The sequence below is a fragment of the Anolis carolinensis genome, unplaced genomic scaffold (assembly GCF_035594765.1).
Source record: "Anolis carolinensis isolate JA03-04 unplaced genomic scaffold, rAnoCar3.1.pri scaffold_8, whole genome shotgun sequence".
Classification (NCBI taxonomy): Eukaryota; Metazoa; Chordata; class Lepidosauria; order Squamata; family Dactyloidae; genus Anolis; species Anolis carolinensis.
In genome coordinates this window covers 7737604-7881782 of record NW_026943819.1, presented here as the reverse complement: position 1 = coordinate 7881782, position 144179 = coordinate 7737604, and the positions used below count along the sequence as shown (strand labels likewise).

Genomic DNA, 144179 nt, shown 5'->3' with positions numbered 1-144179 from the left:
CAAATCTTTAGCTAAACAACAGTACAAATACAGTAAAACGAATTCCTAAATCTTGCATGAGCAGGAGCCACAAGAAGTGGGAGAAAGCATCAAGAGTGGTGAACCCATTCACACCTTTGGCATAATCTTGCAGCTCTCACAGAGAGCACGAAACACTCCTCTTGCAGAATGATTTTGACAGAACAAAAAGCAAGCTGGGTTTTTACAATAGCTAATCTCATATACATTTGTTTGAGCACTTTGCTGTCCAGGCACGATTTTTGCCCAGGAACACTCGAATGGTAAATATTGCACATTTGGTCTCATATTTAGGAAGCCCATCTAAAGAGAAGCCAATGGTTAGGTTTTGTAGAGGATAAAAGACAGCAGTCTTTAAGATTTATTCTCTATGAGCATCCCACTGACCTGGGAGTGTGGCCAGAAGAAAACTTAAAATGCACATCCTCCTTTGCTCAGCGCTGGCTTGTGACTTTTTACTTTTCTGTGATACAGAGGATCACTTTGAAGACAAGTAGGACACTGGGACTTTAATGTATGTGAAAAGCCTGGCTATACCTCAGTGATAGCAATTGCTCGCATCTCCCGTTATGATTTTTGCCTGAGATCTGAGAAAGCTGCTGCTCTTTTGCAGATAATATTTTAGATGGACAAGTGGCCTGGATTCACATCCACTGCATGGTTAAACCATTTGACCATTGTGTCAAGCCCATTATTAACCTCAAAAGAAAAGGCAAAAAGGACCATTTGACATGCTGGTCAAAAGATTCTGGGGACAGGACAAAAAGGAGTAGGTTTTCTGAGCTCTGTATAGAACGTCATTCTTGAGTCAGAAAAACCAAGAGTTCTCTACTGCTTCTGGCAAGGCAGGAGTCCTCTAAACAGGGCAAATGCAAAGTTTGTTCAGTGTGTTTGAGTTATGTTCCACTAATGCGGCCCCACCGGAAATGTAAACAGTTGTATCTAATTCCATGTTATACTTCTGAAGCCAATAGAGAATGGAAGGCTTGATATGCAGAGAAAGGACAGCCACATCATGGTGCCTTACACCCCTATGGTTTCTGAGACTTCCTACTCTCCTTAGTCCTGTCAGTGAGATGAAGCCCAGCCATTTATGTTTATAGTAACAGAGCAGAGAGTCAGCAGGATGCTTTTGTGCTCTCACTTCAAGGGACCTAAACAGTGAAGGGTGTTCACCAGGCCAGTGCCTCTTCCCAATTCAGCCCTGTGATGCAAGAAATAAAAATACTTTGTACTGTTGAGAGTAAGTTCAGGGGAAGGGGAAAGACCGGAAAACACACAAAACCATCACAGATCTCACAAGATTCTAGCCATACCTTCCCGTGCCTCTACCGCTTCTACTGTGGCTGTAATACAGAAGGAACAGTGGCATGCAAAAATGAAGACAGAAAAGAGTGAGTGAACGTAACATCACCATGGTTGCTTTGAGATCTACAACCCTCCCAGTCCCAACAGAGGAGGATTGTGAGAATGATCAGCCAGCAGAGAAGGATGGCAACAGGACAGAGAGACGGAAGGAGCTCAGATGGGCAGCTGCATGGCACGGCATCGCAACCCATTGGAACAGAACAGAGGATAACAAGAGCCAGCTTTTCCAAGACTGGGCACCAGTCGCTGTCTTGGCGGAGGCCTATTCCATGCCTGGGTTGCCATGCCCCCACACTCCTACATTTCATCAACAGCCACTGCTTTAAGTCAGCTAATCAGCATTTCCCAGAAGAGTGTCTGAGGGGAAGGAGACTCGCTTAAGGTCAGTCTTAATCCTCGTCTTGGCAATGGGACAGGTGGGGGCAGCCGCAGCTAAACCTAAGGTGCTCCTCTACAACTAAAGGAGAGCTTTGGCTACAAGAGGCTCGCGCCTTCAAACAGCTTTCACACTGCATCAATACAACTTTCCAAAGGATCAGTATAACCAAAAAACAACCCACTCTATGAACAAACACATCCATCATTTGCCCTCAGATAGCATTTGCTATGACTTTACAACTGGGTTCCCAATAATATATTAATAATTTTTCACTTGCACACAGATATAGATATATATAGAGAGCATGTGCAAGACTTGTCCTTTCATGAATTCTGAGGCATTACTTTTAAAGCATTTTTAAAACCATATACAGCTTGAGTATCTATTACTAGAAGTGTTTTTAATTGTATTAAATGTTTAAATTATTTTGGGTTAATTATTACGTTGTTGTGTGCTTTATAATTTTTCATGCAATATTGTGGTTTGGTGACTATGTTTATGGTTGTAATATTTTTGTTTACATGTTGTTTGCCACTTTTGAGTCCCAATCTGGGAGAAAAGTGGAATAGAAATAAATAAATAATGTTGGATGTCCGAATACCTATAATTGTAATTATACATACATACATACATAAAAAAATTGTGTATGAAATAAAATGTGTGTACATTGAATTATCTTAGAAAGCAAAGTTGCAACTATCTAAGCCACCAATATGGACAATTTTGGATTTTGGAGCGTTTAGGATCACAGATTCTGTCTGGAATATTTTTATAGGCCTCTTTTCCATTCTGGACCTATGGATCTAAATGGGAGCATGCCATTAGCGTATTCTACCTCTGAATACACTTGTGAAAACTCAACAGCAAGCAGAAAGATTGGAAAAGTTACTTGTTTGTATTTCTAGCATTGTGAGAGTTATAGTCCCCCAAAAGTAATTTATCCAAGCCATAAGCAAGGAAGTACCTTGGACAGCTTCGTTTGTTTGATGGTGGGGCTGCTCCCTTCAAATCTTGTTTGACAGTACAACCGGAACTATAGTATAGTATAGCAAGGTACGTGCACGGATTTTAACCTTAGAAAAGCGTGGCCATATAGATTACTAAGGTTGGCAGCTCCTTAGACTTATATTACCTAGCATAACAGAGACTGAGAGAACTGATCAATGTTGTGTTCAAAATTCTGAATTCCAGGGAGGCATTCCTAATTCCAGTACAAACTACTTGGGATTGCAGTTCCCATCAGCCCTACTCACTGGCCATATTGGTTGGACTGCTGGGAGTTACAGTCCAAGGCATTTGGGGGGGTGCTAGGTTAGGAAAAATCACTCTAGGAAATTGGATGAACTTAGCTTGATAACCAAAGTTGTGAAATTCACTACAGACCAAAAGAAGCACTCTTCCCCACACTGCACAGGCAGACCATACAAGTTGCTGACATGCTATGTAGCAATGGCCTCTAACTTGATCAGTTGTTAAACTCTGAGGCCGAGGCAATCAAAAGGCTGTCATGGGAGTATTTTGGCCCTCGTGCTCTTCTGTGAGCTTTCCATAGGCATCATGTGGTGGCTGCCGTGGGGACAGAAGCTATAACTAGACAAGCCTTTGCTTGATGTGACATGGCTCAAAGGGGGGATATTCCAGCTTACATACCATGGCAAGCCTCTACATTACATAAACGCTTGTATCTCGTACAATCTTTTGTGCCAGCCTCGGAGTCTGCTGAGTTTAGAACAGGATGACACATAGCAATAACAAGGAAAAGTACCCTAGAGTCAGCAAGAAAAGCAAGCCAACCTGACCCAGATGCCTTAAAAGAGGAACAAATAAACGTTCATGACCTTCTCCAGCTTACTGGCTCAAAGAGTCTCTTTTTGGGAAAGAGGTAATTCCTCTCTTTGGCCAGCACTGGGTAGCAGTACATAGGAAGAAACCCGCTCAAATTGCTAATTTAATATTGGCTGCAGGTTTGTTGGAAATAGCAACCTCCAAAGCCTACACTGATTTATTAATGTATATGTTTGCTAACCTGTATTCTATGTGTATGTTGGCTTGCCAGTTTGACTGTACTTCTTTGGTGTGGTAGGGGGTTATAGACATGTGATTGTACTGAACATGTTCAGACTCAGGACTCCACTTTGTATTCAGTATGTGTTTGGTCTTCAATTAAAGCAGGCACATGTATGTGTCCAGACCTCTGTGGAGGTAGATGCATGTTGCTATTTAGAGACTTTAATAGATGCATGTATGCTTTATGGACTTCATAGAGTGCAACTATATTAAAGACTATGGACTACTAAGAATGATACCCTGTGTACTCAACACAGAGAAGCTATATCCTATCTTGTAACTGAACTTCATTAAAAATGTGCCTGTATGGTGAATTAACATGAAATGTTTATGAATAAATAAGATATGTTATTTTTCAAAGAATATTTAGGTTTTTTTTTATCTTTGAGTACATATTTTAAAGTAAAATGTTTTTAAAGGGAGTGTATATCTTTTGGGCAATTACCACTGCAAAGAAACAACAATCTTCTGCTAACCAAATATATTTTGTAGTGGCATGTGTTTGTCCTTGGCAGTTTAACAGCTGAGTTACCTGGGTGCCATTACGTTAATGCTTGCGAATATCACTTGTTGAAAGAGTTGACTTCTAACAAGGTCATGCTTTTCTTGACTAGTGGTTTTCAAAAGGTGGTCTCCACATAATCATGGAGATTTACAACATTTGCCAAAAGGATTTGTGCCCAGAGACTGGGTGCAGTTATTTTCCAATAGGCTATGTTCAATAATGTTTGAGTTTGCAATTTTCTTAGGATCTGATATGAATGGAAGTCTTGGGTTGCCTCTCTTCCTAAGTCCTTCCTTTCCACAATGCAGATTCTTTCTCGATTTTGAAAAAAAAAAACACATGGTAAGTATTCATGTACCGTAATTTTGAATCAGAGAATCAGATTGTTGGGAATGGACATCCAGTCCAACTCCCATGCTATGCTTATAGATAACTTTATCAATATATCTCTTTTGACAGATGCTATGACACAACTGCAAAAGAGGAGGGGCGGGGGGGGGGCACTCTAGCACTAGAAATTGCTTAATAGTTTGCCATCTGGTATATAACTGAAAAGAGTGAAGAGTAACTGTGTCAATTTCAGCTTTTAATTATTGGGGTTTCTTGATCAATCTTGCAATTCTAAGATGAAGGAGGCATGCATAAGGGGGCAGGTTCATTTCTTGATTCATAAAGGGCAATACTAAATGACACAAAAGGCAAGGAAAGAGAAAGTCTGGACGCACATTACATTACATTCCCTCAGAACCCATTTAAGAATCACATATAACCAGCACAGATATTAATATTTTAAAAATGCTCAGCAAAATTTCAATGTTAACACAAAGCATGGATGGATTTAGTATTACAGAGATAAAAAAGCAGACTAATAGTACGTTCTTAGGTAGCAGAAGTTGAAACGGCAATTGCTGTTAAGGAGATGAAATCAAAAGGGTTATTACAAAGAACAGTGTCCAGTAAGTACTACTCATTCTTTAAGCATCTATTCCCAACAGGATCTGCAACTATGATAGCATCATACAAATGCACTGGATAAAATCCCTTCCTCAAGTCCCCTTGTCAGGTTTCTATGACATCAACCAAATGGCCCAACTTCTTTTGCTCATCATTCTCCACACTTTTTTGCGCTATCCTTCTCCAAAAAGAAAGTCTAGAGATGTCATCAACAAATTCACAGGGCTGTTTGAAATTCCATATCATTTGTGGCAAAGCTCTGATGTGGCAAAGAAAAAACTACCCCTCCACTCCCCTCCCAAACCTGGGGTATCTTCTGAGGAATGCCACAGGGGCAAATTCACACAGTTTGGGTCTCCTTACCCTGTACAGGAAGTTTTTTGGGGCACAGGGCTGGGTGTAGAACTAACTTACCTGTCTGTAGAGTCTGCTTCCCCCCTGAGAGCACTCCCAGGGGCAAAGTACCTGTGGGAGTCAGGCCCTTGAGCGTCAACACACTCTCGCTCTCTTCCCTGAAAAAAGGCAAAATGTCCATTTTTACATCTGTGTACAAAAGCAATGCAGAAGCATGGTTCCTAAGGCAGAGATCTTGTTTTCATCGATCTGCTAGACATTAAAAAGTTGCCATACTTGGAAATATGTGAGCCCTATAGGAACAATCAGAACTGGGGCTGACTAAATCCCTGGGAACTGCAAACTAAAAAAACAACAACAGGAGGCCCATATTTGTCACCCTTGAATTAAAAGTATCATGTGGTGGATGATGGGAAAGAGTCCGCTTTCCTTGAGCCCCTGGAGAGATGGGGCCAGTCAAAGCAGACAATATTGTCGTCCAAAATGGTTTCCTAGGTGTAGTAGTAGTAGTAGTAGTAATCTTTATTTATATCCCACCCCCTCTAAGAGAAGGTCAGGTAATCTCAGAAGAGTGGGTGTCTTTAGCATGGACTCCAATGCCATTTCAACAAAGAGGTATGCAAAGGGCTTTGTGTGTGGCTGTGGATATTTGAACATCTGGTATGTGAGAATCCCAGCCAATAAATTGCCCTTTTCCTCTAGTGTGGTTTATATAGAAAAACCCCCTCCCCATCAGTTTGGCAGAAGGATGTCACTTTCCAGCCAACATTTCCAAGAAAAAGCCAACTTACCGAAGAACGGAAAAGACTCGTGCCATCTTCCCAATGGCCCTGATCTTATTCCTGATTATCTCTTTACGGGCATTTGTGCCTCCTTGAGGAGAGAAGAATCAAAAAAAGGTTTAAAAGAATGGGGCATGAAAACACGTACGGCTCAGGCGATGCCATAATGAAGCATCTGCTTGGCTCTAGGAAAGAGAAATCAGATTACAACTTCACAGCTAAATTCCATCAGTCACAATCATGGAAGGGGAATAGTCAGAATGGAAACGGGAGCAGATGACGGACAGAATGACACACAGACAAGAAGTCTAAAAAGGGTGAGGGGGAGAAGTAGGACCACCAGAAGTTGGAAAACAAGTGTTGCTCAGGGACAGCAGACCTCTTGCCCTCGAAATGGATTTGACCGCGTTACACATGGGATGTAATATGGATGACTCAGCCAGAGGGACACAGTTTGGCAAGGCAAGATCACATGTAAAAATTGACAAGACCAAGTGAGAGTGAAGGCATCCGAATGCTGGGCTGTGCTTGCAGAAGGGAGAGCAGTCGCACAAGCACAGTCTTTGGCACAGACAAAGAAAGGGCTGGACCCTCATGGCTTTACTCAAGCCCGTAGCTTTGTACAGTGCACTATGGAAAAAGCACTCTCCCGTTTACTACACAGACCAGACATGGACTGAAAATCATGGCGATGTTGCAGGATGGGTTCAATGGTAAACTGAATGACACATACATCTCCTCTCAGCTGATTTTGCTTTGTTTTGTTTTTAATGGCCCAACTATGCATTAAGAACAGGACAAGCCAAACTGGAGATCTGACATGCACCAATGGATCAGCCATGCATAAGGTGGCTGCATTCAAAGTCAAGAGAAACGTGGACCCTCCACCTCCAGCACCCCCCATCATTCAGGTTCCTGGTGGAACACAAGAGGGTTTAAAAAAGAAACAAAACCAAACGCACCACGTTCATGTTAAAACTGAAGGGGGAGAAGGGGGGAAAATGGCGAGACTTTCCAACTAGTCAGCTATTCAAAATCCACTCCAAGGAAATCTGGTGGCACAGGCAGTGAGAATTAAGCTTTTAGCAAAGTCTAGCTGGGTACCTTTCGGATAGCTTGAAATGTAGTTATCTTCAGGGAGAGGAGACACCAAGTAAACAAAGAGATGAAGATAGAGATAGAAGAAACAAATTTAATTTCCATGGGAGGGAGGAAAAACATTTTTTTAATATAAAAAAATGCAATGGGACAAGAAGAACTTGTAGGTAGTTCTCTTCTGTACTTGCATTATGCCCGCTTGGCTAAGTCTCCCTCTCTTTTTCTGTCACTCAGGCCACCGAACTCTGGATTGGCAAATACATGCCTTCCTGGTGCACCATATGAAAACTTATTGGTAGGGGCCTTAGGGGATGAGTTGGTTTTATTTCTGAAGATTAGGCAGAAATGATGGAAAAGCCAATTCAATGACCAGTGATAAAAAAGATGATCTAATTTGCAGATCTTACTGAGAAGATCATTTTTTCACTGATTTTACAGTAAAAAAAAGAGACATGTATAAATTGCTGGGAAGACCTTAATCATGTTACAGCGGAAATACCAAAAACTGGTCTTCAGTCTCAACATTGCGTTGTCCTAACCCCCCACCCAAAAAAACACAAGTCTTCCTACAAATGTAGGTGTTGCTAGTTTGACAGTACTAAAGAACTAAAGAAATAATAACCTGTAAAATAGCCAAGGATGGCGAGCTTTAGCTATGAATGAAAAAGATGACAACAAAATGGTGCAAAGAAGAAGACTACACGTCCAGTACTTGAAATCAATTTCTCCAGATTTGCTTGAAAGCCCAGAAGTTACCCCCACCCTTAAAATGTAAAAAAGGATTTCTTTACCATCCAATGTTTCATCTCCATCTGTAATAAGCTCATCATCGGAGCAGATGTTGAGGATGTTAACCAGCATCTCTGTAACTGCAGGATGTAGTAAGAAATGAGAACAGTGATTAACAACTAGACTATGCTGTGCAATACATAAATGGGTTGGTTCACACATTGTGCTGTTGCTCACAGGTTCTCTGCAGCCTTACAACTCTTCAGTAAAATCAACATTTGACACTGCATCTGAATTGAGAAGACTGAATTTTGCACTTGCCTTCCACATCAGGACTGCAAACTCACTTCAAACAGTGGTTTGCAATCTTGATTCAGAGGCCACAGCCTGCAGTCTCTTTTGCAATCTTAATGTTATAACACTTCTCTTTTATTTTTTTTAAGTGATTACACTTCTCTAAAGGCCAAATTCTAGGCAAACTTTCAGGCAGAAATACACCACTATCTACTACATATAGCCCAGGTAAACTGCTCCAAGGGGATCTCTTTTGGGTTGCTGTGAGTTTTCCAGGCTGTATGGCCCTGTTCCAGAAGCATTCTCTCCTGACGTTTCACCTGTATCTAAGGCAGGCATCCTCAGAGGTAATGTTAAAAACTAGTCAAGTGGGGTTTATATATACACAGAGAAGCCACTGAAATATGCAAGCATGTGGACAATTTCAACAGAAAGAAGACCATTAAAATGAACAAAATCTGGCTACCAGTATTTAAAAACTCTAAAATCAGGACAGTAAATAAAGAACAACACTCAGAAAACAGGGGAATTCCAGACATGAATCAATCAGGGACAGCTAACACCACCCAACAAAGGATTTCCTCAGGCAGTAAGAAGCCAGATGTAGAAGCTGAAAGAGTTCTTCCTCTCACCCTAAACATTCCACAGATATATAAACCCCACTTGACTAGTTTCCAACATACCTCATTACCTCTGAGGATGCCTGGCAAAAATGCAGGTGAAACACCAGTAAAGAATGCTTCTGGAACATGGCCACACAGCCCGGAAAACTCACAGCAACCCAGTGATTCTGGCCATGAAAGGCTTTGGGCTCTCTTTTCCTCTTTGGTCTATTGTTTTGCCACTACAAATTTTACAATGCCAATTCTCGCTTACCCTTTTCCCCTACAAAAGGCAAAGACCATGTGAAAACATCCATGAAATTTGGAAGCCAGTAGGGGTGTGGGGAACAATTAAACTGCCTGATGTTCATGACATTATTTTCATATTTCAGCACAGCAGCTAGAAGGAAAAAACAGAGAGATAAATCACAACGTTCATTGTCTGCAGCATCTTTCTTTCAGATTAACAGAGCTCTGAATACGCAGTTACATCACTGTATTTAGCAGTTTCTTTTAAAGCCAGACAACTTCACATGAAAATGCACATTGACAGGCAGACTAGACATAACACTAAATGGGAAGAGAATGCAGCTAGCCTGAACTAGAGTTTATCTGAACAAGCTGACATCAAACCAGAGTCTATAAGCCTGGTTTCTCTGGGCAAAATTATCTAGTTTATCTAAGTAAAATTAGCCAGTTAGTTTTGTTTCAAGTATGGTTAGTTAGAAACAGAAGCAGAAATTTCCTACTTCTTCTTTGAAGCTACATAGGAAGGTGTGGGGAAGCAGTCCCATACGTGTAACATAATACTGTGGTTTAGTGGTGTATCTAAAACAATGCAGTTATTACTTTGGGATGGTGGCAATGGAACATATAAGAAGTTAAAATAGAATGAAACTATCAGAGAGATGCGAGCAGCCATGAAGAAAGCTTCCCTGTCACTACATCAGTAAGGTGGAGGGAAGCACATCACTAGAAGACCTCAAAGCCCATCCAGACTTGTATAGAAGAATATAATTTTTTAGAAAACTGGGACCTGAGCCACACGGAGCTCTATAGATGACACCAGCAGTTTGAATTGTGCCAGGAAACAGATGGGTAGCTAGCAAAGTTGTTTTGCCTGGTAACCAGCTCCACTCTAACGGCTGTATCTCTTTGAACTCTTTTGAAATTTCTTCAACCTCCAAGTGGATCATATTCCAAACAGGATGGTCACCACAGAAACCAGTTTTCCAGCTCAGTGCTGAACATAGGAGAGGAAGTCGTGGACATATGTCTTTAGGGTGAATGCAACCCCTGTAGCCCAGTCTGAACATTCCTTCAATTAAGAGCACATCTGTCTTGTCTGGATCAAGCTTTGATTTATCTGCCCTTATCGAGCCCATTACTGATTACAGACACATGTTCAGAACTGAAGTCAAAGAGGAAAGAAGAAATAGTGTTGAGTGTTATCAGTACACTAGTTACAATCCAAAGTTCCAGACAAACCCTCCCAGTGGTTTCATGTTTTATGTTAAATAGCATGGAGGATAAAATGAAAACATGGAGAACCCACAGGGCAAAAGGCCAAGAGGTTAAGCAGTAGTCCCAAACATCATGCTCTGGGCTCATTTCTCCACAAAGGAATGGAGTTGCTGCAACACAGTGCCTCTAAGTTCCATCTCTGGAAAGCAGGGCAAAAGCCACTATGGTCAATTATGTCAAAAGCCACAAAGAGGCCCACAGCAGAAGCAAGTGCAACACACTCCCTTTGTCCAGTTCACAAGAAAGGACACCTACCAAAGCTCTCTCTGCGTAACCAGGCCTATAACATACAGATCTCAAAGGAACTGCATATAACGGAGGCGTGTTTGATTTTGACACCTAGTAGTCAATTTGATTACATCATATAAATATTCCTCCCTGTCTCCAACATGCTCAGGGTTACACAAGTCATTCCCATAAATCATCACAAGCCAGTGTGGCATAGTCGTTAGAATACTGGACTACGATTCTGGGAAATCAGGGTTCAAATCTCTACTATGTCATGAAAACCCACTGAGTGGCCTTGGGCAAGTGTCATTCCCTCATTCCCAGAGGAAAGTAACCCTCCTCTGAATAAATCTAGCCAAGAAAGCCATATGATAGCATCACTGCAGGGCTCTCACAAGTCGGGAATGACTTAAGACACACAATAATAGTAATAATAATAGTAACAATCTTGTAGGTTCATCCTGTAGACATCTAGCTGCATTTTAACAAAGTTCTCCCTCTTCATGCCCCCAAACTCTCTTTGATGAAACCATTGTTGTATTCTATCAACTAAACTACAGTCCAAGTCACATCAATGTATTAGATTCAAATTATCCCTTAGGATGACAGAAAAGTGCCAGACAAGGCCTGCAGAATAAATGCCACACAAATATTGCAGGGACCTAGATCCCAGTTGCAGAACTTTACCAGTGTGAAGACTAATCACAAGAGAACGCTTAATATTTTAATTACCCTAAATCTTCCCACCACTTAAGCATTGGTTCAAATTTCAACAATTACAGTAAGGGGGGAAAGGAGAAAAAGAAAGAGGAGTAGAGATCATACTTTTACATCCCGTTCTATAAAGGGGTGATTCTGCTAAACCCAACATTATCAGATGAAAAGTTGAGCAAAGCCTGTGCTCCATTTGTAAGATAGCAACATGTTAAGTGAAAAAAGGATGAGATGAAAGTCACTTTGGGGAAAATACAGGTGTTTGAACACAAATGCACAAAAGAATCAGGCAGGATCCATAATGAAGCCACCATAAATACTCATGACACACAGTCCAAGCCTTACCCTTGTTGTTATAGACATCTAGATAATTTGGTGCAGAAAAAATTGTGATTAGGGATGGAAAACCTGTAGTCTGGCTTTTTCTGTACATTCGGTACCTAGAAGAAAACCGACAGAGTGTAAATGGATGGTTTTTCAGAATACACAGGAGAAAAAAAAGCTGTTGAACACAAACCTGGATTTCATTTGAACCTACCCAGCGTCCTGGGCTTCATGTGCTCGAATCACAGATAATAAATTATTGTTTTGCAAAAATTCACAAATCGCGGGGTAACTGAAAAAGAAAGTATTAAAAGCATGTTAACATGTGCTGAAGGGAATTATTGCCTCTGTATCTCTGCTTTTCTCAAAGGAGTGTGCAGTTCTCAAGAACAGCGGAGGTCTGCCAAAAACCTTCAAATCAAACTACATTTTATAGTAACTGGTGATCTGACACGATCTTGAAACATTTGCAGGAACTGAAGAAATCTAGGAAACTGAATTCAAAATACCAAATGTCCTGTAACTCAGAAAAGCTTAAAGTGCAATTCAATACAGATATGTCTGATGCAAAATCTTACAGTTACATTTAGAATGCTTGAAATATATTAGAAAGCAGTAAGGACACTGCATTCTAGGCCTTGCATTTTAGGAGTAAAAATTCAAAGGGGATTCAACTGAGCCAAGGTGTATTTTTAGAACAGAATTGCCCACACTTGCTAAAAAGAGAATTCTGCACAAAGCGCAGGAGGTAGAAAGAACAGAGCATAGCAAATTAGAGTGCCCTACATTTATTTTTCACTCTACTAAATTCTTCGTTGGAGTTATTTTTCACCTGTAGAAATAAGAGCAACCTCGAACAGTATTGTGGGTAAAGTGTTCCAATGTCTTCTCATTGCCATAATCCTCTGATGGATCAGACCATAGCAGATCACACATTGGACCAAAAGCCGGAGGTTCCTTAAACCTGTCTAACTGAAGACACATACAAAAAGGCAATTATAAATATATATCCACAGAACTGAGGAGACACATGATTAAAATATAGTGCATTGAAACAAAAAACAAAAAAAGCTTCCATCTGTGCTAGACATATACAGCTCACCTATGGCATCTAGGAATTAAATATGGGTCATTCCACGCCAAGTAGTCTAAATCTTCCCACCAAATTTTAGCTGTAGCGCTAGTTACTGCATGGCGGCCCCTATGGTCTCAATGTGATATATAACATACTTTGATCTGAATAAATTGATAATGGCTGCATTGCAAAACAAAAACATATCAGTCTTGTAGAGCAAAACTGTACAGGATTTCAATTTACTAGCCATTCTTATATATTTAGTTTCAATTTTATTAGACCCCAAAACTGGCATTTTCTTAAATGTGTGCATGCTGACTGACTACTCTTTAGATAAGGTCTAAATCAGCAACTATTGCAGTTAGAGACCTCAAATTTTGGAAAACTTAGTTTAATTTTAGACCACTTGGCATGGACATTCATCTCCAACCAGCTCTGCCAAAGATCATATTAATCATTACTTGCATGGGAGAAAGATCTAAGGGATGGATTTTTTTTCCAAAAGAAAAGTACATTTGATTTATTTTAAAGATTAAGACACCAAATTTCTTCCTGACTATGCAATTTGTCAGAAGATGTTAAACTTATAGACTTATAAAAGTCAGACAGAAGTTGTCAAACTGTATGTTGTTGTCTCCAAAAATTTACAACTTCCTACAACTAAATCACATCAATGCGATTTCACCAATTCTGGTGTATGGAGAAGGAATGCAAAAGTAAGAGAAAGCGAGATGACTTACTTTCCTAATATCGTCTAGACATGTGATTTCAGGAGACAGCCCTCCGTGCACACACAAAAACTGCTGGTTCAAAAGGGCAGCGAGAGGAAGACAATCAAAGGTATCCATGCATGCATCATACACCCGCTCTGAGTACTTGATTCGACCTACAGGAAATGAAGTAAAAGAAGGCAACTGGTATGTATCAGCTATGCAGGAGAAACTGATTGCAGCCCCTCAGTTGTCCACAAGGTTCTGGAAAATCCAATGATATGTAAAAGCAAAGAAAAAAGGCTCCTGTTCAAATGTGCTGCACACCTCTCTTCCTCCATGTTGCTCCTGTTTTCATGCTCTTCCTTCATAGAATTTCCACATCAAGATGTCTGATGAAGGACGGCAATATATTTCCTACAGGCCTATCATGCTGTGCAGACAATGCCACGGCATATTCAAGTGTGCATGGACAATTTGCAAGGGATGGCAGACGGACATGCTGCAGTTCACCGTCACTTTATGTGAACTGGAAGAGCATCCTAAAACATGTTCAACACCCCCTGCAGCAATACATTGCAGGAGAAGATTTGGAGCGACAGGCTAGGTGTCTTCCAGGGAAACTTGTTCACCCTTGCAGATTTTGTCACTGAAGAACATCTGATAAGCCTCCAAGGGACGGTTTGAAAGCAGTGCCTTAAGCTCAGCTCTGCTGTAGACAGGACTGCTGTATGGAAAGCTTCTGAGAGCAGTTTGGGATTTTACAGGCCATCTCCAAATCAGATACCTATTTTATATGTCTTGTTACCTTTTAAAAACAGCTCATCAGATGTATAAGCCTCTTTGAAGTGTACTGTGAAAATCAGTCCCTGCAACATATTGTGATATAAACAATGTAGACAGGGAAAAAAGAGAATCGTAATGCACTCTTTTGCAGATTATGAGAACCAGAAGAGGAAAAACAAAACCAGTATCAAAATGCAGGAAAAACTCCTATACTCTTTAACACCAAGTTCTTCACGTTTCTGCAGAAGTGCTAAAGCTTGTTTATACTACAGACTGAACATTATACACTCAGGTATCTACACGCTTTGTATCTTCAGTTGTCAAACAACGATCTTAGAAATTCAATTGCTCATTTCAAATTGAGATTCTGAGAAATTTAAACAAGACTGCAGCAGCTTCCTGCCTGGGGGAATCCTTTGTTGGGTGTTGGCCTTAGACACAGATTATTATTTGAGAACACTGACATGCCGGACCACTCTAACCATCACCATGTCAGACTACACAGAGAAGCCATTAAAATCCACAAGCATGTGGACAATTTCAACAGAAAGGAGGAAACTATGAAAATGAACAAAATCTGGCTACCAGTATTTAAAAACTCTAAAATCAGGACAGGAAGGAAGCAGCCAGGCTTTGAAAGTGAAAAGCCATTCAATGCTAATCAAGCTGGCCAATGGAAACATTCACATTTGCCTCTAACAGACAAGAGTTCTTTCTCCCAACCTGGACATTCCACAGATATATAAACCCCACTTGCCTAGTTTCCAACAGACCTCACGGCTTCTGAGGATGCCTGCCGTAGATGTGGGCAAAATGTCAGGAGAGAATGCTTCTGGAATATGGCCATACAGCCCAGAAAACTCACATCAACCCAATGATTCTGGCCGTGAAAGCCTTCAAGTACTAATCTATTATCCGCAATTTTTTCCTTCCCTTGTCCCCCCCCCCCCCCAAAAATTATTTGGAAAAAAAAGAAGAAAAAGGCCACCTAACTATTGAAGGGTGAAGAATGGTATGGTGACATATGGAAACTGAATGAAGAGTGAAGTGACAGTTTCTCTTACTACCATTCCCATACAGTCTGTATAATTAAAACAGGTTTTGTTTATTCAAGTGACACACACATACAAATACAGTGGGAGTCACTTAGCAATCTCTGCCAAAGGGGAAGTCCCCGATCTTCCTCCAGTCCTGTCACCAGCTGCAGTCCTGAATGGAAAGCTCTTGGCAGTAATTACAGGGTGTTGGGTCCTTAAGCTGATGGAGGTGGGAGGGACAGCTTGTGAGGAGTCAGGCTGCCAGCATGATGATGAGGGCAACACATTGCTAACAGACCTCCTGTGAACAGGGATTTAAAATGTCCCATACATGTACATTGGAGGAGGGCAGGCGGCCAAAGGCATGCATACAATCCCACCAGCACCCACAGTCTTCTTTTATCAGATGCCAAACCCACCTGTTCCCCCATACTTACATTCCTGCTTAAAGGTGAAATATTCTGTGAGGTGCCTGCACTCATGGTTCCCTCGGAGCAGGAACAGTGTTTTGGGGTGGTTTATCTTTAAGCTCCACAAATAAAGCATGCACTACAAGAGAGATAAAAGACAGCACATGATGAGCAACCACTTTTGCAGGGAAGCCACACTCCGGAGCTTTGGGGAGGCCTATGAAAGTAAACTCAGGAAGACTGCTTTTAAAAGAAAAAGAAAAAAAAGTCAGACTGCAGCAGGGGAAACCGTGTATCAGATCAGACTATTTCCTTCAGATGCCTCAGCCGTATTCCTACAAGTGAGCCTAACGGAGCTGCAATGCTAGGAACTCTTCCTATGGCGCATTGATAGCCAATGGACATCACCACTGTGCCATGAGTCTTGTCAATGGGTCCCAATGGTGTAACTTGCAGATTGCTCAATTCAATTTCGCAAAGATGGTGCCCCAAACAAAATAAGAGCCAACAGCAAGACCTCAAACTAACTACGTTCCTCGTTATGGCTTTGCATTTGGGGAGGGAGGCCCAGAGGACCACTGTCGTGTGCCTCCAATACAAAGCAAAGAGCAGGAAAACCTTCCCAGAAAGGAGACCTTCCTCATACACACTGTTGTTCCGGGCCCAGGCGCTGGAGGACTTGCCTGACCTGGCCGAGTATGCCTCCATCAACTGGGCCGTGTCACAGATGCCCACGGACATGGAGAAGGAAGAGCGCTGGGGGTGGGCGCGGTAAGCAGGAGATGTATTGCACATGCACAGAGTGTTTTTTTTTGGAAGGGGGATTTTTCTGGCCTTTTCTCTGTTTTCTTTCTCTTTTTTTGATGGTCACTCCTTGGAAAGTGATGAGAATTGTGACCAAATTTGGTGTGACTTGGCCCAGTGGTTTTGTTGTTAACTCGATCCTAATTACAGTAGAGTCTCACTTATCCAAGCTAAACGGGCCGACAGAAGCTTGGATAAGCGAATATCTTGGATAATAAGGAGGGATTAAGGAAAAGCCTATTAAACATCACATTGGGTTATGATCTTACAAAATTAAGCACCAAAACTTCATATTATACAACAAATTTGACAGAAAAAGTAGTTCAATATGCAGTAATGTTATGTTGTAATTACTGTATTTACGAATTTAGTACCAAAATATCACGATATATTGAAAACATCGACTACAAAAATGGCTTGGATTATCCAGAGGCTTGGATAAGCGAGGCTTGGATAAGTGAGACTCTACTGTATGTACATTATATAAAAGGTCAACCCTGATGTTGAGTCCAGTCGTGATCGACTCTGGGGGTTGGTGCTCATCTCCATTTCTAAGCTGAAGAGCCGGCGTTGTCCATAGACATCTCCAGGTCACGTGGCTGGCATGACTGCATGGAGCGCCTTTACCTTCCCGCTGGAGCAGTACCTATTAATCTACTTACATTTGCATGTTTTCAAACTGTTAGGTTGGCAGGAGCTGGGGCTAACAGCGGGCGCTCATTCCGCTCCCGGGATTTGAACCTGGGATCTTTTGGTCCGCAAATTCAGCAGCTCAGTGCTTTAACACACTGTGCCACCAGGGGCATACATACACACACACACACACACATATATATACACACACAAACACATATATGTACATACATATACACACACACATATATATACATATATCAATGTGTGAATGTCGATCAGTTATCAGCTCTGCATCAGATGCATCCACCAATATACAAATATGAATATTCACTGTGAAGAGCCAAATAAGTAAAGCATAAATAGCCAACAACAAACTTGATCTATAGCAGGACAGCTAATCTCTTTCTCCATCTCCCTATTCATTTACACGTCTGTTAATGAAGTTGCCAAGCTCCTAGGTATTACTTCAACTGAAAATTTGGTACCAAAAGAAGGACTAGCATGGAAAGAATAGAAATATCTTCCTAAATCACACAAAAGAGGAACAGCTCAACATGTTTCAACAACCTCTTTGGAACTAACGACACGTGAAATGAAATAACCAGGTCAAACAAACCTTGCATAAGCAAAGAAAAATATTTCAAAATTTTATAGACCACTTAAAAGCTTCTTCAAAAAGTATCTTTCACCAGTCTCCATTTTTTCAAATTTCCATTTTGTTTGCCAAATTTACAGATCGGTGCCTTTTAAGCAGGCTAAGAGTAGCTGACAAAGAAGGCTCATCAGCTGTCTCAGAGTTTTTCTGTTCCAGCTTGCTGAATGAAAGATTCTAGAGGCAACTTCTGTTTACTTTGTCCATTGTAGGCAGGTACCCACTGCTACAGGAGGATCAGCGAAAGACTTTGAATGAACTGAAGCGCTGGTCTCCAAACATGTCTATAAATATGTTTGTTCTCAAGATTTCCAGAGTCCCTGGAAGTACACTTGTGGAAAGAAAGGGGAACGTTAAAGATGAAATGAGGAAAACTTGACAGACAATATTTGCTTTTGTAGGTGGTTAGGATGAGGAGCTAGAGGGATTTACAGGCAAGCAACATTCAGTTGCTTGTACCACCCACTAACAGCATCTTCGCCTTTTCTGGGTGGCTGTTTATTGCCTCCCACTCAGTCTTCTGTTGATATCAGACACTAATTCAGCACATCCAAGAACCAAAACACAATCCAAAGAAGCACTGGAAGAATAACTGTAGGTCAAACCAGAAGTCCAATATTGTATCAAGCCAAAGCCAAATAAAAAAAGGAGTCATGGCAAGCTTCCTTGGAAGCAGCCTTATCATGTCCTCTTACAGAAAAAAATTAACAGCTCCCTGGAGTATCTCAGCAGGTATTTTAAATGAAAGGGGGGGGGGGGGTAAAGATGAGTAGAGAGGTGACAAACCATATTTCTTCAAATAACATGTTGATACTAGCTGCAATAACTAGAGTTCATCTGAAAAAAGTGTTTTGTACATCTCCCCTGGCTGTCTCGCGGATCTAGCAGAATTGAAGTTGAGGCTAACCTGAACAATTTTTATCTCTGAAGTGCTTTGCAGATAAGTCACACTGGAGTTTCTTCAAATTATTTAGTAGGTCATGCAAGCTGTGTAATATGCAACTACTGGCTCAGCAAGGCTCTGCTGTAAGCACTGGCGACAAAGGACAGTTCCTTTGCTCCCATCACTGTCAGAAAGTAGACAGATGAACTCTTTACTAGACTTGTTAAGATCCATTAAAAGTGTTCAGTCAACTTGGGTTTTAATCATTGCCTCAACTACCTTCTACTCAACTCTCTGGTGAACCAAGGTGCTTTTTAGGAGTTCTGCTCAATGGAGAAGAGCATTTAGAAGCAACTGTGTCAATTACCTGAGTCACAGCTATAGTTCAAAAAGGGAATGTGGATCTGAAACAAGGGCAAACCCTGTTAAAAGAAAATCCTCAGGGCCTTCATGAAACCATTTGCACCCATCACAGCTTGATTGAGCCTAAATTGATGTTTTATATGTTGCGTGTGTTTTATTTTATTGTATTTTATATTCTATTCACTTTTATGTTTGTTTTTAAGCACCTTGTGCCATCTGTAAACCGCCCTGAGTTCCTTCAAGGAGATGGTGGAAGGATATAATACATTATTATCATCATCATCATAATTATCTGCTTCTAGGGCCAGACCACATGCTTCTGGTGAGGGGCTAAGAGGAGTAGACATGTAATTATCTGATTCTTCTATTGAAACCATCTGGTGAAGTAGGGTAGGGCATCCAGAGCCAATGCATACTCAATGCACTGAGCCTGGCAGAGATATGAATCTGAGTCTGTGTGGTTCACGTTTAATGGTCAGATTATGTCATTACAATATAAATATTGACATCAGAGTAAATAGCTGCCCTCTGTACTAATAACCCGGATACTGGCTTTACATGCCCCACCTCCTAGGTCTGTAGCCTGCTTCCTGGATGCCTGCATTAGGATGCAATTATAAAAATTACCTCTTACTCCTCTTCTGTTACAAGGTCATTAACATTAACTGCTCTGGCAAAGGCTCCCTAATATCCTCAACCCATATGCACAGATGTGCGTTGCAATGTCCAAAAGTTATGGACCTATGTGTTCTCCTCCATATCAAACACAGAAGATAAAACGGCAAAAGCCAATAACAATACAGAAAAGCAGCAATAAGACACCATACCTGCTTTGAGTTTTGTGTGGGTGTTTTTTGAACCAGTTAGGGCCTGTTATTACAAGATCCTAGTAAAATTACAAACAGTTGGGCTTCTTTCTCACTTCTCAATTGATCTGGCTTCCCTCTCAGTTACTAGAAACCGGTACAACACACACACACACGCAATATACTTTCAATGCAGAGACAGGTACTGTTCGTGAAGCAGGAAAAAGAGGCACATCTTGGTGTTCAAAGGCAATTTTATCAAGTGACATTTGCCATTGCCCTGACACATACTAATTTAATTAATTAATTAATTAAAGCCCACCTTCCTTCATGAAAGAAGAATATCTGTTTGATAGCAAAGGAGCAAAGCTATGGAAAAAGACAGACTTTCCATGTTGAGTTGCAGTACCATGTCTGCAGTAAACAATACAATGCAGCTTCAGTTGGGATAGAATGGGATTGAACTCTAGATGATTCTATTGTAGTTGTGAGTGCTTGCATACAATAGTCAAGGTAAACAGTCGCTGCCTCCAGTATAACCTACTGAGCAAGCAAAAAAAGAAAAAGAACAAGAGACAGCAGATTAGCTTGTCTAACTATCTACACCAGTGGTTCTTCTCAACCTGTGGGTCCCCGGGTGTTTTGGCCTACAACTCCCAGAAATCCCAACCAGTTTACCAGCTGTTAGAATTTCTGGGAGTTGAAGGCCAAAACATCTGGGGATCCACAGGTTGAGAACCGCTGATCTACACTGACATGTTCAAGATACACAGATCTGTAAATTCTGACACCAAAATGGAAACTGTAAGAAAAGTGGAGGCTGTTGAAAGCAAAAAAAAAAAACATCCCCAGAAAAATATGAAGAAAGCTTTCAAGTGGTTTCCAGAAGTTTCAAAATGCAACACTTATTTATGCTTTTGTGATTTGGCAACCTATTCCCATTCTTTCCATGTCATTTCTATCTCTGATACCAACATTTCGACTGAGGATGCAAAACCTAGGAACACATCCTACTTCATTAACTGAGGCATGTCTATCTTTCTATTTCACTTATTACTTAATATGTTCAGAGTACAAATTTTATAGCTGTGAGTTGTAGTGTTCTTATAGAGGGAAAAATCAGAATATTCTTCCTAAGAATAACAAGAGTCACAGAGGTTTGAAAACTACTGAGCTCAACCTAATCCAAGCTATAGAAAAGGAATTACTGACAAATACAAAATAAAGGCTGGCCTCTCTTCTAGTTGTCAGATGTAACTGAACATAGCACGGCTTGGGGACCACAAATTGATATTTGTTCCAGTAACAAAAATGGCTATCTTATAGGTTCGTTTTTGCTCCCTCTGTCAAGTATATAATGGCATGCAACTGAAGTGTCAGAATTAGCTCAACTCTGAGAGATTCCTAAAGTAATCCAATTTCTCTCTCAAAGGACAAATGAAATAGTGGCAGCCATTTAATCAGGTTTTACTCCAGAGAAAGATAAGAGGAAGGAAAATGCGGCTATTCCATTTCTTTCCCCAAGAGACTGGCTGCCTTTGGGCTTCCCTCAACAGTTGCTCAGTGGCACTTTGCTATTTCAGGAGATGGATAGGACCACATGCAAATGGTGACGACAGGAGACTGACTTCAGGGACCATGGTCTTCACTTCTAAAATCAAGGACTACAGGCTACATAATGTGCTGCACCCCACAAAGATATCATTGACAAACAACTGAATAAATATTCTTTAAAATAATAAAATAGGTAAGATAGTCGAAAAGGCTATGCAATCAATATTCTGACTTTCACAGGTTTAACACGCTCTACCTCCCACAAAGCAGCCCACTAGGTCCATGTTCAGAACCCGAGCTTTCAGTTATTCTTTTTGTCTACAACTATTCAGTCTCTCTCTCTCTTTATTTTTCTTCAGACACAATGTGTACAAAACGTTTTGTGGCTCCTTTTAAGGCAGGGATGGACAATAGAGGGATCTAAGTTTTGTCCAAGCTCAGCTTCAAAACAAATTAATGGTCACATAAAACATTCATTGGTAAACCAAAGCATACATCGTCATAAGAGTCCTTAAGGTGCCACAAGATGCGGGAAATGTTTCAGTTGAGGCTAAAATAAACAGCATCAAAATGAAAAAGGGCAAAAAGCTAACCATAAAACAACAGGCCAATTTGACTAAGAGTTTTACTAGATGTTTCTCTGGATTAAACTCCATTCCTCCGATTTTTACAGACCTGCACAAATTCTTCAGTTGCACTTCCAGATTTTGTTTTACTTCAATTCCATTTGAAACCCTTTTAGTTTCACATTTGATGACTAAATTTTTCAATATTCAACTCTCCAACTTTGTGAAACAAAGTATGTGAAGCCTTTCATCAATAGTCCTGTCATCTGCTATGCTCTCTGAAAATTTTAAAATGTTGCAGTTTTTTTGGGGGGGGGAGTGTTAAATGTTACATTTTAATATAAATATGGAAATAAAACATCATCAAATCAGTCTAGCCTTTTTGAGGTATGTAATCTATGGCTCATTTTCAATTTATTTTCTCACCAGGAACACAGAACTGGACCTGTGATATCCAGTACAATTTAACTCCCCTGCCAACATGGTTCTTAAATGACTTACATGTTTCCATGTTCATTCAAAGACAAACCCTGCCGCATATCAACCCTTTGAAAAGATTGTACTGGTCTCCAAAGTGGTATATAAGGAGGAAAGGTCCCAAAGACTTAGTGCAGACTTCAAAGTGCTAACCCACAAAGGCTCAGTGGAATTGTCACCTCTATACTGAAGTAGCCTCTGTCCACGTAGTCTCCCAGGAAGAGGTAGCGAGTGTTATTGGGTGATCCTCCAACTTCAAACAACTTCATCAGATCAAAGAACTGCCCATGAATGTCACCACACACTGGAGAGGAAGGACAGCAAAAAAGAGGGACAAGATTACATGATAAAAAGAGAAATGTCCAAGAACTAACAGGGAGCGAGGTTTTGCATCAGCTTCACTTGTAATATTATACTCAGCTCATGTACTAAAGCTGCCAAGGCACAAATGAACACTTTTTCCTCTTGGAAGTTCCCAGAACCTTGTGATTCTGAGAACTTCCCAAAGGAAAGGGCATGTAAGAGGAAACCTTCTGGTGAGCTTCAGGAGGCCAAAATGTGATAGAAAATGCGCTGACCTGTGATTGGAGCCTCTACTTCTATCATTGTCTTTTCATGCCGCAGAATGGCAGCGCCATCATTGATGATCTTAAGTGCCGCATCTTCTTCCAAGCGCCCTTCTTTCACCAAGTGGTTTTTTAAGACCTCCAACCTGGGCTTCCCATCCTCAAATACTTCTTTCAGGGTTAGCCGCTGGGTAGGGGGAAAGGGGACGGCTGGAGAAAGAAGAGAAAGAAACATTAGGCAAGTCTCCATAGAAAACAAGCACCTTTACCATTTCGCTGGTATTACCTGGATAAATCAGAGGGGAGCTGTTAGGTGTTAAAGGGCACAATGAAAATTATTCAGATCTAGGAAATGCCTGATGAAAGGTGACAAAGTATGATTACTATTAACACAAAATATAGTCAGAGGATATTCAAGGCTGCTAAATAATCTAAATTCTTCAACACTAAATTCAGAATTGGGGGGGGGGGGAGAGAACACAATCTTGCATAGAGCTGAACAAATATTTCAAATTCCAAAGCAGTAATACAATTAAAATATTTGACCATTCCTTTTCAAAATGTGTATTTTACTCTATCTATATGCCTGGACTTCAACATAAATGTTAAAGGATAGCTTTATATTTATTTATTTATTTATTTACAGTATTTATATTCCGCCCTTCTTTCTCACCCTGAAGGGAACTCAGGGCGGATCACATTATAACACACATAGGGCAAACATTCAATGCCCATAAACACATCAAACAGAGACTGAGAGACACACGCAGAGGCAAGTTAACCTTCTTCTGAGGGGATGTTTAATTCTGGCCACAGGGGGGAGCAGCTGCTTCATCATCCACACTTGACGGCACTTCCTCATTCCAGGTCGTAAATTAGTTAATCTTGCCTCCCCACTTTATAAGTGGTACCTTATCTCCTACTTGATAGATGCAACTATCTTTCGGGTTGCTAGGTCAGCAACGAGCAGGGGCTATTTTTTATTTTTAATTGACGGGTGCTCACCCCGCCACGGGCTGGCCTCGAACTCATGACCTCATGGTCAGAGTGATTTAAGGCAGCTGCTCAACAGCTGCGCCACAGCCCGGCCCGGTTAATAGTTATAAAAACTATTAACAAAGCCCAAATAAAATTAATAAAAATGAATGAAAACAAAAGCAATAATAATTAAGAATAGATGAGAAATATATCACTTCCTCTTTCATTCTTCACCTAACACTGAATATGAAATAATTGACCTAAATAGACATGCTTTGAGGTCCCGAGTAACTGGGAACGGATGCATAGCTCATATTATGTAATTTTCTCAGACAAAAGGCTTGCTCTGTAGAAGATGACACAATAAATTTTATCAGCTCCTCTCTGCTTACTTCAGCCTGATAGGTCACCAAAAAGGGAAGTCATGCAAATATTCCAACTAAAGCTACAATGAAAGGCAACTTTGGCTTTCCTCAAGAAATTCAACAATATAATTCTATCATTTTCTATTGTTTTCTGTAGTAGGTCAAACTGATCACTTTTACTGCCTGTAGTTAATAACATTTGCACAGCCTGTATGTTTGAAGTCCTTCACAAACATTCTAATTCTTATAATAACTCTCTAAGTAAACTAGACAATAGTCAATGGTATATCCAGCTTTAGACTCCTTTGGTAACACTCCCTTCACAAGGCAAGTCCAACACAGATGAACAGATTTGTTCCATTACATGCTTTATGCAAAAATACATTGTTATAAGGGGGCAGAAAAGGAAAAAATGTTAACTATTGTTCTTATAGCCATCTCCTCCCAGTACATCTGGTTCACCAATACGTAAAATAATACACCACTATGAACTTATAGTCTGTAATGTTTCTTACTTTAACTACTAATCTAGCAAATATTTCTCAACTATTAGGGGAAAATATATGTAAATTACATAAATCTTTTGACTCTAGTGTAAAAAGTAGAGGAAAACCCTGCTAAAGAGACAAACAGATAGCATGTGTATGTCATGCATGGCTTAATTCCTATCCCCCCAATTCAGTGATTATAATGAAATGCCTAAATGTATAAAATTGTAAATACATTGAACAAACTATTGTGATGCCTGATGTTTTGACTACAGAAACGTCTCAACACTCTTTTCCAATAAAATTAATTTCGCTCCAATTTTGTTTTTTTGTTCTGCTGGCTAGCTCAATTGGATTTTGCAGAATTTGGCTTATGGTTTTGTTTAAACTGATGGATGAGGGTTTTACAACTTTATGCCTTTCCCATATCATTAGTTACATTATCTTCACATTCTAAACAATTTTAAAATACAGACGGGAGTGGAAAGATCTGTGCCATGCAAATGAAAAACATTTGCATGGCACAGATCTTTCGACTCCAGTCTAATTCCTTATGGCTGGCTTTGATTTTGATTTTTTCAGCAGTCTATTGTTTTAATTATTTGGATCTGACATTTTAGAGTCTAAATGTTTACACTTCTATTCGCCTGTTTCAGTCTTCTATCAATATTTTCATTTTACAATATAGGCAACTTACAAATAAGATAGGTTTGTTTGCAAATCGGAACACATACATTTTTAAGTGTAACTCCAGCCATAGCTATATGTATATCCATATCTTGATATAGATATATAAGCTTTGGATAGCTTAGGGAAGAGTTAACACCCCTATGGTATTTATTTTGCTGTCTGTGCCACTGTTCAGAAGATTTCATATCTCACTTTCTGTCCCCGTGATAACTGGATTTTGAAAAAAATGGCTTGCTGTAAAAACAAGAATTGGTGATAAAGTGTAGATCCCCTTTCATCAGGATAACAACTCTTTCAGGAGTGATTTTCTCTTCTTAGAGGTAGATTTCTCTCACTTCCTGTTGCCTCACCCGTTCTTAACTAGGAGTTGTTTGCACATTAGATATTTGTAACTCAGGGACTGTATGGATGGCAAAAGCAAAACTTTTTGCCACTTTTCCATAAAACTCACTTTAATGAGTTTTTTTAAGTGGAAGTAGACAATGCAGTTTGTGGGTTTAGCTTGAACATCAAACCATAATCTGTATACATATGCTATTTTAGCAAGTTGAGGATATTTTCTCTGTTGGGCTATATAGGGCACTACACTAGGGAAGTCTGACCAAATTTAATGAGATGTTTGATAATTAGAATGGAGAAAAACCTTTGGGGTATATAAATATCAGAAAAATGTATATACATACACACACGCGGAACATATAGTCTCCATGGAAGCCCTTCCTATCCATCCCTTAAGATGAGTCAAATAGAAAGGCAGTTAGTACTATGGACATGGTAAGGGCCTACCTACACTGGTCAAAATGATGAGGATGACTTTGAATATCAAGACATTGATTTTTTTAAAGTTGTGAATTTTATTTTGCATTTTATCAGTAAATTTTAACTTTTATTTTAACTCTGTGTATCTTGTTGCATGTCTTTTAATTGTTATAGCTCTTGCTTTAATGAGATTTGCAGGATTTTTAGAGGCATTTATTTAATTCACCTAAGACAAGACAAGGCTTCAGACAGGAACTGGGAACTCGACAAATCTGTGTGAAAGAAATGCCTATAGGATAAATATGGGAGAGTTTTCAAAGGTACCCAATACTCAAAGATTCAAATCCGAATACTGAACTTGTAACATATGGCAAAGGAATTACTGGCATGAAGGCTGAGTGACAGAAACCTATCCTAGGCATATGTTGTCTCATCGTAGTAGACAAAACATTTCATATTCTACTCATACTTAACCATTCATTATGTTTCAAAATCTTTTCTCTTTCCACTCTGGAAAGCCATACCAGAAATGAACTGCAGGGATTGTGTGCCTCTCTCTTTTCAATGGAAACCTCCTCATAAAACTCCACTTTGAGGATGCACTTGATCCTAGTTGAAAGCTCAAGGACTGGGAAAAAAATCACAACTATTTAAAAGGGGCAATTGAAACTGAATCTGGAATCAGTTATTGTCACTTGTTAATACCTTGCAGAAAAGGCAGAATCTGCTTAGCTTTGAGGATTGATTGCTTAATAGAAAAACTAACACAGCAGAAATTGATCTTAGTGGAAAAACACATTTTGTCTAACTTTCTGAGAGCACTGGGGCACCTCACAGAAAAGCTAGCATGACTTCATTTCTGTTGATATTAAAATAATTGTTATTTTATTCTACTGATTTTACAACCTCGTTGCATAGCTGAATGGAGATCCCACAGTCATATTTTTGCTTTTTAACCATGTCATGCTGCTTATTTGTCTGCTCTTCTTCACTCTTTGGAGTTTTAAAAATAATCTTTTAATATATTATTCCATGTGCATAAGAAAGTGGGGAGGGCAAACAGTTATTGTAAACCTACATAGCTACTTAAAAGCAAGGCCTACTCAATTTAATAGAGCATATTAGCATATTCATGAGGACAGTATTATAAACAAAGGCCTAAATTCAATTGTTAGTTCCATCAAGAATACATTCATTGGACCAATTGCACAATTTTATGTCACAACTGCTCATTTACCATTGAGCAACTGATGTGATGGGTCTACTTATTTGTAGCAATTGGGTTTGGGCCTCTTTTCTACAAGTAGCAGACACGGAAAAGGCACAGCAAGGTGCTTGCTAACAGCCAGTTCTTCAAAGGAGAGCTTGTCATAATATTTAGCGAGGGCTAGAAGCTAAAACAGAACCTGAAACCATGCTACGTTCTTTAGTGCTGCCAGACTAAGTGAAAGAATGAGTTGAACCCCGTCTGACCCTTAACATTTAAGCTGATCAGATTCAAACCTGTGTTTAATTTGCTGTTGTATTTATAGCTATAGGCCCTATCCCAGGAATAATCTTTACCTCCTGAAGCAAACCTTACCCTCTGAAGCACATAGTAATGTCTAATTATGTCATAAGGAATTTTACTATCTTCAGGAGAGATAGGAGGGCATGGCTTCTATGACACTTCAATAGCTGTCCACCATTTCACCTGAGATTGCTGAAGAACACTACTAACCCGTATCAGTTAGTGCAATTGATGCAACAGCAGCATGCATATTTGGCATCTTTCCCAGTTATTTTAACATTTATATAGCTGAAAAACAACTAAGAATGTGTGTCAACAAATAGGTAAATGCCAGGGAATTGGGTTTGCGATTTTTGTTTTGTTACCAATGTATTTGTTAGATTTAGTTAAAATGATTGATACAAAAGTATATGCACACATTCTCTCTCTTTCTCTTTGCTTGCCTCTAGCATTTCTTAAATAATTGAACATTTTCATACATAGCAATAAACTAAGATGCCCAATTTAACTGGATGTATTGAGAATAAAGAATGTATACACCGCATATTCCTTCATGTAAAGCAGTGGTTACCAGCCTTTGGGCCTCAAGGTGTTTTGGACTTTAGCTCCCACAGTTCCTAACAGCCGGTAAGCTGGCTGGGATTTCTGGGAGTTGAAGTCTAAAACACCTGGGAACCACTGATGCAAGAATAGCCTTAAAGCAATTCTTGAGACAATGCAGGTCTCAAGACTCTTTTAGCACTTAAAAATATACTGGCTACTCTAGAACATTCACTCAAAATGCACATCAGCCTCTGTGAAACCTGTCATCTTTCTTTCATCAGTTTGATAAGACTGAATGTTTTCCCCAGCTAAGTTTTCTAATCTTGGCGGGATGAGGTGGGAGGACACTGGGGAGGGAAGAGGCCCAATGTCCACAGCAAACAGCTGCTTATACATTATAAAAAGGAACTAACCAAAGGAGACAAGAGGGGATTCCTAGATGTCAGCAGACAGGGAAATTCACCACCTGCTTTTGTCAGGTTAACAAGCTGACAGCAGGCCCAATAATAGATTGTTAAAATATATATAAACAAGTCCCCCTCACCTGCTAGCACATGTAATTTTGGCCTTTATAGCAGGTGGCCAGAGGGTGTATGTGTGTGTGTGTGTGTGTAGAAATAGGAAAAGAGAATGCATTTTTTTAGAAAAAAGTCCGTTAAAGGAAGATGGTTTTGCACATAGTGTACTTGTCATAAAAGCCAAGCCAGAACGGAGGCGCAGACTGACCTGTTCTGTAAAAGAAATCTAAACAAAGAAATAGTCAATGGCACGCACTTCAGAGATTAGTGCCAACTGTGAGAGGAGGAGGATGGGACCAGCCAGCAAGCCTTGAAAGCAAAGGTCTGTGGAGTGTATGGCACACTATACTTCTATTAACTGTTCTCTTTGGGCATGCAGTGCACACAAGGCAGATGTCTAAATTTCTTCTATCCTTGGACGTCGACTATGTGCGTCAGGCTTTAGCAGCTGTCTGAGTGTGAAACAATCAAGACCAAGAGTTCCCAAACTAGCTCCCCTCCCTCTTCTTAGAACAGCATGTATGATATTACTTGACGTCCTCAGATAAGAACTGAAAAGCCAATAATTTTGAACATGGCATTCCAGGTATGGCTTTTCCTCCCCCATTTCATTTCAAGCTCAATAGCCTTCAAAGAGCATAAGGAGGTCCCTTCCTCTCAACAACATTAGTATATAAAGCTGAAGCTCCATGTGGACCCAAGGAAGCAAGCAAACATATTTAAAATAAACATTCATTTTGAAGCATTAGCAGCATGGGACTCTTTTGCTCCTCTTGTGTATTTCACATAAGATTGTTGTGAATGAGTCTTCTGAGGCTGTGAGTGATAATGGTAGGATCAGGAGGGGAAGGAAGAATCCTCGCGAGGAGGGCTCACTGGAAGATTTACATAGGAAGAGAGTCAGGGAGATAGATGAGGAATCTTAAGATGAAGATTCATTTGGGGAGTTGGAGGAGAATCCTGAGGTGGAAATGACTGTTGAGGACCCGGTGGTGGCGGAAGGGGTTGGCATAAACTGGGCACGGGCTCCGGAGGAGGAAACTGGGCCCATGGATGCTGAGGATGCAGGAGAGGCTTGGGTTTCTTCAGAAGCAGACCCCACATGGTCTGCCTGGAGGAATGAGGGCGATTCTGCAGGTGTGGACAGGGTTGGGCATAGGCAGAGTGATTTTGACTCTGATGAGGAACTTGGGATGCCTGATCCAAAGGCGTTGGCTGTTTGGAGCTCAGATTCTGATGAGGAGTTTGGGACACCTGATCCTAAGGCGTTGGTTGTTTGGACGCCCAAGGAAACCTAAATAAATTGGGTTTTTTTGGCCATTGTCCCTTGCGTGTGGCAAGGTGTTGTTGGGCGCCATTGGGTTTCCTGTATTTGACTCCGAAGACTGGCTTGGGACTTTGCAACCGATGTAAGTTGGTTATTCTACAACGGAGGGCTGGAACTGTGTGGGTTTTCTGTGTGAACTGCATTGTTATTACTATTTTGCATTAGCTGCTGCTCGCCTCCGTTGTCTTGGCTCTTAGTGTTATCCTGCGATGTGGACCTCACTGTGACGACTTCACCCTTTGGACCTTGGACCAGAACTCGACTTGGCATATCTCTTCGCTTTTAAACTCGGCTTGGCAGTATTCCCATGTTCGTGGATGACTTCTGTTGCTGACCGCTGACTTCACCTTTGACTCCGACGCTGTTCTCCAATCCCGACTCCGGACCAGTTTGACTTCGCTACAACGCTTCGTTCCCTTGACGTCTGGCTTGGCTTTTGACTCTGCAGCGGCTCAATACCATTGCCTCAGCGTTTTTCCTGCTTTGTTTGCCTGCACCGCTTTTGGCGAAGAACTTTAGCCCGGTTTGGGCTTTCTCTTTAGTTTTGGCCTTTTTGCTGTACTTTTGGGGTTTTGGGGAAGTTCTGGGCCTTTGGGAATTCTTGCCCTTGTTTGTTTTACTGTTTTGACTTTGTCTTGCAATTTTGAGCTGTTTCCGAACACTTTGGTTTTAACCCGGATTATATCTCCAGATAATCCGGATTATATTCTGGTTTGCATTTTTTGGGGTTCCTTGCTCTGAACTGTTAATTCACACTGAAGTTAAAGTGTTGTGAGCTCTCTCACCATTTACCTCAGAAGGAAAGGAACTGAACAAAAGGTGAATGCCGACTCCCTAAAATGATTGTATACCCAAACCATATATTGCAATGTACATTTAGTAAGACTTGTCACATTTGTTCTGATATAGCAGCAGACATGCAGTTAATGCAATGTGAGCTTCAGAGCCATCAAAGAGTATATTCTGTATTATACAGCATAATGTGGTATGTAGAGAGAATATAATCATTACCCGATTTGGTATTGATTGATCCGGAGCAAGTTGTCCCGCTACTTGTTAGACCAATAAAAATGTTCTAAAATAGTATCAAAGAAATCCAGGAAAGATCTAGGACCTATGGTGGCATCTGCACATATCTTCTTAGGGAGGGCACCTTCACTCTTTTAACAATTAAAAGCACTGGTCATGCTAGAAGAAAACCATGTACATTCTAAACATGCATTATTCATTCCATTTATGTCTTCAAGGTGAAACTAATACAAAGGCTGAATACAAGTGAATTCATCAGGAGAAAGAGTGGCTCAGTAAACTAAGTGGCAAACATTTCAAATTAATCATTCCTTCTGAAAGGCACTTTGGACATCGTAGAATGTAGCAGTACTACCTGCTAATTTTTTAAAGAACAATTGAATAGTGTTTTATCCTCCCTCTCAGCAAAGTCTGCCATATTATTTCGGTCCTTTTGCTTCAGCTGCTTTAAAAACATCTGATACCATTACTTTTAGACATTGTGTGTGCACACATGCATCTCCAAGTGGAACAATTATGGCAAACCCATGAATTTTATAAGACTTTCTTAAGAATATATATAATGCTGAAGGTGATTTTGCCCATTTATCCCTTCCTCTGAAGTATAACCTATAACACCTATCATTTGCTGGCAGTCTCCCATACAAGAAAGAAGCAAGGCTGGCCCTGCTTAGCTTTTGGGATTGAATGCCTTTACGGTGTTTTAATCCTTACATATGTACACATTTGTCTAGAAAACACAGCTGGTAGTTCTCAACCATCATGAGTGGATTGAAAAGTCCTCAGTAGGAAGTAAAGCAGGGATAAACGAAGGCCTTTACTGTAATGGTCTACTAGTTAATATCTTTAGATTAGCATGTGGCTCTACCCCCATGATGACTCCAGGATTTACCTAAATAGCTCAGTTCATCACAAACACAGGGCAGCCTTCAGGACTATTTTAAGCCAGCACCCTGCCCTACTTCCTACAGGCTCACTTCCTAAGCCAAGAGCCGCCTTCCTTCTAGTTCTGAACAGAGGCAGCTAAATATGGAGTAAATAACAAACAAGCAGCAATTTGGTTGCCTGCTTCACAGTGATTTTGTCATCAGACACAAGGAAGGACTGATGTGGCATGGAGTTGCATGGTACACTCCCTCACAAAAGACATTTCATATTATCAAGCTTTCTTCCTAAGCCACTCTACCTTGCTTAGGTCAATTGGTTCAAAGAGTAGGACGTTTCCCATGGTGGCATAATCATTAAATTACTTCTCCCCTGAAAGATTTAGCTGACACTCTTCTTACTGACAGTCTAGTTCCAATGAGAATTTGGAAGTGCACTGGGATTTTAAATTTCTGGCTGATTCTGTACAAACATATCATATCATAAAAACAATGCCCTTGTGGGTAGGAGATTTGCCATGGTGGCATAATCTTTACATTACTTTCCTGGAAGATAGCGGACAGGAAACTGTTCTTACTGACAGTTCTGGGTTTCCTATTTTACTCTTTCATGATCACAATGAATGCCCATACCCAGGCATATCTGGCGTAGAACATACAATAAATTACAGCATACAGTAATTTGATATTACTGTATGCTGGTTTTATATCTGTAAGCCGCCCTGAGTCCCTCTGGGGAGATGGTGGCGGGGTACAAAAATAAAATAATAATAATAATTATTATTATTATTATAGAACTCTCTCAGCAAGGGTTCGTAAACATTCTTCATGGATGCCTCCATATTTTCACAGCAGCATAGCTATAGCCTTTATTTCTTTAATTCGCTTTTCATAACAATGTAAAATATGATAAAAAGACTAAAGTTCTCTTCCTAACAGTAAATGCCATTTAATTTTATTTTAAAATCTGATCCACATTCCTATTAAAACTGTTTGCTCTTAACAAATCATGGCTATCTTCAAATATCTGTCCCTCAAGTTTTCCTGCTTTGGACTGTAGTCCATGATGTTTCCACATAATATTTTGAGAACTGCAATTAACTTCATCATCTTTCCAGTAGACAGTGAAATTATTGTTGTTATTGTTGTGTGTGCCTTCAACTCTGTCAACTTTTAGTGACCTGATTAATTTCATATGGTTTTCTTAGGCAAAAATTACTCAGTGATGGTTTGCCCATTCCTTCTTATAAAATACCGCTTACAGTGTTTGGTATACTTTGGTTGTCTCCCATCCAAATACTAACTAGGACTTGGATAAAGGTTCCCCCTGACATCAAGTCCAGTCATGTCCGACTCTGAGTTGTGGTGCTCATTTCCATTTCTAAGCCAGAGAGCCGGCGTTGTTCGTAGACACCTCCAAGGTCATGTGGCCGGTATGACTGCATAGAGCGCAATTTCCTTTCCACCGGAGCGGTACTTATTGATCTACTCACATTTGAATGTTTTTGAACTGCTAGATTGGCAGCAAGTTTAGCAAATTCAGCAGTTTCTTTCTAAACAAAAAGATAGCACCTTCAGTTTCTTCTGTTGGCATTTGCTATTCTTTTTCGTCACAGCTGCAGAAGGCTGTGAGATTCACCTGGACTGGGTTTTTCTTTAGTCAACAAAGGATTGGAGCTACTTGCCCTTTTCTTTGCACTCATCACGGCATAGCAACTACTATGGAGAAACCACTGGCTTTTACCCAAGATGTTTCTAGGAAATGTTACAGTTAGGAAAACCTCATTCAGAGCCTTCCCCTCTGAGTAGTTTTACATCACAAGGTGAGTATTTGTTTACTGGCCTAATATCTCTCAAAATAGCAAGCCAAAGTGTACTAAAAAGCATTCTTAGCAGTCAGAAACAATTGAATTTTAATGTATGAAGAACATGACTCAAAGTTCCCAATAATCCTGAAAAAAGGAGGGTTAAAACTTTTTCTTAAAAAATGAAATAAATGTTGGAGAAAATTAGAGTTTATGGGCTAATATGATTGTTAGTCCACCTACAGTAAACTTGCTCAATTAATGGAACTTACCTACATACCAACTCATTATTCAATACTTGATTCAATGTGTCTATTGTAAATGGGATTTAAAAAGTGGAATGAGACCCAAGTATTAAACCTAAATGATCTCCTTAAGAATGTAAGTATTTTGTTACAAAGTCACCAAATAAAACTAACATTTAATAAAGTTGCAAATTTTAAAATGTATTTACTCTACTCAAATAATAAATATAAATATACCATGTTACAAATTGCACAACAAGTTCCCTTACTGTTTATTCAAAGCAGATTGAAAGAGAAACAGTATAATAGACCTTAATCTCAGGTTTAACGGTCTGAATTGAAGGACGATCCACAAGGAATAAGGGATGAAGGAAGAAGCACTTATAACTTTTTCTCTATTATTTCCTTACTTTTCCCATTCTGGAATACAAGAATAAAATGAAAACCATCAACAGGAGAGTATACAACTATGAAAGAGAAGAATGGATCCAAAGAATCACAGAATTCATTGCAATCACTCAAGGAAACCTAATGTTTTCCTCTGAAGAAGAGGAAGATTTTAAAAGTCATGTGTTATAGAGCACTAGAATGTGTATACAAAGATTAGAATTTTCATTTTATTTTACTATTCAGATGAAACTACCAGATAGGACAAACTAAACACTTTGGATTCTACCCAGTAACTGTAGCACTATCACATATTTCCCCTGTTCCTTCTATTTATTCAGAATAGAGTAAGACTCCTGTATCTGTGGGACAGGCATTTTCTAGGTTCCCCCCAGTGCAACTCTATTCTCGGGCCAGAATTCCTTCATTTCAATAGGAACTGTTCTTATCGATGGTTTTTGTGTATCCGTGTAAAGTCCGGGAATGTATCCTCTGGGGTTGTAATGTACTTCAAATAACTATTTTTCAGCTTTGCTGCCCATGACTCATGGGGATTCCTTTGAAGATACTATGCGCAAGAGCCAAGGAACTGTAGTGATGATTCCACACTCTCAATTTCATTTTTACATTCATCTTCTAAGATATGTTATTTGGAACAGAACTAGATCTTACCTAGTGACTGTATATTTCCAAACCAGCTTTTGTTAAACATACATAGCAGAAACAAGGTAAAAGACTGAGAAATGGGAAGCAAAAGTGACTGTTTAATACTGAAAATCCTTAACTATCCAGTCATTTTTCCCTAAGCTAGATAACCTGGAAGAACAGCTTGGTAAAGAGTTACTGCAGAGGGGAAATGGACAATCCTACAAAAACCACTTCACATCCTCTCCAATTACCAATTATCTCATGCACATATTCCTTGCTGCCACATTATTTCTGTCTCAAAAATCACTGACTGCCCCAAGTTAAACAGAGATCCTCATCGTTGAACTGAATGCCAGAACTCAACAGCTTCCTTCATAAGTCACCTTGCAATATGGCACTGAGATTTGCTATTCAAGAAATAATTCAATCATATCAACAACGGGAAGATCAATCATTTTTGCTCTTGGAGGTATCAAAAACAAACTAAAAGCTGGCAGAGACCAAATTTAATGTCTCCAAATTCCTTCTTTCTAATGTCATTGAAGATTCTTGCTGTGCAAACTTCCTGCTTCCAATATCAAGTTAGCCTCTGCTTGGAATGGTTCCTACCACAGGCTGCTTCTTCTAGCAGTTCACCTGACAAAAAAAGCAAACAGCCATTTGTTCTTCATTTGAAAATAAATGAGGAAAAAACCTGAGGCTGCTACATAATTATGTATGGTCCATGTCAGCAATTGTTAAGTATCATGATATTATAGATTACTACTCTGGCTTTTTTTTTTTTTGCAGAAATTGCAGAGGACCACTTATATTAAAACTATCACATCTGAAAGGTTCACAAAGTAGTACACAACTCTATCCGCACTGGCCAAGCAATGGCACCTGGAAGAATCATATCCTTCCATATTTACATTTTGCTTTGAATTACATTTGTTAGAGACAAACCATTTTGATTCACATTTTGTTAGAGCAGCCACCCAGACTAATCAAATCTTTTACATAATCCCACATTCATCACAGAATGGAAAGAATGGATTAAAAGCCAGTTTACCAAAAACTGACAATTAAATTACAGGTCAACAAGCTACAAGACAAGAGCTTTACACTTGCAAAGAGGTTTTCCTTTCAATGTTACAGGATAGATCCGGATTTTCAGAAAAAAATATACCCCTCAAGCCAAAGCCATCTCCCTTGCTAATTAGGCTAATTTGTCAAATCTTCTTTCCCATCTGTTTTTACATGATTTTTGATGAAAAGAGATGCCATGATTCATCTAATTTGCATATTATAATATTCTTTATTATTGGGAAAAGTCTCACACACAAGTGACATTTTAAAACAGGTTCATTATAAAGTAATTGCAGGGGAATCAGGCATCATGCAAACAACTAGAAATCCCACTACCAAAAATCTGACTGCTCATTTTTAGCTATATAATATTCCTTAGACCACTACACAAATCACATCACTGAGTAATATTTTAGAGAAAGGACAATAGCCTTGAAGATACTTTGCTTGATCAAAATTAATTGCCAAATTCTGTAGGTATTAACTGCTCTGTTTAATCTTCGCTAATTTTCTGCCCCAAATTCTCCAACAAATTGATTTTCCTGTTGATGAAAAACTCTCTTCACTTCTAAATATCAAATTGTATTTTGTTGAAAATCAGTGAACAAAACAAAAAGCCCTGGGGAGCTTTAATGTGCTTTAGGGTAGGAGTGGAATCATGTGACTTCATTTATATGTTTTCATCTGTTAGAATAACCAAAGAACAAAGGCAAAAAAAATGAAACACCCACCCTATTAATACCGTATTTGACTCTTGCCCACATTTCCATTTTATCTGTAAAATTGTTGTCGGCGTAAATGCATATGACCATTGGTTGGAGCATTAATATGCCCCTTATTATACACATAGCCTGAAGGTAATTCTACAAAATAGTTTTAATAATTTTGTGCATGAAACAAGGTTTTTGTACACTGAACCATTAGAAAGCAAAATGTCATTATCTCAGTCACTTGTGTGAACAATTTTGGCTTTGAACCGTTTGAGATTTTGTAATTCCAGATGAAAGATACTCACATGTATCTGGAGGTGCTCCTCAATCAAGATAGAGAAATGCAAGTAAATTTGTTCTTGAGTAGGTTTTTTTTTTTACGACGAGTTAACAACCCTGGCATTTTTGTGTGAAATATGGAAGAGTTACATCAAGGATATAGAATCAGTTCTGCTCAGTTATTTCCCAAGAGCTTCCTTGGAGATATTCTTCAAAGCAATTCAATACATTTTTAAAATAAGACACTGACAAATCAAGAGCTTGATCGCCAGCACAAAGCTATATAAGAGCAATGCTTGGCACAAGAAATGAGAAACGAACTGCAAGTAGAATAGGGGTGAGTGATATTCCTAATCTGAGTATTTCTGAAAGAGGTTGAAAGTTTTTAAAGACATTGTACAATTAACTCTATACAGCAAATACAGTCTTATATATGGTACTTAATAAGTGACATTGTTTTCAGTGCAAAATGATCAAATCTTGGATTGATCATCACATCTCATGGAACTATAGTAAATTACCTTGCAATAATTTTATCTGAAAGAAACAGGGTTTCGTTCAAATTACTTCAAATGCAGTTTCCGACCATTTTGGAATGGAAGAACCAAATCACTTTTCTGGTCATCAGGGAGGAGAAACAATATTAAAATGGATCGCTCTTTCCAACATTGTCTTGCTCATTTTTTTTCTTATATGCTTGTCTAAAGGCAATTCCTGTTTCAATTCCAGAACCAAGCATTCATTTGATTCATTTGACCTTTGAGTAAGTATAAGACCCAATGCAACTCACTCTTTAGTTCTATCTGAAATGCTCTTCTACATTGTGTAAAACATTTGAGTGATGCATACTTTAGGTCTGGTGAACAATTTATGGCCAGCCCAAGGCTAGGGGAATGTGAATCCAGGTGCCAATACAGGTCCAAAACTCTGGCTAGAACCACTTAATGGATGAACTTTTTCTATGTTTGTGCAGAAGGAAACAGACAACATCTGCCAACTCCAATTAGGCTTTTTATATAGTGCCTTATTTCTTCCATGGTCTCTATGCCAACAACCTTTTGCTTTCTGCTGATTACTGTACCATACTGAAGACTTCTCAACTCAAACATTTGGGCTATGACTGAAATATTAGTTACTGAAAGTAACTTCCACAGAAAAGACTTACATTGTAGAATTAGTGCACTTTAACTGCCATGCTATAGAATCATGGGAGTTGTAGTTTTATGAAATCTTTATACGTTTCTTCCAAAGAGTGCTGATGCCTAACCAAATTGCAAATTCCATAATTCCATAGCATTCTAAAAAGGTATTTAATGTGGATCAGTCAGTCTTACTATGCTCTAGCCATCCTTACAACCAATCTAAATTAAAAAATACCGGGAGACATGATACCTCTCTCTTCTAAAATTCTTTTAATATATGTTGAAAGGGAGTTCAACATCTACACTAAGGGCTGATGTACTTCTGATTACCCCATATAAACGTATTCTAAAAGAGTGGCAGAAGGGAAAAGGTAGAAGGCTTTGTTTTGACTACAACTAAGTAGCAGCTAATCTCTGTGTTAAGTCTACAAAAATAAAATCTCCATAAGCATGGAAAGGGAGATGGGAAAAGAAAGGTATTTCAAATAAAGCTTTAGTCTTTCAAATCAAGTTTTAATCTAATTTCAACATTTAAAAAAATATTTGAACCCAATGCTACAAAAAAAAATCAACAGTACATAAATACCTGGTTGCACACAAACAAAAGAGTGCCAAGTATTTAGAGTGGGGTGATGAGCAAACAAAAAAGCCTCAGAAGAATGGGCAAGTGCTCTTGCAAGATTATTTGGCAGAGATTTAGTTAACAGCTGTAACAGAAAAGATCAAGACCAAGATAGCTGGCTCCAATAATTTCATGGTCCCAAGTGCTTAGTTTCTGCATCTTGAACAGAGAAGTGCAGAGTATATAAAACAGATATTTCCTAAATAAGCGAGTATAGTAGATGACACTAGATTAATTGGGACAGCTAAATCTACATTGTAAAAGCCTCCCACTAATCCAACAGCTTCTCGATTAACATTTTGCCCTCATGCTTATTAACTATTTCCAGTATCACCGGTTGTTTTAAAGTACCATGTGCCATTTCAGACACAAAGTTTTGAAGGGAGTGGGAATATCCCCTTTAAAATTTAAAAAATCAGACAATGAGTCATAGCTGAAATAAAGTAGTTGCATGGTGCTTCTAAGGCTCACAAAGATAAGGAAACAGGGTAAAGCATGAAGTTATTTAAGAATGAGGGACCAAATGCACAGTTTAGTACTGAAAATTTGTTTTGCAAATTCAAGATTTTTTATTTTCAAAATCTGTACATATGATTCCTTGCTTAATGACCATGCCCCTATGAATTTATTATTTAACATAAAATTACCATGTTAATCTGTTTCAGCATTAAAAAATGTGGAGAATGAATTTAGCAGTACCTTTGAGATTTATTTTAGTATGAGGCATCCAAATAAATAGATTGCAAGATGCAATAGTCTAAGAGATTCCTCCTAGATTCCTGCTCCACCACTTTCTTGTTTGTTTGTTGAAAGAAGAAGCAGGCAAATTCTGAGGTTCAGTCACTAGATATTAACTCACAATGAAATTGAACCTCCATGAACAGAGACTCTCCAAATAGAACACAATGGGAACAAATCTCCAGATATCACATACTAGTAATACACAACAGAAGGCAATGACACCAATTCTTTGCTCATGAGCTTCCTAAAATATGTGACTAGCTACCTTTGGAATTGCCTTCCTGCTCATGTAGTCCAACACAGTTATTCTCACATAACTACAAAATTGATTGATGTGAACTTTTTTGTCATCCTCTTCATATGCACCAAACCTTGCTGCTAACAGTCTACATGTGCATGAAGACGGACAATCTGGTTTACAGAACTTCAGTAGAAGGCACAGGTCTCCTAAAGACACAACTGAAGGGTATCAACTACTGCTTAGGTTCCAGCCTCCAAGCAATTCATCAATAAGGTAAAGGTAAAAGTTTTCCCCTGACATTAAGTATAATCGCATCTGACTTTGGGGGTTGGCGCTCATCTCCACTTCTACGCCGAAGAGCCAGCGTTGTCTGTAGACACCTCCAAGGTCATGTGGCCGGCATAACTGCATGGAACACTGTTACCTTCCCGCTGGAGTGGTACCTATTGATTTACTCACATTTGCATGTTTTCAAACTGCTAGGTTGGAAAAAGCCGGGGCTAACAGTGGGAGCTCACTCCGCTCCACAGATTTGAACCGCTGACCTTTCGGTCAGCAAGTTCAGCAGCTCAGCAGTTTAACCAGCTGTGCCATTGGGGTGGCTCTTCAATTCATCAATACTGTTTTCTTATTTCCCTCCCCCTTTTATGTCATTGCTCCATCTTTTTGATACACAAGAAAAAGAACATTTTTCATCTTAACCTATGGGACTAACTTCACGCAATTCTCAAGACAGAGTCAAATCTCCCCCTGCCTCAGGCTGGCACTTCTGTAATTTTATGTGTTGTGACAGGAACAGAAAGCCAGAATCAGTCTCCCACCCCACTTCTCTGTGTTTCAAGACTTCTGCAGAGCTGACATTTGCCTTGAAGTCATCAATCATGTTATGGTGACCCTGTGAATTTTATGGGGCTTTCTTAGGCAGAAAATGCTTAGATGTGGTTTGTTTGCCACTGCCTTTTGTCTAAAATATAACCTACAGTACCTAGCATTCTGCAGAACAACCTCAACAAAAATAAACTGTGTAGTCAATCCTGCCATATAACACAGCAACTGGAGTATTATAGTGGGAGATGAAGGGATAATATCACCCTCTAACTTCATCTAAATAGCTGTTAAATAACTACTTAAATCAATGCCACTCAAACTAAATCAGGAGCTCCATTCCATCACCTTCAATGCCATATATAGATTGGGCATCTCTTACCTAGAATTCTGGAGCCCCAGATGGCGCAATGGGTTAAACCCTTGTGCTGGCAGTACTGATGACTTGAAGGTTGGGTTGCTGACCTGAAAGCTGCCAGTTCGAATCCAACCCAGGGAAAGCGCAGATGAGCTCTCTCTATCGGACATGAGGGAAGCTTCCCAAAAGGATGGCAAAATGATCAAACCATCTGGGTGTCCCCTGGGCAACGTCCTTGCAGACAGTCAATTCTCTCACACCAAAAGCAGCTTGCAGTTTCTCAAGTTGCTCCCAACACAAAAAAAAACAACCTAGAATTCTGAAATAATCCAAAATGTAACAAAAAATGTCCACATGGGTGGTTAAGATAGTGACACCTTTGCTTTCTGGTAATTCAATGCACATATAAATTGTCTCATGCCCAAAATTGTTTAAAATGTTGCATAAAATTACTTTCAGGCTATGTGTATAATGAGGAAACATAAATTATAATATCTTTTTCAGACCTGGGTCTTATCTCCAAGGTATCCCATGATGTCTGTATATGAAAGTATAGCTATTCCAAAAGCCCCCCCCCCCCAAAAAAAATTCAGTATGTTCCAGGTCCCAAGCATTTCAAATAAGGGATACTCAACCTGTAATGCATCAGATGGGTATGCTTTCCTATCTTACTTGAAACGAATCACACCCATTTTATGGTGCAACAGATTATGAGTTTGTTTTGAATGGATCCTATAATGAGAGATCTTTGACCCAAGTATGAACTCAAAAATCATTTATATTTACATTTCATTTCATAAATAATAATGTGATTCATTTCGTTCAACTTCTCATGGCTCGAGGTGGACATCACACAGTTAAAATATTCTAATAAAACACAGCATAAAAAACAAATATCAAAATAAATAGTACACAGATTAAAATATAATACTAATATTTTACTGCTTTTAGTGTTGTTAGATGCTTTGGGACTCCTTCTAGGTAGATAAAGGGTCATAGAACTAATAATAATACAATATAACATTACAATTGATGATTTAAAATGCCTGCTAGAAGAGACAGGACTTTCATTGTGTTTTAAATTTCCACAGGTCATATACACCTGATACCCATTCAACCTGAACCACCTGAAAACTATTTGGATATAGTATTTTAAGGAGGTTGGGCATGAAACTTAACATTGTGTATATTGAACCACCTGAATGCTATCTGAATATATTTTTTAACAATTTTGTGTATGAAACTGAACATTGGGCACATTGAGCCACTAGAAAGCCATTTGGATATAGTATTTTAAAAATGTTGTGGATTAAACTTAACATTGGGCACACTGAACCACAAAGCTATTTAGATATAATATTTAACAATTGTATGCGTGAAACTTAACATAGGGTACACTGAACCACCAGAACCTATTATTCAATTAATGTTGTGCATAAAACGCAACATTGGGCACAATGAGCCATGAGAAAGCCATTTGGATATAGTATTTCTAAAATTGTTGTGCATGAAACATAACATTGGGTATACTGAACCACGAAAAAGCTATCATTCTAAGAATGTTGTGCATGAAACTTAACACTGGGCATATTGAACTGCCTGAAAGCTATTTGGATATAATATTTCAAACAATGTTGTGCATGAGAATTAATATTGGGCACCTGAAAGCCATTATTCTAACAATGTTCTGCAATAACTTAACATTGGACACATTGAGCCACCAGAAAGCAATTTGGATGTACAGTAGTCTCACTTATCCAACTTCCGCTTATCCAACGTTCTGTATTATCCGACGCAGTCTGCCTTTTAGTAGTTCTATGTTTTTGTAGTCAATGGTTTCAATACATTGCAATGTTTTGGTGCTAAAGTCATAATTACAGTAATTACTATATAATGTTACCGTGTATTGAACTGCTTTTTGTTGTTGTTGTAAAACATGACATTTTGGTTCTTAATTTGTAAAATCATAATGTAATTTGATGTTTAATAGGCTTTCCCTTAATCCCTCCTTATTATCCAACATTTTCACTTATCCAACCCACTTATCCAACCTGCCAGCCCGTTTATGTTGGATAAGTGAGTCTCTACTGTAATATGTTTTTGTGCATGAAACTTAACAGTGGGCACATTGAACCACCTGAAAGCTATATGAATGTAATGTTTCTAACAAGGTTGTGCATGAAACTTAACACTGGGCATATTGAACTGCCTGAAAGCTGTTTGGATATAATATTTCAAACAATGTTGTGCATGAGAATTAATATTGAGCACACTGAACCACCTGAAAGCTATTATTCTAACAATGTTCTGCATGAAACTTAACATTGAACACATTGAGCCACCAGAAAACAATTTGGATGTACAGTAGAGTCTCACTTATCCAAGGTTCTGGATTATCCAACGCATTTTTGTAACCAATGTTTTCAATATATCGTGATATTTTGGTGCTAAATTTGTAAATACAGTAATTACAACATAACATTACTGCATACTGAACTACTTTTTCTGTCAAATTTCTTGTATAACATGATGTTCTGGTGCTTAATTTGTAAAATCATAACCTAATTTGATGTTTAATAGGCTTTTCCTTAATCCCACCTTATTATCCAAGATATTCGCTTATCCAAGGCTCTGCCGGCCCGTTTAGATTGGATAAGTGAGACTCCACTGTAATATTTTTAACGTTTTTGTGCATGAAACTTAACAGTGGGCACATTGAACCACCTGAAAGCTATATGAATGTAATGTTTTAACAATGTTCTGCATGAAACGTAACATTGGACACACTGAAACATCAGAAAGCAATTTGGATATAATATTTTTAACGTTTTTGTGCATGAAACTTAACAGTGGGCACATTGAACCACCTGAAAGCTATATGAATGTAGTGTTTTAACAATGTTCTGCATAAAACGTAACATTGGACACACTGAAACATCAGAAAGCAATTTGGATATAATATTTTTAACGTTTTTGTGCATAAAACTTAACAGTGGGCACATTGAACCACCTGAAAGCTATATGAATGTAATGTTTTAACAATGTTCTGCATGAAACGTAACATTGGACACACTGAAACATCAGAAAGCAATTTGGATATAATATTTTTAACGTTTTTGTGCATGAAACTTAACAGTGGGCACATTGAACCACCTGAAAGCTATATGAATGTAGTGTTTTAACAATGTTCTGCATGAAACCTAACATTGGACACATTGAGCCACCAGAAAGCAATTTGGATATAATATTTTTAACGTTTTTGTGCATGAAACTTAACAGTGGGCACATTGAACCACCTGAAAGCTATATGAATGTAATGTTTTATTGTTGTGCATGAAGCAATGCCTGTATTCACGGAGCCACCAGAAAGCCCCGCTGCCCTGCCTCAGCCTCCCATGTGGACAATATTGGGAGTATTTCCGAGCTCTGCAGCCTCCTCCCCCTCAGGCCTTCTTTCTGCCCATGGTGGGATAATTCCTCCCCCACCCCCCTTTGTGCTGGGAATCCCCTCAGTGGCCTTCCTTCTCCATAGCGACGTCGAGGCCTTCCCCTCCGAGGGAAGGAGGCCCGAAGCGCTTCCTCCAGGGCCTCCTCCCTCGGGGCGGAAGTGGCCCCTCCCTTCCTCCCTCCCTTCCCCCGCGGAGCCCCCCAGCCTCACCCTTCACGATGCGCTCCGTCGTGGACAGTTTGCTGCTCAAGTTGCGCCCGGACATGGTCCCTCCGCCGGTCCCGCCGGCTCCTGCCTCCCCTCAGGAGGGGCCGGGGCTCTCGAGAAGGAGGAGGCCCAGGCGGCGCTGGAAGTGGCGGCGCGACAACTGGGGAATCCTCTCAGCGCCCTCTCTCCACCGCGCATGCGCCGGCGTCGCTCCTCTTCCCACTTCGAGCTGTCAAGGCTTCCGTTCCCGCTTAGCTTCTAGCGCGCAGGCGCGAAGCAACTCCCTCCCTCCTTCCTTTCTTCCTCACCCACAGGCTTTAAACACAGTTGCGCATGCGCTGGGCGAGGACTTTCCTCGGAAAAGCGAGCTTTCTGATTGGTCAGCGTCACGGGAGGGGTGGAAAAAGAGAACGAGCAAGCCGAGTCTCCCTTGGGCCACGTGATCCCTCTGTGCCCCGCCTCCTCCTTCCCTCCGCCATTTTGAAAGGGAGTTGGAGTTGCTAGGAAACGCGCAGCTGGAGCTTGCATTTGAGATGGGGCGGAATGGAAACTGAAGGCCCTTCCACACAGCTGAATGAAATCCCACATTATCTGTGGTGAACTGGAATATTTTTATTTATTTATTTATCTCTTTACTACATTTATATTTATTTATTTATTTACAGCATTTATATTCCGCCCTTCACACCCCGAAGAGGACTCAGGGCGGATCACATTGCACACATAAAGGCAAACATTCAATGCCATATAACATAGAACAGAGACAAGACGCAGGCACGGGCTGGCCTCGAACTCATGACCTCTTGGTGAGAGTGATTTGTTGCAGCTGGCTTGCTTTCCAGCCTGCTCTTCTTTCCACCCGCTCTTCTCACCCCGAAGAGGACTCAGAGCGGCTTACAAATCAAATGTACATACAATACAGTCGAGTCTCACTTATCCAACGTTCTGGATTATCCAACGCATTTTGTAGTCAATGTTTTCAATACATCGTGATATTTTGGTGCTAAATTCGTAAATACAGTAATTACAACATAACATTATTGTGTATTGAACTACTTTTTCTGTCAAATTTCTTGTATAACATGATGTTTTGGTGCTTAATTTGTAAAACCATAACCTAATTTGATGTTTAATAGGCTTTTCCTTCATCCTTCCTTATTATCCAAGATAATTGCTTATCCAAAGTTCTGCCAGCCCGTTTAGCAGGATGAGGAGGAACATGCTGAGGATCAATCCTGACAAGACAGAGGCCCTCCTGGTCAGTCGTTCGTCGGATCGGGGTATTGGGTGGCTACCTGTGCTTGACGGGGTCGCACTCCCCCTGAAACCACAGGTCCGCAGTTTGGGGGTCCTCCTGGACTCAGCGCTGACGCTTGAGGCACAGGTGTCGGCGGTGGCTGGGAGGGCCTTCGCACAACTCAAACTTGTGCGCCAACTGCGACCATACCTCGTGAAGTCTGACTTGACCACGGTGGCCCATGCCTTAGTTACCTCTAGACTGGACTACGGTAATGCACTCTACGTGGGGCTTCCCTTGAAGACGGCCCAGAAACTACAATTGGTCCAGCGCTCGGCTGCCAGATTAATAACGGGGGCGAGTTACAGGGAGAGATCTACTCCCTTGTTCAAGGAGCTCCACTGGCTGCCTTTTATTTTCCGGTCCCAATTCAAGGTGTATACCATCACATATAAAGCCCTAAACGGTTTGGGACCCACCTACCTTCATGACCGTATCTCCTATCATAAGCCTACCCGATCCCTTCGTTCATCAGGGGAAGCTCTCCTGTCGCCACTGCCGATATCCCAGACCCGCCTTGTGGGAACAAGGGAGAGGGCCTTCTCTGCTGTGGCCCCCGGATTGTGGAACTCACTGCCCATTGAGATTAGGCAAGCCCCCACATTAGCAGCCTTCAAGAAAGACTTGAAAACATGGCTCTTCCGTTGTGCTTTTGGAGAGTAACTATTTTATATTTCTTTTCCGTTGCTCCCTCTAATATCTATCCTCCAGACTACCCCACTTCCTTATGACCCTGTTCGCTGTAGTTTTTTATTCTTATGTCTCTCTCACCCCGAGTTTTAACTTAATGTTCATGTGGTCCGCCCTTGTTTTTCATTGTTTCCTTGATTTATTTTGTAATGGATATTATTATTTATTGTGTTGCTTATTGTGTTGTGATGTGTTGTTCTTTTATATACTGTTTATATTGTATTGTTTTGGGCATGGCCCCATGTAAGCCACCCCGAGTCCCCGTTGGGGAGATGGTGGCGGGGTATAAATAAAGTATTATTATTATTATTATTATTATTATTATTATTATTATTATTATTATTATTATAAGTGAGACTCTACAGTATAATATATACTAGTGCTTAATAAAAACAGGTTCTGGTTGTCCAGTATATATGCTGAAGTAATTCTCTTTACCATGAAGTTTGTGTATCCTACTCTGTGAAACCATACCCTATAATAAAAATGCCTTTGAGCTGCCACTGGGCGCCCTATTGATTTGGTTTTACTCCTGTTTCTTGATGTAGCTGAGCCCAGACTTTGCTACCACAAGCTTTGGAGGAAGGCTGCCCATCTGGAAAAGGGATTTCCGCTGATCTGCTCTTTCCCCATGTATCGATGTATTAATTCCTCGTAACCCCACAGAGGTGGCATCTGCCCAAGTGGGCTCTGGCTTAGCGAAAGCTTACGCCAGCAGTAACTATTAACACTTTGATCTTCCACAGCCTGTTGCTTTTTGCTTTTCCATGTGCGGCTTGCATTGGGGGAAAAGGCTACTTCTACTGGCTGTTAGGAATTGTGAGAGTTAAAAGTCCAAAACACCTGGAGGGAAGACTGAAATTTGCTCATGCCTGGTTTCGAGTGTGCCCTAAACATTTGCTGGAGTAGTGGAGCTCCTAGTGGCGCAATGGGTTAAACCGTTGTGCCGGCAGGACTGCTAATCTGAAGGTTCGGTTGCTGACCTGAAGGTTGCCAGTTTGAATCCGGGGAGAGCGCAGATGAGCTCCCTCTGTCAGCTCCAGCTCCCCTTGCAGGAACATGAGAGAAGCCTCCAACAAGGATGGTAAAACATCAAAACATCCAGGCACCCCCTGGGCAACGTCCTTGCAGACGGCCAATTCTTTCACACCAGAAGCGACTTGCAGTTTCTCAAGTTGCTCCTGACACAAAAAAAAAAAATGCTGGTGTTAGGGGAGACTCTTTTTTTTTGCACATGAAAGTTTAAAAAACCACAAATACATTGCCATCTTTTAAACACGAGAACACTTGTCTCTGAGTTTCTAAGGGTGCATCTACATGATAGAATTAATGCGGATTGACAGCACCTTTAATAGCCATAGCTTAATGCTGTGGTATCCTGGGAACTGCGGGTCTTTAGCCTTCTCTGTCCAAGAGGGCTGGAGCTTCATCAAACTACAAATCTCACAATTTTATGTAACAGTGAGCCATGGCAGCCTAAAGTGATGTCAATATGCATTAATTCTACTATGTAACTACACCCTACGTCTTCCAGCAAAGCTCTATGGTTAACTTAGGACGGAAGCTGACTATAGAATCACACTAGAGAACTTAGAACATTTTAAATCAAAGTTACACATGTGGAGGGATGGTAAGTTGTACTTCTAAATTTTCTAGCTATAAATGATGGAGGGATGCTAACACCCTTTCCTCTGCTTTTCCCCTTCATATTTTGTTTACAAGTCCATCCTTTAATTGATTTGATCTACTTTAAGTGATAATATTTGTTTAAAAAACAAGACTCAGAAATAAAGACCTAGCTCAAATAGTCTCTATTGTACTTTATGTAATCCTGGGGTGTTTTTTTATTTCTTGCTCTTTTCTGTAATATACCTTTTTAAAAATATGCAATACAAAATACTTCCCACAAACATTATCTTTCAAAATGGCGAGGTACAAAGAGTTAAGTACATTTTGTTCTAACTGTCAACCATAGATGTCTGAAACAAAAGGACTCCATGCACTGACTGCTTTTTTATATGCTAATATCTGTAACAAAGGGAGGATTCAGTTGAGTGAAAGATGAATGAAAAGCAAAAAGCAAATGCAGCAAAGGAAGAAAAATAATTCCTCACACTTTCTAGAAATAGTTTGAATGTTCTTAGATCTTTATGCGAGAACAGGAGCATTCCTTATATGGAAGACTGTCCCTTACCTTTTATCTTCAAGGCACCTTACCATGTTTTGTACATGGATCTGCAAAAAACTGGAAAGTGCCTTGAAAATAATAGGTAGCTCTTACAAAAGCCATAGTTTTGCTTCCAATAGAAATGTGGAAGCACCTGTTCTATGCAATGCCCTCTGAGCTGTCCAACATCACAAATACAGTAATTTTTACAAACATGAAAACATGGAACACAATCTCAAAGCATGCACTTTTAACACTTTTGGCATTACTGCCACCTTCTGTTGAAGAAATAGCACCACACCTAAAGCTACTTGCAATCAATTGTAGGTTTCAGCTCTGTATATGAACTCATTTCAATGGGTTTCCATTAAGTATGTAGGAACTACCTTATGTCTTACACCAAGGCAAATGCACAAATCCCAGCTGATGTTCTTCACAGCACCAAACCACTGGATCAGTTGGATCACTGAACTTTCCCTTGTGTTCTTACCTTCTGAAAAGTAGTGGATGGAAACTCAGAAAAGCTCCCTTTGATTTGTGTTATACTGTCTTTGAAATACAATGAGTCCCTAGTATCTACTGGGTTTGGTTCTAGGACCTGCCATACCCTGTTTCCCCGAAAATAAGACATCCCTGGAAAATAAGACCTAGTAGAGGTTTTGCTGAATTGCTAAATATGAGGCCTCCCCTGAAAGTAAGACCTAGCAAAGTTTTTGTTTGGAAGCATGCCCGCAGAACAGAACACCAGAGTATGCGGGATTGGTAAAGAGTGTTGTACATGGAAATAATGGTAATAACAAGAAATTCTTGATAGGATTCACAGTTTGTCTGGTTATGCTGGTTTATGATGACAACTACTGTACAACATATAATGTTCATTTTTTGTTTGACAATCATAATAATAAATAATAAAACTTTATTTATACCCCGCCACCATCTCCCCATGGGGACTCGGGGTGGCTCACATGGGGCAAGGCCCGACCAGCACAATTTACAAAAACAACAGCATAAATACATTTAACAATATACAAAAAAATATAAAACACAGTAAGACAATAAAACAAGAGTTAATACAACAGTAATAATATCAATCAACCACCAAGTACAATTCAGTCGACTTCACTGGTGGGGGGGACTGCAGCAGCAATATAAAATATAAAATGTAATTCAATAAATAAATTCAATAAATGTGAATTCTTCTTCATGGAAAGATAAGACATCCCCTGAAAATAAGACCTAGCGCATCTTTGGGAGCAAAAATTAATATAAGACACTGTCTTATTTTCGGGGAAACACGGTAGCTGTCAATAAATCTGTGGATGCTCAAGTATTTACTATAGTGGCAAAACTGAAGTTCGCTTTCAGGATTTTTTGCGGGGCAGGGGAGATATTTTCAAGCAATGGATGGTTGAATCCGTGGATGCACAATCTGTGGATACAGAAGGTTGATTGTACCCTTTCAGTTATGTGTGAATACCTCTTCATTTCCCTTTTTTGTTTATCCCTGGAGGTCTCATACACTAGGATGGGAATTTTAATCCAAGAGAATCTGTGCAGAGCTAAACCTTCAATATGAGTATTCCTGCACCATTGAAAGCCACTTGCTATGAATAGCTTAAATAAAAACGAACAAAATCCAATACTGTTTTGCTTTTGAAAGGGGGAGTATGTACGCGTATGTGTGTCAGATAATGTAATATACTGGCACAAATACTGTTGTTTTGGTGAATGGTGATGAATTCAAGAAAACTTATCAGTAGGTTGGCTTCGTTTGGTAGGGATCTAAATTTGTTCCGTTGCTGGACACTGAGATCCTCACTGGGAGTCAGAAAACACAAGAAGTGTCCAATTAAACTATAACTTGATTCTTAGCATGTTGTAGTTTTTACTAATAGAATACCCCCATGAGGTGTGGGGCTTTAAAAATAATAATGCAAGAGTGTAAAATTAATTGTAATATCGATAAATATCCATGAGGGAATTACAATATTTTTTTAAAAATATACTCAAAACATCTTCCTGGTAGTATCTCTTATTTTCCAAAGTCAGCTCTATACATCAGCTTCCTAAAATGCTACAGGGACCAATTCATTTTTCAGATAACCAACACCAAAAACTTTCAACACTCTGTTATTAAAATACAACACTCTTCAACTGCCATTACAGAATAAAGTTTATTTTTTGGAATTTTACAAATAACTTTACAAGTCACAAGACATAAGTTATATTCTTTGTTTCAAGAAGTTTTCTTACAACACCTGAGTTATTCCAATACTGAGATGGAAAATAATCTTCTAAAAAGCAGACATATTAAAAATACAAATAAAAATCAAAGCTTGTTCAAGGTTTGGTCAGTTTTGCAGTCTCCCCTCTAAATCTCTTCCTGCGAAAGTTAAAACATCTAGTACCAGCGAGGGAGATCTTAGCTTCTCTGGGCACGCTCTAAAATAATATTTGCCATATCAACAGCTTCTTTACATTCTATAAATGTAAAGGTTGCAGTTCTATGCAACTACCCTGAAAGTAAGCCCAAAAATGTTAATGGAATTTGCTTCTGACAAACACGTATAGGCATAGAACAAGGCTGCACATGAAATGCATAGGTGATGTCACAACTGCTTCCATATGCTTTTCTAGTGTCAGACTAGAGTGAGAATTCTTGGTCTCAAAAATCTATATAACTTGGTGAGTAAGAGATTGGGGTCTTATCCAATTAAAAAAAATTGGATTGCTCTCCAACTTACTTCTAACTCCAAAACACAGCAAACAATTTGGCTTCATCAGCATTGAGAAAAAGCTATTTTACTGGCCAGAGAGTCACCTTCTGCTACTATTCTGGGAAAATTCTATTAATCTTAACATCTGAATGAAAAAAAATATACTCCACCAATTTGCACTCAAGTCCAAAACATACTGTAAAACTTGAACTCAACTTTTCAGTTCCATTCTTTACAGAAGCAAGGAATTATCTTAATTTTGGTATATTTATCAACGTGCCAACCATGAGAACAGCCATGGAAATGCCACCAAAATATTAACATGAGAGTTTCATAATTTATGCCAGACCCTCAATTAGGTAGGTAAAGGTCAAAAATATTTTTCTGTAATTAACGTGAATGTACTTAAGGTGCATTAAAATGATAATGGGGTGGCATCAGAAAGATCATGGTCATTATTGAATAAAACATCAGCTGATTCCAGCCAACAACCAAAAATGATATTGCCATGCAAGTCTATTGCAAAATGCTAAGACTAGTTGTTTAAAATGGTTACTAGGGTTACTAATAGTAGAGAATTAAACATTAAAATTTCTACTATATACAACTGTAATTCTACTCATTCTAGCAACGATTTTAGTGCAATTGTTATAGTATAAATGAATGTAGAGTCAATACTTGTAAGGGTTCTCTAAGGGCAGTGTGGCCTTTAGTAATGCAACTTGTTAGGAAAACTCATATCCGTACTCCACTTATTATGGAAATAAGAAATTAATATCACTATAAAGGTCCCCTGTAAAGTACTTTAAGCAGACAAGCTTTTTGGACATTCTTAGAGTTTCAATTTTCTATGCATGTCGTGAAATGTCCAAACAGTATTTTATAGCAAGAGGCCATCTTTAACTATATCTCAGCCTGTAAAGACATTAGTGTTGTACTTTGAGAAAACCAAAAGTGTTCAGTTGTTTATGGCAACTCAGAAATATCAGTATCATTTTTTTAACCCATCTCTTTGGGATCCTTTTAAAAGAAAGATTACAATTTCTCTTGTCTTGAGAACATGATGACAAGCATCAAAATGAAGACTGGATGAGATGACCCCATTGCACAACTGGTTGTAAGAAATAAAGAAGAGGTACGAGGGGACTTGACCTCAAGGTTAGGGAAGGCTTTATCTCTTTTACTACTTTTAATCCCAATTTGGAACAGGATCCGTAAGACTGTTTTCCATGACTAAGAAGACTACTTCCATTGCCTTTTTTCCTAATGGTGTTTTCATTAACAATCTGAAAAACACTAGGCCTGTCTGATTCTGCCTCACTGCCGGATGTTCAACAATTTTTAGCTACTTTTGACACCACCAGAGTGAATAACTGTAAAGAGGCGAGAGTCAGCAAAGTCAGATTTGTTATATGGACATAAATATGACATCCAGTATTTACATTCAACCCAGTTTTGTACTATGGGTCTGTCAATAATGTGTAATTTTTTTCTAATCAACTGATCAAACAAAAGTAATCTAGTGCACTTCAAAGGGAGATAGATTGGATCCAGAGCTCTTCAAGCATCCCATAATCTGAAAGTGATACATCAAGGGAGATTACATTGGAAGGAAGCAGTCGTCATTAATGATTTTTGGTGAGCTTCCTTTTTTAATGCAAAAGAACCTATTTATGGATATTATATTAAACAGCGAAAGGACAGAAGGGAAGAGTTATTTGGGTCTATCACCTTACCAGCATGTTTTGGGATGTCTGTGATGGACACAGGATTTAGCTCTCCTACATCCCAAAAGAATACAGTGGAGGTATCCGGCCATTTTCTGCATCACAAAGCAATTTGGGGGAAAGGGATGGGAGCAAATGACAACATTCATTCCCTTATGCACCAGGACAGTGATTTGGATACATATAGACATTGCCACAAGAGACACACTGGCAGAGAAAGAAAGGTATCTCCCCAGTTTTCCTCAGAGAACTGGACATCCTTTTGTTGAGAAAGGACAAAACCCACAAATTCTTAAAAGAGAATATGTAAAGTGGAACATCGGCTATGTAACCAATTGGCTTTGATATTATCAATATGATAATACTTTAGTTCACCTAGTGACTAGTGAGAAACTTAACTCTACAACAAATCCCCCTGAGACAAACCTGCCTCTTCGTTCAGTCTTAACTTAACTCTCAACTAAATATGCAATGAACAGCTTGTTATCTCATGTCTGCCAGCCAGATCAGCAGTCAGAATCAACCGTGTTCATCTTGAAAAGATGCTATTCACTATCATGCATTTGAATCTTTTGAAAGACAAAAGAAATTTAAAAAGGGCCAACTGTTATGAAGAAAAAAAGTATTCCAAAAAACATGAGAAGAGGAAGCTAAAAAGGGTTTATATCTATTTTGTAGGTCCCTCCAAACATGTAGGATATTTGTAGTGATTCATTTTCTTTTGTCATTTTCATGTTCTTTTGCTACCTCATTAAAAAAACCGCTTAGGTCAATTAAATCTCTTACACAGCCAACAAAAATTGCTGACATTTGTATGGTCAAACTATTGGGAAGACGTATTTGTGTTTAGATTATGTAAATGAATTGTAGGAATCAACTTCTTTCTACTTTTTTTCTCCAAAAAGCTATCTACCACCCAGTTTTTTGTCAGTTCGTGCATTTAAAAAAAATTAGTTTGTGGACCATTCACTATTTAAAATGCTTTAAAATTAAACTAGCCAATCAACTAATCCGTATAAAACTCTATTATCACTTTTCAGTAATTTAGGGGAAAGGGAAGGGAGAGCTCCCTTCTTTCAAATATACCTGCTATATCACAAAAGGGATCTGCACATTACTGTCAGACCCAAATGAATGGGATAATTAAAACGTCTCTAGTTGACAGCCTTAAGACAACAAAAGAAAGCAGGATGTTTTTTTTCTTCCTAGAGTCTAGCAGAAGATGTTGGAGAAAGAGAAGGGGGGGGGGGTTGTGGCTTCACAAGGAAATGGGTCCTTAGGTCACTTGATCCTATATTAAGGAGCTTCACCAGCTACTGAAGGTCATTCGATGAGAAGTTTATGAAGCAGGTTTCAATAAACGTCACTTTTCCTGTAATCCCTGGAAAAATTGCTGTGCTTCACACAGTCCATGTGCCTGTGGTGGGCCTGGTGCGTGTCACTATCCGATCTGGATCTGTCCTGAGTACATGGTGAGAAGGACCATAATGGCGAATCCTGTGAGCAGCCCCGCATTCTGGATAGCAAAAGCGATCAAAGCGCTGCCACTCCGCTCATCCTCCCGACTAACTTCGTTCATCTCTGGGAACTTATTGAGGAAAGGAAGACATGGCATCAGCAACTCCAACCCCATTGTGCCCCAAACATTTGTAACAACAGCTCAACAAACCACTATTTAGGCCATAGTTTTACCCATGACTGAGCGCAGGTTTTTAAGAAGAACACCTTTTGATCCAGCCAACACTCTTTAAGGCTAAGGAGTGAACTTCAAATCAGCCACAGCTGGCTAATTCCGTTCTATGGCCTTGAATTCACAAGTTCAGCTGTTCACTATTTTCAAGGACAGGGATGGATATGTCACCCAGGGGAGATAGGGTGGAATACAAATAAAGTATTAATAATAATAATGATGATGATGATGATGATGATGTCACAAGACACCATTCAAACAAGTCTGCTGTCCTTTTTAAAATTTATTTATTGTGTCAGAAGTGACTTACAAGTTGCTTCTGGTGTGAGAGAACGTTGCCTAGGGGACTCCGGATATTACTAGGAGGCTTCATTCATGTCCCAGCAAGCTAGAGCTGATAGACAGAAACTCACTCCATCTCACGGATTCAAACCAGTAACCCTCAGATCAGCAACCCAACCTTCAGGTTAGCAGTTCACAAGGGTTTAACCCATTGCTCCACTGCAGCTCCTTAACCTGCTATTCTCAAATGGTCCTATCATATTCCTAGTGTGGAAGAAAAGCTTGACCTCTATGTACTATATGACAAGGGTGAACTGAGGTGCCATCTTGAATGAAATGAATGGACGAGAACAGTTGGAATAAGAAAGGGATAAGGATACAATCTGAGGGAAAAATATAACTATGAATAAAAGTTTCAACATTGGCTGAGCCCTCTGGAGTCTCACTCTTTCTAGAGATGTCTACTATTCACGACTGTGGCATGCAAAGATTCAGCTTTCCTGTTGAAAGCAAAATCCACATTTCTGTCCCTCAATGAAGGTTGTTGTTATTATTATTATTATTCATAATAATAATAATAACAACCTTCATTGAGGGACAGAAATGTGGATTTTGCTTTCAACAGGAAAGCTGAATCTTTGCATGCCACAGTCATTCGATAATTCATGTTGTGTATATGATGTCCCTGGACATATTTGAGGGGCAAGCCATAATTGGCCCCTTTGAGCTCTCCAAGGTCTGTACCTTGCACCATACTACCAAGCTTGCCACTATGCTATTAAATGAAGGTGGATCTGATGAAAAAGGCACCACAACTCCTGCATTTCCTTTTGAAAATAAGGCTTATCAAGGGAGAATGTGAAAGGTTTTCCAACAAACACAGCATCACGGCAGTAAATGTTATGGTGGGATAGATATTGCCTTTCTTCAAAGAAGCAATGCGTTGTGTGTAAAGTATCACTCACAGAGAGGTCACCCCTTTGCCCAGCCCTCAGCACCAACCATCTCAGCCTGTAACACTTACCATATCAGCCAGTGCAATGTAGAGAAACATCCCGCCAGCGAGAGCAAAAATCCAATTTGCGGAGAAGTGACTTCCAGCCAGTATTCCAAAGCCTAACCCCAGGTAGCAGCAGCAGGCTGAAATGAAGTTGAAGAATAGCGCTTGCTGGATTGTCATCCCAGCATTCAGCAAAATGACAAAGTCACCTACAAGAGGAATGGAAAAGAAATCAGAATGGGGGAAAGCAGACTTGTGACAACTAACATTTTTGATTCAGCAGTTAAACTCGATGAATGATACTTGATAGAACTGAATTTCACTACAGTGCCGGAGGAGTGTCAATGTCCAATTATGCACATATCACAAACTTTCAGACAAAAGGGAAACAATATAAAATAATCTGGTGATCTCCTGACAGATCTAGAAATGAAACTCTGCTCTCCCAAGTACAAAAAAGACATAGCATTAGTCAGAAATATCATTGACCACTCTGATAATAGTATTGACTATTCAACTAAAAAGTCCTTTCTGCCTCAACCTCCAGGGTAAGTACTCCTATCCTCTGATCATATTCCTCTTGGTTGTTGTTGTTGTTATTGTGTATCTTCAAGTTGTTTCCAACTTACGGCAGCACTACGGTGAATCTATCACTGGGTTTTCTTGGCAAGATTTGTTCAAAGAGGGGTGACCTTTACCCTTCTTTGAGGCTGAGAGAGTGGAACCAATGGGTTTCCATTACACCTTTTGACAAGTAAGTATTCCAGCTCCGAAAGCTTGAATGGCGGCTTCTGTCCTGAAGATCTCAAGGGAGCTCCACAGAATTCCAGTGGAGAAAAAGAAGGACATAAATCTCAGAAAAAGTGGGAGGAAGGGAAGGGTGAGACAGTTACCTTAAGGCCCACCTACCTAATTCATGGGGAAACTCTTCACAGAGAATTGCAACAGAAGTGCTGATCCCCTGAAAGACTGACACAGTGAAGGAGGCACCAATGGCCAAACCGTCAATGAAATTATGAAGGCCATCACTCAGAGTGATCATCCAGGCCAAGGTCCCAATATCAGAGTATCGCACCCCTTTCAACCAATAGCATGTGCTCTGTGATGCCTGGAGATCCTAAAATGCATATTAAAAAGGAAGACACAAGGCAAGGGGTTAGCACTTGAAATAAGACAGCCCTCTATTAGCCTTGAGAACCAACGTATTCTGATTCTGCGTTCTAAAATGTATCACATCTCACTATCTAAAACAGAGTAAATCTTACCTAATTAATAGTAGAACATACAGGCCTGGAGCATAAATAAACCACGCTTTGTTATGTCTCCAAACACAAGATTAAATGAGGTCCACTCCCCTCTTTTGCAATCCAAGCAGACTAAAATGCACCCAAGAGAGCTGAAACATGGGCCAAATGTCCTACAAAGTTTACTTTTTCCAAGCTTTCCCTTCAGCAAACATTGACACAATTGTGTGGTCGAAGGCTTTCATGGCTGGAATCACTGGGTTGTTTTGAGTTTTCCGAGCTGTTCCATGTTCCAGAAGCCTGACATTTCGCCCACATCTATGGCAGGCATCCTCAGAGGTTGTGAGGTATATTGGTTAGTTGTAAGGTAAATTGGAAAAATCCCTTGCTTAGTTTTCCAATATACAGTAGAGTCTCGCTTATCCAAGGTTCTGTATTATCCAATGCAGTTTGCCTTTTAGTAGTCAATGTTTTTGTAGTCAATTTTTCAATAAATTGCAAAATCTTGGTGCTAAATTCATAAATACAGTAATTATTAAATAATGTTATCATGTTCTAACCTGCTTTTTCTATCCATTTGTTGAAAAGCATGATGTTTTGGTGCTTAATTTGTAAAATCTTATCATAATTTGATGTTTAATAGGCTTTTCTTTAATCCCTCATTATCCAACATTTTCGCTTATCCAATGTTCTGCCGGCCCATTTATGTTGGATAAGTGAGACTCTACTGTACCTCACAATCTCTGAGGATGCCTGTCATAGATGTGGGCAAAACGTCAGGAGATAATGCTTCTGGAACACGGCCACACAGCCCGGAAAACTCACAACAATCCACTGATACAATTGATTCATAGGCCAACTTTAGCTCCCCACTGACCTGAACAGACAAGGAGCTAACCATTTTCTCATCGACAGATGGGTTCTTGCATTCCAGATCGCTGTTCTTATTAGGAATCATGTGATCCAGATCCCCGTTCTGAAGTTTCTCGGTGACCCCTTCCTCCTGGTCCTTCTTGGAAGGGAGGGTCTCTGTGCTGTAGTGGCTGTGGCCATGATGGTGCTGGGAAGGAGAGAGGTAGTTTCAGCAGCTGATCCCTCAGCCCATCTGCTTATAACCCCCAATGCAAGTCCATGCATCTCCTCATTCTAATTTTTACCCACTGCTGATTTAACAGCAGCAAACAATGCCAATGTTTATAGTTCTTCAATCACAGTAACTCTGTCAACACAACCATCTATCTACCAAGTCATGCCATCTCAGTTAACAACGGTCTATATAGGGAAATTCTGGGATTCTCCACTCCCAATCCACAAAATACCATTCCAGTTGGTGCTCCAGCTATCTAATCTTTTCAAGGATTTAAAAATGCCTCTATGCCAAGAACTTGGTACGTTGTGTTTGGATGCAGTTTTATAAGTTTTAATCTGTGTGTACATTGGAATCCATAACAATTCTATTCATGAATAGTTTCTCTTTGCAAAACCCTTGTTGACTGTTCCATACAGTATCTCTTAGCAGGGTTTGCTCAGCTGCTTTAATTTTTTCTAAATCCAAGGTCTACTTTTGTTTTTAATCTGTTATCGGCACCTAATGTTTCAAAGGAATCAAGCTAGACATTCAAATAAATAAAAGCGGCATTTAGTGCACATCCAAACTTATGCACAAAACCCTGCTCTCTAGACACAGGAAGGGAGCTTGTGATAAGGAAAATTCCATTAAGGCAAGAAATGGTGAATTAATCGATTCTCCCTTAACAGCATTAACCTGGTGGCACCAAATGCTGAACACATTTATAGTTCTTCAGGTATCTTATCTCCACAGTTAAGCTCTTCATAGTTATAATTCTTTTTTATACTAGATCTGTAGTTTCTGCTAATAAAAATAAGGCTCACTAGACCTAAGGTTGCCTCTTGCAGTTATTCTTTTTTTTTTAAATCGTTAATACAAACATTGCCATCAGAGAGGAGCACATATGAATATCATTGGTCAAGCAATACTCGATTTAGCATTTTTCTCAAAATTTTTATTCTGGGCTGGTAACAACCTTTAGGCTGATTTGCTGACCTGAAGGTTGGGTTGCTGACCTGAAGGTTGGCAGTTCGAATTTGCAGGATGGGGTGAGCTCCCGCCTGTCAGTTCTAGCTTGAACTGACATGACAGAAGCCTCCCAGCAGGAAGGTAACACATCCGGGCGTCCCCTGGGCAATGTCTCTGTAGACGGCCAATTCTCTCACACCAGAAGCGACTTGCAGTATGTTCTCAATTCGCTTTTGATATGATAAAAAAAACTTACTGCAGTATTTAACCTCTAAAATTGCTGGTACCAATGTCTTTCTTTTTTTAAAAAAAATCCAAAACCAGTAGAATGGCTTTATTTTTATTAGGACCAAATAAAATACTAATCGGAAGCAAAAACACAGTTTTCCATGTATGTTGGTTCAGTTCTAGAGCTTGTTAATATTTACTGTATGGGAGTTACAACTTCCCAAATCCCTCAATTTAGGTATGCAAGTGCTATGGTAGTAGCAGTATTTCATAAAATGCCCTGCAGAGAAATCCTTATTAGGGCTTTTCTCTGAAAGATGAACAGCACAGCCTTCCCAAAAGATAACTTGCAGATAATATCATGAAATGCACAACCATGGGAGAGTTCTGGATATATTCTATGATTCAGGGAATCAAAGGAAAGAAAAGGAAAAGAAAATGTGTATGCGTAATAGACCCTCAGCAAGTGATTTGTGACATTGGTTACCAGAGGATAAATGAGTCACACATTCTGAGCTCACCTGGTCTTTCTGTTTCAGAAGCATCTTCAATATCTTCTCTGTGAAAAAGAAGAGATAAAAGCCCCCAAACACGACAGCAGATTTGGAGACATAATAGTCTTCCTGGGGATTGAATCCAAATGCCTGTAGAGGAGTGGCAAAAAAGTGTTTCTGAAACATATCATGACAGAATTGCAAATTTACAATGTCTAGATTGCTTTCCTCCTCAATTTCTCACAATCTGGGAATAAGCAATATTTGAAACAAACCTCTCATTTCACTTATAGAAATATTTCCAGAGGTTGGCTAATGGCCCTGTGTTCATGTTATTATAGCAATAAGCTTAAGTCAGGAGTAACCAGCTGTAAAACTTGCACATAATAGGGATAAGACATTGTTTAGGCAAATTTTTAAGAACAAATGTCACTCTCTAAGGATGCTTTCACACTACACAGTCAAAGCAAACTGTTTTGTACAGTTTGAAGCGTTTGGGCTTCACAATATGGCAATGCAGATTTTTTAGTTTGATGATGTACTTAGAATTCTTGGACAGCGGTTCAGCAGTGGAACTCTCTGCCTCGGAGTGTGGTGGAGGCTCCTTCTTTGGAGGCTTTTAAACAGTCTGAATGGCCATCTGTTGGGGGTGCTTTGAGTGAGGTTTCACTGCTTCTTGGCAGAATGGGGTTGGACTGGATGGCCCATGAGGTCTCTTCCAACTCTATGATTCTATGAAAGCCCCCACAAAACCTGTTTCTCATGCATAGTTTTTATGAGTGTATACAAGACTGTTGTTTGGCATACATGACAAAAAGAATGCAAAATAGACAGCCAGACGAGGAAAGGCCTGGAGGTCCTGATCCTACCTCAGGAATGAGCTGGAAGAGGGCATTGGAGTAGAGGGTACCAATGGCCAGGGCTATGAAGTAGAGGAGCAGCCGCTTGTAAAAGGTCTTCTTCATGAAGGGAACCACGCTGGCCCCGACCAGGGAGCAGAGGGAAATGATGGTCACGCAGAGGAAACCAAAGCCCCACACTGTTGTGTGCAAGCGCCATTCCCACCCAAATGAAAGCATGGTGGAAGGAGTGGACAACAGGGGGGAAATCACAACAGAGAAAGGCACAGAAAGGAATTCCCCAAAGGTGGGGAAGAGGGAATGAAAAGAGAAACAGAGAGAAAGAAGACATTTATTAGTGATTGATATGCAATTTGCAAATGATTCGGGCATGCTGGAACGATTCCATGGCTCTGGAACTCTGACAAAGTCACAGCTGGAGAAGAAGAGCGACAACAGTTGTATACTCGTGTCAGAGATAACCAGAAGAAAGGTCCCTCCACAGCAAAAGAAGACACCTGTATATTTAATGATATTCTTCACAGCCCCACTATAAATAAAGGGCCTCTGACATATAATTTGATTCATAATAGTTTCTACAAAAGCTTCTTTACTTTTGACTAAGCTTGCTTCAGATGACAGCAACAGATCATTCAGATTGTAAGGGAATTAAAGAATATTTGTGGAGTTCGTTTCCAAAAGGCACCAAATCCACCTGAACAAACTTTACAGAATTTGGGGGGGGGGGGGGGGGGAACATGCAATTGTTTCCTATAAAATCCAATTTTCCAAGGCATGTGATTTCATACATTTGGATTGTTTTGATATGTGCATAATTTTCTACTCCTACCCAACAATGTGCTGCCACCGATAACTTGTTTTTCCATTTATTTTTTTCTGGACTTGGTACCTTTTGGAAATAAACCCTACATTTAGATTCTCTCAGTTGATGGAGATGTTCTCTTCAGTCCACTCAGAGTAATTCATTTTCTTTTCTTTCCAGCAGGCAGGGATGGGAGTAAAGCCACAGTTCCAGTGCCATGGAAAACACATCGACCTTACTCAAACACTTCATCTCCAAGGTCTGTTGTATGGCCAGAGAGAACAAGTTCTTGCCAAATATACAGGACATCCACATGACTGCAGTATCTAGTGTCCAGATTACAAAAAAGCCACTTGGCTCTGCTATCAAGTGGCACACTCACACATCATTTCTCCTTACAGCACAAACCATTCAACCATCGAGAGGAAACATGCACTGTTATTTCAGTTCCTAGTGGATCACAATGTTGTTTTGCATCTTTCAACCAACACATTCTCATTCCCTCATTATATTTCATTTTGGGAGCTAAATACCATGAACTCTACTTTAAAAAAAGGATTATATGAATGAATTATTTTGGGTAGATAGGCAGGAGCAACATAAAATAGAAACTGCAAAAATCCCAAAAGGCTTCTGCCACAAGATTCTTACATTAATTTTTTTTCTAGTGAGAGAGGCCACAAAAGTAAGCCTTGTTTCTGAGTTAAGAAGGCAACTCTATCACAGCAGGAGAAAATTACAGCAGCTCTCAATTTCAGACATGGAAGGCATTAGCTGGATTTGCAATCCTTTCAAACATATACCATAAAGTCAACTCATTACACCAGAATTCAGGAACACCAGTGAAGGAAGGCACAGATTTCAAAACCAGGAAGTAGAGCTCATGGTTATATTCTGGGAGCCCACAAAACAGGCAATTAAACCAAAATTATTCATAATTAATTCTGTTACAGCTCATCATGAAACCAAGGATCCCATTTCATTGTAAAGATAAATCACTTATTCAAAAATGAAACAAGAAAGATTTCCATGTAAAAGGTACATTACATATGTTTGTGTTTGCATGATGCTGCTTCCTTTCTGCCCTTGTCATAAGAATTTGAGTGATTTGGCTGAAGGACAGGACTTGCCATTGTTTCAAAGGAGAATGCCATTTCTGCAAACTTCTAATAAATATTGTACTAGCAAAAATAGTCCCAAAGCTAGTAAGCCTTTGTGAAATTTGGCTCAATGAAGCATCGCACAAAGCATAATCAACTGATTTCTATCAATGATGGACTGGAGGTCAAGGCGTAAAATCCTTCAATATCAGTAAAGTGATTTTAAACATTTTGATGGGAGATATAAAAATGTGGACTGTTCTAAAATGGTGTGTTTTTGTGACTTGGTTTCTTTTGAAACATTTCACCATTCTTTGTTTGTATGCCCTAAATATGATCATATAGAGATAAAATATAGGAATTCCATTTTTCAGTGTTCTCAATGGCAAGGGTGTTACAAATTCTATACCCTCTGAACAAATCTGATGCATTCTTTTGTGAAACTGTTGCATTTTTTATTCCTGAGATTAGCAACTCTAAGTTATGCTTTTCTTTTTATCTGTGACTTCCTTTTGTTGTTTATGTCTGTGTTGTGATTTTATTGTTGTATGCCAAAAAGGCTTGTTATGGAACTTATGTGATATTTACCTAAATAACTGAGTGACAAGAAACAAGGACCAGAGTCTTTTAGGTGAAGGACTGAAGGAATATCATTTCTCAGATTATAATTCCAAAAAGCTCATTCTTATGTACACAGACTGAATGATGCATTGCTTTGTGTTTCCTAATTATCTTAGGCGGCTACCTTATGGAAAATGTGATCTTCAAAAGGAACTAGGGAATAATAAGTTCTCCTCCTGAGTGACTCAATAGCGAAAAGTGGAGTGATTGTGAGTGGATTGGTGAGCATGTGAGTGTATCTTACTGCACCTCTGGGATCAGCTGGAACAGTGCGTTAGAGAGCAGCGTCCCGATGGAGAGCGCGATGAAATAAGTTAGGATTCGAGCGAAAAAAACCTTCTCAGTGCAGGGCACGACGAAGACTCCAAGGAGGGAGGCCAGGTTAATCAGTGAAACACTGAGAAAGCCAAAGCCCCATACTGTGGAATGAGAAGAAAGTAGGGCAGGTTTACCTGACTAATTGAAAATAGGAAGGGACCTCTGGATTGGATGGAGCTGGGGACACTTGGGATAGTTAATGCAGTTATGCTTGCAAATCCAGACTACTGGTTTATCTTCTAAGCTCTTCTGGATCCTCATTCTGCAACCCCAATTTAATCTGTTTCAACATAAAGGGCATTCATATCAACGCCCAAGCAAAACTCCTAAACAAAATGGTGATTGGGCCCCTTTTGCTCCCCAATATCCCAGCCCTCAAGCCATAAAAATCCAGTCTCAGAATCGGTTCTTTTGCTACAATATTTGTAGAACAGAAAAGATGTCCAGAATTTAAAGGGGGAATACGGCAATCTGTGTTAACAATTTTAGCTAGGCTGGCAAGTTTAATTAAAAGGACAAGTATCCACTATTACAATGATACGAAGGTGTAAGTGACAACAAACATATAATTGCTTCAATGGATAAAGGTGAATACAAAAACTAGGTAGTTACAAAATCAAAGTTATTGTATATGCAGTAAAACATAAGACTGTTGCATTCACAATACAATGAATTTACCACCAGATGAAGACTTAGTTATGGAGCTGAAACCGGTTGTGGATTGTGGATTATGAGTCCATTCATATTTAACAAGAAAAAAGAATATTCCGTATTTGTGAATATAACAGCCTTGTGTGAAGAGGAGTCTATTCATCTTTAAAGAGAGAAACAAGAAAATGCATTGTATTGTGAATGCAAGTCTTATGTTTTACTACATATAAAATAACTTTAATTATGTAACTACCTAGTTTTTGTATTCACCTTTATCCATTGAAACAATTATGTTTGTTGTTATTTACACCTTCCTATCATTGTAATAGTGGATACTTGTCTTGTTGGTCTTAGGAAATCCATTTTCTTTTATAGCACTTCTCAAAATTTGTTAATTACACACCTTCTGCAGAACTTGGCTTCCCCTCTTCCGTCTGCTCATTTTCTTCATTCTCAAGGTTCTCTGCCAAGCAGGCTCTTGACTCCAGCTGTTGCAGAATAGTTGGGCAGAATTCTTGGAACTCACTTTGGCCGATGTGGGACCCTTCGCTCAGATTGTGGGTGGCAAAGAGGTCTGAAGAACTGAAGCACTACAGAAAAAGGAGAGAGACATAAAGCACTGAATACTCCAGCTTTGTGCACTTTTCATACATCCTCAAATATTCCAAAAATTCTAGACCAAGTTAGTGAAAATTAACTGCTGACATTCTGTTTTGGGATCTTTTTTATCCTTTTTGACCTAGTATGTCAGTGTGTGCTTTACAAAAGGTTAATTTCTGTAAAATGCTACATGGACTCATTTGTATTAAAAAGTGGGACAGAAAGTTTTCAAGTGAATATGGCACATTACCCAGGAGAGATTCTTTTGCTGCTGCTCTATGCGACTGATGTTGCTGCGTCCGACTCCCACATCGAGGCGGTTCAGGAGGGATTTCAGCTGCTGCAGAGTCAAGCTGTCATGTTCCCCATAGCGGAGGAAGAGGTTCTGCAGGAAGGAGGCGGCTGTGAGGGGAGGCGGCAAGGAGGCATCTTTGCTGGCCCAAACACAGCAGGAGAAGCTTAGCAGGTAGAGCTGGAGCACTAAGACACATCTTTGACAATCCGCAAGCCAAAACATGGCAAAGATGCTGAAAAGATAAATACAAACATTTCAATCAACTGTCCAATCTCGACTATATTCTCATTGCTACCAAATTAAAAGGAGACATAGTCTAGTGGCAAGCTGCCTGATACTGCCAAATCCAGCATGAAATACCTGTTTATTTTTTTTTATCATTCAATGTTACAATCATACAAATTAACTGTTAACAATTTATCACAATTTCCCTTTTTTGTTATTTCCTAACACACACAGACACAAACGCTCATGTACACAGAAAGCAAGCCATAGATATTAAACTGGCTACATTTATACAGTCTAGGTATTGTTTGCTTACTGGAGACCCTTCTTAACACAAACGTTAAAGTGGACCATGATAGTCCATAAGACAGGGTGTTTGAAAAAGAACTCCCTATTCATCATTTAATTTAAATGGTGAATAGGGAGTTCTTTTTCAAACACCCTGTATATATCTTCTGTCAACAGCCTCTGAAATGAAACAAGGCTGCAGAGTGCAAAGAACAGAAACAATACCACCCCCCAATCATCTCTTGAAGGCATGTCTGCTGCTATAGGCCGATGCCCTTTCCACCAGTGCCACTGCCCTCCATATGAATGGAGACAGATAAGAACAAGGAGAGGGCATTGTAAGTTGTGGCGTCCTGACTTTGGGGAAACTCAAAAGGCATTGACACAGTTATCTTTTTGGCACCTGACCAAGGGTTTTTAAAAAATCCTCTCCGGGTTTTTTTTTTTTTCAGTACTGATTTTGTGTCGTTTATGTTGCCTTTGACTGTACTGGTATCTTTTCATTCTGTTTGTAAGCTGTCCTGGAAAGAAACATTAATGGTAGAGAAACAAATAAAATAAATAATAATGAACAGATTGTGTGTGTGTGTGCATGTGCATTCAAGTTGCCTACTGACTTGCAGCAACCCCATAAATCTCATTGGGTTTTCTTAGGTAAGGAATATTGAGAGGTAGTTTGCCATTTCATTCCTCTGAAATATAGCCTATAGCATTTGGGATTCACTGGTGGTCTCCCATCTATGTACTAATCTCAACTGGCTCTGCTCAGCTTCCAAGATCAGATGGATTCTGGTACCTTTAGGATATTTAGGCCATTCAATACATAATTAATACTTTGAATGGTCTGTACAACTTTCTCTCTAATTTAAAACACTTGACACAACCTTATGAAGCGACAAGGAGAAATTGGTATATGTCTAGGCAGCACTTTGCACTCCAGCTGGGCTTGCAAGAAGAGGGATGAGCCAAAAGCCACAAGTAACATCCACATAATTTGCCTAAAAGCCATGCAAAGAATTTCTGGCTCAAAATCCACAATTACTCTTTCCTTTATGTTCTGTTTAATCAGCTTTGCCCTTCAAGTTCAGAGTAAAACACAGAAATCAGACCAATTTGGGTTCTATAAACTCACAAAGTTTTTTCCCTTCCTTGTTATTTACGGCAAAAGATTAAACATCACCAGTTCGCCAAAATCACCCTTGAAATTCTGTGCATGCGTTCTATCTCTAAAACAATACTGAGATGTACATGGAAAGATGAGAGCTCAAAGTCCTGAACTTCAGATGAAACACAGCAAATTCCACACTTTGCTACCAGTTCCACAGTACTGGAGTAAGGGATAAAAAGCTGATACTATGGCATGCAGTACCAATGCCTCTGACCAAAACTATTTTAGCCTTTTTCTTTCTAGCCTCCTTGGCTTTGTAGGCCTTGCCTGGTGTCAGGGCTTCTCAAGTGAAGGAGTATGTCCCTTGAACTTAGTTTTCTTCGAGTGAGAGGCCGCAGCTTCATCAACTGAACACTTCATGGCAGTCGTCATTGAAGGCATAATGGGCTTCTCCAAAGTAGCAGCGTGAGCAGACTTCGACATACCTGTGTCCAAATATTTTGACCCAGCTTGAGACCTCGAAGCTGAGGCAGAAACCATGGATGAAGGTGACAAGGTCTGTCGGTACAGGGAAGAACAAAGCATTGTCTCCTGGTTCTTCCTTGCCGGTGGCATAAAAGCTTGGCAGTGAATACAGGATTGGACTGAATCGCTCACTCCCAAGCAGAGAAGACACTTTGAATGTCCATTCCTGTCTTGAAGTTTGCCCGCACAGTTTGAAGTGGATCATGGAGGCCATGTTGAACTAGGCCACAAGCATCGTACTCCCGGAGCAAGATGAACCAAGAGCGGGAATCTAGCAGATTCACAGCCGAAGCTGTATTTCTTTTCGTAGAAGAAATACAACAGCTAAAGTTCGCTTTTGGAAGCAAGAGACGTCCGGAGAACTAACAAGCTCAACCAGGCCTCATATAGCCTCAGGATGGTGGCCAGGGTTACCGCCCAAACTTTTCTGCCTAGTGATTCTAAAAGGTTCCAAACAGTGCTCTGCGCCTGCGGAGATTACCCAATTGTGTGATTCACAGAGACCACGAAGGAGAATAACTATACCACATATAGGTGTGCAATAAATTTAAGAATGGCATGTTTCTGAGCCAGGATTGGTTGTACTTGAACCTAAGGATCTTCCTTGGTGCTTCAAATCCACTTAGATTTTCATCTGACTAGCAAAAACCTGCTTTGCTGACTATATGATTTCATGTGGAACTCTCTGTGCATTACCAAATGCTTCATTAAATAATAGCTCCATCATATTTTTAAAAAATATTACCGGAGGCAAGTTAGGAAAACAGGAATTTAATTGGACCATCATGTTTTCCTCCAAAATAAAAAAAATTAAAAAGTTAGCTTCTCTCCACCCCCACAAGCTGACTTCATTTCTCAAGGAATTCCTGACACGTTTGGGAAACAAAGATCTCAAAGTTAAATTAAGCTCTTAATACGATGAGAATGTCGATCCCTTTTAATAAGAAAGAGTAGGGCGTTGTGCCAGGCTGCGGGGAGTGCCTATCCAGGTTGTTGGGACTGAGTTCTGGAGAGAAAACAGAGGCCCTTTTCTTTGGCCATAATGTTTGGGAAAGAAAACAAATAACAGAATGATCTTCGTAGGTGGATGGATCCTGAGAGTCATTGCCACTCCAGTAATGGCAGTGGCCACTGCCTGCCTGGCAATGGCCCAAAGCTGTTCCGGGTCAAACTCCACAGGAGACTAAAGTCTATAACACATCAGCAGAAACTGGTGTTTAATGTGGCCATGAGCCTCTTAAACGGGTGTGGAAATCATAATTTTGCATCAGGTCATAGGCAATGTGCTTTCCAAGAGCGTGCACTGCCAACACATACATACGCCTCACATCAACTTAGCAACAGAATCCAGTTTTTAACACTTTAGTCCCACTGAACATAAAAGAAACCTGTTCCCAATTTCCTGTGCATGGGATTAGTTTCCTCTTCCTTGTTTGGCATAAAAATGTGAATAAGAGTATGGTCAGCCCTCCACATTTGCAGGTTTCATTTTTGCTGATTGTTCACATATTTGCTTAAAAGATTCTCTGTAGGAAACTCAAGGTCCTACATTGTGGCTCTATAAAGTCTGGTAGAAGTTGACTACTGAATTACACCTAGAGATTCCTAACAATAAGAGTTCTCTAGGCATTTTTAGATTCCAGTGCAATTCTATGGTTATTTCCTGGCAGAACTCAACCACAGAATCAAAATTGAGCCCCTAGAAATTCATAGAGAGATGTTTATTCAGGTCAATAGTTTTTTTTGGTTGCATTTTTTCTACTTTCATAGGGGGTCTGATGCCGCTAACTACAGCGCATGTGGAGGGACAACTGTACCCTTATGTGCTCAACTGGATGTGAGACTTCTGAAAACTCAAAAGAGACACACATTCAGATGCAACTACTTTGGGTGCATGTAAAAGTAACAATAAAGAGCAGAAAGGATAATTATAAGTCACTCTCTGGTTGGAACTCTAAGACTTTTCAGAATGCAAACAACTGGAATTCATGGAAACTCTGACTAAGTCACTGAGATCATATCTGTGTTTCTCTGTTTGCCAGCTCCAAGTGGTAAGATGCAGCAGAAAATGCTCAGTGCTGCACGGACTTCACAGCTTGCAGATTTAAAACAAAGGATGAACAAACAAGGCAGGCTGGGAAACTCTGAAACCAAAGGGGCAGCAAAAATTAAGATTGCTGTTGTGTGCTTTCAACTGCTCTGTGGGCAATAATATACATATGATGAGGGCCAATGAAATCTTGTATTGCAAGCATGACATTCTTGCTACACATACAAGCAAAGTATAAACATTATATTAATCATTCTTAAAACATTTCCATGTATTTCACCTAATTTGTTATATTTCAGTCCTATCTTTTTATAAAAAATACCAATAATAAATCTATTTATTGGTAGTAAGGTAGCATTATATCTACATTTGGAATGGGAGAAGGCAAGTGAGTGTGCCTTGCCTAAACCCATTCAATGACTAATTAATATTAAAACTCAGAGCGGCCAGATCAATAGCTGGATCTCTCAATGCCCATATTAGGGATGTGCAAGTCCCTTGCAGCAGAGCTAATCACTCTGTTTGACACTCAAGTCTAAATTTTTAAGCATACTTAAATTTTTAAGCATACTTTGTTCAAGCAGATATAGAAAAAGCAAGTCAAAGTACTAATAAAACAAAAGCATTGCATGCCACTGTGCCTCCGTTGTTTCCTTCAATTATTGAACTGACACTTAAAAATCCATACAGATGTCTAGAATATCAAGAGATACCTTGGGTACATTCTGTCTGGCCAAATATAGAAAAAAGAGGAGGAAATGAAGAGATGAAAGAAAGTGGGGAACATACTTTTCAGTAGAAATAAAACATTGTTTGCATTTTTATTATGTCTAGGCAGGACACATCAATTCTCTTTAATAAGTGAGAAAATAACAAAGACATTTCACGTGGATTCTCTAGTGTACTCACATAAGCAGTTCTAAACTCATTCAGGGAGAAAGTGTTTAAACAAGCAGTGTAAACACAACGGACTACAGAATATGTTGTGTTCATTGAGTATTTGTACTGCACTATGCTACTTGTAATCAAGAACAAAAAAACCAGTAACTAGACATGCTCCCCAGATTCGTTCAGAAAATAATTTTCTGACCATTATGTTAATATGACAGTTTTCAAAACAATAAACAATATCAAGCGTAAGCTATTTGTGCATACTATCATTTCACATTTTTTGCTTTGCCAAGAAGCTGCCACTACCAGTTTAGCATCAGCTCCCATGAAATCACAAGCTCCATTCCTCTTGATTAACTATTCTGCATTCCTCTAACAGAGCAATCTACTTGAGAGAGGTGCTGCAGAGATCTTCAGCAGAGCTGAAGAGAGAATTCAATATAGCCACTGTCACAACAAGATCAAATAGGCAGTTTTTTTATAGCCCCCCCCCCCCCAATTGTCATCTTTATCTTAAGTTAAGGATCCACTAGAAAACAAAAATTAAACAATGCATTTGCTACAGTAGGTTAAAGGTAAAGGTTTTCCCCTGACATTAAGGCTAGTTGTGTCCGAGTCTGAGAGTTGGGATTTCTGGGAGTTGTAGGCCAAAACACCTGGAGACCCATAGGTTAAGAACCGCTACAATAACACAAGATCCAGTGAGGCCAGTGGAACAATAGAAAAATAGAGAAGTGGAAGGTTTGGCGCACAGACCCGCCAACCTTCCTGGCTGTTATGAATGAAGAGCATGTAAGAAGGGGGTAGATGGCTCACAGCCATAGACTTCAAAAAAAAAAAGATAACACTATGCTACACGATTTTTGTTCCTGGGTCATAAATGCCATTTCCCAATTGGTTCTATCATAAAAGCATATTTTGTGATGGTTTTCAATGTAAATCCCGAGTCTCAACCAATTCAACACAATTTTGTGGCAGCCACAAAAACAAAGTTTCTGGAGTAGAACAACTACTTGCAAAGTAAGTACTGCACAGTTAAAATGGGGGAAATCACTTCCAAATCAGGAGCAGATTTTTTTTCTTCAAATTGTGTTAGAGTGTAATTCAGTGCACTTTGTTTGTGGTTTTTCTATGCATTGTAACTGTATTCTCAATTTGCTTCTGACACAATAAACAAAATAAATAAAGTGGACAGCAATGAATGGTGTGTGTGTGTGTGTGTGTGTGTGTGTGTGGAAAAGTCTACTTGGGCGTGATGTAAGAGGAAATGAGCAACGTGGAGCCTAGACACACATGCGGCTTTGTGGAAACAGATCCACTCCTGGCAGACTTTGAGGTGGGCGAGGGGCATTAACACAGTTTGACATCACTGTAACTGTCATGGCTATGGAATCACAGGATTTGAAGTTTAGTAAGGCACCAGCGATTTTTGGCAGAGAAGGCTGATTCTGCAGTATTCAGGCCTGGGCCAACTTCGGCCCTCCCTCCAGGCATTTTGGATTTCAACTCCCAGAGTTAGGAATCTGCTGGGAGGGCCAAAGTTGGCCCAGGCCTGTATCAGATATCCTGTCAATTATTTAAACACAGCTCTCATGTTGCCTTCCTTTCTCCAAGCTAAACATCCCCAGCCAAGGGATTCTTGGCTTCCCCTCACATCTTTATACATGGTCCTCATCATGTCTCCTCTCAGCCTTCTCGTCTGCACGCTGAACATGCCCAGCTCTTTAAGACTCTCCTCATAGGGCTTGTTCTCCTTTTAGTCGCCATATCCTGGACACATTCCAGCTTGTCAACATCTCCCTTGACATAGTGTGATTCCAGGTGTGGTCTGATCAAGGCAGAATAGAATAGCGGGGGGAGCATGACTTCCCTGGATGTAGACACTAGACTCCTATTTATGCAGGGCAAAATCCCATTGCCTTTTTTAGCTGCGGCATCACATTGATGGCTCATGTTCACCTTCCTGTCCATGACTCCAAGATCTTTTTCACATATACTGCTGTTGAGCCAGGCGTCTCCCATTCTGTATCTTTGCTTTTCATTTTTTTTTTTTGCCTAAGTGGAGTATCTTGTATTTGTCCCTGCTGAGCTGCCTTTTGTTAGTTTTGGTCAATCATTTCTCTAATCTCATTTTGAATTCGGTCCCTGACTTCTGGAGTACTGGCTCTCCCTCCCAATTGCGTGTTGTCTGCAATCTTGATGATCATGACTTCTAACCCTTTATCTAAGTCATTAATAAAGACCCGGAATGGAACCGGGCCCAGGACGGAACCCTGCTGATGGCACTCCACTCGTCACTTCTTTCCAGGATGAAGAGGAAGCATTGGGGAGAATCACCCATTGGGTTTGATCGCTTAACCAATTACAGATCCACCTAACCGTAGTTTTGCCTATTTTGTTTGCCAAAAGGTCATGGGGAATGTTTTTTCTGGCTACGGGCCTGGTCGGACGTCCCTTGATCCAGACACTATACTCCTCTTGATGCCGCCTAGCATCGCCTTGGCCTTTATAGCTGCAGCATCACACTGTCGGCTCATGTTCATCTTGTGTTCTACTAAGGCCTTGAGCAGGAGAGAATTACAGTAGAGTCTCATTTATCCAACATTTGCTTATCCAACGTTCTGGATTATCCAACGCATTTTTGTAGTCAATGTTTTCAATACATCGTGATATTTTGTTGCTAAATTCGTAAATACAGTAATTACTACATAGCATTACTGCATATTGAACTACTTTTTCTGTCAAATTTGTTGTATAACATGATGTTTTGGTGCTTAATTGGTAAAGGTAAAGGTTTCCCTTGACGTTAAGTCCAGTCATGTCTGACTCTGGGGGTTGGTGCTCATCTCCATTTCTAAGCCAAAGAGCCGGCGTTGTTTGTAGACACCTCCAAGGTCATGTTAATTTGTAAAATCTTAACATTACTGCATATTGAACTACTTTTTCTGTCAAATTTGTTGTACAACATGATGTTTTGGTGCTTAGTTTGTAAAATCATAACCTAATTTGATGTTTAATAGACTTTTCCTTGATCCCTCCTTATTATCCAACATATTCGCTTATCCAACGTTCTGCTGGCGCGTTTACGTTGGATAAGTGAGACTCTACTGTATGTCAAGCAGGACGCATAGGAATGAATGGGAGACCTGATGAGAGAGGGCTACAGTGGCCTCAGGGCCTATGGGGCCAGTCTAGATAGTCTCTAAGGCACCCTCTGGACCTGGTATTTATAAGAATCTTGTGAGGAGCACTACTAGAGGGAAAACTGGACCTGATGCCTGAGTGAGGGGAACGGGGCCTGATTTCGGCTGTCAATCAACTGAGGGAATGGAGGGGACTTTAAGGGAAATAGGTGCCCCCCAGCAAGAGCAAACACTCCACTCCCCATCCCATCAGCCACTTCCCCCAGAGGCCCTCCTTTTTCTTCTCACCTCTCCGCCTCAGCTGACGCGTCTCCCTTCGAGCCAGGCCCGCCAAAACCCGAGCCACCAAGCCACTGACTGACTCCAAGTGACGGTCAGCTCAGACTGCGCATGCTCACTGCCGAGGAGGAGGCTCGCGCGCCACCATTATCAGAGCCGCCGGCCGGCACGCCCCCTTAACCCTCTCCTCCTATCGCAGGCCGGAGAATGAAGACGCGTTTAGTATAGTCCCCGCCTCCTCTAGTCGGGGATTGGCTGCAAATTAGCATGGCCGCGCCCCTATTTCCACGTACCGCGTGGCCCTTGGGAGCTGAAGGAATTGTAGGAGGGAAATGATCAGTGTATATTATTATTATTATTATTATTATTATTATTATTATTATTATTATTATTATTATTAATTTCAACAAAGGCTGGATGTGTTGTCGAAGGCTCACGGGGTTGCTGTGAGTTTTCCAGGCTGTAGGGCCATGTTCCAGAAGCATTTTTTCCCCAGGAATATGGCCATACAGCCCGGAAAACTCACAGCAACCCACCGAAAATGATCAGGTTACAGATTAGATAAAATAGATAAAATATCTCAGATACATAAGATTAGATTGATTGATTATAGAGGCAGGTAGGCAGAGACATCCATCCATCTTTCTGTAGTATTTATATCCAACACTCGCTTATCCAACGCATTATCTGGATTATCCAACGCATTTGTGTAATCAATGTTTTCAATACAACATGATATTTTGGTGCTAAATTCGTAAATACAGTAATTACTACATAGCGTTACTGAGTATTGAACTACTTTTTCTGTCAAATTTGTTGTATAACATGATGTTTTGGTGCTTAATTTGTAAAATCATAACCTAATTTGATGTTTAATAGGCTTTTCCTTAATGCCTCCTTATTATCCAACATATTCGCTTATCCAACATTCTGCTGGCCTGTTTATGTTGGATAAGTGAGACTCTACTGTATTTTTCTATGTATGTGTATATATACACACACGCACACACAGAGTAGTCTCACTTATCTAAGACTCGCTTATCCAAGGTTCTGGATTATCCAAGGCATTTTTGTAGTCAATGTTTTCAATATATCATGATATTTTGGTGCTAAATTCGTAAATACAGTAATTACTACATAACATTACTGCATATTGAACTACTTTTTCTGTCAAATTTGTTGTATAACATGATGTTTCGGTGCTTAATTTGTAAAATCATAACCGAATTTGATGTTTAATAGGCTTTTCCTTAATCCCTCCTTATAATAATAATAATTATTATTATTGATCATTGATCATCCCAGCTGCTGTAAGAAAATTGCACAGACAGACTACAAACAGAGGCACAACTACGTGGCCCAAATGATTCATTGGAACTTATGCAAGTACCACCTCCCAGCAGCAAAGAACTGGTGGGATCACAAACCTGCAAAAGTATTGGAAAATGAGCACGCAAAGATACTGTGGGACTTCTGAATCCAGACTGACAAAGTTCTGGAACACAACACACCAGACATCACAGTTGTGGAAAAGAAAAGGGTTTGGATCATTGATGTCGCCATCCCAGATGACAGTCGCATTGACGAAAAACAACAGGAAAAACTCAGCCGCTATCAGGACCTCAAGATAGAACTTCAAAGACTCTGGCAGAAACCAGTGCAGGTGGTCCCAGTGGTGATGGACACACTGGGTGCCGTGCCAAAAGATCTCAGCCGGCATTTGGAAACAATAGACATTGACAAAATTAAGATCTGCCAACTGCAAAAGGCCACCCTACTGGGATCTGCGCGCATCATCCGAAAATACATCACACAGTCCTAGACACTTGGGAAGTGTTCGACTTGTGATTTTGTGATACGAAATCCAGCATATCTATCTTGTTTGCTGTGTCATAATAAAATAATAATAATAATACAGTAGAGCCTCACTTATCCAACATAAATGGGCCGGCAGAACGTTGGATAAGCAAATATGTTGGATAATAAAGAGAGATTAAGGAGAAGACTATTAAACATCAAATTAGGTTATGATTTTACAAATTAAGCACCAAGACATCATGTTATACCACAAATTTGACAGAAAAAGTAGTTCAATACATAGTAATGCTATGTAGTAATTACTGTATTTACAAATTTATCACCAAAATATCAGGATGTATTGAAAACATTGACTACAAAAATGCATTGGATACTCCAGAATGTTGGACAAGTGAATGTTGGATAAGTGAGACTCTACTGTAACAGTAATAATAAGTCTACTTGTATCCTGCCACCATCTCCCCCGGAGGGGACTCGGGCGGCTCACAGAAATATCAGATACAAAACAATAACAATGTACAATACATCAATAAACAATAATGTGCACCAGTTATAATATTTATATTATTCAAGATATTCGCTTATCCAAGGTTCTGCCAGCCCGTTTAGCTTGGATAAGTGAGACTCTATATATATACACACACACACACAAAGAAAGAAATATAAATATTACAGAAAGGTAGGCTTTTAGGAATTGTGGGAATTGAAGTCCAAAATACATGGAGGGCCAAAGTTTGCCCATGCCTGGTGTAGATGCACTTTTAGTTGATTGGCCTTAAGCTGTTCCTGGAAAGCTCCTTTGCTGGGAATTTGCACCAGCTTGGGGACAGGCAGGTTCCCTATCTCAAATGTATTTACTGTATTTGAGTATCGCTTTTGAGCGGCCTACACAGATGGCGCCAAGGGCGAAAGGGTCAATTGTGTCATTTATTATTGATGCCCCTTAAGCTTTCCTCCTGGCTGCGCAAGGCCTCCCTTCTGATGTTTCCCTGAGGAAGATGGGGCTCGCTTTCTTCCTCTGCAGAGATATGAGCCCTCACATCCGTAATAGGTGCTCCTCCATCAATCTGTAATACACGTTTGTTATCCCAAATGTTTTGGGCCAAAGGTGTTTTGCATTTTGGATTGCAGTCAGCCCTCCACCTTCACTAAGGTTAGCACCTCTGTGAAAGTGAAAAAAGCAAATACAGAAATTGAGAGGTGAAATCCGAGAGAACACCTCTCAGGCAAAACAGATAGTCGTTTGGTGGAGCACCAGCCCTCTTTGCCGGATGAGGCTAAAGACCTTATAAAACTACAACTCCTTCGATTCTATAGCAGCTCAAGTTGTGTCAAACTGCATTAATTCTAGCGTACATGCAACTGAGATAGCGACCGTTTCACTTTCTGATGGTTCAATATAAACACACACTGTTTCATGCACAAACTTATTAAAAAGAACACGTTTAAGACTGAGGAAGCCTCCAGTGGCGTAGTGGATAAAAGCCTCGTAGTTTGAAGGTTGGGTTGCTGACCTGAAAGCTGCCAGGCTTGAATCCCACCCGGGGACAGCGCGGATGAGCTCCCTCTATCAGCTCCAGCTCCATGTGGGGACATGAGACCCTCCCACAAGGATGATAAAAACATCAAAACATCTGGGTGTTCCCTGGCCAACGTCCTTGCAGACAGCCAAATTCTCTCACACCAGAAGCGACTTGCAGTTTCTCAAGTAGCTCCTGACATGGAAAAAAAAACTGAGGAAGGGAGCGCTGAGTGCTTGTGTATTTTAATATATTTCTAATGAGTTTAATGGTTTTAACTATTGTTTGTAATATATTCCAATGTACTTTTTTTTTTAAAAAATCACTTTTTGGCATGGTTAACCACTTCAAGTTTCTTCTAAGAGAGAAAAAGGGTGATAAAGATGTTTAGAATTGGATCTCATCTCAAAAGTCCTCATTATGACTGTCTAAACGTTCCAAAACCCAGAATATCTTTGCCTCTAAAGCAAAAAAAACAAAAACAAATATTTGACATTGTTAGCTGCTTTGTCTCTTTTAAGAGAGAAAAGGTAGGATATTATTATTAATAATAAAGGTTTCCCCCAACGTTAAGTCCAGTCATGTCTGACTCTGGGGGTTGGTGCTCATCTCCATTTCTAAGCCGAAGAGCCGGCGTCGTCCATAGACATCTCCAGGTCATGTGGCGAGCATGACTGCATGGAGCGCCGTTACCTTCCCACCAGAGCGGTACCTATTGATCTACTCACATTGGGATGTTTTTGAACTGCTAGGTTGGCAGAAGCTGGGGCTAACAGCGGGCGCTCATTCCACTCCCGGGATTTGAACTTGGGACCTTTTGGTCCGCAAGTTCAGCAGCTCAGCTCTTTAACACACTGTGCCATCAGAGGCCCCATTATTATTATTATCATCATCATTATTATTAATAATAATAATAGTAATAATGGTTTGCTGTGAGTTTTCCAGGCTACATGGCCATGTTCTAGAAGCATTCTCTCCTGATCTCACAACCTCTAAGGATGCCTGCCATAGATGTGGGCAAAACGTCAGGAGAGAATACTTTTGGAACATGGCCATACAGCCCGGAAAACTCACAGCAACCGAATACAGTACTTCTTCGTGCCATAACTTTTGCACTAAAGACTCAGCCTCTGTTGATCCTCACCTGTGCTACAGCTGTGTTTGTAATATCTGCCTTTCTGTAAGACTTTTTTCCTCTCTTTCTCCTATCATTTTCAGATCTGTTCACATGGGAATAAAGTTGGAATAACTGGCACAAGATTCTTTTCAAAAGAGGAGCCATCTGTCTGGAATCAGGCTTCGAAACCTGTCATTTCCTTGTGGCTTCCCTCCAATCTTCACCGACTTTCACCAATAACTACTTTTGGCTATCCCCAAAATTAGATCAGAAAGACAAAGGCATTTCTTGTCATCTTAGACTTTTAGGGAGAAATGCCTTTCCACCACTCCTTTGATATTGAGGGAGCTATGCCTTTTAAGATGCCGAAGACACTGGTGCTACTGTCCCTTTCTTTGCTGCGTTATGTGGCACCATTATCTGGAGGATGTTTGGGAAACTCTGGTTTGGAGTGCAAAGCAACCTGCGATTAAGAAGTGTGAGGAGCAGAGAAAGGCTCCCATTTCTGATGAGGAAGTCTAGATCCAAAGAATCAAAACAGATTTTACAAAGCCATGCAGAAATATATCAGTAAAAAAAAAAGAAATAAAAAAGAGAATGGAAAACTACTGATAAAAGAGGCAAACAAGTCTACATAAATTCAAGGCCTTGCAGACAGTGTGAAGCATTCCAAGTGTAATAATTGATTTTATTGCAGAACGTTATCGTTTTAGAAGGAAGCAAACATGCTGATTAAAGTGTCTTGTTTGCAGACAGAATGCAATAGCATGGAAAGGGGTCAGGGAATGTATGTGTGTGTAATACGTCTTTACGTCACCACCCGACCCACGGCAACTCCACAAATTTCGTAGAGTTTTCTTAGATGAGGAATGAAATAATCAAGAGGTGATTTTGCCAGTCCCTTCCTCTGAAACAGAGATCACAGAACCAAGTATTCATGAACAGTCTCCCCTCCCAAGTAGTAACCAGGACTAACCCATCTTAGCTTCCAATATTAGATAGGACCTGATACATTTAGATATGTGTCAGGTGTAGAATAAAACACAGAAGCAAATATGGGTCAAACAAAGATTTTTGTATTGTGTTAAAAGCAACTTGAGAACATTCTGCAAGTTGCTTCTGGTGTGAGAAAATTGGTCTACAGAGACGTTGCCCAAGGGACGTCCGGATGTGTTACCATCCTGCTCGGAGGCTTCTCTCATGTCCCAACTTAGAGCTGACAGACGGGAGCTCACCCCATCTCGCACATTCGAACCACCAACCTTCAGGTCAGCAGTTCCGCCGGCACAAGGGCCACTGAACTGCTGCGGCTACAAATTGGTCCATCTCATTCAATGCTACCTATTTAGACTGGAAAGGCAGCATAATGTATTGTGTTGGATTGGAACTTGAGAGGTCAAATTCCAGTCTTGAAACTCAACATTCTTACCTACTTTCTCTTACACCAAAGCTGCAAGCTAAATGGGAAGACAGTCAGGTATGCAGCGTTGCATTTACTAGAGGAAAAGTATAATATAAATGTGCAAAGTATAATGGTTTGAGTATTGGACAAAATTCGGGGAGATCAGGATTTGGAATCCCTGTCCAGCCATGAAATCCAACTGGATTTTCTCAGACGAGTTACACTCTTTAAAATCAAGGCAATGGTAAATTTCTTCTGATAAAATTTTGCCAAGAAATCCCTAAAATGGAATTACACATTACATTAACAAACACACACAGCAGGAATGGGCAACCTAGTGTCTTTCAGATGTTTGCGGGTGCAATTGTATCATCCCTAAACTATATGGTCTTTGGCCAGAGATTAAACTATCTGGGGAGCATCAGGTTTCTCACTTATGAGAACGAAATTCAAATTATAGAAAAAGAGACTCCATCTACATATCGGGAATAACTTCCTTGCTGTAGGTGTTTTTGGTTCTGAGGATCATCTGAGGCCAGAAGGGACACCAATGAAGTTTGGCACAGAAAGATAACAAGTATTGGTCGGATGGTAATGCCAACCCAGGTGTCACTTTCTCATACCCCAATATTGGCTCAGCACACACTGTGCTTGCCATTTTCCATTAACAGGCATTTGCTCAAAGAAAATGCAACTTAATCAACATTCACTTGAGAGCTAGCCAAAGAAGTCGACCTTGCTGAAGGGTTTTCCTTCAAGTCCAGTGTTCCTTGCAAGCAGGAATCAAGCTTTCTCAACTAGAAGAACAACCAAATGGGGATATATTCAGAGCAGTGTTTCTCAAACTGTGCTCTTCCAGGAGTTTTGGACTTCAGCTCTCAGAAATTCCAGCCAACTCACCAGCTGTTAGGAATTGTGGGAGCTGAGGTCCAAAACATTTGGAGAAGCACCATTTGAGAAACTCTGATTTAGAGGTATGAATAGAGGTAATGGTTGTTGGAGGCTTTCATGGCCAGAATGGCTGGGTTGCTGTGAGTTGTCTGGGCTGTATGGCCATGTTCCAGAAGCATTCTCTCTTGATGTTCTGGAACATGGCCATACAGCCCGGAAGACTCACAGGAACCCAGAGATAATAGTTTATTGGCTCAGTATAGTTGGCCCTTCATATCTCCATTGACAGATTTAAAAATCCACAGCTTGGAAATTATTTTTAAAAATCCAAAATGCAAATTGTGATTTTGCCATTGTATATAAGGGATGCCATTTTAGTATTCCGTTGCGTTTATAGCAGGACTTCAGTATCCACAGAGAGTGGTATTTATGGGGGGTTCTGGAATCAAGCTGCAGCAGACACCAAGGACCCACTGTGTGTGTGGATTAGGATAAGTTATCACAGCTATAAATACAAGAGTAGAAATCTCTCAAGAGAAAGTTGAAAAGCCTTGATACTGCAGAAATAAGGTAAAAAGGTACATTGGCATACACAGGACTACTGTGTCTGTATTTCAAAATCAGTGGAGTGGTGGTACCCATAAGGATAGCTATAATAAAGATATCCATGCAAAATACCCACTAGCCTCTCCCTTTAACCAAACTCCTATACTCCAGGGAGTGGGGCTGCACCCATATACAGCGCTAGTGGCCACAACTAGAACAACTATGATGATACTCTATTTTGGATGAGATTACACTGGACACTTGTCAACTTTACGGTATCTGTTTTATTCACAAATACGTAAGCGCAGCAAAATAAAGGTGGATAAGAAGCACTTCTCCAAGGCAGCATTTCTACTTCTATTCCGCATCATATCTGCAGAAAAACCTATACCCCAATGTGCTTTAAGCTAACCCAGTGCTTTCTGTCATTTTTTCCAAAGAAATATAAACTACTATTAATCCTTGGTATTAATCCTGCTCTCTCCCTCCACTGTCATTTTCTCCAAATCCCACAGCTACATCCTGCAAAATGCTCCAAGACTGACATGGCCTGTTTCCTATGTTTTGATAAACTGAGTCAAAGTCCAGTCCAGTTATGGCAGGACTGGGAATAAAACTGGATAACATACTATCAGTAGCATATTAAGAGATACATATTGACAGAGAAAGTAAATTATTAACCCATACATGAAAGTTAACAGTCTGGTGAATTCTTGTGTTCTTTAGGAGATAGAACACTGTCATTTTAAAAACTGCTTTTAGCTCTGCAAGCAACTCACACTAGATCTACACTGCCATATAATCCAGTTTCGGAATCCAGATTATCCGCTTTGAACTGAATTATATGAGTCTACACTGCCTCATGCATTTTCCCAAATCTCAGTCACATCCTCATGATTTTCAGTGAGAACACTGGGCAATGGCAAGGGTAAATCATCCTTCCATCCCAGTGTTTTAGTCCCATCCTCTTCACGAAACCACAAAAGCCCAAATAAACCAGGCACAGGGGTATGAATACTCTTGCTCTCTGTGCACAAGGACAGGACCTGGGAGTCACACCTTGCCCTGGATGGAGTCCACATCCAATGCTAACACTGGCCCTTCATTCACATTGCATTAGGTAGCAGGTTGATGAGGCCCACCCAGCACCTTCTCTTTTTCTTCTAGATTTAGGACCAGAACTATATCTTTCAAGATAAACATTTATTCTCCTTCACTTAAAACTGTTGGGCTCAGGTTAGTCTCAAGACTTCTAGCTAGCAGAAAGGAACACCTTTACCTACTGATGGAGACAAATCGAATTATCTTACACACTTGTTCATACTTTTTCATTTTTGGCACTGCACTGCCATCTACTGTAGTAACTGAATTCAGTGGTTGCTAAAATGCCAACCAGGCAGTGTAGTTGCATCTTTATATTCAACTACACTGGCTGGTATTTCTTCAATTCCACTTAAGATGCACCCCAATTTCAGTACCAACAACAGAAAAAAGTATTATTTATATATAAGAAAAGCACCTGCAATTCTAAGATGTACACATTTTAGAAGTGTTTATATGAAAGGGGGTACACCTTAGAATAAATGAAATAAGCATTTTAAATATTTGTTGAGTTTATTTCCAAAAGGGACCAAATAAAAAAAAAATTACAGGTGGCAACACAAAGTTGGCATGGTATAGAGTATTATGCACAGATCAAAATAATTCTAATGTATCAAATCACTCTGTACAGGGCTTGGAAAACTGCATTTCATGCCAAAAGAATGCATATCCTCAGCACGTTTCTTTTCAATACCTGTAAAATATGTTCAGATGGATTTGGTACCTTTTGGAAACTAGCTCCACATTTAGTGTGGTTAAATCCTAGTGAAATAGCTTGGCTGTTCATGTTGAGGATTGTAAAGGCTCTCACAGAGCCTCCATTTGTGGTATTGATTCAAGGCTGGCTTGTGTTCTCCACCAAAGAGTTACCTCTGCATTCACTGCTGCCTCAAAGTTGTGTTAGCTGCCAAAGTTATAAGAAGAAGAGCTTTTCGTAGAGCTCAATGGCTGGTTCGTGATGTAAAACTTGTCCTGAGAGAAAGGCCAACTTGTGAGCGTATTTACAAGGAGCTGGCACTCTTATAGTCCCTGGCCAGTTCCAGTACATATGGCAAAGCTTGAAAGTCAACCTATAAAAACCAGGAGGGAGAAGAAGAGCAAATAAAAAATCCTGATTAGCATTTCTCACCACACACCCTTGACATTTTGTTTCTTCTCTACTTGAGAATCTTTGTTTTGTGACTTGAAATCCTAGTTGGATGCCCCCCCCAAAGGTCTGCCTCCAGGGGCAAACCAAGAATGGGTAACTTGGAAGTTCCTGAACAGACTCAATAAAGTTACTATATTATTATTATTATCATCATCACAAGCAACAATCAAAATATTTAGTTGGCTTTTCGTATCCATAGATTCTGTTATTCACAAATCTAATAATCCGTGACTTGAAAATGTTTTTTAAAAATCCAAAAAGCAAACCTTGGTTTGGCCATTTGGGACATTATTTTATTACAGATTTGGGACCAAACTCCAGCGGACACCAAGGGTTTTGAAGAAAACAAAAGTAAGAATAGACTCACTGCAATGCATTAAATCTCTAAGTCACCACTTATAAGATCATCAAAATGAAAAAGACTTGTCAACCTTCTGTCAGTGAAGATTTCTACTACTAAAGTGCCCCTACTTTTAGTTATCGAGTTTGTGTTGAAGGATATCCAATGATAGAGGAGGATTCATCATCTTCCAAGGCAGAAACCTGCTTGGAGCGTGGCTACTCGAATCAGATTGGCTTCCATGGTTCCCCTGTAGTAGTATTTGACTTAGTATTACGCATAAAAAGCACTCACCTCTGCATGTGATCAGGACTAAGATTAGCCGTATTTAGTACACAGATGTAGCGAGTAGGGACGCCACAACCTTGTCGTGGTGAATGAGCCATCAAGTAAAAATCCACCCTTAAAAGGAAAGGGAGAGTAGAAACTGCCATCAATGCCATTTACTTAGAGAAAAACTGGTGCAATAGCCTAAGAAGGCAAAGACAGCACCTTTCCACAGTGGCCACATCTACACTGCTGTACAACACAGTCTGAAATTGTATTATGTGGACAATTTAAACTCAAGTAACACAGTTTAACTGCACAGATTTCCATTATTCGAGTGTACACTGACTCTACAATGCAGTTTGGATTCCTGTTTCATCCAATGACCACCTGAAGAAAGTCTCTTTGTACTAGAATCCCAAAAGTGTTATTTCCTGTCTAATTGTGAAGTCCTTACTTTGAATGTAGTTGTTCCACTCCAGAAACTTTGTTTGTGGGACTGTTACAAACTAGGTTGAATTGGTTGAGACCTGATGAGATATTCATTGAAAAACTATAGCAAAACGTACTGCAGGATGTCCCACAAAAAAACAAAGTTTTTGCAGTTTAATAAAGGTTCCCCATGTTTATATGATAGAACCAATTAGGAAATTACATTTACAACCCAGAAAGAAAAACTGTGTTACATAGTGACATATCTTTGCTAAAATTGGTAAGGGAGGGTTCAATAATGTTAGATCACAGTGTAAAGCTAAATACAGTCCCCAAGGTACGAACAAAATGGGTTCTGTTCGAAAGTTGAATGTGTATGTAAGTCAGAACAGGTACATTTTCACACACACACGCACACAAATATAGTAGCTTTGGGTAGCATAGGGACTTTCAGTTTTGAGAAATATGACATTGTGGAAATGAGGATTTGTTTCCACTCTTCCAGGAGTGGATTTCCCTTCCTTCCGAGGGGGAGATTCCTCTCACTTCCTGTTGTCCCAGCCCTGTTCTTAACTCGGAGTTGTTTGCAAGTTGGAAGTACTTTTTTACACTATGAATAATCAAATTATGGAATTCACTACTGCAGGGTACAATGTCAATTACTACCAGCACAGAGAATGTAATGGTTTTACGTTCTCCCCCGCCTCAGAGGAATTGTGGTTTCTGGGGAGAACAGAAAGAAAGAAAGAAGAGAAAGACATTTTGAGCGATTAGTTCTATTTCTGATAGCCTGAATGTTTCAAACAAACAAGAGTACATGCATTCTGATGGTTAATGAAACAGAAGAGTTTAAAATTCTGCATTTCTCCATAGCCCTTGCTCCACTCTACCGTATATTTGTTTGCAATTTAAATATATTGTAAATATCCCACCTCTCCCCATTTTTTTAAAGATGGAAGTTTTTAAGATCAAGTCAGAGTGTGCTCTGTTTTTAGCTCTGAATATGCTTTCAATCAGTTTTAAGGATTTTAATTGTTTTTATACCATTAATACTTTATTTTATTTTAATGTTTGGATATTTTAGGTTTTAAATTGTATTGCATTGCTGTTATTGTAAACACTTTGAGTCTGTTATAGAGAGAAAATACACAGTAGTAATACTAATACTAATAATAGTAATAATAATAATAATAATAATAATAATAATACAATCACTGAACTGTTGCTCTAATCCAAAAGAAAAAAAAGAAGGGTAACGTTCTCTTCGCTCATCGGGGGAGGCCCTTCTCTCGCTCCCACCACCCTCGCAGTCGCGGTTGGTGGGGACGAGAGAGAGGGCCTTCTCCGTCGTGGCCCCCCGGCTTTGGAACTCGCTCCCTAGAGAGATCAGGCAGGCCCCTACCCTCCTCTCCTTCCGTAGGAACTTAAAAACCTGGCTCTTTCAAAAGGCCTTTGATACTTAATTTGGTGTCAGACTGATCTATCTGCCCATTTTAGAATAGCCCCATTCTCGAGGTGTTGCCAATGCTATATTGCACTTTGTCCATTTCAACTGTGAAATTACCTTCCCCATTTCAGCACATGTTGCACTTTGCCTGGGTTCTATGAATTAGTCTCCAGTGTTAATATTGTATGTTTTATGTTGATTTTAACTATTGTTTTTACTGTAATGGATGTTTTTATTGGATAACTGTTTTATTGCTGTGTTTTGATATTTGATTGTTTTATCGGGCAAGGCCCCATGTAAGCCGCCCCGAGTCCCTTCGGGGAGATGGGGGCGGGGTATAAAAATAAAGTTGTTGTTGTTATTATTATTATTATTATTATAACCTGGATGAAATTAGTTCATGGGGCAGTATTTTTATTTTGGAGGCAGAGACAAGAGAAGAGACAATGCACAAATTTAAATCCCTTGTCTGTTAATGAGACGATCCTGTCAAAGAAAAGTGCAGGTGTGCAAAAATAGAAGCAAAGGGAATTACTTCTAACTTACCAGTCTCGGCTGGTGATCATATGGTCTATCACTGTGCCAGGAGCAGGAGTTGTGAAGTTATCAGTGGCTGCCGAATAGATGTTAACACTTATTTTCTTTTGGACTACAAACACGACCATTTTAGGATTGTAATTGTGAAAAGCTTCAAAGCACTTCTGCAGCTGTGGGACCTCATAGTTCTCTACCATTTTTATTTGGCTATCTGACACTCCGTCTCTGTAAAACACGATCTTCTCAGGGAGGAAGTGGTTGACCTTCAAGAGAATCAAAATATTATATTTGAAACTGGAAGTTGGTGATTTCAGATCAACACTGTCTCTTATCTAAAGGATGCCAACATTTTCCTTTATTCTGGCCCAAAAGTGTGTGTGTGGGGGGGGGGGGGGGGGGGAGAAGACAGAAACGCTGTTTTCCTCACCTCATAGAACTTCTGCAAGGCACCCACCAGGCAGACCTTTAGGCTATCCACCATTTCCTGATGAGGCATTTGGAATACAACCTTGGAGTACCATTGGGTCAAAGTGCTGTTGAAATACAGGAAGAAATGACAAGCCTTGTTAATTCAGGACATGCTTCACTATTTGCAGACCACGCTTTGGAGGTTGGCCATCTCCCCATAACGCCAGCACTCTCCCAACAAGGCTGTGATACATCAGCTCTGTTTTTGTAATAATTTAATACTCTAGCAACAATACAATTGAGTGTTGAAGGAAACAAAGCTAAGAATAAAGTTGCAGCTAAAACTACAGAATGTCATGGACCCAGAGATAATGTTTCTTTCTTCTCCAGACAAGACAAATACTTTTCTACTGAATGCATCAATGGGATTTGTGGCATGCAACAAAAATGCTCCGTATCCACAGGAGTTTTTGAGGGTACAGAATTAACAATATTCCACTATCAACTAACCACAGATAGAAAGAACATGTTACATGAGAGGAGGGAGGTGGGAAGGACAGAAATCTTTTCTCTCAGACAGATGCAGTGTCAATAATTGATGGGGAAGTTACATTTATTCTTGTCTGATAAGACTTATCTTAAAGGAGGTGAGTGTGAGACACCATAGGAAGAGAAGGGTCTGAGGAGAGGGAAGTTGTGAACAAAGGCTGTTAGGCTACTTTCCAGTTTGATGAAAAACACTTCTATTTTCAAGACTGGTGAACAGTATCCAGATCTACCTCGTTCTACACTGATGTTATTATTGGAGGTTTATCTTTGAATAATAACAGCCATGATGGTGGAATAGTTAGATATACCTAGATGGCGAACAAGTCAGTCTTCCCAAAATATGGAGGTACTTACTGGTTGGTGCTTGCAACGAAACCAACAACTGATCGCTTTCCTCTGCCAGGGTCATGATAAACATCCATCCCAATCATCATCAACTGTTTCTGAAAAGCAGAAAAGAAGCTGGTTGTAATTCAATGGCTGTCCTTCACAAGCATTATTGAAAATCGCACTGAAGGATGGCTGTAAAAGGTCTATATGGAACGTAAATTAATTTTGTGGGAAGACTTGAATGCTATCTCCAAGCTATCTCATGTACACATATGCAAATATACCGTAGATATTTCAAAATTTGAAAAAAAATCAATATCCCAAACACTTCTGGTCCTAAGCATTTTGGATAAGGGACACTCCACCAATTCCCTAAAGATGAAGGCAGGCATCAACTGCTATCATGACTTTTAAAATATCCAGGGTATTAAGGCCAGGCATAAAGGCATCAACCCTATATAAGTTCATAAGCATATCTAAAACACATTACAAGGCTTGCAATGTTATTGGTGAGGAATGAAGGAAAGAGGGAGGTAGCAATTATATGAACTACAAAACATAAATTGACTGCTTACTTAGTTTTTTAAAGCAGAAATTGTTTTATAGGACTTACCAGAGGAATATCAACACTCCAGAGTTCTCCACCTAACTTGCAGTTAATCTGCAGCAGAATTTTTTGTGCTATGCTTCTAAGTTTGGCGGGTTGAGTGGTAATGGTTCGTGCATTAATAACCTGCAGCAAGAAGTCAATTTCAGAAACAATATGAACTATCATACCTTTTTACGCTCTACACAACACATTATTTTAGCACATTTACAATAAGAAGATTAAGGACTTTCAATTTGCATTTATAGGACGATTTGTAATTTTAATTCAACAAAGATACTTAATGTACATTTCCAAAAATCACAGCATAAATACAATCACAAAAATTAGTACTCATCACTAAAACAACACAAGGCCTTAGTTCATTACAGGCCAAAGGAAATGGAAAGAGCTGGGAGTGTCTCCTTTTGAAGATGATAAAAGATTCAAGGAACAACCAGTCTTATCCTTTAAGGGGCAAGGCAATACTATTGATTCTGCATAACAAATGCCAACCATAAATTATGCAGCATCTAGTGCAAGTTATCAATAAATACAAACTATCATGAATAGAAGATTTAAAGTAACCTGTAACGTTCTCAGATCAGAAACAAGAGAGCATTTGACTCACCTGAGAAGGGACTGGAGATTGTACACAGCACAGTTTTTTAATAGCTCCATATAAGTCATCTCTGGTCCCAGTGATAATGCAGACTACCAGCTGAATGGTGTTCTAGAAAAATACATGAACGTGAAGTGATGTGGGGTGGAGAAATTTACTACAGAATGACTTGTGTCATCTTGTAAGTGATTCCAGATTTGGCAGTACGACTCAGTGTGGTATCAGAATCTTACGTGATATAATGAATAATTTCATAGTGATGTGGGGTGGTAGAGATGTGCAGAGAAACATAGGGTAATGATTCTAGCTGCATATTGCAAAGCAACTCAACTTGCCCGGCTGTGCAATTCTACCTTTAGCTCTATGGTTGAAATGAAATGAAAACAAGAAAAGTCTCTATTACAATATCTTCCTTCCCCTCTCTGTGCATATTTTCACATTCATAGTTTCAACTACCACGTAGATCTATTGAAATTGGTCACTAAAGGAGAATACATAGCTTTGTCTCCTAGAGTATAGACTGCACAGTGAAATCACATCTTTATTGGGTATATAGACAAGCAACCACGCTCATGACTTTTAAGAAGGACCTAAAGACTTGGCTATTTAAGCAGGCCTTTGAAAATGATTAGTAACTCTTAATGTGGACAAAGTCTTTGTTTTCATGGATATACTCTGGCACGTCGGCTTTTACTGAACATATTTAATCTACTGGAACTACTCTGTTTTAGATGTGTTTAATTTTTTACTGTTTTGTTGCTTAATTGTTTATCTTGTTTATTTGCTTTTCTTTATTAATTTGTAATCTACATTGTTTATATTGTTTATTGTATTCTACTCTTGTTGTGAGCCACCAAATCCTTTCAGGGAGATGGGGCGGAACAGAAATAAAGATGATGATGATGGATGATGATGATGATTATTATTATTATTATATACAGGTGATTCATTCTAAACTATTTGATCAGCTGTATTGGCTAGGAAGGGCTTTTCTTGTAGGACAGCATTGTTTAGTCATCAGTAAACTGGTTTACATTCCCAATCAATTAATGTCAGCGGTGACACACTATCACATAAAAAAACATAATGTACACTGAAATAGCACAGTAGGGTTTACTATAATAATACAGAGTTCAGACTAATAGCTCTATCAAATATCATCTCAAATAACAGCAAAAGAAAACCAGAATGCACTCTCCAAACCACATACCTCACTACTGAGTAATGATTTGATGGCCCTGGCATAAGTCTCTATCCTGTCATCCTTCAGTTCTGACCAAATAGGTGGGGTTAATGGGATATCAAGTGGGCCTGAGATCTTATGCAGCATTGTGAACAGTTCAGTGGCTTGCTCCCTTGTCCTCTTTGGATAAAATAGCGCCCAGTAACGGATTGGAATCTGGGAAATTGAACAGAGATCATCATACCACATTTACTCCAGTCTCATGTGCCATCAAATCTAATGCATACTTCAATTTCCAAAACTATGAAACTAAAAATAGTTGCTGCCAAATGAAATGTGCAGTGGCAAAAAGTGTGCTTCATGTAATTTGCCCCCAAAAGGTTCGCATTACTGTTGCCGCCTCCTTAGAATTCCTTCTTTAAAAACAAAAGTGTTAAAACATGAAAGCTTCCAGTGATGGAAAAGAAAACTTTGAGTGGTGTCTATGCGTTAATTGCCTTAGTTCAGTGCTATGGAATGCTGGGGGGTGTCGTTTAACAAGGTTTTGAGCCTTCTCTGCCAAAGAATGCTAGTGCCTCACTAAACCACAAACTTCAGAATGGCATAGCATTAAGCTCTTGGTGCGGCTTCCCCTTTGCTTTGGTTCAGTACTAAGATAACTGTATAACGCAAATCTAATGTGCACTCCAATTTTGCCAAGGTCATATGGCCAAAAAAAGGTGAGCATCAGATTCAAGTAATACGGTATATAGCTTCCTCACTTCAGAAATCATCAACTTTCTCTTTTCATAAGCTTTTAAAATACAGTAGAGCCCACATATAATGTTTCTGATGCTGTTGTTTCTGGCATGGGATGACAAAGGAGCCAGGATGAATTGGTTAGCTGCACTGAGACATCATTCTGAATCAGGAAGTGGTGGTATTTCCACTGAAACCTACTTCCTCAAGCATGTTCCAAGCAAAGTTTTATGCAACTGTCAAGATCAATATATATGAATCACAAAAAAACTGTAATAACAAGCCTACAAACAGTAAGCTGTATTGCAATGTTGCATCTCTGCATAATATGTAAGTATGTAAGGCAGGGGGGAGAGAAGGTACACTCTTGTTCTCCACCATACATGTAGAACCAATAGCATCCAATCTGCTTCAGAGCATTGTTAGCATTGTTATCAATGCTAACAAACTTGATATTTTGACAAATCCATTCTATGCACAGGAAGTGCGTGGGTGTGGAGGTGGAGGGTATGCACCTTTGGCTTCACTGCTCAATTTTTTCTAACGAAATACAAAACAGATTGGGTCAACTATTGCAGCATTGCAGCACTGTCTCCACATCTAAAATAAAAACTTACTGCAGAGATGCAGGCTTCCCTTGTGACTGCTTTGGTCCAGTTTAGGTCCTCTGAGGTAGTGAAAGTGGTCTTCTTTAGGTTGATTCTTTCCAAGGGGAGAACACGGCCATTTGCCTGGTTGAAAAAAACAAAACAGCAAAACATACAAACCAAGGGCTTAATCTGAATTTCCTTCACAAACTCACTGACCCAGCGAGGTCCAAAATGCCCCTCCACAAACTGGAATGAAGACAGTAACAGAATATTCTACTGGAAAATAAATAACTGGCTTAGTAATTAGTCCAATTTTTTTATTTCCTGGAGCTCTTAAAAGAGACATCAAAATAGCTATTTAATGTATAAATAGGCTACTTCCTTTGTTTATCCAATTAGCAGCTACTTTGATCATTTCTAATGGTATGAAAGGATAAACTGGATCCATTATGTTTTGTAACACAATGGAACTGAGTTTGGGATAAGAATCAATGAGAAACATAGACAGAGTGCAAATATATGCCTATGAAAATCTTGATTCAACAAGAATTCAAAATCAGATGAGGTTAACCTAATAATTCAATTACCTTACAAATGTCATTGTCCAAGCGAAGTCCCCACCGTGACAATTCATTGTGAGCATCCTCGTTCTTCTGAATTCTGTTCAGAAGCTGCCTCAAAGATATATGGTGTTGTTTAGGACTCAGGTTGATTTGCTGAGAAAGCTCCTAATGAAGCATGTATTGAGAAGGAAAGAGAGGCAAGACCATAAAAATACTTTGAGTCGCAGACAAATTGACTATCCCCCATTCTGTATCTTTGCATTTCATTTATTGTGCCTAAGTGGAGTATCTTGCACTTGTCCCTGTTTAGCTTCATTTTGTTAGTTTTGGCCAATCATCTTTCTAACCTGTTCAGATCATTTTGAATTCTCCTCCTGTCTTCTGGAGTACTGGCTCTCCCTCCCAATTTGGTGCCGTCCGCAATCTTGATGACCATGCCTTCTAACCCTTCATCTAAGTCATTAATAAAGAACCGGGTCCAGGACGGAACCCTGCTTATGGCACTCTACTCGTCACTTCTTTCCAGGATGAAGAGGAAGCATTGGGGAGAATCACCTGTTGGGTCAGTTCGATTAACCCATTACAGATCCACTTGACCATAGTTTTTGACTAGTTTGTTTGCCAGAAGGTCATGAGGGACCTTGTCGAAGGCCTTACTGAAATCCTTACTGAAAAGAGTTTTAATTAAATTCATGAATTGTCAAATAAGAAAAAAATCAAAACAGCAAATGTAGAGGGTAGACTGTACTTCTTTAATAGATTTTTTAAACTAGAAAGGACAGAAACAAATTTCTACACCATAAAAAGAGAAAATCAGCATGCTCCAGCAAGCATTTCATTTTATGTCAAACTAGTAATATGGGCACAGGAAATGAAAGAACCAAATCAAGTAAGCAAATGAGCTCAAGGCACCTTCATAATTCTGAAATCTTTCTTCATCCTCTCTGGGATTCCAGTCAAGAATGAGAGTTCTGGCACCAGTAGGATTTCACCCCTTTGCAACTGTAGGTAAATTAACCAAAATAATATGAAGACACATTAAGTAGATATAGTATACAAAAACAAAAGCTTTCACTACCAATATTTGGAGCTGAGATACATCCCACCTGTCCATGCTTTAGCATAATTAGGCAGGAATGGTGGAAAGAAAAAACTACTAGCAAGAGAGCTAGGACAGGCCTGGGCAAACTTCAGCCTTCCAAGTATTTTGGACCTCAACTCCTACAATTCCTAACCTACTCGCTTTTAGGAATTGTGGGAGTTGGTAGTCCAAAACATCTGGAGATCTGAAGTCTGCCCATGCCTGGTCTACACTGCAGGTGGCCTTACTCTGGCTAATGCCAGGAGTCATCAGATTCCTCCGGACAAAACACATAAAAAGCTTTGCTACTTAAGGCCATCTGCTTTCCATTAGTGCTTGAATTCTGGTTATTATCACTACCCAGTTCTGAATGCAATGCCAATCTCCTTACCTTTCCTGGGGGATTCTTTTTTTCTTTGGGTCTGTGAATTAGCAGTGGCTGGTCAAGGTCCTTGATTGTGATCCCATAGTTTTTGCTAGGAAAAAGAGGTTAATATAGATTCTAGAGCAACAGATTTATTTCAAATACAAATAGGAAGAATAAACAACGAATAAAAACATTATGAAGCCATGGCAAAGCAATGCTGTAATCAGAATGGGCAATTTCCATGAACTCAAGGGCTTTTTTCTAAATTAGTAAGTACCTAAGTCTGGAATTTCTCCTAATGGGAAATGGTGACGGTAACTGGACTTTATAATTTAAAAAATACTTAGACTGCTTTATTTTATATATGTAAATTTAATTATTAACAATAAAATGCTCCCACTCATCATTAACTAATAAAATCTCCACTGGTTAACTACTAGGAGTATTCAAAATTATTAAGTGAACTAGTATTTAAGATGATTAATGTTGTTGTTCAAGAAACATTATTTTCCTAACTTCACTGCATTTATCCATGCTCTGAATTTCAGTGGCAAACCATGCTGTCAATTTCTAGGATGTCAGGGAAAAAGTGCTTAAAGAAGATAAATGCACTAAGTCTTCTCTCACTAAGTGCCAGTTGTCCTCCACTCCCTGAATACTTCAACAAGTTTTGAAGTGCTGCATCTCACCTGTAATAGTCTATGAAAGTGGTCTCTTTTCCATTTGACAAGGTAAAACTGTCCTTTGGTGTCTTATTCCAGTCAATATCATCAATACGGTAAGTATTATTGTTGTAGCGGGTTAATATAATGTCACCAATCAGCTGCTTTGTACACTCATCTTGGAAATTCCCTTGACTCTGTTGGTAAACTGCATGCCTTTGGGGAAAAAGGGTCAAAACATTTGATCTCTTACAGTAAGAACTTATCCTTGTGGGCAAAGGAGAGAATTAGAAGCATTTCTATGATGCATTCAACCTATCACCAGATAGCTTTATGGATACTACTGTTTCTCAGCCTCACTTGCAACCAGCCTTAAGGGCAACCATGCTGTGTACACCTGTGCTACTGTGTAACCCATGAGTCATTATATTACAGTAATTTAATGTTATCTGCTTCACAGAGGAAATGCCCCTTTTCCAAGGGTCATTCAACAGAGTCCCCACCACATCTATCCAAATTAGTAAGTGTCTGCCTCTAGCACAGCCTATATTAACCTTTTAAGTCTGAAGAATATCTCGAAATGACTTTCAGGTTTCAGAGAACTCCTTTGTAAACATTCTATCAGCAGCAAAAAGAGTTTATTCTTTTAAAGCCACAATCTGTTACTGAATGCATAACAATCTCTCAAGAAACCTGGTTCTGTCAGGAGAAAGCTAAAGAGAACAAGAATAGAAAATCAGTGAAAGTGGTTTTGTTTTACTGTAAAAAGATCAGCTCTCAGTTGCCTCATTTCATAATATCTTAATTACTTTTCTTACTCACATGAAATCCAAAACAGAATCATTCCTAACCACCTTGTGAACAACATCCGCCAACAGAAACAGTCCCCCGTCTGTCCTCCGGATACTAGCTGCATAGCCAGGCCATATTTGCAACCTTTGCGGAAGAAAATAATATGTCACACAAACAGCAAATGCATTTTTTCAGGTTCTTTGAAGATGATGCTACCAACTTTTGCATTACTTCAAAATGCAATTTGGCAATTCACCAAAACCTCTACTAGGCCTTATTTTGGGGGAAACACAATTAGAAATAACTTGTCCCATTTCAAAAGCAGAATGGTTTTATCAAAAACAAGTCATTATACATTTTCCCTAGTTTCAAAACATGGCATTCAGTTTTCCTTTACTTTAATTATACTGTATCTTTTCTATATTACCGATGCATATCTGCTCACTTATGAACCACTGCAAAACTAAAAAAATATCTTGTGGATTTAACTGAAACATATAAGAACATGTCCATTAGAAGAGCACAATCCAAAACAATCATATGTAGGATTTATATCAGGAATTTTCTCCCATTGAAATCAATGTTAGCTGGTAAAAGAGACTGTGTTGGGCAGTGAAATGTAAATTGGAATGTTTGATTAAAATATGAAAAGGACAAAGGGAAACACCAACCTATACTGCTGCAATACAGAAGCACTTGTCGGATCAAAGAAATTCCTTCCAACCAGCTTCATATCTAAAATTCTCATAACCCTAAAACCAAAAATCAAGGTAACGAGAAACTAAATAAATAGTAAATGCAGTCTGCTTTAAAATCAGTGTAATGCATGAACAATACTTGACAGTAAATACCATGTATGTAAGTAAACTTCCCACAGAAATAAGTCTTCAATATCGTTGCTAGACAGCAATACTTTGAACTGCAAATTATACTTCTCCATGTAACCAGAAAAGATGTTCCGAAACTGGCTTCTGATTCAAACATACTTCTAAACTGTGTCAATCTTTAATAAAACATATGACGTGACGAGCAGCCCTGATGGTTTTATTGGTAAAGATTGCCTATTTGGACAGAGCATTAATTGAGAACTTAATTTACTGTATATTCGCACATAGTTTATACATATGATCAGGGGTCTGGAGAACAAGCCTATGAGGAGCAGCTGAAAAAGCTGGGCATGTTTAGCCTGCAGAAGAGAAGGCTGAGTGGAGATATGATGAAGGTCATGGATCAAGATGTTAGGGGAAGTCATAAGGAGGAGGGAGCAATATTGTTTTCTGCTGCCCTGGAGGCTAGGATGCAACGGAACAACGGCTTCAAACTACAGGAAAGGAGATTCCACCTAAACATTAGGAAGAACTTCCTAACTGTGAGAGCTGTTCAGCAGTGGCTCCTTCTTTGGAGGCTTTTAAATAGAGGTTGGATGGCCATCTGTTGGGGGTGCTTTGAATGCAATATTCCTGCTTCTTGGTAGAAAGGGGTTGGACTGGATGGCCCACAAGGTCTCTTCCAAATCTATTATTCTATATTCTCCCTTTCTCTCACTCTCTCTCCACCAAAGTTACTATTGATATCTGGATAGACCTTAGTAGCCACACTCTAGCAGTGATTGGAAGAAAGGATAGGGAAGCAAAGCCACTTCAACATTAGGAAGAACTTCCTGACTGTACTGTTCAACAGTGGAATTCACTGCCTCAGAGCGTGGAGGAAGCTCCTTTCTTAGAAACTTTTAAATAGAGTCTGGATGGCCATCTGTCAGGGGTACTTTGATGGTGCTTTTCCTGTATGGCAGGGGGTTGGATTAGATGGCCCATGCGGTCTGTTCCAACTATGATTCTATGTTCCTAAAAATCCAAATAATATAATACAAATAATGAACACAAGGCATACCCACTGTAGCTCATTTATGAAATTCAACATTATCACATTTCTGCCCCCTTTTGTTTTTACACATGGATTTGTTTTTGACATGGATTTGTTTTAGAGTGTTATCTTAGTGTTAGAAATAAGATATTTTGAAAACTAGATTATTTTAACAGATGAAAATACTGTCTCTCACTTACCTTCTGAAAACAACATTGTAGAATGGAATGCACAAGTCTGAGCTAGGCTCCAGGATTTTGGTCATTTGAATCTTTATTGTAACCTCCACCCCATCTGTTTTCCTTTGACATTTCAGGTCTTCATTCTAAACCAAGAGAAAATTAATTGTACTCACAGCACCCACATTTGAATACATTTTTTGGGCTTGTATCCTGCCTGAAAGAAAAGCAAAGGAGAGGAGAGTTTCTTTGCAAAGGAAAGATAAATGTCCATCACTCTCGGCAGCCTGCTTAAAGGCATTTTCAGCATGTTGTATGTTTCAACCTGATCCCTACATTTATTTTTGTTCTCTTTCTTCAAACCATGTGCTTCTATGTTGCACCAAAACAAATACAAGCCAAAATTCAGCCCTGGAACACTTTGATTTGACAATACATATTGTTTATTCCTTTACATTATGCAACTCACTGAACAGTTTGTCTTCTTAAACATAATTAATTTCTAATGTTTGCAGAAACCCTGCAGAGAACACCATCAGTGACTCTAATGCAGAAGAAATGTGAAAACTTCTATATTCAGGGATATATCCTATTATTATCTGAACCAGGATGACTTTCATTAATAATATCTATTTAGTTGTTTGGAAATCAAATTATACAGTCAACTATTAGAATTGTTACAGTGTGTTAGTTTCATATCCTTTTTTAATTAAAATGTTATACAAAAATAAACAAAAACTTTCATTCACTACTAAACCCACAAATGACTTGAAGGCACGGAAGTTCTATTTTCTCTCCATATGATGTTTTCATCCTAAAACTATTTGATCTACATGTCAACACTCTTTACGACATTAAAAAAGCCTAATACACTGATTATAAGCACCATGATACTCCAGAATAAGCAACATTTAATTTTTTTCATTTCTACACTGTAAAGATATTACATGAGATGCTCTACTTAAATGAGGTTTTTTGTGTACTGTAACTTTAATACAGAAAAAAACTATACATGGAAACTTAGTGAGGTGAGAGTGGAATAAAACACACAATTAAAAATGTTTTAGGCAACTTGAATAGTTTTATAAGGCTTACTGGGGGCAATCTGAGAGGTAAGTAGAGAATATAGCCATCAAATGCAGTAACGTCTCCTGTCACAGACTTATGTTCCTTCAACATTCCAAACCGCATACTCTTGCATTCCACTTCAGGGCTGAATAAATATATATACATAAATCATAAAAATAAATTAAGAGCCATATACTACCATTTGTTAGAAAATGAATTTTCATTTCCATTCATCTTTAAATGATTCCACAGATAAGTACAAGTTATAAAATGATAAATCTACTTTGAAAAATTACAGGACATTAATAATAATAATAATAATAATAATAACTTTATTTTTATACCCCGCCCCATTTCCCCGAAGGGACTCGGGGCGGATTACATGAGGCCTAGCCCGATAAAACAATCAAATATCAATAACACACCAATAAAAACATCAATATCAGTAAAAACAATCGTTAAAATCGACATGAAACATACAATATTAAAACAGGAGACTAAGGAGATGATAGCAAGTGCTCTAATAAACCTTGTTTTTATAAACCTACTACTACTCATATTAATAACCATCTATTTATTACCCACTTGTGGTAAAACAAATATATACATGCTACAAGGTCTACTATCCCACAGCAAGTAAACAAACAATGGCCTTGAATGATAACCTTTACATTGAATACACTGATATTTATGGGAATATACCAAAAGAAATAACTAATTGCCTCATTAGATCAGTAACTTAGTATGATTTTAAAAGGAGGCATTGATTGGTCGTGCCTAACTCCAGCTATTAAAGTTGAACCCATTGCTACAAAAACTATTGTTTTTAAAATGGAACCATGAACCACCGTGAAGAATCTAAAATTTAAGCATTACTACCTGAATGTCACATGATATTGATACACAGCATCATTCTGACAGTGGATTTTAATTACGTTCAGTGCTAATGGGGCTGTTGTTCCGCTTGAGCCTTGTTTTATTAATGGTTCTCTGAAAAAGATTAAAACAGTCATGAAAGAGTTTACCAAGACCTTAATTCAAGAGAAAGTCACAGTATTGCAAATCAATAATGCAGCCTAGTCCTATCAATATTTATTTAGACCTAAGTGTCATTTTCTCAACTGCAGTTTCTCAACTTCTGAATGCCTTCCAAACAGAACTGTGCCTGAAAGGCTTCACTGAGCAACCTACAAATGGCTCATACATTAAACAACCATTGTGTTGTCAAAGGCTTTCATGGCCGGAATCACTGGGTTGCTGTAAGTTTTCCAGGCTGTATGGCTATACAGCTCAGAAAACTCTCAGCAACCCACTAAACAACCATTGTTTCTACCAGTTTTCTTCCTCCTCTACTATATGGAGGGCAAATCTTATAAAACTCTTGAATATACAAAATGCATATACATTTTCACTACAAATGCCCTGATTTCAAATACAAAATGAAATGAGTCATTAAATGCCTTCAGCTCTCACCTTTTCTCTGTGTGTTCATCAAAAACTGCTGTTGGAGTCTCTGGACTGGGCTGATCCAACGCTGCTGGCTGCAGAACTCCTGTGATGGAAGCAGAAGGAGCTGCACAGGTTCTGTCAGGCTCCACGGCTGCCCTTATATGTCCCAATGAAGCCATGTCACCTCTTCCATGACAAGGGACCCTGAATATAATTTAACATGATGTCAAGTGACATTCAAGTGAACCAATCGGGAAAAATCTATTTTCCATTACAACATCTACACAGAAAAACTTAAGAGCCTGAATAATTTATGACTGTACCCTTTCTATGCAGTCTATCCCATGTTCTCTCCATGTGGTGGTGGGTTATAGAGAAAATACTCTCCAGTGGTGTCCAGAAACAGATCGGCAGCCAGAGGAACAGATGCAACAGAGTAATGTTCTCTCTATAAGCAGCCTTATTTAACAATCTGGCTGCAGCAAGTCAGTAGAAACTACAACGATGGAGAACTTAGCCTGGCTATTGCAAAAAAGCAGAAACCCATAATGAACACTTGCAACTTCCTAACATTTTATTTGATACTAAAGAGGAGATAATGTCAGTAGATTTTAAAGAATAATTGACACTTCACTAAATTTAAGAAAGAGATTGGATTATAGGGAAATTGTTTGTGACTTATTTTTCTTGTTTAGATTAGAAAGTATAGAATGATTTAAATATAAAAATTAAGAATGATCTTAAAATAAGAACGTAAGGTTTGAAAGGAATAACCAAAAGACAATATTATATGCTCTGTGTCTGTCCACATACATGGACAGAGATGGGTTAAGAGTACAAATAGATTTGCTTATGAATGGTACTGTCCATAACAGAATGGGGTGTATGTCTGGATTTGTGTTAGACAGTATTATTTATCTTTTTTCCTCATTTTTCTCTTTTCTTGTTTGTGTCTTGCTGTGGTTTGTAGATTTTTTTTATATTATTATTTTTTAACCAAGTGAAGTTTTTAAACACGTCTCAAAGGCAGCCTCATACGGTGCATGTTAGAGATGTAATTAAGTCTTGTGTCACCATGAATGACCACATGCCTTTCACTATAATCAAATCAACACTGGTTCACCATAAAATCACATTACTCACATGCCACTGCCCCAAACTGCCCCCTCTATTTTGCTGTCTCCAGCTGGACCAGCTCTCAACTGTGTATGTGCATCCTGTGGTTTTGCGACCACTTTGGTGTCGATACTTGCTACGCCTCGTCCTAAAAATCCTCGTCCTAAACAAAGAGTTTTTTTAAGGCAAAGAACGTGCTTCATATAGATTCAAAGAGAAATATTACAGAAGCATAAGAACAAAGTTTAAATATAGGATTAACTTACCAAAAACAGGTGTAGGAGGAATCTCAAAACCAAGTTCCTGGAACATGGAGGGCAGAGTTGCAGCAGTCACAAAAGGCTCCTGAAGGAGAACAGATAACAAATTACTGCCCAGTACGCTATAAAGCTTTGGTTAAGCTTAAAACCAATAGGCACAATTTCAAACAAGAGAAATACACTCTAGAAAACTAAACTGGGATTTTGCAAATGAAGAAAATTTAAAGGCAATGTTTTCCATCCCTCAAACTTTGCCAAGTACTATTCCAATTGAAATGTATTCTCTGCCCAATAAAAGATTTTCTTCCATAAGCAACTTCTAATTTTCACGCAACAGTGTTCTATTTACAAATGTATATATGTGTGTGGGGGGGGGGGGGGGGCTGGATAGCACAGGGAAGTGTGGTGTTTCCTTTGCTGTCTGTGCCCCAATTCTGAAGATTTTACCTCACTTTCTGTCCCTGTGATAATTGGATTCTGGGAAATTTGTCCTGGTGTGGAGATAAGAATTGGAGATAAAACTTCGTGGGAGACTCCTTTTCCCCATTAAAATAACTTCCAGGAGTGGATTTCCCTTCCAAGGGACAGATTTCTCTCACTTCCTATTGTCTCCGCTCTGTTCGTACATGTGAGTTGTAGGTACGTTGGATAACTGTAACTTGGTGACTGCCTGTATTTTCCTATTCAATTATGGTGATCAAATATCCAATGAAGCAGCCTCTACCAAAATACCAGCCTTCCTAGATGAAACATTTGTACCATGAATTATGGTTGCAAAAATTGTACATTTACCTGCCGCTCACGTCCTGGGACTGGTTGCCCCATCTCCAACTCTCCTTGCATCCCGCCCCTTGAGAACAAGGCCCGTCCTCTGGAATATACAGGCTGCCCAGGCGCATGGTCACGAGAAGAACTATGGCTAGAGGCATGCCCTGGGAGCGGCATTTTTGTGGGATGCATGATGCTGCTAGAAGTAAAATAGGAGTTTTCATAGGTACATACAACTAAGTCAGTTTATTTACTTGATTGATTTGCAGCCTGGCTTTCTCTTCATGTGAAGCACAGGGCAGCTCACATCAGGAATTTAAACAATGTCATCTTTTGTAAAATAAAAAACCCTAATGATAAGAGTTAAGAGAATTAAAATACTATATTAAAACAATATAACATTATTTAGAAACAAACTACATTAAAAATAAAACCAAGTTAATTGAAAGATTCATTAACTCATTAGACCCCAAATCCCAGTTCAAATAAAAAATGAGGCCCAACATTGGCTTTTTCTACACTTCCAGATTATCTGCTTTGAACTGGATTATATGGCAATGTAGACTCATATAATCCAGTTCAAAGCAAATCATGTGGACTATCTGCTTTGATAGTCTGGTTTATATGGCAGTGTAGCTGGGGCCATTATCTCTCATGGGAGGGGATTGAATAGCCAGGAAATAACCATCAAGAAAGCTTTCATCTCAACTAACATATTGTATTTCACCAATGCTAAGGTGCACTTTCTGCCATTTTAGTGTCTCCAGATACAATCGATGGCACCTTTGGCCAGCCACAACTCTCAAACAGCTCTGGTTCGAGTGGGGTTTTTATAAAATTTTGCTTAAGTCATTAATAAAGATGTTGGGCAGAACCAGGCACAGGACAAAACTCTGCTTATGGCACTCCGCTTGTCACTTCTTTCTAGGATGAGCACCCTTTGGGTAATATTATTAATAATATTACATCTAATATATAATATACAAGTATTATATTACTGTATATATTATTGCACTATATTATTACATTAAAATATATATAATACACTACCAGTATATTATATTATTACAGTAGAGTCTCACTTATCCAACGTTTTGGATTATCCAACGCATTTTTGTAGTCAATGTTTTCAATATATCATGATATTTTGGTGCTAAATTCGTAAATACAGTAATTACTACATAGCATTATTGCATATTGAACTACTTTTTCTGTCAAATTTGTTGTATAACATGATGTTTTGGTGCTTAATTTGTAAAATCATAACCTAATTTGATGTTTAATAGACTTTTCCTTGATCCCTCCTTATTATCCAACATATTCGCTTATCCAACGTTCTGCTGGCCCGTTTATGTTGGATAAGTAAGACTATACTGCAGGGGTCCCCAAACTAAGGCCCGGGGGCCAGATGCGGCCCTCCAAGGTCATTGACCTGGCCCCCGCCCTCAGTTTTAGACTTAGGCTTGCCAAAAGTCTGAAATGACTTGAAGGCACACAACAACAACAATCCTACTTAACTTGACTATCTCATTGGGCAGAAGCAGGTGCACACTTCCCAGTGAAATCCTGATAGGTTTATATTGGTTATAATTGTTTTTATTTTTAAATATTGTATTGTTCATTCATTTACTAATATTGTGCTATGGTAATAATATAATATATTGTGTATACATATAATATTGATAATACTGTAATATTATAATGTAATACAATATAATACTTATTTATTTATTACGGTATTTCTACTCCGCCCTTCCCATCCATTAGGGGACACAGGGCGGATAATAATAATAATAATACAATGTAATAACATTGTATAATATAATATTAATTACATGTTATATATTAAATGTAATATTACTAATAATAATATGGTATAGTGGTATAGTACATTATAATAATATATAATGCTAATATTGTGCTATGCTAATAATATAATATATTGTATGTACATACAACTTGAAAGCCGCTCTGAGTCCCTTTGGGGTGAGAGAGAGTGGAGTATAAATTTAGCAAATAAATAAATAAATTATTGTTGTTGGGGTTTTTTTGTACTACAAATAAGACATGTGCAGTGTGCATAGGAATTTGTTCTTTTTTTTCTCAAATAATAATTCGGCCCCTCAACAATAGGAGGGACCATAAACTGGCCCTCCACTTTAAAAGTTTGAGGACCCCTGCTCTACTGTATATAATATATTGTACTATTTCACACGTTGTAGATAAGCTCTTTTTCTTCTTCTTCCCCTATTTCTTCCCACTCTTCCTTTCCTTCTCCTCTATCCTTCTCCTTCCTCTTTTTCCTCATGTTCTCCATTATTTTCCTTTCCTCCACCTCTGTTATTTTCTTCTCCCCCTTTTCCTCTTCTTCCTCTTTGCCTTTCCTCATCTAATTTTTCTTTTACCTTCTTTTTTTCCTCCTTTTCTTCTCTTCTTCCTTTCTCTCGCCTTAGAGTGCGTGGAGAGGCACACCCTTTAAGCCCCGCCCCTTTGCTCGCGGAAAAGGCGTGGCTCGGGCCTAGCCAGCCCTGGAGGCCTGAGGCAAAGGAGGGGGAGTCTCTCAATAGCTGGAATTCTATTAATATTATTACAGTTCTAAACACTGTCGTTGTAAATAGTTGGGATTACTTTACCCCTCCTTCTGGCGCGGCCAAGCCACTCACAATAATCTTCTCGGAACCACACGAGCGTTGACTTGCCTCGCGACGACCTGCCACACCCTCACGCCTCTCCAGCAGTTTAAAACGCCTGGGATTGGCCGCTTCGCCAATCATTCAATGCCGATGCGGTCTACTATTGGTGAATATCTCCTCGAAAGCCCGCCCACCTGCGTCTGCAAAGGACCCCCGAGGAGACGTCGCGCAAACTCACCACACCTTCACACCTTGAACGTTAGCCTGGGACACGAACGATTGGGCTTTTCTTCTGTCACTTAATAGAAACCCATCTTTTATTGGTCCGAAGCGCAACAAAGCCCGCCCACTGAGCATTGGAACAGTCCAATTTCTAAGGAGGTGGGGCAAATAGGGAAAATATCCTATATCCTCACCGTACTGGCTTCTAAATAAACAGAATATTAGTATTTTTCCTAACGATGAGACTCAATGAGTTGAATGGCGTAGGCGCTGAGATGAGTGGTGTCTTCTGTCTTCTTTGAACCAACATTTAATTGCCCGCTCTTGTAATGGTTCAGTCCAAAAAGGATTGGTCTTTCCCCCAATCACTTAACTGATGGCCATCTCCTAGTCCTCAAAAACTTAAAGCCCGCCCACCCATAAATGTATTAAAAATAGACTTAACTCATACAGCGAGTTACCAAATTCTCCATACATAGAGGAAAAATTAACAAATTAATATATTTTTAGGGTTGCTGTGAGTTTTCCGGGTTGTATGACCATGTTCCAGAAGCATTCTCTCCTGACGTTTCGCCCACATCTATGGCAGGCATCCTCAGAAGTTGTGAAGTCTGTTGGAAACCAGGCAAGTGGGGTTTTTATATCTGTGGAATGTCCAATGTGGGGGAAAGAACACGTGTCTGCTTGAGGCAGGTGTGAATGTTGCAATTGGCCACCTTGATTAGCATTGAATGATCTTGCTGCTTCAAAGCCTGGCTGCTTCCTGCAGAGATCTTTTGAGGGCATTAGTAAATGGATTTTCAACTCTGTATTGATTTGATATTCATATTGCAGTAACAAAACCAAAATAAAACAAATAATTGTACAGTAGAGTCTCACTTATCCAACATTCGCTTATCCAACATTCTGGATTATCTAATGCAGTCTGCCTTTTAGTAGTCAAATGTTTTTATAGTCAATGTTTTCAATGCATTGCGATGTTTTGGTGCTAAATTTGTAATTACTACATAACATTATGTGTATTAAACTGCTTTTTCTGTCAATTTGTTGTAAAACATGATGTTTTGGTGCTTAATTTGTAAAATCATAATGTAATTTGACATTGAATAGGCTTTTCCTTAATCCCTCCTTATTATCCAACATTTTTGCTTATCCAAGGTTCTGCCGGCCCGTTTATGTTGGATAAGTGAGACTCTACTGTATATGTAATACAAACACAGTTTTACTGCACTGTACAAAAAGCTTTGTGAATACAAAGTTAGAGTTCAATGGCAGTCAGTATATAAACTATTTGGTTTTGTGTGCTTACTTTTATTTAAAGTATTTTTTTAATTGGTTGCTTGAGAGTTGCGGTTAACTAGGAGTCTACTTTTTTTTCGTGTCAGGAGCAACCTAAGTTGCTTCTGGAGTGAGATAATTGGCTGTCTGCAAGGACGTTGCCCAGGGGACATTGCCCGGATGTTTTGATGTTTTACCATCCTTGTGGGAGGCTTCTCTCATGTCCCCGCATAGAGCTGGAGCTGATAGAGGGAGCTCATCCGTTCTCTCCCCGGGTGGGATTCGAACCTGGCAGCTTTCAGGTCAGCAACCCAACCTTCAAGTCACGAGGCTTTTATCCCCTAGGCCACCGGAGGCTCTCTAGGAGTTTACTGTAGGGGTCTACTGTAATGGGACTTGAATATCTGTGACCAAAACATTTAATATTATTTTTAAGGTTTTAAAACTCATTGTGATATATATATATATATATATATATATATATATATATATATATAAACACATACATACATACACACATACACACACACACACATACAGTAGAGTCTCACTTATCCAACGTAAACGGGCCGGCAGAACGTTGGATAAGCGAATATGTTGGATAATAAGGAGAGATTAAGGAAAAGCCTATTAAACACCACATTAGGTTATGATTTTACAAATTAAGCACCAAAGCATCATGTTATACAACAAATTTTACAGAAAAAGTAGTTCAATACACAGTAATACTATGTAGTAATTACTGTATTTACGAATTTAGCACCAAAATATCACGATGTATTGAAAACATTGTCTACAAAAATGCGTTGGATAATCCAGAACATTGGATAAGCGAGTGTTGGATAAGTGAGACTCTACTGTATATATATATATATATATATATTACTATAATTTTTTTAAAATTTTTGACCATTTTCATTTTTATATTTTAATTTTAAATATGTTTATTTTTTTACTTTAAAGTTCTAATCCTCTTGTTCTTTAATTTTTATATTATTTTAAGTTTTTGACATTCATATCTTTAAAATATTTAAAATATTGCAATTTGCAACATTCACACTTGCTTCCAACAGGCAAGAGCTCTTTCTCCCACCCTGGACATTATTCCACAGATATATAAACCCCACTTGCCTAATTTCCAACAGACCTCACAACCTCTGAGGATGCTTGCCATAGATGTGGGTGAAACGTCAGGAGAGAATGCTTCTGGAACATGGCCAGATAGCCTGGAAAACTCACGGCAACCCATCATCATCATCATCATTGAAAAAAAACAGAAAACCAAAGGAGGTAGGAATGCTTTTGCTGCAGCTCTTGTTCCTAAGCGGAGAGTCTTGCCGACTGGAGCCTCATCAACCAACCAGAGGCAGTCTTTCCTCCTTTTATTCATTCCCTCTTTTCTTTCATTGCAAAAGGCTGCCTGCCTCCTTCCTCCTCTTCCTGCCATCCATCATTCAGTACCACGATCAGCGCCCGAGATCCTGACTCTGCTTGCAAAGCTGGTTAGTTTTGAATGGGTTAAAACGGGGGATTTCTTTGGGGGGGGGGGGGGACGGGACGGGACCTAATTTAATACATTTCTATTGGCAATCTGGGATTCCTCCTCTTTCTTCCCTCCCCTTGTTTCTGCCCTTCATTCATTCATTCCTTTCCTTCTTTCGTTTCCCACCTGCTTGGCTTCTATTAAAAGCAAAGATATATAAAAAGCCAGAAGGCAGTTGACACTCTCTCTAAAATCCTTAAAGGAACCTTAGATCTGTTATTGAAGGCTTTCATGGCCAAAATCACTGGGTTGCTGTGAGTTTTCCGGGCTGTATGGCCATGTTCCAGAAGCATTCTCTCCTGACGTTTTGCCCACATTTATGCATTTATTTATTTATTTCCAATACAGTAGAGCAGGGGTCCCCAAACTTTTTAAACTGGGGGCCAGTTCACGATCCTTCAGACAGTTGGAGGGCCGGACTATAGTTGCCACCAAGCAATAATAATAATAATAATAATAATAATAATAATAATAATAATAATAATAGGGTTGGAAGAGACCCTTTGGGCCATTGAGTCCAATCCCCTTCTGTCTTTGGGCACCAAAAGCACAAGCAAAGCACCCCTGACAAATGGCCTCCCAGCCTCAATGTTAATAACAATAACAGTAATAATAATAATAATAATAATAATAATAATAATAATAATAATAATAATAAAAAATAATAATAATAAAGAGGGTTGGAAGAGACCCCTTGGGCGATTTAATCCAATCCCCTTCTGCCTTTGTGAACCGAAAGCACAAGCAAAGCACCCCTGACAGATGGCCACCCAGCCTCAAAGTTTATTATTATTATTATTATTATTATTATTATTAATAATAATAATAATAATAATAGTAATAATAAAGAGGGTTGGAAGAGACCCCTTGGGCTATTTAGTCCAATCCCCTTCTGCCTTTGTGCACTGAAAGCACAAGGAAAGCACCCACAGATGGCCACCCAGCCTCAATGTTAATAATAATAATGTGATTTTGTGATACGAAATCCAGCATATCTATCTTGTTTGCTGTGTCATACAATATAATAATAATAATAATAATAATAATAATAATAATAATAATAATAATAATAATGGTTGTAAGAGAAGAAGAGACCCCTTGTGCCGTGAGGGCTGGATAAATAGCTTTGATGGGCAGCATCCGGCCACCGGGCCTTAGTTTGGGGACCCCTGCAGTAGAGTCTCACTTATCCAAACTAAAACGGGCCGGCAGAAGCTTGGATAAGCGAATATCTTGGATAATAAGGAGAGATTAAGGAAAAGCCTATTAAACATCAAATTAGGTTATGATTTTACAAATTAAGCACCAAAACATTGTTATGCAACAAATTTGACAGAAAAAGTAGTTCAATACACAGTAATGTTATGTTGTAATTAATGTATTTACGAATTTAGCACCAAAATATCATGATATATTGAAAACATTGACTGCAAAAATGGCTTGGATAATCCAGAAACTTGGATAAGCGAGGCTGGGATAAGTGAGACTCTACTGTATTTATATCCCGCCCTTCTCACCCGAAGGGACTCATGGCGGCTTACAACACTGGCACAATTAGATGCCTATACAAAATCAATCAACAATACATAAAAACAGTTAAAAACAATTAAATACAATATAAAATTACAGTATATAAATTTAAAAACATCTATGGCAAGCATCCTCAGAGGTTGTGAGGTCTGTTAGAAACTAGGCAAGTGGGGTTTATATAGCTTTGAAATAATATCCAGGGTGGGAGAAAGAACTCTTGTCTGCTGGAGGTAAGTGTGAATGTTGCAATTGGCCAGCTCTATTAGCATGGAATAGCCTTGCAATCTGCCTTTCCACCTTACAGTTGTTTTTCATCTCAGGACTTTTTCCTTACCTGCTGCCTACCCCATGTATTTCTATTTTGATTTATATATCAGTTCTAACTTTGATGAGTTGTTAGTCACCCATTATGCCCTAGGATGGGACCTTCTAAAGGCTCACAGATTATTGTAAATTACTTTTAATGTTTTTATAGTTAAGTTATTTTAACTATGGTATGTTTAATCCATTTCTAGTTGATACTTGTGTTTTAAATTGTATTTTATGACGTAAATGTGACTGATTGGGCTTGTCCTCATGTAAGCTGCCCCGAGCCCCTTCAGGGAGATGGTGGTGGCAAAAAAAAGTTATTATTATTATTGTGTCTGCAAAGCGTGGCTGCTTCCTGCCTGGAGGAATCCTTTGTTGGGAGGTGTTAGTCAGCTATAGCAGAGCACTTGATGAACCAACCTAGAAACAGCATATTATTTGAGCACACAGAAATGCTGGACTACTCTAACAACTATCATGTCAGACTACACAGAGAAGCCATTGAAATCCACAAGAAGTAGGTGGACAATTTCAACAGGAGGAAACCATAAAAATGAACAAAATCTGGCTACCAGTATTTAAAAAACCTCTAAAATCAGGACAGTAAATAAAAAAACAACTCTCTGAAAACAGAGGAATTACAAACATGAATCAATCAGGGGCAGCTAACACCTCCAAACAAAGGATTCCCCCAGGCAGGAATGAAGCTTGCAAGGTCATTAATGCTAATCAAGGTGATTAAGTACAACATTCACACTGGCCTCCAACAGATAAGAGTTTTTTCTCCCACCTTGGACCTTCCACAGATATATAAACCTCCCTTACTTAGTTTTTCAATATACCTCACAACCTCTGAGGATGCCTGCCATAGATGTGGGTGAAACGTCAGGAGAGAATGCTTCTGGAACATGGCCATACAGCCCGGAAAATGCACAACATCCCAGTGATTCCGGCCATGAAAGCCTTCGACAACACTCTTCAACACAATTTATTTGACAATTGCAAATAAAATTAGGTTTTGCCTTATATTTGGAACAATCTTAATATTTCAATATGTCTCCTGCTTAAGGAAATCCTCGTTCTCCTTCTGATCTGAAAACATGCTTCTTGGGGAACTCTCCAAGGAAGTGCTGACCCGGCCACTGACCCGGAACGAAGTCTTGGGGATCCTCTTCCGCCTGACTATTTTTGGGGCCACCACCTATTTCAGCATCAAATGGGTCTCGGATGCTTTGGACCCAAGTCGGAAGCAGAGGATCCATTTAAAGAAAAAGGTATGCGGAGCTCAATGAGCCAAGTGCAATGATCATACGTTTATAACCAGCAGTCCTTTTTTTTTGCGTAATAATTTTATTTATTTCTTGTAAGTGTAGATACAACGAAAGTGGGAGAACAAAAATCAAGTACAGTAGAGTCTCACTTATCCAACGTTCTGGATTATCCAAGCCATTTTTGCAGTCAATGTTTTCAATACATCGTGATATTTTGGTGCTAAATTTGTAAATACAGTAATTACGTAACATTACTGCGTATTGAACTACTTTTTCTGTCAAATTTGTTGTATAACATGATGTTTTGGTGCTTAATTTGTTAAATCATAACCTAATTTGATGTTTAATAGGCTTTTCCTTAATCCCTCCTTCTTATCCAACATATTCGCTTATCCAACACTCTGCTGGCCCGTTTATGTTGGATAATTGAGACTCTACTGTAGTAAAGAATGGTGAGAAGAGAGATAGGGAGTGAAACAAAGAGGAGAAGAAAAAAAATTTAAAAATTAATTTTAAAAAATGAAGTGCTGATTGATTTCCTATCTGTGCTTCGGAGACTATTTTTTTTCATTTTCTTTTAACTTTTGTCATTTTCTCTTCTATATACAAGACAGATCTATCGTAAGATCCATTTTTCTTTTTCTAAGGAATTTTATAACGTTTGTCCAATCAGTCTTATTTATAACCTGCAGTCTTTACTACCTTACAGGCAGAGCAATGATACTATTGATTGTTTCATCTGCCTTTTTAGAGGAGAACAAAGACATGGGAATTTTTAATTTAATTTAAGGTCCATATATAGCAGGCAGGGGCAAATTTCGATCCTCCAGGTGTTTTGGACTCCAACTTCCACAATTCCTAACAGTCCAAAACACCTGGAGGGCTAAAGTTTGCCTATGCTTGCTGTATAGTCATAGGGCCTAGGGATGGAGAGGTGAAGGTGAACCAACCATTTCTTTTCCTGGCAACAGGCAGAAGGATTGATGAAACAGATTGGAGTGGAGAGTCTGAAGCTGACGGAGCACGAGATGACCATTGCCTCCCATTTGGTTATTCCGAGAGACATGAAGGTAAGATGGGAGGAGACTCCATCCCTCTGACTGAAGATGTATACATATCTATTAGTCTCTATTGCATTCTCAGAATCCCATTGGGCATCTCATTCAGCATTGCAGCATCTGGGAAAAAAAACCAAGGGTGCATCTACACTGGAGAACGAATGCAGTGAAAGCCATGGTTCGTGAGAGGAGCTGTATCGTGGAGCTGTGTTTTACAGAATGGGGGACAATGCCTGGCTAGACAGCAGTACATGTGAAAAAGACCTTGGAGTCCTCGTGGACAACAAGTTAAACATGAGCCAGAAATGTGATGCGGCTGCTAAGAAAGCCAATGGGATTCTGGCCTGCATCAATAGGGGAATAGCGTCTAGATCCAGGGAAGTCCTGCTCCCCCTCTATTCTGCCTTGGTCAGACCACACCTGGAAGACTGTGTCCAATTTTGGGCACCGCAGTTGAAGGGAGATGTTGACAAGCTGGAATGTGTCCAGAGGAGGGCAACTAAAATGATTAAAGGTCTGGAGAACAAACCCTATGAGGAGAGGCTTAAAGAGCTGGGCATGTTATCCTGCAGAAGAGAAGGCTGAGAGGAGACATGATAGCCGTGTACAAATACGTGAAGGGAAGTCATAGGGAGGAGGGAGCAAGCTTGTTTTCTGCTGCCCTGCAGACTAGGATGCGGAACAATGGCTTCAAACTACAGGAAAGGAGATTCCACCTGAACATCAGGAAGAACTTCCTCACTGTGAGAAGGGCTGTTCGGCAGTGGAACTCTCTCCCCCGGACTGTGGTGGAGGCTCCTTCCTTGGAGGCTTTTAAGCAGAGGCTGGATGGCCATCTGTCGGGGGTGCTTTGAATGCGATTTCCTGCTTCTTGGCAGGGGGTTGGACTGGATGACCCATGAGGTCTCTTCCAACTCTACTATTCTATGATTCTATGATTCTAGGTCTTTAGTCTCCTCTGCTGATGCTCAATGCTGTGGAATCATGGAACATATAGGTTGGTGAGTGCTGATGCCTTACTAACCTACAAGTTCCATGATTCCATAGCATTGAGCTACAGCACTTGAGGTGGTATAAAACTGTGTTACTGCTACAGTGTAGATGCACCCCAGGGTCTTCGTGCCATCCTCCTTGCTTGTCCATCCACAGGTCTCTTGGAGGGATATTGCAGGCCTAGAGGAGACAGTCCAGGAGCTCCAGGACTCGGTCATCCTGCCGTTCCAGAAGAGGCATTTGTTTCGGCATTCCGCTCTCTGCCAGCCCCCAAGAGGTAGGCCTTGCAACAATTCCGAAACCTATCTTTTCCCCATGTAAACATCATTAAAGTAGGGTGCACCTTAGAATTGCAGGTGGTATGTATGTATGTATGTATATGTGTGGATGCGCACATATGTTTGAGTCCCCCTGGGGGAGAAGAGCGATATATAAAATATATATATATATAAATAAAAATAGAGAGAGAGGGGGGGAAATACCTGCACCCAGTCTCTGGGCACATATTCCTTTGGAAATAAATGGCAAACTCTGCTGTTGCATTGCTAAAACCACATATTTTATGGAGCAAATGGAATGGAGATTGAGCGAGGGAACCACTCTTGAGTTGCTGTGAGTTATCCGGGCTGTCTGGCCATGTTCCAGAAGCATTCTCTCCTGACGTTTCTCCCACTTCTATGGCAGGCATCCTCAGAGGTTGTGAGGTCTGTTGGAAACTAGGCAAGTGGGGTTTATATATCTATGGAATAATGTCCAGGGTGGGAGAAAGAACTCTTGTCTGTTTAAGGCAAGTGTGAAGGTCGCAGTTGATCATCTTGATCAGCATTGAATAGCTTGGCTGCTTCCTGCCTGGGTGAATCCTTTGTTGGGAGGTGATTAGCTGGCCCGGATAGTTTGTTGTTTAGAATTCTTGTTTTTGAGTGTTGTTCTTTATTAAGCTATTGTGAACCTGAGATTATGCCTTTACCTTTTCACCAGGTGTCTTACTTTATGGTCCTCCAGGCTGCGGCAAAACCCTCCTTGCCAAAGCCATTGCCCAGGCGTCAGGATGCAGGTTCATAAACCTACAGGCATCTACCTTGACAGACAAATGGTATGGAGAGTCGCAGAAGCTCACGGCTGCCGTTTTCTCTCTGGCAACCAAGATCCAACCCTGCATCATCTTCATAGATGAAATAGGTGACTTTTGTATGTATATTGGCTGCTTGGAATAAAACAAGTCCAAGAGAAGGACTCAAATGGGTACAATGCTTGGCTGTGTTGCAAAGATTGCGATGGCTCCCTAAATCCACCTTTGTTGTAAGGAAAGCCTTTTTCTGAAGTATCCTTGTCATCCTTCCTGGCAGATGCTTTCTTGAGGAACCGCTCTGAGATGGACCACGAAGCTACTGCCATGATGAAAGCAGAGTTCATGAGTCTTTGGGATGGTTTGGAGACCGGGCCCGACTGCCAGGTATCAGTGGTTCGTGCAGCCCTGGCCAGAGAGATTCAGATCTCGCCTCCTTAAACCACGTTAAGAGTTTAATTCTGCCGTATGGTGCATTTGATAGCTTTATTATGACACTTACTGTATATACTCGAGTATAAGCCGACCCGAACATAAGCGGAGGCACCTAATTTTACCACAAAAACTGGGAAAACTTATTGACTCGAGTATAACACGAGGGTGGGAAATGCAGCAGCTACGGGTCAAATTCAAAAATAAAAATAGATATTAATAAAATTGCATTATTTGAGGCATCAGTAGGTTAAATATTTTTGAATATTTATATAAAACTATAATTTAAGATAATAATAAGACTTTAATAAGATAAGACTGTCCAACTCTGAATACCTATATACTCAAGTATAAGCCGACCTGAATAGAAGCCGCCAAGGACCTTCACTCGAATATAAACTGAGGGGAGCTTTTTCCGCCCTAAAAAAGGGATGAAAAACTAGGATTATATGCAGTATTTTTATTTTTTATCCATCTGAAATGAACTAATCCATCTAATCAACCAAAAATATAAATTTTGAGCTGGAAAGGTATTTGTAAACTAAAGGATTTTAATCACGTTAAATCTCTTTTGCTGGAAATTCCAATTGTCGTTGTCTCTTCCAAGATCCTGGTTGCACACATTGATAAGCTAAAACTGTTGTGAGGCATCTAGTGGGTTTTCATGACTCACACCACTACACCACACCGGCATAGTACAAACTGTACTATTTTATTCATATGCAGATACTTTGAATCAATTAAAGCAAATACAGTAGAGTCTCATCCAACACTCACTTATCCAACGTTCTGGATTATCCAACGCATTTTTGTAGTCAATGTTTTCAATACATCATGATATTTTGGTGCTAAATTTGTAAATACAATAATTATTACATAGCATTACTGCGTATTGAACTACTTTTTCTGTCAATTTTGTTGTTAAACATGATGTTTTTGTGCTTAATTTGTAAAATCATAACCTAATTTGATGTGTAATAGGCTTTTCCTTAATCTCTCCTTATTCAACATATTCACTTATCCAACATTCTACCGGCCCGTTTATGTTGGATAAGTGAGACTCTTCTGTACTTCAAAAAGATGACTGCCCACTTTTGTTGCCTTTCAGGTCATGGTGCTTGGAGCCACCAATAGACCCCAAGATGTGGATCCAGCCATCCGGAGGAGAATGCCAACAACATTCCAGATTGGTCTCCCCGTAAGCAACACTTCCCCGTCCCTTCCCATTTTGTGATTTCTGCTCCCACCTGCGCCTCAAAAATCCTAACCTTTTACAACAGAACCTCCAACTACCATGGCCAAACAACATCACCAAACAAGGTGAAAGATTAGCAAAACACCAGGTGATAATATATGTCAAAATAACAAATTATAAGCTCTCAAAAACACAGCTGCATTGGTCCACATCAATATGCAAAGGGATATCCTCTAGCAAAGTGGTTCTCAACCTGTGGGTCCCCAGGTGTTTTGGCCTACAACTCCCTGAAATCCCAGCTAGTTTACTAGCCCTTAGGATTTCTGGGAGTTGAAGGCCAAAACATCCGGGGATCCACAGGTTGAGAACCACTGCTCTAGCTGCTTTGAGACTATGAGAAAGACAACGATAGCAATGGCTTTTGTAGACTTAAACCTACAACATTGGACATGAGAAGTGCCTAGGAACAGACCTTTACAGCGACGAATGAGCAGGTGGTATGAATAGCAATAGAAATGCAAAACTGGGTGGATGGATTTATGTACGTTACGTTTTTAAAATTAGTTTTGTTTTATGTGTTTTATTTGCACAACCATTTTAATTGATGAGATGTGTTTTCTTTACTATGTCTTAAGTGGCATTGAATTGTGCCGGAATTGTAAGCCGCCTTGAGTCCCCTTCAGGATGAGAAAGGTGGCATATAAATCAAGTAAATAAATAAATACATAAAAATAGTTTAAAAACTCATGGTACTGCATGTCCCATAGCCGTGTTGTGGTCAAAGGAAGGTGGCCTTGATCAGTGGCTATTTGCACCCAGGCAATGAAGGGAGATGCAATATCTCCCAGATCCTCATGGATCTAGAACAGTAGTTCTCAACTTGTGGGTCTCCAGATGTTCTGGCCTTCAACTCCCAGAAATCCTAACAGCTGGTAAACTGCCTGGGATTTCTGGGAGTTGCAGGCCAAAACACCTGGAGGCCCACAGGTTGAGAACCACTGCTCTAATGCAACCTTCGGACTGTTCTTACGGCATCCTCCAGTTGTAAGTATTCACAGAATCCTGTTCTCTCTTTTCTTGTGATAGACACAAAGACAGCGGCAGGAAATTCTGAAGCTCATTCTTGCTGGTGAAAAGGTGAGTCTCTTTTTCCTATTACCTTCTCCTTCCATTTCCCTACCAGCTGACATCCGATTAGGAACGATGACTGCTAAGTTCCTTGTTTTTCCATAAAGAAAAATCCTGGATTCAGAACTTGGCATCTCTAAGTACAGCAAGATGGCAAATTGTAACAGTCCAAGAGCAAAACTTAGCTCCAAGGAATCACTGTAGGCCTGGTAAAGCAGTTGGAAGTCCACTTCTAGTTTAGTTTTCTCTCTCTTGTGAGGATAGGAGGTGCATGACTTTGTTGTAGGAGAAAAATGTTGATCCTGGAGGCCTCAAAGAGCAGGGAAATCTATTTTGTTCTTGTTTAGTTTTGCAAAGGTAGTATTCAGAGTTTTGTGGGCCACAATAACAAATTTCAGCATTATTAAGTGGCCCACAGGTTGCATGTGCCTATGTGTGGGGTAAAGACGAGAAATAATCCTACCTACAAACCCAGACACTAGTCAAAGTTGACAGTACTTGGCCAGATGAATCGTGGTCTTGGGACCAAGCTTGAATCAACATCTTCTGAGTTTGCCCTTCCAAGAAAAACTGGAACCAACTCAGGTTTCACTTCCAGGAGGCAGCTCAGAAGATACCAAGTGCAATGAATCATAGAATCATAGAATCGTAAAGTTGGAAGAGACCTCATGGGTCATCCAGTCCAACCCCCTGCCAAGAAGCAGGAAATCGCATTCAAAGCACCCCCAACTGATGGCCATCCAGCCTCTGCTTAAAAGCCTCCAAAGAAGGAGCCTCCACCACAGTCTGGGGGAAGGAGTTCCACTGCCGAACAGCCCTTCTCACAGTAAGTTCTTCCTGATGTTCAGGTGGAATTTCCTTTCCTGTAGTTTGAAGCCATTGTTCCGTGTCCTTCTCCGTAGGGCAACAGCAAACAAGCTCACTCCCTCCTCCCTATGACTTCCCTTCACATATTTGTACATGGCTATCATGTTTCCTCTCAGCCTTCTCTTCTGCAGGCTAAACATGCCCAGTTCTTTAAGCCGCTCCTCATAGGGCTTGTTCTCCAGACCCTTAATCATTTTAGTTGCCCTTCTCTGGATGCTTTCCAGCTTGTCAACATCTCCCTTCAATTGCGGTGCCCAGAATTGGACACAGTGTGATTCCAGGTGTGGTCTGACCAAGGCAGAATAGAGGGGGAGCATGGCTTCCCTGGATCTAGATGCTATACCCCTATTGATGCAGGACAGAATTCCGTTAGCTTTTTTTAGCAGCCGCATCACATTGTAGGCTCATGTTTAACTTGTTGTCCACGAGGACTCCAAGGTCTTTTTCACAATGGTACTGGAAGCCACTGCAAAGTCCAGCAGAACCAACAAGGACAAATTCCCCCTATCTGGTTCCCTAAATAGGTCATCCACCAAGGTGACCAAAGCTGTCTCTTGGGAAGCAAGCTCCAGGACCTTGTCCAGAACAGGAATATCAGATACTGGCTGCTAGTTGTGTTCAAGGAGGGTTGCTTTTAGTAAGGTGGCAGCAATGGTCTCGTTCTCCCCCTTGTCAAAGATCAATCTCATTTAGGAGATTTAGTAAAGCTAAATCTTTAACTCTGGGGTGGATTGTGTTGTTCGAACAGATGAGCAATGCTGTGAACTTGAAAGAACTGGCTGCCAAAACGCACGGTTACTCCGGGAGTGACCTATGGGAACTGTGCCGGGACGGTGCCATGTACCGGGTGAGCAATTACATCCGAAAGCGACAAATGAGGCAGATAGCCCACATGCTGCACGAGGATGGAAACAGCGAGGAGGAAAGGTGAGGATTTGCTGGCAAAATCACCTCTATGTGTTCCTTGTCTAATAAAACCAAAAAAAGTCCATGGAGTCGCCTGAAGTCAACAGATGTCTTGAAGGCATGCACACATAGTTAGGCCTCTTACTGGAATCAGTTCTGGAGATTCAAGAAACATTTCCTACATAGCAATTTCAACTCAGTAGTTTGATAACATTTCTTTCAATTTGGTTCCCTTTTTTGTTTATTGCACACCCAGTGATTTGGAAGAGGAGCAGTTGCGGCCAATTACTCAAGTGGACCTGTTGCTTGCCCTGGAGAAGATGCAAGAGTCCAAGACGGCTTCAGTCTCCATGCCAGCATTAAAAGGACCAATGTTGGATTGAGTTGGCCAGCCCTGCAAGCCTGCGGAATGGAGATGGCCACCTCATTGCAAAGTTTGTTAAGAGGGTAGGACAGAATCTATATAACCCAACTGTGGGAGTGGGAGAGGAATCTGGATTGAGCACATCCATATAGGGTGGGAGATGAAGAACACTTGTAAATATCAAAAAACACTCACGCCAAAGGAAGAGAGTGAAAAGGTTGAAAAGAAAAAAAACTGTGATGGGGGTGTGGAGAAGGCGAGGAATCCCAGTTGTTCCAAACTACAGGAAGAAGATGTAGTACTTGAATGTGACCAAATATAATCATCAGTAAAACTAGCAAGACAAGACTTTGGAGTTAATAGTTACTAACCTGGGTACCTGGCATTGCCAGGGTTATTTGAAAAAGTCAGTGTTTTAATTGCACAAAATGTATAAGTTTGTGGGTGAATTACAACTGACATCATGCCAGGTTAACCCCGAGAAACTCCATCAGTACTTAAAGTTTATGTTGGGCAAGTTTGCTCTGGATCCATCGGTGTTTGGGTTCCCAATGCTCTCTGGATTTAGGTGAACTACAACTCCCCCAAATCAAGAGGAATTTCCCCCAAAGACCTCCAGTATTATTTGTTGGTCACGGGGGCTCTCTGTGCCAAGTTTGGTCCAATTCCATCTTTGGTGGAGTTCAGAGTGCTCACTGATTGCAGTACCTGCAATCAGTGAACTATAAATCCCAGTACCTACAAATCTAAAATACCCAGATCAATTCCACTCAAAACTCACCAATATTCAAATGTGGGCATATCAAGTATGCATGGCAAGTTTGGTCTAGATCCATCATTGTTCGGGTTCCTAGTGCGCTCTGGTGTAGGTGAACTACAACTCCTATAAATCCTTCCAAAGACCTCCTGTATTTTTTTTTTTTTGTTGGTCATGGGGATTGTGTGCCAAGTGAGTTCCAGGTCCATTGTTGATGGGAGTTCAGAGTGCTCTTAGACTGCAGGTGAACTATACATCCCAGTACTTACAATTCCTATAAATCCTGGTGAATTCTCCCCAAACTTCTCTAGTATGTTTTCAAAATTCCTGTTACCTCTTTTCCTTGAAATCGGAAACTTTCGGAGGAATTTAACTTTCTAGTTTTTCACCTTTAAAGTCAGTACGTTCATGCTGCACTGAGATTAATATTTGCCTCTCTTGAACTTCTCGCCCATTGTTTTCATGGGGTGGCTGCAAGTTCCCCTCCCTTCCTGTTTTCTCTGCCCCTTGAATAATTTTTAAATTTCACTCAAGAGTTCAAAATGCAGGAGCCAATAAGCCCCTTTCCATTTCTATTTGCAGTCCCTTGGCCACTAGATGGAGTCCACAGCTTTGTCAATGAGGCACAACCAGTACCAGTTTTTTAATCGTGTCAGAAGCAAATTGAGAAATTGCAAGTTGCTTCTGGTGTGAGAGAATTGGCCGTCTACAAAGACATTGCCCAGGGGACTCCACTGTTACCATCCTGCTGGGAGGCTTCTCACATGTCCCCGCATTGGAAGCTAGGGCTGACAGACAGGAGCTCACCCCGTCTCACGGATTTGAACCCCCAACCTTCAGGTCAGCAGTTCAGCCAGCACAACTGTTTAAGCCAGTGGTCCTCAATCTATGGGCCCCCAGGTGTTTTGTCCTACAACTCTCAGAAATCCCAGCCAGTTTACCAGCTGTTATACCAATCTCATATTTTGCTCTTCTTCAGAAATAAAATATTAAAATAGTAATAAGCCAGAATGTATTTTCTCTGCCAGTGAATGGCAGAGGTGTGGTATTTAGACACTAAGAAAAATAAATCCGGCTCACTGTCAGCATATTTTTTTTACTGTATTTTCTTCCAATATTGCTTGACTCCTTCCCCAGGAACAACAAGCATTATATTGGACAATTTCAGACAGAAATGAAAACAGCAGTAGGAATCTAACAACAGCAATCCTCTTTCTCCTCCTTATGTAAGGTTTTAGTAAAAGAGCAGCAGCTTTTGCGATCCTGCCAATAGTTGAAAACTACAAGCATGTCAAATCCCAAACCACTTTGCTTTAAAAATATGCAAACACTCTTCAAAGACAATGGGAAGCTGTGCAGATGATGTTACAAGGTTCCTGAAGGGAGCTGGTTTTCAGACCTCCATAATGGGAAAGACAACTGGTGGAGAGAGCCAAGCCCTGGGAAGATGCCCTACAACCCACAGGATTTTCATTCCCTTTGCTTCTGCTGTTGCAAGGTATAGCTGTAGACACTCAAGACTGAAAAAAACATAGGGAGAAAGGGCTTCCTCCTCAGTTCTCAGAAATAGATGGAGTAGGTCAATGGTCCTGCTCTTCTGCAGGAAGTGGATGCAGAATAACAAACCTCTGCTCCAAGTCACATCTATGTCAGATCATCTATGTTGTATTCAAGACATCTGGAGGATCAGTGACAGTATGAGTTTTTATAAATATAGTTGTATCTAAACTGGGCCTGGGAAGGATAGTGTTCAAAATCCTACCGGAGCAAGCCCAGCACTGCAATGTTATGCATACCACTTGCATTATAACATGGCCGATCCGGTCTAGGAGAGTCTTTCTTCTAAGGAGCAAGGCACTTCTGGGCAGCGCAAGTCACCATTGTGTATAAGGAACTCCTAGATAGACCAGCAAATCCAATGCAGGCCTTTGTCCCGCTCATGTTGTCTTTCTCTACCGATGTTTGTGTTCCAGCAGAGATTCAAAATCGGGCGCGCAGACCAGCTTGTGCTTCACATGGCCCAGGATGATCATTTCGCCACTCCTATTGTCCCCGATGCCCACTGAGACCAGTTCCTTCCAAAGAGAGGGAGAGAAAGATTTACTACCAATTCCCCTCCAAAGCCGTGCCTATGTAACACTTCTGACTGGCCTGCAGCAGCCATTGTTCCGCAGCAAGAGAAGGGAAGCAGCCACTTTAGGAAATTCATTCTGAGTGCCACAAATATAGGACCATAATCCATCTCCCCTCCTATGTTTTCCTGAGCAGCTTAATCAAATTCCTTTAAATAAGGCTTGTACAGAGCAAATTTGCTTCTACATGGGTTGCCATAGATTCACTACGCAGGTAGTTTCATTTAAGAGCATGCTCTTTGCTGAATCATGATGAGATACGATTCAAAGAGATTCAGAATGGATTACTTCACACTGCACAATTATTCCATTTTAACTGCAAGGATTGCATCTTATAAAAAGAACTGCTCTTCTTACCCATTAGATGGTAATTTCCTGCATAGAGTGGGCCTTGTTCCTTCCTACAGAGAAGTACAGTGGAGTCTCACTTATCCAACATAAACAGGCCGGCAGAACATTGGATAAGCAAAAATGTTGGATAATAAGGAGAGATTAAGGAAAAGCCTATTAAACGTCAAATTATGATTTTACAAATTAAGCACCAAAACATCATGTTATACAACAAATTTGACAGAAAAAGTAGTTCAATACGCAGTAATGCTATGTCGTAATTACTGTATTTATGAATTTAGCACCAAAATCTCACGATGTATTGAAAACATTGACTACAAAAATGTGTTGGATAGTCCAGAACATTGGATAAGCGAGTGTTGGATAAGTGAGACTGTACTATAAGTGAAAAAACCCATATCTTGGATGTTCTTGACAGGAAAATCCTGAGGTTTGAAGTTTGGTAAAACTCTGAATATTTTGGGTCAGAATTTTACATGCTGGGCTGCTGTGAGTTTTCTGGGCTGCCTGGCATGTTCTAGAAGCATTCATTCCTGATGTTTTGCCCACATCTATGGCAGGCATCCTCAGAAGTTGTGAGGTCTGTTGGAAACGTCAGGAGAAAATGGTCATACAGCCCGGCAAACTCACAGCAACCCAGTGATTCCAGCCATGAAACCATTCGATAACACATTCTACATGCTACTCACAAAACTGCAAATTCCAGAATCCCATGGGATCTTGCAGTTGCAGTTAAAATGGAAAGTGGCTTATTATTATAAAGTGGATGGGCCCTATGCAACCCACATTGGCTTCCACATAAGCACACTTCTTTGACAGCTTAATTTGAAAATACAGTAGAGTCTCACTTATCCAACATAAACGGGCCGGCAGAATGTTGGATAAGTGAATATGTTGGATAATAAGGAGAGATTAAGGAGAAGCCTATTAAACATTAAATTAGGTCATGATTTTACAAATTAAGCACCAAAACATCATGTTATACAACAAATCTGGCAGAAAAAGTAGTTCAATACACAGTAATGCTACGTAGTAATTACTGTATTTACGAATTTCGCACCAAAATATCATGATATTTTGAAAACATTGACTACAGAAATGCGTTGGATAATCCAGAACGTTGGATAAGCGAGTGTTGGATAAGTGAGACTCTACTGTAGTACTATTTTTAGGTTCATATTTGAAAGCAATGATACACATCCGAGGCCCTCTGTTCAATCTTAGCTGGGAGATTCAGATGAGATTAAGTTTTGATCATTCTTCCTTTGAAAACATAGGGACAATGTGGTCCTCTGAATGTTTTTGAACCGCCAGCAAGAAGAAGAAAAATGGAATCTGCAATCCTTGAATATCTAAAGGCTCAAATATCCCTTGCTATAAAGTATTCCATAAGAACAAATCAGTACTGATGGATTCTGAGGAAGGCTACAGAAAGACTAACAGCAATTCCAGCACCTGTTAATAGGGGAAAACTCTCTCTTTCTCACCAAAAGATACTATTTATAAGCAAGCCATACCTGGAGAAAGGAGCAGGGGGTCCCCATGGTCACATCCAGAGTGACTCTGCCCAGAACGAGTTGCACTTTCCCAGATTTGCGGATCAGCAGCTTCCCCACCTGCCCTTCAGACAGGTCCCCTAAAGTGCAAGTGTTCTCTGCCTCCTTGGCTTCCTGAAAGTACACACACAGCGGGGAAAGGTTACAAGCGGTTCATACTCTCTTCTAGAAACCAATTTGGCAATTTTACCCGGTTGTTAGGAATTGGGGAGTTGAATTCCAAAACACCTGGAGGGGCGATGTTTGCACATGCCTGTCTGCTAGCATATGGCCAAAGTTGTTTGCACTCATTTGCTTTCAAGAAGTACAGTAAAACCAAAATTTGCCCTGGAGCAGACAAGAAGATACCACAAAGACTCCTGCGGAAGAAAAATTCTGCAACCTTGAACTCATTGGCATATATTATTCTGCTACTTCGGGCATAACTACACTGGAAAAAAGACAACACCACCAAAGGAAAACCAAACACCACCCCTGGCTTCTGATGGGTCTCCAATCATGGTTGACATTCTTTCTAGTGTAGCTCTGCACTAATAAGGACTACAGGCTTTTAAGAATTAAAACAAGAGGGAAGTCTTGCAGAATCACAGTAGGCAGTTCTTCTGCATTCCTGCTGCATTCCTGCTTTTCTATTTGTGGTGTTTAGATTGGGAAAGCATGCTACTAAAATCCTATCCATCATGTTTGAACATTATGAATGACTTCCTGATGGTAAGGGCTGATCAGCAATGGGATACACTGCCTAGGTGTTCGGTAGAATTTTCTTCTCTGAAGGTTTTTTAACAGAGGCTGGGTGGCCATCTGTGTTTTCCTGCACAGCTGGAGAGGGTTGGACTGGCTGACCTTTGAGGTCTCTTTGGGGTCATTACATAACAACAAGAACTACTACTACTACTTTATTTTTATACCCTGCCTCTATCTCCCCAAAGGGGTCTCAGGGCGGCTTACATGAGGCCAAGCCCGAATAAAAACAATAACAATATAAAACACAACAATAGACAAGAAACATGCACAATTAAAAATTTAAACATTAACCAGTAAAGTAAATGACAAAAACATAATAAAACATGGATTAAAACGGAGAGGTTGTAAAATAGACTGGATAAAGTGCACCATATAAATATTGTAAACACGAGGTAACTGATAAAGTGCTGCAAATTCTTGGAAGTGGTCTAAAAATTTTTTTAAAAGTTCCCACCATCAAGTTTCCAATTTTGTTCAATTTTTAGCTGTAGCATCAGTCAGGTGTTAAACTAAGTTTCCCAAAATGTACATACATTCAGTTTCAATTTTATTAGACCCCAAAAATGGCATTTTGTTCAATGTTGTGTACACGCTGACTGACTACCTTTCAGATAAGGAGGTCTAGATTAGCAACTATTGCAGTGGAAGAACTCACATTTTGGGAAATTTAGTTTAACACCTGACTGGTGCTACAGATAAAATCTGAACAAAATTGGAGACTTGATGGTTGTTAGACCACTTGGCATGGAATGACCTACGTGGTTCTATGGATTTTGTATTCCAGCATCCCATACCTGGCTCTTTTCCTGCTTGATCACCATCATCTGCCCGTCCTCATTTGGCACCTCTGTCTTGATGGGCTTAGAGTCCTGGGTGGGCGGCTGGCCTGGGAGCGTATCCGGCAGCTGCAGGAAGAGCAACTCATCCTCCTTGCAGAGATTCAGCCCTTGCAGCAGCTCTGCCACCGACACATCCTGAGGAAAGGGAGGAGGCGCCTTTGCAGGAGTTGATCTGAGGCTAGCCGGGGGCTCTTCTTCATCCTGGGGCTCCTCTTTCACTACAAGGAGGCCAAAGAGAGGCAGGATCAGAGCTGGCAGACATGGTATGCTCTGTAACAGGCATGTGCAAACTTCAGCCCTCCAGACATTTTGGACTACAACTCCCACACTCCTAACAGACGCTAGCCATTATCTTATACAGGCAGTCCCTGAGTTACAGCCATCCAACTTAACAAACAACACACAGTTAAAAGAAAAGGAAGTGAGAGAAATCTTCCCCTTGGAAAGGAAATCCACTCCTGAAAGAGATATTATATTTGACACCAAATAAAATCTCAAAATGTTATAAGAACGCTTCCAACAAATGTCGGAAATGTGAACAACAAACAGGTACTTTTTTCCACTCCTGGTGGACTTGTAAGAAAGCGAAACAGTTCTGGAAAAATATATGGGAAGCTATACAATCAATTTTTAAAATAAAAATCCAAAGATAACCAGAATTCTTCCTGCTGGGAATGTTGGATATTGAAAATGACAAGAATAAAGAAATTTTGTTTAACTTTTTGGTTACAGCGGCAAGGCTAGTCTACGCAAGAATGTGGAGACAAAAGAAATCCCTAAAAAAGAGGATTGGTTAAATAAGGTACAGTAGAGTCTCACTTATCCAACACTCGCTTATCCAATGTTCTGGATTATCCAACACATTTTTGTAGTTGATGTTTTCAATACATTGTGATATTTTTGTGCTAAATTCGTAAATACAGTAATTACTACATAGCATTATTTCGTATTGAACTGCTTTTTCTGTCAAATTTGTTGTCTAACATGATGTTTTGGTGCTTCGTTTGTAAAATCATAACCTAATTTGATGTTTAATAGGCTTTTCCTTAATGCCTCCTTATTATCCAACATATTCACTTATCCAACATTCTGCCGGCCCATTTATGTTGGATAAGTGAGACTCTACTGTATTAGAGATTATGAATATGGACAGGTTGACTTACTGGTTATCCCCAAACCAAGGATTACCAAAAAAAGAAACCAACTGGGACTTAGTCAAAGACTATTTAAAACAGGCAAAAATAGATCTCATCTGCTGAAGCTTAATATTTCCAAGACTAGAAGATGACGAAGGGGACATAGTATCATTATAATGGTATACTAACTACGAATGCTTAAGGAATAACAAGAGCAGGATGGAAGTCTAGAACGCTTAATTTTTTAAATATCTTTTTTTTTTCTCTCCACTATTTTGTCTTTTCTCTCTTTTCTCATTTTTCCTACTTCTCTATAATAAAAATATTGTTCTCCCACTTTTGATGTATACTAAATTTTTCTTATTTTCTCTGGTATATGAAATTTCAATAAATACATATTTTAAAAAAGCTGGAAAAAAGAGATATTATCATGGGGAAAAAGGGTCTCCACTGAATCTTTCTCACCAATCCTTGTTTACATGAGCCAAAATGTTTAAGGGATGGAAAGTGAGGGGAAATCTTCTGAACGGGCACAGACAGCAAAGGAAACAGCAGGGGTGTTAATCCTTCCCTAGGCTACCCAAAGCTAATATATGGTTGGAATTATACTTAGAACATACATACAAATTCTACTTAAGAACAAATCTACAGAAACTATCTTGTTCATAACTTGGGAACTACCTGCATATTTCACACGCAAGCTGCAATAGCAAACAATGATTCCAACACTTGCCAAGAACAAACAAAGCTCACTAGGGCACAAATGTTTCAGGGTGAGAGGTTTCACTTCCAATGCTGCTGCTGCTGATGATTATGATTCTTATTATGCTTATTTGTATCCCGCCCTTTCTCTCCACAAAGGAAACTAAGTGTATCCTGAGCAGATTGAACACAGCAGGGCTGCTCTTCAATGCAAAAAGCTCAGCAATCAACAGAAGAAAAGCCTCACTGTGTTAAAACAACTAACACAGTGGGTCCAGTGCTCCATTTATTACAGGTGGGTAGCCAAATCGGAAAGCAAAAGGACAAGAGCTTTGCTATTTTACCTTACCACCCAAGCTGGCATTCAAAAATTTACATTCCCTAACAAGGCTATTAGTGTCCCTGCAAAAACAACGAGAGTCCTCCAAACCTGCCAGTTGCTATTTTGCAAAGTTTTGGGGGATGTTTTTTGGGAGGGACTGCTCACTGTTTCAGATCTGTACCATGTATAGAGCTTTCTATAGTATTCCTCTCATCCAAGGTTTCAAAGGCATTATTGATTAATTCATGGGGAAAAATTAGAACATTCAAATTTGGATATCGATGGCCCTGTGGGATGTTGTCACCTCCCAACCCCCTGTCCATTATCCTACCCTGAGTTAAAGCTAGTGGGAATGCTGGGCATTAACAGGATCTTTTCATGGGGTCAGAAAATATATATGCATATGCCAACTGTTGGATATAACTGTTGTCTTTGAAGATCTGGGGAGGCTGTAATTTTTACACACGACGGAAGGATCACACAAGGATCTTTCCCATAAGCCCATGCACCCTCTAGCTGTTTCAGTCACCTACCTCTCACTGAAGAGACATCAACCTCCATCTCCTCCTCCTTCGGGCTGGAGCGCAAAGACTTGATATCTTCTTGGTCATCGTCCTTGAAAAGCCAACCCGAATGGGCTAGAGGCAGCTGGACAGGCTTGTTTCGAATGTCATTTTTCAAACCTGGGTCATCGAGGAACTGGCAGAAAGAAACAAAAAAGGAAAGGCTAAGGTTGGACCTACACAGTAGAACTAACACAGTTTGAAACCACTGTAACTGCCATGGCTCAGTGCTTTGGAGTCATGGGAATTGATTTGGTGAGGCACCAGCACTATCTGGAAGAAAAAAACTACAACTTTCATAATTCCATAGCATCAAGCCATTGTAGTTAAATTGATTAATTAATTAATTCTACAGAGTAGATGCACCCTACATATCAAAAAATAAAAGCTATCCTTGATTATTTATTTCAGAGTACCCGTATCTATATACGTATGGGTGTGTTTAAAATAAAAAAGCAATATGGATATGCCTGTAATGTAATTGTATGAAAGCAAGCACAGAAACTGATGTGAATACTACATAAACAGGTTCATTAAAGCCTCAGATTGTATATATTGCATCAACAGCTAGCAGTGAGTTACTGTGCACCTAAGTAACTTCCAAGAATCTCCCATTCCCGTTTCAGCAACCATCAGGACTCAAAAAAAGTCCAAGATGAATGAGAAACAGATGACCACAAGCTAAAAAGGGGATCTTTCAAAGCTTTGAAAGAATGCAGGCATCCTATCTGAGAAGCCCAAAGATGGAACCCTCAAGGAGTGTTCGAGACACAGAGGAGATAAATCGCTGGAAACGTGGCCACACCTGCGGCTTCAACACCTGAAGGCCAAAATACCTGCCAAAATAGCACCGTTTCCACAAGCTTTCTAAGCCATTATGACAGCACAGGTCTGGCAACATTCCACAGAGAAGGAATCCCACGAACAGAGAGCCACCACTTTACCAACGCAGACTGCAGACAGGAGTGCAGTGCATGCAAATGAAGATGTATTTTCCCCCACAGAAAATGAACATGCCTCCATTAGAATGGCTGGCACATAGCTGCCTCCTTGATATACCAGTTTTCTAAATGGAAGGTGAGATAATGCACAGAGGAGGACTGGATATGACAAACCTGTCACCAGACAGGTGGATTGGGAAAGGGCCTTTAAATTTGATGAAGCCTTTTGCAATATTTCCGGGAGCGTACTGTTTTACATCATCTTTAGAAATGTAACCTAGTGTTGGTATTCCCACACTAAAGACTATCATATTAAGAGAGAATAGTTTGGGAAAGTTTTATTTATTGCGGATTTTTTTGGGTAGGGGAGGAAGCAGACTGTGACATTTGTGGTCAGTTTTTAATTGATTTGGCTCAATTTGTTTGGTGAAAGCAAATCAACAGGAAATTATGATTTTTAACGTTGGAGGGTTTGAGAGTCACTGGGAGAGAGATCACATGTAGCTCTTGAAGGAGATAAGCATAAATCTATACACATAATAAAAGTGAAGGGAGTTGTAGCCAAAAACATCTGGGGACCCCAGGTTGAGAACCACTGGTCTACAATGACGATGTAATGCAGTTTCAAACTGCCTTATATGGTAGTGTAAATGGGACCAAAGAAATAACTTTAAGGACAATGAAGTAAGGTTGTGTCAGATGAACAAAAGTAAAAAAAAGAATTGTTCAGACATCCAAAATATTTTGAAAGACACGTGACAGAACAAATTCAGTAAGAGTTGGCTACAATACAAGGTGACTGAAGGTTTAGCACAAGATACTGAAAACACATTTTTAAAAAAAAAAAAAAAAGGAAAAGCAGAATTTAGCACCTTACTGGATGTGAAATCAAATAATGAGGCAAAGGAAGTGTGGAACAGAAATAATCTGTCAAAGGCAATTCTCATTTCACACCTCAAAACTGCAGGAGATGTCACCATCTCCACCAGGTACAGAAGAGAGAGAAATGATTTGGCTGCTAACATTGCAGCCTCTGTTTTGGCAACATTTGAAACATGGAGCGTAGACTCTCGTCTCAAATATAGCCACCCGCAAACTTACATCATCCTTCTCCAACATACGCAAGATGTGCTTGGTCTCTTCGTCCGTCTCCCTCTTTTCTTTCTTTATGTTGATGATGTGGGAAGGGCCGAAGTCAGACACATCCACAGTCTTATCCCAGGCACCTGGGCAGAAAGCAAGGCGGGCATCTCTGTGAGCATCTTCACATTTCTCTCTCAAGGGCTAACTTCACCTACAGAGTGTTCAGTCATCCTTCCACATTTGAAGTTTTGACTATTCATAATTTGATTGCAAAAATTCTCTCTAGGAATCTCTTAAGACCTCAAAGGGTGACCCTATAATCAGCATCTTCCAGTCATGCTGAGGGCCTAGGGCAGGCATGGGCAAACTTTGGCCCTCTAGGTGTTTTGGACTTTACCTCCCACGATTCCTAACATCTGGTAGGGCCAAAGTTTGCCCATGCTTGAGTTATATCTGTTAGGGCCGTTAAATGGCACAGGTCAAAATACCTCTATAAGACAGGTAACTGATATTCCTGTTTTACCAATCAGAAATGGGGTCTGTTTCAGTGAGATCACACATATAAGCAAAAAATATATATGAGAAAGTAGCTAGCTTCTGGGTTACACTGGCTTATTATTTATACGGATTATTCCCGTACCTTTCTTTTTCATCATTTCTGCTGGGCCTTGCTCAAAGATGGAGTGAGACTGGATGACCTCTGGCCTCCCTCTGCCTCGACCATGTCCATCTCTCTGCCGGTCTCGATCACGCTCCTTCTTCTCTTTCTGAATGGAAACATCCGCTTTTGGCCTAAAGGGCAGAGACCCAAATGGCTCCATAACAGAGTCAAAGCTTGGTTGTTGTTGTGACTCTTCAAATCATTTCTGCTTTACAATGACTCTAAGTTATTTACTCTTTTGTTTATTTTGTTATATTCATTTATTTTTTATCTCACTTTTCTCCTATGAGAACTCAATGGGACTAAGAGTAAATATAGAACATCCATACACATAATAAGAGCATGTATGTATGGCTGTGGCAGCCACTTACACAGACAAGCTCCTGCCTCCACAAACAGCTATAGCTCCCACTACTCAAGAGACCCCAAGGAGAAAGTATCAAAAGGTCACTTACTCTTCTTTGATCTTTCTGCTAATTATGTTCGGGGCAAATGTTTTCTGTTATTAAAAAATAAAAAGAGAAAGAGAACAGTACACATAATATGGTTCATTTTCCAAGACTGACATTTCGAATAGAAAAGACATTTTGCAAAATTAGGTCCTGAATTTTCCAACTTTTTTATCGTGTCAGAAGCCTTTCCTTGCATTATCACAATCCAAGTGTCCCTGGTGGATCTGTAATTTGCTCTCCATTCACAGAGAAGAACCCAACCATCTGACTTTTCCAAGCGTACTGGAAAAACATGTTTTCATTAAGTGGAAGGGAAGTCCAACATGGAACTGGCCTAGTTGCATTTCAGGCTGAGAAAATATATATAGTGTGCATTCAAGCCTAACTTCTGTATCATTTCGAAGGAGGCATAAAATCTGCTTTCTCCTTCATGGAAGTGGAACTAAGTGCATTTAAAAGGATCAGTGAAATTATTCCAGTGACTTGGGATGCCTCCTTTGCACTGCAACCAAATCAAAAGGAATCCTAAGAAAACAATTCAGTGTCCAATAGATGAGTTCCAGTAGTTTGCAAATATAATTCCTTTCATATGAAAGCAATTAGAGTGTGCAAGCTCTTTCCCAGACTCTTGCCAAGCAGGTCAGGTTCATGTCAACAGCCTTCCAAAGTTTCCATAAATTCCGTTCTAGCTGGCAGCTGATATTTCTTCCACCTGGAAACAATCTCTCTATCTGTTTTGATTAATTTGTTTGCTCTTCGTTGGGTTGAATGAGAACTTCCAGATAACTAAAGGAGGTCATTTCAGGGCCCTTTCGGAGTACTTGAGGTTGGCTTCGAGAAATCAGTGTGACCTGCTTTCAACCCTTGGATTTTAATTTGTTCCACATCAACTCATTGTGTCACAGATCATGAGTGTGGACAGTGTGGGGCATGGAGAGTTATTCTAATACCCCCCAGTGCTTTTTCTATTTAATTCGCCCATCACAGTGTCCTCTAGGAGTAATTCTGTCACATTTTTGGCTACCCTTGAGCCATTTTAGGCCCAGAAGAGGCCTTCTTTCTAACAGAAAATGAGCCAGAAGTTGACTGGTTCTGTCTGGTGCCATTTCTTTTTTGGTCAAGCTAAATGTGACCATATAATGTAGTTTCACTGCAGTGAACTGCACTGTAATCATAAGTAAATTATTATTACACAAGCCAACAAAATCAAACTTTTTGTAATAATCAAAAATGAAAGTAGTACAATTTTATGCTGATTTTAAATATGTCTTTAATTTTTTCCATCACGACAATTTTTAAAAATATGACAATGGTAGTTTGCACATTTTGCATCATATTTGTGTAACACAAGCCAACAAGTATTTTTCAACAGATATAATTTTAGGTCATTCTTACAGAGTTTTCTGTGCTGAATTAAGATCTGTGTTTATTTTTTCTCTTTCACATGTAGGTTTTGCAAAGAAGCTAATTGTATAACTAATGCATTTACATGCTGATATAAATAGAACCTAATTCATAACAGTACATAAATGCATTGTTTATGTACAAAAACTACACATGATAGAGAAAAAATAAACACAGATCTGAATTCAGCACAAAAAAAAAACTGTAAGAATGACCTAAAATTAGGTAAAGGTAAAGGTTTTCCCCTGACATTAAGTCCAGTCGTGACCGACTCTGGGGGTTGGTGTTCATCTCCATTTCTAAGCCGAAGAGTTGGCGTTGTCCGTAGACATCTCCAAGGTCATGTGGCTGGCATGACTGCATGGAGTGCCGTTACCTTCCTGCTGGATCTACTACTATTGATCTACTCACATTTGCATGTTTTCGAACTGCTAGGTTGGCAGGAGCTGGGGCTAACAGCAGGCACTCATTCTGCTCCCGGGATTTGAACCAAGTTCAGCAGCTCAGTGCTTTAACGCACTGTGCCACCAGAGGCCTTGACCTAAAATTACACCTGATGAAAAATACTTGTTAGCTTGTGTTATTATTAAATGCAGTTCAATGCAGTAAAACTGCATTACTTGGAAATTGGAGTTGGATCCCTTGTCAGCATTGTAAATACCCCAAACCGGTCTCTGATGATCCAGATGACAAAAACATTACATGGTAAACACATCATTTATAAAGTAAACAAAGTATGACCCCAGCTTCCATCAAATCGGAAATGTAAAAATATTTCTGAGTAGGAGTTTCAATATTAAATTAGGGACCAATTAAGCCTTACTACTAAAAGAGGTGGAAAAGCTGGAATGCAGAATCTAGAGTGGCAGCAACTGTCAGTCCTCTGCCCTGATTTTTTATCTACAAGGGAGTCTCCATATCAGGCGTGAATTTCCTTTGAGTGTTTCTCTACTAATTGCGGCATAGGAATGGGATTTCTAACCACTTCTTCCCTTATTACGCCCCTACCTTTTTCACTCCGCCGAGGGTAAGGTCTCGGGAGCGGATGGAGGGCAGACGGCCTGGAGTGATTGCGGCGGTGGGTCTCCTCCCTATCAGCCCCCGGGCGGCAGGGAGTGTGGGCCGAACGCTGCCCGAGGGCCCAGGATCACTGCTTGAAGCCCCTTCTGACATTTTCAATCATCTGACAAAAGGAAAAAAAAAGAGTTAATAAAATGAAGATCAGTTCCTTCTGTGCAAACCTTGGCATGATGCTTTTGAGCAAAGACCGTAATGAGATCTCAACTGAGAAGAACCCAGCTGACTCAGTCCGAAGACCCATCTAGTTCAGTTTCCTGTTCCTCTGGGAAGCCAATGATTGGGTATACTCTTCACTCAGGTCTTTGGATAAAAAATGCTCGTCCTCATAACAATCCTGCATCCGTGACCATTTCCATACCGGTTTGCACTTTTTACCTTTGTCAACTTGATATAGACACAGGGTCTACTCCCATCCCAATTTGCACTTCCAAGAATTTGCAGCACTTTATCAGTCATCTCGTGTTTACAATATTTATATGGTGCACTTTACCCAGTCTATTTTTACAACCTCTCCATTTTAATCCATGTTTTTATTAAATTTTTGTCATTTATTTTTATTGGGTAATGTTTAAATTTTTATAATTGTGCATGTCTCTTGTCTAGTGTTGTGTTTTATATTGTTATTGTTTTTATTTGAGCTTGGCCCCATGTAAACTGCCCTGAGTCCCCTTTGGGGAGAAAAGCCTATTAAACATCAAATTAAGTTATGATTTTACAAATTATGCATCAAAACATCATGTTATACAACAAATTTGACAGAAAAAGTAGTTCAATAGGCAGTAATGCTACATAGTAATTACTGTATTTACGAATTTAGCACCAAAATATCACGACATATTGAAAACATTGACTACAAAAATGGCTTGGATAATCCAGAGGCTTGGATAAGCGAGGCTTGGATAAGTGAGACTCTACTGTACTAGGCACGGGCAAACTTCGGCCCTCTGGGTGTTTTGGACTTCAACTCCCACAATTCCTAACAGAGGACAGGATCAGAATTCAAAGTGACCTTAACAGATTAGAGAGATGATTGGCCTAAAATAACAAAATGAATTTCAGCAAAGAGAAATGTAAGATACTACATTTAGGCAGAAAAAATAAATGAAAAGACACAGGATGGGTGACACCTGGCTCGGCAACAGTCTATCTAAAAAAAAATATCTTGGGAGTCTTCATGGACAAATTGAACATAAGCCAATAATGTGATGCAGCAGCTAAAAAAGCCAATGGGATTTTGGGCTGCATCAAAAAGAGTATAATGTCTAGATTGAGGGAAGTCATGTTGCCTCTCTATTCTGCTTTGGTTAGATCTCTTTACCTGGAATACTGTGTCTAGTCCTGGGCACCACAGTTTAAAAGAATCATAGAATCATAGGGGTAGAAGAGATCTCATGGGCCATCCAGTCCAACCCCCGGCCAAGAAGCAGGGATATTTTATTTATTTATTTATGGTGGGTAAACAGTTTATTAATAATATGTTACATAACAAAACAGCAAATTATAGCAGATAAGATTCTAGGTTTCTACTTCCAACCCTGAAGCACTATGAAGCCTTTAAGCCAATTTATCTATCCTTGTTAATAGTAACCCTAAATTCCTAATGGAACTCCTCTATGTTACTGACGCTCTATTCAGATATGCTATGGCCAACTTCCATGTTTCTAAAAAGTCCTCATTACTTTTGTTCCTTCTATTATTGGTAATTTTGTCCATTAGCATATATTCCCACATTCTTTCCCTCCAATACTCTTTAGTTAAACCTTTTCCCCCTTTCCAGTCTTTGGCTATGGTCAATCTTGCTGCAGCAAAGCTATATTGGTATATTTCTTGGTCCTTTTGGTTATTGTTTTCTCTATATAAACCTAATAGACACAATCTTGGCCTTTATTTATTAACAAATTCAAAGCACCCTGAGGGGATGGCCATTCAGTCTCTGAACATTAGGAAGAACTTCCTGTCTGTAAGAAAAACTGTTCAGCAGTGGAACTCTCTGCCTCAGAGTGTAGTGGAAGCTCCTTCCTTGGAGGCTTTTAAACAGCGGCTGGATGGACATCTGTCGGGGGTGGGTTGATAGTGCTTTTCCTGCATGCGGGGGTTGGACTAGATGGCCTTCAGAGGTCCCTTCCAACTCTGTTATTCTACGATTCTGTGATATGTACACAAACACACACATTTATATTATATTATATCACGTTATGTTATACTAATGACCTCAGCAACATCACTCACTAGCAATACACAATGCCCGAGCCTCTTCATGATGTTTTCCAGTCTTTTGCGGGGCCATCAGTGTAAAATACTCTCTGAGCCGCCATGTTTTTTTTTTCTTTGACTCTAACTCCCAGAAGCCTCAGCTACTCCGTCCAATCAGTAGGAATTCTGGGAGATGAAGTCCAAAACATCTCCACAGGCCACGCACCATCTTGCACAGGCCTCTGAAATGCAATAGCCAGGCTTTCCCGACACTCACGGCCTCTAGGCCCGCTCCCCACAGAGGCAGGCCCCCCTTTTCCCCGGACCCACCCGAGACGAAGCGAGGCTTCTATCTTCGTTTCCAACGGCGCCGCTTCCCTCGAGGTCTCTGTCTCTCCGATACACAGCCACGGCGCAGATCGCTCCGTGCGCATGCGCGGCGGGGGCCTGCGCCATTTTTAAACCTGGCACGGTCTCCCCCTTAGCCATCTTCCTCTCGTTTCTGAAAAAGGAAACGGCGAATCCACCATATTTGTTTAAGGCAATGCTTCCGGGGTTTTTTTCTCCCCCCAAAAAGGGAACATACTGTCCAATGAATGCAGTTAATCCCACTTTCATGGATTGCAGCGGCTCAATGTTATGGGATTTGGGCCTTCTCTGCCCAAGATGTTGAGGCTTCATCAAACTACAACTGCCATAATTCAATAGCAATGAGCCTTGGCAGTTAAAGCAGGTTCAAACTGCATTAATTCTACAGCATGGGCAAACAAACACATTCGAAGCACCCCCAACAGATGACCATCCATCCTCTACTTAATGATTATTAGTAACAACAACAATAATAATAGGAATAGGAGCAACCCTAGGAGCCATCCAGTCAAATCCCTTCTGTCATGCAGGAAAAAAAACAAAGCACCCCCAACAGATGGCCACCCAGCCTTTGTAATAGTAGTCGTAGTAGTACTAGTAGTGTGGAGTAGTAGTAGTAGTAGTAGTAGTAATAATAATAATAATAATAATAATAGAAGAAACCCCAGAGGCCATCTAGTCCAACCCCCTTCTGCCATGCAGGAAAAACACAATCAAATCACCCCCAACAGATGGCCATCCAGCCTGTGTAATAATAATAATAATAATAATAATAATAATAATAGCAGAAACTCCAGAGGCCATCCAGTCCAACCCCTTCTGCCATGCAGGAAAAACACAATCAAATCACCCCCAACAGATGGCCATCCAGCCTGGTAATAATAATAATAATAATAATAATAATAATAATAGCAGAGACCCCAGAGGTCATCCAATCCAACCCCTTTTTGCAGTGCAGGAAAAGCACAATCAAAGCACCTCCAACACATGGGCAGCTCCTTAAGGCTCTCCTTATAGGGCTTGTCTTTCAAACCTTTAATCATTTCACTAACCTATAATAATAATAATAATAATAATAATAATAATAATAATAATAATACTTTATTATTATTCACCTTTCTCTGGACACATTCCATCTTGTCAATATCCTTTTTGAATTGCTTTGCCCAGAACCAGACACTGGGTTACAGAATAGATTGGTACTATGACTTCCCTCAATCTCGACACTATATTCCTAGGGATACAGCCTAATAATATTAATAATGATAATAATAATAACTTTATTTTTGTACCCCGCCACCATCTCTGCGAAGGGACTCGGGGCGGCTTACATGGGGCCAAGCCCGGGTAATACAATAAGCAAGATAAAACACATCAACAAAGAAATACAACACAATATAAAATTTACACCTTTATCTATCTGTCTCAGGGTGATTTGGAGGTCTCAGGGTGATTTTGATGCTAATTATTATCGGCAAGAATCAAACTGCTTACACCTAGGGAGAAACAGAGTCTGATTTGCTATCGCTAGGTGGCACTAAGCAAGCTCTAGGAAAGCTGGGCAGTGCTGTTGCAGCAGATGAAAACACCATGCCTCCTCTAAACTGCCATATAAAATCCACATTATCTGCTTTGAACAGGATTATATAGCAGTGTAGACTCATATAATCCACTTCAAAGCAGATCGAGTGGATTATCTGATTTGATAGTCTGGACTATATAGCAGTGTAGAAGAACCCCTGGTTGCTAGAGAAGCAGAAAACAAGCTTGCCTCTTGCTCCAAGTGGCTTAATTTCCAATATTTAAATATGGTTCTCATGTCAGCTGCCTTAGCCACCCTTCATAGGTTTCCAGACCTTTCAATCATTTTGGTCACCCTTCTCTGGATAGTTTCCACTTGTCAGTGTCCTTTTAGCATTTTTGTGCCCAGAACTGGACATACCGTGTTTTCCCAAAAATAAGACAGTGTCTTATATTAATTTTTGCTCCCAAAGATGCGCTAGGTCTTATTTTCAGGGGATGTCTTATTTTTCCATGAAGAAGAATTCACATTTATTGTAGAACAAAAAAAACCCCAATATTTATAATAAACTGTACAGTAGTTGTCATCACAATCCAGCATAACCAGACAAACTGTGAATACTATCAAGAATTTCTTGTTACTACCATTATTTCCATGTACAACAATCTACGGTATGCACATTTACCAATCTTGCATGCTCTGGTGTTCTGTTTGGCAGGCATGCTTCCAAACACAAACTTTGCTAGGTCTTACTTTCGGGGGAGACATTATATTTAGCAATTCAGCAAAACTTCTACTAGGTCTTATTTTTAGGGGATGTCTTAATTTCAGGGAAACGGTAGGTCCAACCTTTGACTCCTAGATCCCTTTCGCACTGAGTTATTTCAAGCCAGGTGCTCACCTAACCTATATCTATACCTTTCTATGGTAGTATATACCCCTGGAGCCCCTGGTGGCACAGTGTGTTAAAGCGCTGAGCTGCTGAACTTACCAAGTCTCTCTCTCACGCCCATCTGATAGAAAGCTTGATGGCGGAATGAAAAAGGAAACACTGACCCACTCCAGGAAAGGGTGGAGTCAAAAAATTGAGCTGAGGGAGCAATATAACTTGTGCAAACAACATTGATTGACAGCTATAAATAACCAATCAATCCAATGACATTTACAGGGTAAAAAGGCAAAATCAGGCTGCTGCTGCTCAGTTGTTTAGTCGTCTCCGACTCTTCGTGACCTCATGGACCATCCACGCCAGAGCTCCCTGTCGGCCGTCACCGCCCCCAGTTCCTTCAAGGTCAACCCAGTCACTTCAAGGATACCATCCGTCCATCTCGCCCTTGGTCGGCCTCTCTTTCTTTTTCCTTCCATTTTCCCCAGCATCGTGATCTTTTCCAAGCTTTCCTGTCTCCTCATGATGTGGCCAAAGTACTTCAACTTTGCCTCTACTATCCTTCCCTCCAGTGAGCAGCCATTGGGCATTATTTCCTGGAGGATGGACTGGTTGGATCTTCTTGCCAAGGTCCAAGGCACTCTCAGGATTTTCCTCCAGCACCAGAGTTCAAAAGCGTCTCTCTTCCTTCGCTCAGCCTTCCTTATGGTCTAGCTCTCGCATCCATAGGTTACTATGGGGAATACCATTGCTTTCACTATGCGGACCTTCGTTGCCCATGTGATGTCTCTGCTCTTCACTATTTTGTCCAGGTTGGCCATTGCTCTCCTCCCAAGAAGGAAACGTCTTCTGATTTCCTGGCTGCAGTGATCTTCGCACCTAGAAATATAAAGTCTGTCACTGCCTCCACGTTTTCTCCCTCTATTTGCCAGTTATCAATAGGTGTAGTTGCCATGATCTTGGTTTTCTTGATGTTTAACTGCAACCCAGCTTTTGCGCTTTCTTCTTTCACCTTGGTGATAAGGCTCCTCAGCTCTTCCTCACTTTCGTCCATCAGAGTGGTATCATCTGCATACCTAAGGTTGTTCATGTTTCTTCCAGCAATTTTAACTCCGGCCTTGGATTCCTCAAGCCCCGCACGTCGCATGATGTGTTCTGCATACAAGTTGAATAGGGAGGGTGAGAGTATGCAGCCCTGCCACACTCCTTTCCCAATCTTGAACCAGTCTGTTGTTCCGTGATCTGTTCTGACTGTGGCTACTTGGTCTTTATACAGATTCCCCAGGAGACAGACAAGGTGACTTGGTATCCCCATACCGCCAAAGTCTGTCACTGCCTCTGTTGTAGATGAAGGGAGAGATAACGCAAAGAGAGATCCTTTTGAGAGGCCAAAAAAGTCCGGTTTATTATTTCAGCTGAGTCCCTGGAAGTGGAATCCCTTCCAAAAACTTTCCAGAGAGCTGAGATCAATGCGTTGACTTGCCTTTTATACATTTTCAGACAAAGAACATGCTTCTACATACATCTCGTCATTAGTACGTCACTTCACATGCTTACATACATGGACATAAATATGCACAATCAGCATTTTCCTATCTAAGCACTCTAAAAGCGTGTAGCAAGTCACAGACACCAAAAGATAGATCCATCAAGAGGCCACTCTTGACCTGTCAAGCTGTACTAGGAACCAATTCACACTGGAATGTATAGAAAACAGGCCCCCTTCTCCCAGCTTGTCCTGTCAGCTTGTGCATCCCTAAAATCTAACACAGAGAGAGTCTGGTTTTTCTACATTTCACTGCTTCTAATGTGCATACAATATACAGTACAGTCTCACTTATCCAACACTCGCTTATCCAATGTTCTGGATTATCCAACGCATTTTTGTAGTCAATGTTTTCAATACATCGTGATATTTTGGTGCTAAATTCATAAATACAGTAATTACTACATAGCATTACTGCATATTGAACTACTTTTTCTGTCAAATTTGTTGTCTAACATGATGTTTTGGTGCTTCATTTGTAAAATCATAACCTAATTTGATGTTTAATAGGCTTTTCCTTAATGCCTCCTTATTATCCAAGATATTCGCTTATCCAACATTCTGCCGGCCTGTTTATGTTGGATAAGTGAGATTCTACTGTATGTCTAAAAATCCACACAGTAGAGCAGGGGTCCTCAAACTTTTAAAGCAGAGGGCCGGTCCACAATCCTTCAGACTGTTGAGGGGCCGAATTATCATTTGGAAAAAAAAAATCCCGAACAAATTCCTATGCACACGGCACATATCTTATTTATAGTGCAAAACAACAACAATAACAATGAAAGACCAATACAATATTTAAAAATGAAAATAATTTTAACCAACATAAACCTATCAGGGTTTCAATAGGAAGTGTGGGCCTGCTTCTGGCCAATGAGATAGTCAGGTTAATTAGGATTGTTGTTGTTGTTGTTGTTGTGTGTCTTCAAGTCAATTCAGACTTTGAGCAAGCCTAAGTCCAAAATTATTTATTTATTCATTTACTACATTTATTTACTACATTTATATCCCACCCTTCTCACCCCTAAGGGAACTCAGAGCAGCTGTATGTACATACAATATATTATATTATTAGCATGGCACAATATTAGCATTATATATTACTATATTGAACTATACCACTATACTGTAATATTATATGTAATATATAACATATAATTAATATTATTATATGGTATTATTATTAGTATTATATTGTATAAAATGATAATATTATTATCAATATCATATGTATATATAATATATTATATTATTAAAACTGATATAAAAATATTATATTATAAATGAGGGGGGGGGCCAGGTAAATGACCTTGGAGGGCCGCATCCGGCCCCCGGGCCTTAGTTTGGGGACCCCTGCAGTAGAGTATCATTTATCCAAGCTAAACGGGCCGGCAGAAGCTTGGATAAGCGAATATCTTGGATAATAAGGAGGCATTAAGGAACAGCCTCTTAAACATCAAATTAGGTTATGATTTTACAAATTAAGCACCAAAACATCATATTATACAACAAATTTGACAGAAAAAGTAGTTCAATACGCAGTAATGCTGTGTAGTAATTACTGTATTTACGAATTTAGCACCAAAATATCACGATGTTTTGAAAACATTAACTACAAAAATGCGTTGGATAATCCAGAATGTTGGATAAGTGAGACTCTACTGTATTTTCAGTTACTCATCACCTCCACGTTTTCTCCCTCTATTTGCCAGTTATCAATAGGTGTAGTTGTCATGATCTTGGTTTTGATACAATTCAAATCTTGCAACTTACAGATCCACATATAGATGGCGCCACTCGCGCCGTCACACCCAGAGCTGGACACAACTAGACTTAATACTGGTGAAAACCTTTACCTTTACCTATATACCCCTATTGATGCAGCATGAGAGGGTTTGAATAGATAGCCCTTGGGGGTCTCTTCCAACAAGATGGGGCCTCCTTTGCAGCGGCCCCAGTTCAGAGAGGCAGAGAGAGGCGCAGTTGGGGGACCAGAGGATGCGATTGGCGGCTCACCTGAGCCTCTGGCAACGCGGCGCGCTGATTGGCCAAGACGCGCCGGGATGCAGCGTTCCATCCTTCTCGCGCTCCCTCTCGCTCGGGCTATGCTAATGAAGCCTCTCATGAAGGTCCCTCCCCTCTCTTTGGGGAGCCTCTTGGTTTCGTAGCTTGCCCAAACGCAGGAGGAGAAGGAGAAGGAAGGAAGAGGGGAAAGCAGAAGAAGGAAAAGAAGAAGAGGAGGAGAGAGAGAGAAGGAGGGAGGGAGAGCTCTTTCGCTCCCGTCCTTTGCATTCCCCTTGGCATGGGAAGCAGCGGACGGATCTAGCTGCCAAGTTTCTGGGTCTTTTTGGAGGGGAGAACATCTCTCTCCTGTTTGTTTATTTCTCTCCTTCTTCCAACTCGCTCTGCTTCTCTGTCGAGGCTCGATCCCGATACAACCGCCACCACGTTAACTTCCCAGAGATCCGGGGCCTCCTGTGGAGCCAGGTAATTACTGCTATTATTATTATTATTATTATTATTATTATTATTATTATTATTATTTTATTACGACACAGCAAACAAGATAGATATGCTGGATTTCGTTTCACAAAATCACAAGTCGAACACTTCCCAAGTGTCTAGGACTGTGTGATGTATATAATAATAATAATAATTTATTATTATTATTATATTTATATGCCACTCTACATTTATTTTATTATTATTCCAATCTTCTATTATTATTATTATTATTATTATTATTATTATTATTATGCCACTCTTCATTTATTTTTATTATTATTATTCCAATCTTCATTTATTATTATTATTTTATTACGACACAGCAAACAAGATAGATATGCTGGATTTCGTATCACAAAATCACAAGTCGAACACTTCCCAAGTGTCTAGGACTGTGTGATGTATATAATAATAATAATAATTTATTGTTATTATTATATTTATATGCCACTCTACATTTATTTTTATTATTATTCCAATCTTCTATTATTATTATTATTATTATTATTATTATTATTATTATTATTATTATTATGCCACTCTTCATTTATTTTTATTATTATTCCAATCTTCATTATTTATTATTATTATTATTATGCCACTCTTCATTTATTATTATTATTCCAATCTTCATTTATTATTATTATTTTATTATGACACAGCAAACAAGGTAGATATGCTGGATTTCGTATCACAAAATCACAAGTCGAACACTTCCCAAGTGTCTAGGACTGTGTGATGTATTTTCGGATGATGCGTGCAGATCCCAGTAGGGTGGCCTTTTGCAGTTGGCAGATCGTGATTTTGTCAATGTCTATTGTTTCCAAATGCCGGCTGAGATCTTTTGGCACGGTACCCAGTGTGCCCATCACCACCGGGACCACCTGCACTGGTTTCTGCCAGTGTCTTTGAAGTTCAATCTTGAGGTCCTGATAGCGGCTGAGTTTTTCCTGTTTGTTATTATTATTATTGTTATTATTATTATTATTATTATTATTATTATGCCACTCTTCATTTATAATAATAATAATAATAATATTTATGTGCCACTCATTTATTATTATTATTATTCCAATCTTCATTTATTATTATTATACCACTCTTTCTTATTATTATTATTATTATTATTATTATTATGTCACTCCTCATTTATTATTATTATTATGCCACTTTTCATTTATTATTACTATTATTATATTTATATGCCACTCTTCATTCATTATGATGATGATGATTATTACTATGCCACTCTTCATTTATTATTATGATTATTATTATGCCACTCTTCATTTACTATTATTATGCCACTTCATTTTATTATTATTATTATATTTATATGCGACTCTTCATTTATTATTATTATTATGCCACTTTTCATTTATTATCATTTTTATTATTATTATGCCACTCTTCATTTATTATTACTATTATTGTTGTTGTTATGCCACTCTTCATTTATTATTATTATTAATAATAATAATAATAT

The 144179-nt window shown here is 39.7% G+C and overlaps 6 protein-coding genes across 21 annotated transcripts in view; 2 read left to right on the top strand and 4 right to left on the bottom strand.

Annotated features, from left to right (window-relative positions):
• The window catches only part of ppp3cc (protein phosphatase 3 catalytic subunit gamma), a 52773-nt gene extending 7418 nt beyond the window's left edge, over positions 1 to 45355 (bottom strand). The window contains exons 1-14 of one of the 4 annotated variants that reach the window (XM_008120156.3): positions 45086 to 45355; positions 23278 to 23475; positions 22879 to 23003; positions 15986 to 16097; positions 13756 to 13901; positions 12773 to 12912; positions 12155 to 12232; positions 11962 to 12056; positions 9425 to 9550; positions 8317 to 8394; positions 7532 to 7558; positions 6437 to 6518; positions 5706 to 5803; positions 1335 to 1364 (exon numbers count right to left, since the gene is read on the bottom strand). In XM_008120156.3, the coding sequence (XP_008118363.1) occupies positions 1335 to 1364; positions 5706 to 5803; positions 6437 to 6518; positions 7532 to 7558; positions 8317 to 8394; positions 9425 to 9550; positions 11962 to 12056; positions 12155 to 12232; positions 12773 to 12912; positions 13756 to 13901; positions 15986 to 16097; positions 22879 to 23003; positions 23278 to 23475; positions 45086 to 45140 (1390 nt within the window). In that variant the 5' untranslated portion in view covers positions 45141 to 45355. The remainder of the gene's footprint in view (positions 1 to 1334; positions 1365 to 5705; positions 5804 to 6436; positions 6519 to 7531; positions 7559 to 8316; positions 8395 to 9424; positions 9551 to 11961; positions 12057 to 12154; positions 12233 to 12772; positions 12913 to 13755; positions 13902 to 15985; positions 16098 to 22878; positions 23004 to 23277; positions 23476 to 45085) is intronic. The other 3 variants (XM_008120157.3, XM_003227043.4, XM_008120158.3) reach the window with 3 other exon arrangements.
• Positions 45356 to 51391: 6036 nt separating this feature from the next.
• Positions 51392 to 74570, bottom strand: slc39a14 (solute carrier family 39 member 14). Of its 2 annotated transcripts, none has more exons than XM_062961302.1 (9): positions 74422 to 74570; positions 65859 to 66135; positions 65412 to 65598; positions 64289 to 64458; positions 60684 to 60806; positions 58774 to 58956; positions 57562 to 57769; positions 56677 to 56861; positions 51392 to 55268 (listed from the first exon to the last, which is right to left on the bottom strand). In XM_062961302.1, exons 2-9 carry the CDS (start codon positions 66123 to 66125, stop codon positions 55122 to 55124), a joined length of 1470 nt encoding a protein of 489 aa, XP_062817372.1. In that variant the 5' UTR covers positions 66126 to 66135; positions 74422 to 74570; the 3' UTR covers positions 51392 to 55121. The 2 variants fall into 2 exon arrangements, with proteins under 2 accessions (XP_062817372.1, XP_008118361.1); XM_008120154.3 differs by lacking the exon at positions 64289 to 64458 and adding an exon at positions 61526 to 61695.
• Positions 74571 to 81972: 7402 nt separating this feature from the next.
• piwil2 (piwi like RNA-mediated gene silencing 2) lies at positions 81973 to 105486 on the bottom strand. 8 transcript variants are annotated; one of them, XM_008120148.3, is made up of 24 exons: positions 104788 to 105483; positions 104560 to 104690; positions 102179 to 102353; positions 101393 to 101471; positions 101154 to 101289; positions 100035 to 100214; positions 99441 to 99551; positions 98589 to 98706; positions 97515 to 97639; positions 96123 to 96203; positions 95482 to 95595; positions 94687 to 94875; positions 94022 to 94106; positions 93462 to 93551; positions 92574 to 92714; positions 92014 to 92127; positions 90686 to 90874; positions 89485 to 89586; positions 88881 to 89000; positions 88292 to 88380; positions 87408 to 87513; positions 86990 to 87243; positions 84592 to 84699; positions 81973 to 83877 (listed from the first exon to the last, which is right to left on the bottom strand). In XM_008120148.3, the coding sequence occupies exons 3-24, from the start codon at positions 102344 to 102346 to the stop codon at positions 83721 to 83723; spliced, it is 2856 nt and encodes a 951-aa protein (XP_008118355.1). In that variant the 5' UTR covers positions 102347 to 102353; positions 104560 to 104690; positions 104788 to 105483; the 3' UTR covers positions 81973 to 83720. The 8 variants fall into 8 exon arrangements, with proteins under 8 accessions (XP_008118355.1, XP_008118357.1, XP_008118356.1 ...); XM_008120150.3 differs by having other exon boundaries at positions 102179 to 102350; XM_008120149.3 differs by having other exon boundaries at positions 104818 to 105483.
• A 2072-nt stretch (positions 105487 to 107558) lies between these two features.
• Positions 107559 to 120796, top strand: LOC100551567 (outer mitochondrial transmembrane helix translocase). 2 transcript variants are annotated; one of them, XM_062961045.1, is made up of 11 exons: positions 107559 to 107577; positions 107703 to 107789; positions 110739 to 110943; positions 111912 to 112010; positions 113148 to 113268; positions 113970 to 114170; positions 114338 to 114444; positions 115598 to 115687; positions 116771 to 116821; positions 118428 to 118606; positions 118842 to 120796. In XM_062961045.1, exons 3-11 carry the CDS (start codon positions 110770 to 110772, stop codon positions 118966 to 118968), a joined length of 1149 nt encoding a protein of 382 aa, XP_062817115.1. In that variant the 5' UTR covers positions 107559 to 107577; positions 107703 to 107789; positions 110739 to 110769; the 3' UTR covers positions 118969 to 120796. The 2 variants fall into 2 exon arrangements, 1 of the variants encoding a protein (XP_062817115.1); XR_010000416.1 differs by lacking the exon at positions 107559 to 107577 and having other exon boundaries at positions 107636 to 107789; positions 118842 to 119032; positions 120289 to 120796.
• On the bottom strand, positions 120783 to 136353 carry polr3d (RNA polymerase III subunit D). 3 transcript variants are annotated; one of them, XM_008120146.3, is made up of 9 exons: positions 136196 to 136353; positions 133601 to 133775; positions 131192 to 131235; positions 130716 to 130867; positions 130094 to 130218; positions 128022 to 128187; positions 125284 to 125546; positions 123707 to 123859; positions 120783 to 121781 (listed from the first exon to the last, which is right to left on the bottom strand). In XM_008120146.3, the coding sequence occupies exons 2-9, from the start codon at positions 133763 to 133765 to the stop codon at positions 121659 to 121661; spliced, it is 1191 nt and encodes a 396-aa protein (XP_008118353.1). In that variant the 5' UTR covers positions 133766 to 133775; positions 136196 to 136353; the 3' UTR covers positions 120783 to 121658. The 3 variants fall into 3 exon arrangements, with proteins under 3 accessions (XP_008118353.1, XP_003227085.1, XP_062817114.1); XM_003227037.4 differs by lacking the exon at positions 136196 to 136353 and adding an exon at positions 135902 to 136098; XM_062961044.1 differs by lacking the exon at positions 120783 to 121781 and adding an exon at positions 121813 to 122239.
• A 5919-nt stretch (positions 136354 to 142272) lies between these two features.
• Positions 142273 to 144179, top strand: part of phyhip (phytanoyl-CoA 2-hydroxylase interacting protein) — a 74116-nt gene continuing 72209 nt past the window's right edge. The window contains exon 1 of one of the 2 annotated variants that reach the window (XM_062961046.1): positions 142273 to 142675. The gene's annotated coding sequence lies outside the window, so the exon portion shown is untranslated. The remainder of the gene's footprint in view (positions 142676 to 144179) is intronic. The other variant, XM_008120145.3, reaches the window with a different exon arrangement.

Bases quoted from the DNA above. Each gene is read 5' to 3' on its own strand.
- slc39a14 (XM_062961302.1), bottom strand. From the start codon at position 66,125: ATGTTTTGGCTTGCGGATTGTCAAAGATGTGTCTTAGTGCTCCAGCTC. The intron at 64,459-65,411 runs GTGTGTAATTAA...CTCATTCCACAG, and splicing joins GAAGCCAAGTTCTGCAGAAG to TATGGGGCTTTGGCTTTCTC. The intron at 56,862-57,561 runs GTAGGTGGGCCT...TTCCTCTTGTAG, and splicing joins AGAGTTTCCCCATGAATTAG to GTGACTTTGTCATTTTGCTG.
- piwil2 (XM_008120148.3), bottom strand. From the start codon at position 102,346: ATGCATCCCACAAAAATGCCGCTCCCAGGGCATGCCTCTAGCCATAGT. The intron at 100,215-101,153 runs GTGAGTAATGTG...AATTATATTCAG, and splicing joins GCAGTTTGGGGCAGTGGCAT to GGTCCCTTGTCATGGAAGAG. The intron at 83,878-84,591 runs GTGAGTGCTTTT...TGGTTTTTATAG, and splicing joins AGTCCTGATCACATGCAGAG to GTTGACTTTCAAGCTTTGCC.
- LOC100551567 (XM_062961045.1), top strand. From the start codon at position 110,770: ATGCTTCTTGGGGAACTCTCCAAGGAAGTGCTGACCCGGCCACTGACC. The intron at 113,269-113,969 runs GTAGGCCTTGCA...CCTTTTCACCAG, and splicing joins TCTCTGCCAGCCCCCAAGAG to GTGTCTTACTTTATGGTCCT. The intron at 115,688-116,770 runs GTAAGCAACACT...TTCTTGTGATAG, and splicing joins CATTCCAGATTGGTCTCCCC to ACACAAAGACAGCGGCAGGA.
- polr3d (XM_008120146.3), bottom strand. From the start codon at position 133,765: ATGTCAGAAGGGGCTTCAAGCAGTGATCCTGGGCCCTCGGGCAGCGTT. The intron at 131,236-133,600 runs GTAGGGGCGTAA...TTTTAATAACAG, and splicing joins CCCTCGGCGGAGTGAAAAAG to AAAACATTTGCCCCGAACAT. The intron at 130,868-131,191 runs GTAAGTGACCTT...TCTGCCCTTTAG, and splicing joins AGCAGAAAGATCAAAGAAGA to GCCAAAAGCGGATGTTTCCA.